Genomic DNA, 140964 nt, shown 5'->3' with positions numbered 1-140964 from the left:
CAAAATAACTAAAGATCAGTTAGCCATTCAAAGATTTGTAATGCTGGAAAAGTGAAAACAGAAGAGTGATGATCTGCTCTGATGCTGAGCTTTTTTGTTTTAATGAACTATTGGGCTTTTGTGAGACTGGTGATATACAGATCTACCCTTCTTAGTGTCACTGCTGAAACACGGGTAGAGCCTTAAAATGTCAAAGGTGGGTGTTTAGATGCAGGAGCTCCAGGCAGTTTCCAGTCCAGCTGCTCCCTGAATTGTTCCCAGGCAGCTCCAGAATGGTGCCCTCCTCCCTCAAGCACCAGGAGAAACACAAGTGCTCAAAGGGCATCCATGTTTGTGCAACAGCGAGGGGTTGGAGGCCCACACAGGGTTTCAAATCTGCTAAACATCACACCAGGCACCAAGCTGAAAAATATGCAGCAAAGCCAACAGCTGGGAGAGCAAACAAACAGTTGCACAAAAGCTAGCAGGTATCCTTCCATGGGTTGAGCACTAAAGAAGCATCTGATTTTTTTTCTCAGCATAATCTTAGGTGATATATTGGGGTGACACAGCAGCTGTTTCAGACAACACCAAAGAGGGAAGACCACAGAAAAAGGCTCAGCAGAAGCCTTCTGTGGAATAACAACACACAGATCTACATCTGGAGATCTGTATGGGACTGTGGCCACAGCTGCAGAGAAGTGAATAAGCAGATGGCCAGTCTGGCCATGAACAATTCTCCTCCCCACTTCTGGCTGGACTCTTCATTCCTTCATTAAGTTCATTCCTTCATTAAACTTTTCAGTTACAGTACCCAGTAGTGTAATTAGGAGCAAAACCCCTGTTTCAACCTGTTTGCTCTTTTTTTCCAGCATGGTATTGAAATCTACAAACTCCATGTGGACTCCAAGGTCACATCACGATTTGCTCACACCCTCATCACCAGCAAAATTGTCAACAGAGCTAAGGAATCCAGAGAGGTCACCTTTGAAGTGGAGTTGCCCAAGACAGCCTTCATCACCAACTTCTCCATGTAGGACCAGTCTTTACCTGTGCTGTGGAGGAGGCAGCTCTGGGGGCTGGGCTGGGTTGTTTGTCTTTCTTCACAGGCGGTGCTGAGCAAAAAGCACAGAAAGCTGAGTTCTCAAGGGTCCTGCACTAAACATTCTGTGGGGCAAAGTAGTAGGCAGCCAAACAGAAAGCAGCAGGTCAGGACCAGAGCTAGGATGCCTGCTGCACAGGCTGGTCATGCTCAAACGTGCTTGGTGGTGGTGTTTCTCCTGCTCCAGCATCCCTGAGACTTTTCAAGGAGGAGTGCTGTGTTGTGGTGGTGGCCCTTGGCACCCTCTTGTTTGTAGAATGCTGTGGGAGCCCAAGAATGTCCTTTCCTCTTGCCCCAAGGGCCACAAAGTGTAGCACTTCTCTTGTTTCTTTCCCCAGCACTTTCCTTCTAATATCAATTATTTTTAATGGAAACCAAACAGGTCCATTGATGGCAAAGTATACCCAGGAATAATAAAGGAGAAAGCTTCTGCTCAAAAGGAATATGACACTGCGGTCTCCCAGGGGCAGGGCGCCGGCCTCGTCAGGTACAGTGCTGTCCTGAGCAAGGCTCTTCCTTGGGTTCTCCTTTGGCTGGGGGCAGGTTGAACCCTGGAGCACCACCTCTCAGCAGGGCTAAGTGTGAAAAGCAGCCTTGGGTTCTTGCTGGGAGAGGTGTGGGAGGTGTGTGTGTGTCTGTATATTCACATCTCTGTAGGAGTTATGCCTGGTTCTGCAAAGGGCTGCAGTGGGAGGTGTCACTGTTCAGTGTTGCCCTGGGTCTCACGGAGCTGGCAGGGTTGGAAGGGACCTCAAGGATCATTTAGTTCCAACCCCCCTGCCATGGACAGGGACACCTCACACTAGATCAGGTTGCCCAGAACCACATCCAGCCTGACCTTAAAAACTTCCAGGGATGGTGCTTCCAACCATCTCTTTGGGCAAACTGTTCCAGTCTCACCACCCTTATGGTGAAGAACTTATTCCTAAGTCACATGAGAGCTCCTTGCTAGTCTGGGATGATACTTGGTCTTTGATTCTACTCCCCCACAAATACAGGGGACCATGACACTCAAGCAGACGTCAGGCTTTTGAGGTGTATTTAATCTGCAGTTCCCAGTCTGGGGCATGCACAGGTTTCTGCTGTATGCAGTGCCCATGGCAGGTCAGTGTAATGTCTGTGCTGTGTACAATACTGCCTGCAATGAAAAGATCTTCTCTGTTATGATTTAGATTTACTCCTGCTGATTTTTATTTATTCCATGTGGCCTCTTGGCCATTCTTCAGTGCACTTTGTAAAATTTGGCCACCACAAGCAAGCCTTCCCCACAGGAGGTAAATCTCTGTTCTCCCACCCCAGAATCACAGGCAGGAAACTGGAGCAGTTTCACATATCCATCAGCATTGCTGCCGCCAGCAAAGTCACCTTTGAGCTGACCTATGAGGAGCTGCTGAAGCGGCAGCTGGGGAAGTTTGAGCTGCTGATCAAGCTCCGACCAAAGCAACTTGTTACACACTTCCAGGTGGGCTGTCCTGATGAGGGCTGGGCAGGGGACAGCAAAGTGTTCCCTCTGAGATGCTGATGCTGACTTCCTCTCTGCTGTCAGATTGATGTGCACATCTTCGAGCCCCAGGGCATACGCTTCTTGGAGACAGACAGCACCTTCATGACAAATGAGCTCACCAAGGCACTCACCAAAGTGCAGAGCGAAACCAAGGTAAAGCAGCAGCTGCCAGATGCTGCTGCCAGTGGCACCTTGAAGTTGTATTGTTTTAAATCTTACCTTCTGATTGTTTTGCAGGCTCATATTTTATTTAAGCCAACTGTAGATCAACAGAAGATGAATCCTGCGCTCAACGAAAACCTCCTGAACGGTGATTTTGTTGTGCGTTATGATGTTAAGAGAGGTGCCACTGCAGGTGATATGCAGGTAAAACTGAAATAGAACTAAAAATGCTTTCAAACCACATAGGTCTGAATGTGGAAGTGCAATCAGCAAACCAGCAACATTTATTTTGAAACACCAAGAATGCGACAGGAAAAGCTGCTTCCATTAATCCAGGGTCAGCAGGAATGGATGGTGATGTTCAGTCAAACACCAGAAACACTGCAAGAATGAATCATCCCTGAAAAAAAAATCAATCATTCAAAGTTTGTTTCAATACCAAATCTATATTACCACTTTTTAGATGTCTCTTTACATTCTTTGTTTTAATTTTTTTTGGCTGGTCTATTTGTATCTTCTTGTTACTGAAGTTTAGAGGAATGTGATTAATAACTGTGAAAGTGGCTGCTTGATTTTCTTTTCTTTTTGGTGACAACTGAGGCATAACTAAAGAGAGTAGGAACTTAAAAATATTGATGGACCCATGTATGTCCTAAGCAATAAAGTGCATTGTTTTCCATATCATTGCAATAATGAAGTGTACAGGAGTGTACAAGAAGATGTCAGTCAGTCAATGAGCAGAGATGCTCTCATGAGTGATAATAAAGAGGTAAAGATATACATATGGCATTGAGGCATATAATGTGTGTGTGTGTATATATATATATAAATTATAGTGGTGGGGGTATTTTTAATTATTTATTTAAGTTATTCTCTTGTAATTTGCTCTCTACACATGGTCTTGCTTCCAGCTAGGAAATAAATTTTAATAGTGCTTCAATTAAGGCTTGTCTAGAAAAAGAGAACTCTGATCATACACCTCCCTTCTTGCTGTGCCGGAATTTTATGAAGCATTATTTACTTATTTAGATGCAATTCACGTTCTGTATTTCAGATTGTCAATGGGTATTTTGTGCATTATTTTGCACCTCATGAAATGCCAGTGTTACCCAAAAACGTTGTCTTCGTGATTGATCGGAGTGGGTCCATGGCAGGCAGGAAAATCGAGCAGGTAACTCACTTCATCTAGCATCAGGCACGCACTTCCTTTTGAGGAAGTGATTTTGAATTCCACTCTGCAAACACAGGCTGGTTTTGTGCACAGCAAAATTATTCAGACATACAGAAATGAGTGAAACTATGTCTGCATGAGTTTAAGCTATTTAAGAGCAATGCTTTTCTGATGCTGCTGCTCTCAGGAGTATCAAACATCAAGGCAGAGAGCACTTTTTCTGTCTCTGCAGAATTTTTTTGTTTGTTTAATGAAGTTCTAGTAACTAATTTGTCTGCTTTACTGATGAATGTGTAGGTAGCTTTGCTAGAGACAGACAAGCCTGTGGCAGCCCTCACAGATGTTTTTTTTATGTCCATGAGTTAAGTGAATTGGTGATTTCTGATGGTCTTGTCCTGAAAAATACCATTAGGATGAAATAAGGGCATTGGGCTGCATTTTGAATTGCTCTGTAGAGAGATCCTCTTGTTACACTGCAGTTCCAGTCCCCATTCCAGCAGAGTAGAAATACTGAGTGTGATTGTTTTCTCCTCGGAACAGACGAGGGGTGCCCTGCTGAAGATTTTGCAAGACCTCCACCTGAAAGATCGTTTCAGCTTTATCACCTTCAACAGCAAAGTAGTGGAGTGGAAGAGCTCTTTGCTGCAAGCCACTTCAGAGAATGTGGCAAGTGCTGCAGGATTTGTGCAAACAATTTCTGCTAGTGGAGGTACAAGACACCATCTAGATGCTTGTAACCACAAATGTGCACCCAATGTAATGTATTGCTTAGAAAAACAAGTCTTATTTTTCTAAGTCATATATTGCCACAGATCTACTGTCAGTGCTCACAAAGCACATCAGTTTTCAACACTTATGAGTGGTGAGTGGGATAGAAAGGCTGGTTATGGGAGTGGACATATCAGGGACTGTATGATGATATGGCTATAGAGAGATGGTTACGTCATTTCTTTGAACCATACAAGCCACAGAGCTTTGTTTCATGTTTTTGCAACAAAGATGTCTGGAAGATTTCCCAATAGTACTTTTTTTTTTTTTTTTGTACAGGAAAATAGTAAGTCACTTGATATTTTACAGCAGGTTGCTCATTTTGTTAATATCAGGGGTCCCGTTGTAAAAGAAAATGCATCCAAAGTTTTAAGTCACAGCCCAGAAACAAAGGAGTCAAATAGGCATGAAGCACTCCAGCTGCTGCATCACTCACTGATGCAGTTTCACCATTTAGTTGTAAGCACACCTAAAAGGCTCTGCTCCTGTTGATGTTATGCTGTGAGTATTAACACAGATTTTCTTATCCCAGGCACTAACACCAATAAATCCCACCTGTGCCCAGCTCTTTTCTCCAACTTCTTAACTAAGGCTAGGAGAGATTTCTTAATGTAGGTTAGCAGATGACAGTGTGTTTGTTTAAGCAGGGTTTAATCTCTCTAGACGTGTTTGTATTTCCCATGACATATGTGTGGAAAATGCTCCCAAAAGAATACTTCAGCATTGCGACTGCAATATAATACAGCGTGATTAAGCCCAGTAGGCTAAACCCCTAAATCCTCACCTCTCTGAAGGATTACTTCCTGCAGAAAACTTTAAACAACTCTGCAGGGCCGCTGCAGATGAAGTGCACTGATTTCTGCCCATGATTATCTTTCCCAGGTGAGTGATGCCTGCTTTCTCGTTACAGGCACAGACATCAATCGTGCCCTGCTGGCTGCCGTCAGCGTGCTGGACAAAGCCGAGAGGCTGCCAGAGAAGAGTGTCTCCATGATTATTTTGCTGACAGATGGCCAGCCCACTTCTGGTGAGTAAATACACACCTCAGTTCTCTCTCTTCTGGATCTTTTTAATCTTTCACATTCACACCCCAGACACTGATAGACACAACCTGTGTTTCAGAAAAGCTTTGGTGTAAGCTGCCTGGTCTGTCGCTGGGTCTGCCTCACAGACAGGGTAATTATGAGAGAGCTCTGACAAGGGCTGCAAGTGTTAGCAGAGCCTGCCTGCCCATCACTGCACACCCTTTAGCTGGGAACTGTTTTGTTAAATACCACTGGCTTCCCAGCTTAGAAACTTAAGGGAATTGTTGGAGATACTCCAAGCACAACTGAAATTCGAAAGTAAAATATTCAGAACCAAAACATGGATATTTTGCATATATTATGTATAGTCCCATTAGAGAGGTGCTGCAAATATTTCTACACCCTCCTTGTCCCAGACCTGAGATATTGTCCAGGTGCCTTTTGTTTTGTATACTTTTCCATGTCTAGCTCCTAACTAATTATCAGCTGTGACAGTACAAACCAGAGGTTTGAGATAGAAATATTGGGTTAAATAAACAGTAACTCCCAATGCAATGACACAAATATCACCTGTTCTAAACAGGACTTTGTCTAAATTTTGTGTGGCACCACCATCTCTCTGAGATATTAATTCAGCTGTAAACCCTCTAATAAGATCAGTCTGCTTTCTGGACAATGTGATCTGTACTGCTTTGGGGTAAGTTTATTGGTTTGGGGGTTTTAATGAAATTCAGATCCTGGTGCTACCTGCTCTGCACCACCACATACATCTCCACAAGCTGACTGGGGTAGAGTGACAGGCAACTACACGTAGCACCAGTGCATGGCTGCCTTTCTGGGCAAAGCAGACTGAAAGGAAAAATCTGAGCTGCTCCCATGATATGGATACAGGCAGCGGCAGTTCCTGCATGGAGATGCTGATAGAGAAGCTATCCATACAGGGTCATCAGCAGCTCTTCAAATGAGATAAGATGATGGTGTGAAAACTGTTTGCCTTTGTCAGGCAGAGGGGCTGGGAGAGAAGCATGGCTGAGTTAATTTGCAGTTTGACTGAATGACACCATTAACCAATCCATTTTTCTCTGAATTCCCACCCATAATTTTTATGGATGGTTCTCGTTTTCCCAGCACTTGATCAAGCGTTTCCATTCCTTGCACTGTTAACTTGTAATCTGTGTCCCTTCTGTCCTAAAAACCTCCTCAGGCCCCTATAATCTTGTAAAATATTTTGCATTTAGGCATGACAATACAAGTGAAAGTTAGTAAAAGTCATTAAAGGGAAGAATCAGGTTCTGGAACTCCATATGCAAAGTGGAGCTTAGATCTCCAGCTGGAAATTCTGTGCCATATATATTTAATATTTTATTCTAAATTATTTTAAAATACTTCAGGCAGAATTTTCCATTAAACCCACTGCTGTCTTTTTACTCTTTAAAAACCCCAGACAAACAGGAGTATCTTTTTTTTTTGTTTCAATTACAGGTGAGAGTAACGTGGAAGTAATTCAAGAAAACATTCAAAAGGCAGTCAATGGGAAATATGCTCTTTTCTGCCTCGGCCTTGGGTTTGATGTCAGTTATAAGTTCCTGGAGAAAATGGCCCTAAGCAATGAGGGCTTAGCACGTCGTATATACGAAAACGCTGATGCAGACTTGCAGCTCCAGGTCAGGACTAAGGAATAAGCCAGAAAAAAACATCTATCAGCTGCAGCTCTTGTCTAGTTTTAACAGCTAACGCACCTATTTTCTGAATTAAGAGTTGGTTTTGAGTTTTATGTGTTAATTCTGGGGAGGGAGGAAGGCAATTTTGGGGTATCTGAGGGTTGTGGTGCCCTAGACATGACTCATAGGTGAAGTCTGCCTCAAATCAGCCGCATTTGAACAAACTTGGAAATACACATTTCTGTGCCTCTGCAAAAAGAACTGTCCAGGGCAGGTGATGGTGGGAAAACTGCTCTTCTTGGATCTGATTTCAAACTGCTTGAAGTACCATCATTGGAAGCTGTTTGTTACAGTTTCCCTGAAAATCAGCAGGTGGTTTGAGGCACCTACAGGCAAAGTGGTTCTGCAGTACCACCAGCCTGGATCTTTTTTGTCCATCTGGAGAGGGATTACTACAGTTTTGGGGACATTCTCTCTTTTGGGAAATCACTTTTACCTGTTTTGACTGGGTGTGGAAAGAGGGGATTTGCTTAATACCAGCCCCAGAAAGAGAAAGATTAACTCTCAGGATTAAGTGAAGTGTAAAAAATAAAACGTGAAAAGTGGCTAAAGCAAAACATGGAACTGTTTGGGATGGTGATAATGGGGATGCTGCATGGGTATATGAATTACCATGGGATATACAGTTTATATGGTATGGCCAGCCTGGCTGGAGAAGGTGTGCTGAACTTTGGGAACAAACAATTATTTTCTAGGTTTGCAGCATTCTTACGCTGCTGAAGAAAAAGCTTTGCTTGGTCCCAGGAGCCCATCTTGGGTTTAATGAGTTTTTAGACATTTAAGATATTGATTTGCATAATTTTGCAGTCATTTGTGCACTCTCTCTTTCTCTCTGCTTCTCTTTAGGGCTTTTATCAAGAGGTGGCTACTCCAATATTAATGAAAATTGAAATGCGCTATCCAGAAAATTCTGTGGAGGGATTAACGAAGAACAATTTCAAGCTGTTTTTTGAAGGATCTGAAATTATAGTATCTGGGAAAATTAGCAATGAGCTTGATCTTTTGCCAGTAGAAATTAAAGCTCAGTCAGTAAGTGTTTAGTTTACTAACTGTGAAAGATATATCTCTCTTCTGTCCTTTAAGGTGCAACAGGAGACTTCAGGAAGTCTGTTGTGGGTGATATATGTTCTCTACATTTGGCCATTCAGATATTTTCCTGTTTTAGGAGAAGTATTTGAGAATTCAAACAATTTTCCCCTCCTCAATTTGCTACAAAAGAAAAACTTTGAAAAATGACCACAAATAAGCAAACAGCAACTTTAGTTCCTTTCAAAACTGTAACATGTTGCCTTTCATACATTTTGAGGATGAAGAAGGAAATCTGCATTATTAATTTAAGAAAATTATAAAGTAGAACAAGTTAATTACCTCATTTTTTCAAACATTGTTTTGAGTCCAGATATATATATATATATCCAAAATACACACTTCCTTGGTTGGTTGGAGTTGCATTTTCCAAGGGGAAAGGACAAAACTGAAAGACCAAAAGGGCACTTTGGTACTGAAACTAATGTCTAATAACGTGACTATGTAAGAAATTTGGAACTGTTCTTTTGATGGTCAGTTTTTCCCTCACTGCAGTACACTGGTGGCTTGACTCTTAGAGAAGAAGCAAATGTCAAAGAGAAGGAGCAAGTGTTTCAGAATCAAAGTTACATCTTTGAAAATTTCATAGAGAGACTGTGGGCTTACTTGACCATTCAACAACTTCTGGAAAAATCGTAAGCTTGTTCAATGTTTTGCATTCTAAATGTCTAGCACAAATTCCTTATTCACAATTGGTATGATCAGAAAACGCCAAGAAGCAGAAAAATTTCTGCAGATAGGATTATAAATGTAGAATACTGGAAGAATGCAGCATTACTGTATGAGGAATATGAGGTTTATGATAGTACTTTATAATTTTATATATATGTATATATATAAAAGTTTTGTATATATAAAAATATATATTAAGTTTTAATATATATATTAAAGTTTTATATATAGATATATAAAGTTAAGTTTGGAGAGGAGGAGACTAAGGGTTGATCCCATTAATGTTTATAAATATGTACAGGGTGAGTGCCAAGAGGATGGAGCCAGGCTCTTCTTGGTGATGCCCAATGACAGGACAAGGGGCAATGAGTGGAAGTTGAGACATAGGAAGTTCCATGTAAACATGAGGAAAATTTTTTTCACTGTAAGGGTGATTGAACACTGGAACAGGCTGCTCATGGGGGTTGTGGAGTCTCCCTCTCTAGAGATATTCAAGACCCAGGTGGATGCATTACTGTGTGATCTGGGATAGGTGATCCTGCTCTAGCAGGGGCGTTGGACTGGATGATCTTTCAAGGTCCCTTCCAGCCTCTAACATTCTGTGATTCTGTGAGACAGATAGATATATAGATATATACACACACACATACATACACATAGATATATATTAAAACATAATATACATATTATAGAATCACAGAATTGTTAGGGTTGGAAGAGACCTCAAGGATCATCTAGTTCCAACTCCCCTGCCATGGACAGGGACACCTCACACTAGATCAGGTTGCTCAGAGCCACATCCAGCCTGGCCTTAAAAAATTCCAGGGATGGGGCTTCTACCACCTCTTTGGGCAACCTATTCCAGTGTCTCACCACCCTCAGAGTGTAAAACTTCTTCCTAACATTCAATCTGATTCTACCCACTTCTAGTTTTGCTCCACATATATAGAACATACATAAAATATATTTATATAGAGAACAAATATAAAACATAATATAAAATATCTTTCAAGACCATACTGGGAAATAGATTTGAGTGGCATGATTATGTTGAGCTGTTCTTACATATCCAGAAATATTGAAATATTGCCTGAGAAATGAATGGCAATAGCCAGTAAAGAGAACATTAAGCATGTCCATAAGACAGTTTGCAGATCAGGTATCTCTTATTTTTATGTATTTGAGCCATTCATAGGCTCCAGTGTTGCAAACAATTAAGCATCTCCATAACTACAAGCATATGAACAGCTGAGTTATCCCAATAAGAATTCAACCATGAAAAATACCTGTTAAGACACAACTAATATGAAAAAGAAGATGACCTGCACGTTATTTTTTTCATCATTAACATAGACTTTAGTATTTCAGCACAAGAAGAGGACCAGAAAATCCTGGAGGCAAAAGCCTTAGAGCTGTCTCTGAGGTACAGCTTCGTTACTCCCCTCACTTCCATGGTGGTCACCAAACCTCATGAGCAGCAGCAGATGGAGCTGGCAAACAAACCCACCGAAGCTGGTAAATGGAGCATTGAATAGTCCTCCTGAAATCTGCTGCTGTTATTGATGATTTCTTGTTGACTTCGTATTAGGTACATTTTACAGTGATGTGACGTGGTAAGAAGCCACAGCAGAGGCAGGAGTTCAGAGATTAGCTTCGTTTCAAAATCGAGCACACAGGATTGTTTTAAGAGGTGAAGAGGTGAAATGAGCACCACTATTGAGATGGAAAATCATTTGTTTAAATATTAACCAGTAGTAATGTAAGAGTTGTTACTCAGCACTCCTGCCACGGATTCTGCGCTTCCTAGCACTGAAGTGGAGAAATGAGTGAATTCAGGGAAAAAAGCATTCCATTGCTAAGAGTCTTGCATGTGTTCTATTTACCTGCCCTTTAACAGAAAAAAAAAAAGTCCATCACCTGAAGCCCAGCACCCACTTGTCCTAGTTTTCTGGGTACAGTAACAATGTTGGCTGTATAACACTAATCTGTCCTTCTTCCTTGTGTTAGATAATGAGAAGTCCAGCAGTTTTCCTGTAGGAGGTAAGCTTTTTCTTTTTTTCCAATAGCATATTTTCATACTAATTTCTAACAAAATATACAAAAAAATCAACAAGCAAACAAAGACAGCAACAACCAAACAACCAAACAAAAAAAAAAAAACAAGCAAAACACACCCAAAACAAACAACAAACCCAACCAACCAAAACCCCAACCCAACCCAAACCACCCCACCCCCAAACAAACAACAAAAACCCCAACCAAACAAAAATAGTCCAAACAACCAAACCAAAACAAAGAATAAAAAGTTCTCATGGTGTTTCTGTTCTATAGAGGGAAGGGGGTTGAAGAAATATGTGAAGCAAAAAGTAAGCAATAGCTGCCATCCCCATGTAAGGCAGGTGAGGCTCCAGGCATCTAGCAGACAATCAAATATTTTTTGTAAAGCTCTGTTTTTTAAAACTTAGTAGTTTTTTGTCCGTTTTCATCCTTTGGCTAGAAATATTTCCCAGGGATCAGTGTTCATGTTCTGCAGACTTCATTACTGCAGATAATTAATTTGGGAAAAGGAAGATAGATGCAGCTGGAGAATTACAGATTTGATGTTTGACACACTCCCATAAGGCATGTAATACAATAATAAATAAAATACAGATACTCTCTTTTCTTTCTCCAGATGCTTATAGACAGGGATTTGGATCAGCTCTTGGTAAGTGTTTCTCCTCTGGTTTTATCCAGAATAATTTTCATATGTAGGTTCATAGAAATGTTGCTTTACTAAATACATTTTGATTATGGATGCCCATTTGCTATACCATATAGTTTTGATTTTATGTATGATTTTATGTATTTCCATCCACAGATATTTCACAACTAACTAAAAACTTTTGAAAAGAATCTTAGTCTCTTTTCAGAAATTAAAATATATATATATATATATATATAAAGTTATACCTCCTGAAAACAAATGTGAAAGATCTGGGAAAACATATATTAGTAAGCTGAAAGAAGTGGGTGTAAAAACCCCATTATTTTCCAGTCCTGGGGTTTGCTGTGTGAACCAGTGTGGGGCACAGCCATTGGCATGATGACAATGCCTGCACTGCAAGGAGGAGATCCCAGGGCACTGCAGAGACAGGGCCTGGCATCGCTGAGAGCTCCATAGCACTGAGCAGAGAAGGTGCCGGGTGCTGCCCACCTGGGATCTGCACGTGTGTGTTCACGTGTGGCTGTATCCAAAAACTCAGTGGGCAACGAGCACAAGGAATTCTCTGCTTTAAAGGGTGGAGAGAGAGAGGTGCAAGGCATGGCCCCAAGTGAAGAAAACATTGTCAACCCCTTTTGTTTCAGGTTGATGTCATTCTGAGTCCCAGTATGGCAGAAAAAAGAAGCTGCTGTCAGAAGGCAGCTATTCACAGCCTGTGTGAGGGGAGCTGGGAGGGTGTGCTGGGCTCAGTGCTGCACTGTCGCCATTGAAAATGCAGCCCTAAACCCTCCTGCAGCTCAGGCTGAGCATCTCCCAGTGTCATGGTTGATCCTAAAAGAAACAGGCACTGGACATTGTGCTTTTTTTCTCCCATTGGCACACTTTGTTTGAAGCAAATTTCTCTATGGAAGTCAGTGAAGAGCTCTGCTAAAAAGGCTTCTGTCACGCTATTCTTCCTGGTTAATTAGTCAATTCAGAGAAAAATCTTTCATTAAACTCTCCATGCTAATTTCAAGCATTTCAGTTGACAGGCTAAGAAGCAAAATGAGAGCACAGCTTCTTGGTAAGTAATACATATGCTATCCTGATCTTAATAATTAACATAACTGTAATGTGCAGGTTTTCATACAATAGTATTTTTGCTGACTCCATCAACTCTGAAAGCCCTTTACCTCTTGTTGCAAACCTTGTCTGCTTCTTTGGACATAAATGAAAAATATCTCCATATCCCTCTCTGGCTCAAGGACATAACCAATAACAGATCTTCAGCCTCAGCTTTTTGAAAGGGCTGGTTGTCCTTAATAAACACAAAATGCTGTGTCTGGGTGTGCTTGTCAATAATTACTACTTTGTTGATTTTAGTGATTGTGTATCCAAAGGGCACAGACTAGATTTTTTCTGCATGCTAACACTGTTCTTCTGGCTTTCCAGCCAACGAATACCCACAGCTTCTCCTGCAGTTACCCAAACAAAATGATATTATCTGTCTAAGTATTGATGGACAAGCACAGCCCTCTGTCCACCTGCTGTCAGATCCAGAGCAAGGTGAGTCAGCCAGATTTATCCCTGACACCAAGGGCAAGTAGAGCCACTTTAGTCTATGAGAGCAGCTGGTGTCTTTGGGAATAACCCTGTTTCATGAAGGGCCATATCATAGCTGCTGCCTGGCAGTGACTGCAGAGGCTGTGGTTGTTTCCCTTTATGTTAGGCAGGATTATCTTTCTCTCATCTCAGGATTAGCTGAGAGCTCTTCTTATAGGTCTAGTTGTGGGTCACCTCCTTCTCCTCCCAGTGTCACAGGATTTTCCCATGCCTGGCCCCTGAAGTCTTCTAAGGATGTAGAAACCTTCAACTCCACGGTCCCTGCATGCTAACAGAATGGTGCCCGCTTCTACTGTGCTGCACTTTTTCTGTGGTCCTGTAGTCAGAAGATGCATGGCCCCAGGTGCCAGTTGTCAGCTGGACTGATGGAGCAGAGCTATCTCTGTGAGAAGAGCTGGCAATGTAGGGGTAAACAGACTCTGGTGACCCCACCACACACGGATCTTGGGGCATTTGAACCTGAAATCCAGGGTACTGTGCCTTCCCAAGCTAGATATGAGACCCTTAAGTTGCTTTAGCAACAAAGCTGAGCAGTTTTATTAAGATCAGTCACATCTTACAAACATGTCACTTGACAAATTTGTGCCAATGTTATTTAAGGACTCACTGTGATGGGGAAACTTGGAGACAGAACAAATCACTTTGTGCAGCTGGAAATTAACTATGTGAATCCCCCCGCACAAATCCACGTCTCCACCAGTGGGGTCATCCTAGGCCACAGCAACAGGAGCATTCAGCTGCCTTGGACAAAGTCAGCCACCTCCACCATCCAGGGGTAAGAAATGGCACTCTGTCCTTTCCCAAACTCGAAAATATGTCAGGTCTTTCTTCATCCAAGCCTCCACTTTCACATTCAACTCAGTGTGAGCAGAAGCAGGACACTTCCACAACTGCCTGTTTTGAATACAGAGAACAAAAGAGGTCTGCTTTTAATTCTCCATGCCTGCAGAAGAGAACAAAAACAACTGCACCACCAGCCTGCTTTTCTACTTCATTGTCAGAGGCAGCACATTTTTCTTACAAATTAAACGACCCACTGTGGTGATAGCAGTCCCTGTGCCACCACTGTGCCGACTGCCACCAAGGCACTTTGTGTTCCTCCAGCCATAGAGCGAGTCTTGCAAGAACTGATGGCTTTGACATTTACTGTCTCTTGGCTCCACACAGGCTGAAGTTTTCTTTCTTCTCAGTTTTAGCAATAACACACATCTGGGCAGCTAGCATTTTTTATGGGAAGGCATAAAGCATTTGAATAGCTGTCTGCAGATAAATGCCTGCTCTTGGAGAAAGGGTACTTTAAATGTAGACTTCATTTGTTGGAATAAATAGAGCAGGATCCTTCCACAAGAAAGAGCTGAACCTAGTTAGTTCCGCCAGCTTTTTTCCACTGCCGGAATAAACCTCTGGGAGGATCTGCTGGTCTGAGGCAGACAGGACACAAAGCACTCTCTCCCTTACAGGCAGGTCTAGACAATAACAGAAGTCCTAAACCAACTGCTTTCAATTTTTTTTTTTTTTGCCATCCAAACAGAGCCAAGGACATGCTGGATTTATGTCCTTCTGTAATTTGTCATTTGCCAAGCTTCCAGCTTCAGGCCAGCACCCGAGCCCTTGCAACCACAGTGCTTCATCCACCAGTGCCTGTGGGTGCACTTTCATCTAACCTGGTCTGCAAAGAAGACAAATGAGAGTGGATGTTTGTGTTCTGCCAGCCCACCATGGCCAAAATAAAATTAATGGATTAGAAGAAAGGCAGGGTCTGAAAAAACTTGTGAAATATCCAAGAAAAAATTATTTGACCTCATAAAATAGAATTACTTTTACTTTTTTCTTGTTGAAATGTTTTTGGGTTTTTGGAGTTTTTTTTCTTTTTTTTTTTTTTTTACCCCATTGAAGCATTTCTTGCCATTATGGACAAAAAGGTGTTTTCAGAGGCAAAAAGCTCTTCTCTATTGGAGTATTTTCATTCCCTGATATGGGAAAGGTCTGTGGTGCAGCCCAGTGAGAAATGATCCTCTACTTAATAGCTTCTAGCTTAGAAATAACCACCAACAGATCATGAGAAATGCAACTGCAAAGAGCCAAGAATGATGTAATTTTAATTAGTTAATTAATGTCAGCTAGTTAAATACATGTTCTTTCTTCATATTCTTCTTGCAAATAACCTTATCACTGGTTTCCTAGGCTGAGAGTCTCGGTTGAGAAGGAAAGGAGCATTACTGCATCCTTGTCTGATACGGTCACGGTCAGAATTTCCCTTGTAAAGATCCCAGATGCTTTCCTTGGGCTGGATTTCCTGCACCCCGACCGCTTCTCTGACAAAGTCAGCGGAGCTCTGGGTATGTATCCTTAGAGATGTACACAGCCAGGAAGGCTGCTTGCATAACTGGAGCTGCTGGAATGAAAATACAGTGTGGGGAGTTTCATAAGCTCTTAATCAGATTTGACTTCCCTGGGTCCTGACAGGGTCTTATGAAAGGCAAAGAGCAGGCAAGGCAGCAGGAATGCTGTCATTCAGAGGGTGCTAGAAAAAATTTAATTTGTTCTTTTCAGGCACCTGACATCATCTTTTTCTGCATGGTAATCCAGGTTGAGGAAGAAGAAACCTTACCCTGGAAATGTAACATAATGCTTTTCTGCTCACCAGTGGTGCAGACAAACAGACTGTTAAGGGTTTAGAAAATGTTAAGTGTTAAGCTAAAATAATAGTTGGGCTTAACTTCAACAGTGCTGTGGAATGACACAATTTATGCAGCGAATTCATCTGATGTCAAATAATGGACTATAAATAATGGAGAAAAAATTGTAAACATTCGGGCTCACGAAATGAAAACCAGCTGCTCTGGAACATCTCAGCTCCAAAACCATGATGGGACTAAAGTTGGAATTGTTTCCAAAACTTTGCAAAGAGAGAGGCTGTGTACTCTAAAACCATTGGAAAACATCAGAGCAAGGGATGTTAGGGATAGCAGCAGATCACAGGGATTTTTAACTTACGAAGGGAGCTTCCAAACATGACCTGTCTGTTTGTTTGCTGCCTGAGGCAGGCAGCTACTTTCTTAGTGTTCTAGCTGCTGTTTGGGTTAAATGAATCACAATTTCAGATGTTCTGTATTGTTAAATCATTTTTTGTGTCTGTTGCTTAGGTCAATTTTACTCAAGAGCACAATTTGAGAATAATTCCAAAGTCAATCAAAGAGCCAATGAAAGGCTCCTACGTGTGTCTGGATCTGAGCACAAAGTTACCAGGTAATGGACAGAGGATAAGGGTGACTGATGTACATGCTTTGAGAATTTTTTTTTCAACTAATACTGATGAGCAGAAGAAATTAAATGAAGGGAGAGTTTGTCTGTAAGAATGCACCTCTTTGGTGTAAATAAGCTGTGCTTGAATTTTTCCCTAACAGCCCATATTTGTTACCTTTTAAGTGACTGTACAGGACTGGTGTAGGGGTGAGGGGTAGAAATGCCCTGGAGCTATCTATGGTTTGCATTAAAAATGTCAAATAAAGATCTGCTGCCTTGTTTACATGGACAAGGGAAGGGGTTTTCCTCAGTTGGATTTACCACATGAAAAAATGTTTACATTTCAACTGCTTTTAGTAGGCATCTGTGATGTGGAAGAAACACTGAGTGTGCAGCTTTACTCACTGTCCCTATGTGTCCCTATCACTGCTGCCTCTGAGAGAGGAAAGGTGCCAGCACCTGGGCTCTGACTCCTGGTACTGTCTGCAGACATATGTTTGATTCTGCTCTTTGGTTATTTTATCACAGATTTTCTTTGGTTTGTTTTTTTTTCAGGCAATACAAGAAAGATTACAGACTTGAGTCAACCAGTGATCCTGTTTCCTGCTGGTCAATAGATCTAACTCCCTAGAAAAAGAGTATTCTGGGAAAGAAAACTATGCAAATAATGATCTTCCTAATACTTTTGATTCTTTCTCTCCTCAAGAAACCCACACAGTTAAAGGCTTACCTGTGACTACATAGAAATGTCAGACATATTTTAACTCAAAATAATTATACTTTCAAGTAGAGAACTTGCTTCTTTGTGTTTGTTATTCTAAGATGGTCTCTAATACCCAGTATGGCTATGTTGTTGAAGACTTATGTGAAAGAACTAAACAAGACTGGTGTTATCCCACTCACAGTTTGACATGGACACACAGACTTAGGTGTCCTGACAAAAATAAGCAGGGGTGTCACACAATCCAACAAACATGTGGTGCAAACAGTAATAGACTGCTAAAGTTTATAGCCTCCATCCAGCTACAAAAGATGATGTTGTTGAAGTACATGTTTTGTAAAATGAGTATGAAGTTTGAGGCAGTATTGATTTATTGTTTCTGTCTAGTTTTCTTTTATGGAGAAACCCCCCCCTCCCCTAGTCTTGCTGTAATAAGATACTTTTGGAGATGCAGAAATTAGCAATGGGACCACGAGTGGGGATGGCAACCCAGGCTGGCTGCAGTCCCCTTCACTGTTGCAAACTTTGTGTGACTGTTTTAACCTCTGTAGTGCAGAAATTGACTTGTGACACAGACCTTGGACTCATTGCAAAAGAGAGCATTTCAGTCCCCACACGTAGCAGCTTTTTTTGGCACCATTGCATACAAACATTGGAAGATGTTTTGCAGATAAGGAACAACTCAAGCCAACAGGTACAACACATAGCGCAGGGAGGTAACGTTTCAGAGGAAACACACACAGCAGCTTCTGCCCCTGGAATGCAAGCTGTGGTTTCAATCTTCTTTTTTTTTTAATAAATTTTAACTCCAGATTTATTTTGTGTTTCATAATACCAGTTCTTATGTATCTTTGAACCCATAAACGTGCATTGTGGAAGGTTTAACAAAAGTTGCTTTCTATCCTGCCATTAATATATAAGTGGAAAAAACCTTCTTATTTTAGTGCAATGTACTAATCCAAGATTTTCTTGCCAGAGTCAGTAAGATCAAGCAAATCATGCAATAAGAAGTGTGGGTTTTTTAAAGCACTGTGTAGATATGATGCCAACATATGTTTGCATGAATTGCTTGTACATCCAAGATGCAGATTTGGAGGTGTAGCTTTGGCTGGACAAATTACATGACAGACTGCTTGCTTTGCCACATCACAGAGGGGCTTATCAATTTGAAAAGCAGATTATTTCCATTATGAATACACTTGGTATTTTAACAGTATCTGCTGCTGAGGATTAGCAGTGGGTTTACCGCCAATTAAAACTTTCCTGTTTTCAGTTATTGGTGTCTATGCACTGCCCCCTTCATCTGCCTGCTAGCTACAGGGACAGTGAATAGCATTGAAATCAGGGAGCATGGGGATGGCTTGGAGGGCATCTTTCATCTGGTCTCCTTTGCTTTAAGCAAGGCTCAAGCATGCACTGACCATTCCTGAAGGCTACTCTTCCAACCCATCTGCTAAAACCTGCAATGCCTGAGGTTCCTCAAATGCCACAGGCAGCCTGCTGCCCTATTAATGTGATTCTCCCTTCCTGCAAAGAAGCAGATCCTGCTAAGGTTGACAGATGGGAAGAAAGCCAGATGTCAGCCTTCCTCACAGCAACTTTTTCTATTGTTGGAGGGGTTTTTCCTCCTCTTTCTACAACCCCTCTGCAAAGCTGTTCCTGTTCTCCAGGCTGCATCTCCACTGTCCACACCACATCGATGTGCTGTGCCCCAAGCTGCACAGGTGACTGCACTGGGGGCTGTCCCTGGCTGATGGAGTTGCTCAGGTCTTAAAAGAGGATCTCACTGGTGTGCCTGGCTACTGGGACTCCCAAATCCTTTCTGCAGTGCCACCTCCCCTCTGCACCTGTGCTTTCTGTTCCATAAATATGTTCCATTTCACTCTTTTCCACTTGAGTTGTGTCTTAGTGGTTTAGTCATTCTCCTCCTGTCCCTTTTGGGCTCTTAAGTGAGTTCTGAGACTTCTGATTTCCGAGGCTCCCTTCCCTTGCTCTAGAAGCTGAAGACACAGTAAAGACTATTTTGCATTCTGTGATTTCTGATTCCAATGCAGAATGCACAGCTTATCTCACACTCTTCAAACCAGTGCTGACTGGTAAGTCAGCAGTCAGAGTAAAATTTTTATCCAGTGTAAGCATTTGTCTGCTATTTCTCTCTCCCCTTATTGTCACCTTCATCTGCATTTGCAGTATCTCCTACATTGCAGGAGTCTTGCAAGAATCACATTTTACAAAAGGTATTTTTCTATCTCTACCAGCCTGAGTGGGAGTTTCTCAGGCTGCCACAGAAGCCATGCAAAAGCAGACAGAGAGTCCCTGAGGTCAATTTCTGGTCATCAATTCAGTCACAGCTGACAAGACTCTGGCTGCCTCCAGAGCTTTTCCTCATCCTCGTAAATCAAGCAGGAAAGCTCTGGCTGAGGCGGTATCCAGTATTGCCTTGTGCCTAAACTCTGCCAGCCAGGTAGGTCAAGTTCTCCTGTTCACAGCTGGTTTTTTTTTTGTTTTAATGGAGCAAGTCATAACAGAACCATACCTGCTGGGCAGTCTGATGGCTCCTGTCTCAGGAACCAAAATGGATCATTGCTTTATTTTACTTTATTCCATCTAATTCTTATTCCAGATCCATGTAAACTTCACCTTAGTAGTTTCAATTTTCTGGTTCTCTCTCACTCCATCCCATTTCCCTGCCTTCCTCATTTTCAGTAATTTATGACCTTCTGGGGAAACCACTGTTTTCTTTCATCACTTTTGCCTGAATTGAGCAGGCAGAGATATCATAGCCACTGTGACACTCTCCCTCTCTGCAAGAATTTTTTGATTTTTTTTTTTCTCCCTCTACAAAACTTCTGCTTTTAGTAAAGGATTTTATTGAGAAGACCTTACTCTTATTTTTCTCTCCTTTTTTTGTCTCTGTTACTTTTGTTGCAATTTTTTTTTTCACTGCTACCTTTGTTCTTTCAATTTAACTTATCACATATTCTGTCATCTCTGGGTGGTTCTACTACACTCGTGTGTGGGCATCCTACTTTCCTACAGACTGACTTTCTCTCCTTACCGTGTAATAGTAGGAAAATTTTCTGCTTTGCCATGTGAGACAAAAATTGCTTTGCTGTAGCTGATTTGATAAAACAAAACTCAAAGTAGAAAGAAATTTGCATATTGTTTGCTTTAAAAACTAATAGCTTAGAAATGGGACATTTCTTGCTCTGAAACACGTACCTAAGTTCTGGTTTGGGAACAGAGGGAGGATTTTACTGGAAGACAGTAAGGCTCTTACACAAAAAAGATGCTGTCCAAAAGACAGCTGCTATTGTTTAAATCTGAGTGCTATTTGAAACTGTGGTATTTCATGAATTTATAATGATTTGGGCATTCAAAAGTTCAGTTCAGATTAAAACACTAAAATACAGAAGTCCTGAGTGCTAACAGTCATCTGATGTGAGGGCATGGCACCAGCCCTCAGTGCTGCACAGCCAAGCAATCAGATGGCTTTAAGTATTACTGAATTATCCTGAAGAAGGTGCTGGCCTGTCAGCTGTTCTCTTGTGCTGCAAGTCAAACCACATCGGGCATCCTGGGCTTTGCAAAGCCAGAAGGAAGGCAGAGAGAGCTGCTGGAATAACAGAACAAGACAACAAGTGCTGGGGATTTTATTTCAAGCACTCCCAACGCTCAGTTGTTGAGTTACAATTGGATTGGATGTATCTGTTAGGTTTGACAAAGACAAATTTTAAGTCATGATTTTAAAGCTAGTGAATTAATTCAGCAAAACGAGGATGTTTCAGGGGATGAGTGATATCTGTGCACACAAGCAGAACAGCCGTTTAGCACCTAAGATCTGATTGAATATGCTGTAAAACTCTCTGGGAGAATCCATTAGATCTTGGCAGTGCAAAACATGGTGAGCTTATGTATGGTTCATACTTGTTAAACATTGAAAACTGCTCTTCTTTCAGATATGCATTCTGCATACTCAGCAAGCTGTAGATGCTTAAAACAGACTGGAAACAATGTAGTCCGTGTGAACACCATCGATCAGCCCGGCTCCATTGTTATGAACAAACCAACAAGGAATATCAACACCGTGCTCAGGATCTCTCTTGAAATCCTTCTGCCAGCCCCTGAAAGGCAAAACACAGTCATGAAACCATCCAAGCAGAAACTGTGCTTTGATAAGGTAATCTTTCTTAAGTCTTGGCTAAGCACTTAATTATTTTTTACCTTGTTACTGTCAGTTCATTGTTTTTAACAATCATTGTGGCATCTGGTTTCTTGGGATCAGATCCAGGATGAATTTCAAGTATGGTGAAGTCAATGGGGTGGAAAAACTGTCCTAAAAATAGAAGCCAAAATTATCACTTCAGGCATGTTGCACACATTAAAACAGAATCAAACCAAACAGAAAGCCCAGAACATTCCCATGCTGTTTTCCATGTCCCCATAGGCCTGTCAATGAATAAGCAAACAGGCAATTTCATATCAGGTTGAACTTATGCCTGTGATATTATTGCTTTTTATAAACCAGAATCCAATGTGTTTCATCTGGATGAAAGTTCCAGCTTTTGACTGCACAGTAAAATCAGCCTTTTGTAGATACCCGTCAAGATATCCCCACTTGTCTGCTCAGCTCTCACTCTCCAAGTCTTCAGCTTTTTTTAATCAAATAATGCATCTGTTTCTCTCTGAAGTTTTTGTATGTGATTATGCTCAGAACAAGGCTGACAGCTACAGAAATGTCACGCTCCTGCCAGGATTAGCTTTCACAAACTCCTGTCCGGGCTGGTGCAGGATGCTGCTGGTGCTTTGAGTGCTATAATGAGCACGGATTTTAGATAGTTAGTGAGGTACAGAGGCATATTCCAAGATGCTGGAAATAGCAATGAGATGTGTAAGTCAGTGAAGCATAACACGGTGTGCCTGTGTCACCTGGGCTTTTGCAATTTTCTTGCTACTTGCAATTCCTACCACAGCAGAATGACTCCTGCGTGGAGAAGTCCTCTAGCCTGAGGAGACTGGAGTAGGAAAGCATAAACAACATTCCATCCTAATTCTGCTCTCTTCCTGTTTTGTTACAGCACTTCCCATGACACATGGACCTAACGTGGACTGCGTTGGCTCACTCTCCTTGGGCCTCAATGTGCATGCCAAGACAGAGTAAGCTTGCAGCAGTTCATTATTTTTCACAGTGAGTAAGCTTATTGACCCCAAAAGAATGTTTGCTCCTCTTATCTGATTTTGTAAGTGAAACCTGCAAGGCAAGAGGAAGCAGCTGTTATCTGTGTATTTTCCAACAGAGAATGCACTGGCAGAAAACAGGATTCCGTGGGGTCAAAATTTGAATCCCTGAATTACTAACTTTGCCTTCTACTAGAATAAAGACTGTTAGCTAACATGAGGAAAATCTTAGATGACAGGAGGCATCCTGTGATTTTACTATATTCTAGTGAATCAAAATATACCTTAACAATTTCTTTTCTTACAAGGATGCATAAATGAGGTTCAGCAAATATTGACTGACCAAACACATGTATTTTCTCAAAGAGCTTGTACTCAGGAGAAAGGTGATAAAATGAAAGGAGAGATCAAACCATCCAAGAGACTGCAAGAATACTGTAGTAAGGAAAAAAAAAAATCTGTAGGTGGCATCATCTTTATCTAGATAAACAAGTTCCAAGATGCCAGTGAGGCAAATGGATGCTAGCGATTTCAGCAGCAGCAGAGGAATTTGAGAGGATAACACGTAAAGTTTGAGCCCAGAATATTTAGTTCAAAATTGCAATGTGCCAATCAATGTCATCTCAGGTTCCTCTGCTATCTCAGTTCAGAAAGTCTAAGTACAAGATTGTGTTTATGAATTATGTAGCTTCACAAGGAAAGACAACTGTGAAGACATTAATTGAATCCATACCTAACAATCCATGGGTCTGTGTAGACAGTTTGTCACTTTCCAGTGTATACAGTCCCAGGAAATCTTGGTGGAGAGGATGTTTCTTCCATACTTGGTGCAAAACAATAACAAATGAGGCACTGCTGCCCATTTTGAGCACCAGATTTTTTTTCCTGTTAATTATCAAAGTTAAACTGAGGGGGAAAAACAAACAAAGAAACAAACATGATTTAGGGCATTTTGCTTCCCAGAGTTAAGAACAAGAAGAAACCTGAGAAGCAGCAGCATGTCCAACAAACAAACATGGTGTTACAAATTGTTCAGTGGTTTCAAAATAGAAGGTTTGCTGGCTAGTTTGGTCCATGTCCACCTGTGTGTGTCCACAGACAGTCCAAGACTCATACTACATTACACTGTAAAAGGCTACCTAGCCTTTAACTTTGCAGCAACAGGTTTCTATCCAAACTCTGCCCTATAACAGCACAATTAATCACAGATGGGTCAGTGATATGCAGACGCAGCTGTCATAGTAAAAACTAAGCCTACTGTATGGATAACAGTTTTGCTCCAGTGCTGCTTCTGTTGCAGTGCCATGCTTCGAGAAGGTAATTTTGTTCCAGGTACACAAAGAAAATGTACATGAGGAGGAGATGCTGCCCATTCTTTCTCTAAACTTCCTTTTGCACAGGTATAAATGATTCTGTAATGGATAAATCATGAAAACGTACCTGCTGACAGGGCAAAATGTACCTGTTCTGTAAATACCACAATTTCCATTTCTTAAAATGGAGACTGCTTACACCAGGTTTTTATGTCCTTGTTTGAAAGACTCTGCCTAAAGTTACTCTTTAAGTATTTTGCAAGACACTGTTGCATTAAACACAGTACCAAATCTAGTTTTACCTTAGCCACACTAATAGAAAATCAGGGAAAATTCTTTGCTTAGTCCAAGCAGAGCAATTTATGAATTATCAGCGAGTATGCAACAAAGTAGGGAGCAGAATCAAGCAGGACTGAAACAGATTCTTTTGTATATTCAAACTACAGATCTGAAAAGTATATTATTAACGCTAAAAAAAAAGTGCAGAAGGTAATACAGGAGCCTGATACTCATTCTGTAAGTCTTACCCTTCCTGTTGCAAGGTGACTGAGTCAAGCCAGCTGAAACCTGTTTTTTCATTGCCATTCTGAATTGTAATCTTCTCAGGAGTTACTGTCAGTTTTAAATCCAGGTGCTTATTTGCAATGCCAAGTTTTCCAAAATACGTGTTTTGGATCTTGGCATCACTATTTCTTCTCTTATCACCAATGAGTTCCCCGTTGACTGTGATGCCTAAGATAAAAAGGAAACATTAAGTATTGTTTTACAGCTAGGACCTGATCAAGTGATGTCAAGGGGCATCATAGAAGTTTAGCAACAACTCAAGGAAACAAATGTGAGCTGAAAAACAGATCAGAACTACATGTGCATGTTTGTGCCAATGGAGATCTGGGGGCTGTTCTGTGGATTTGCACAAAGAAAACTATCCCTTTATTGAGAAAACTTTAATACTTCCTAGAGCACAGTGTCTGTGATGGGCACAAATAGCCTGTGTGACATCAGGAATTCCATGGAATGCCAAACAAAATATTATTTTATTGCTTGTATCACTACTCGCTGAGACAAATTGTCTTTCAACTCTCACAGTGGTTTTCAAACAAAGTTTAAAAGTTTGTTTTGCTCCAAGAAGTGAAAACACAGTTGTGGTATTGGTAACCTATCACAGCTACAGCAACTCCTACTAACTTTGCCTGGGGGAAAAAAAAATGAGTATAGAAGAGAGAAATAGCCTTTAAACATAAGACATTTTGTTGCAAGTGTCCTCATTTACTGTATGTTAAAAAAAGCACTTAAAACTCACCTGTAACTGGGTCATTTATTAAATTTAACACAGCACCCGGGTTTTCATTGATGTTGAAGCAAATGGCATCTTTTTTTTGTGGCACTGATATAATGAAGTGTGGATCTCCATCAACTGGAAAGGCAAAACACTGGTGTTTGTACAGTGATAGGTTCAAAGTTCTGCAGGAACATTTAACATTGAGGCAATGTAACTGCTGATGCTGGGGACCAGCAGGAACTGGGTCCTTGCACAAGCTGTACACCCAGCTAGTCCAGCCCATTCTCTGAAGGAGTGGTGGGGTCCAAAAAATCGCTGCCACTGCCTCCCCAAAGTGAAGTATGTCCTTTTTCCTCTCATCTTTCTCAAGTACATGACTTGTATCCTGTGTCTCCTGACCACTGCAGAATTTGGCACATGGATTGCAGGTTCAGGATGGCTACCTCTGACTGCTCATCTCTGAGGCCCGTGAAAGTACTACAAAGGGTTCATGTGAATAGGGAGTATGCAGCTACCAACAGAAGCCCAGCAATGGGAAGGAGGACTAAGAAAATGCCCATGTATAATCTCAGTGACTTGTTCTTCAAAGAACATTTAGAGATGTTTAAAGTAAATTAAAATACTAGCCCCTTGGAAACAAAAATTGCCTGCTTTTGTGGAAGGGGATTAGCTAAAAGCCTCTTAAGAATTGTGTAATTTAGTCTTAAATACTCTCTTCTGTTCTCCTTCTAGGCACACCACTCAAGCTACTCACCACTAGTATACCATGTGGGGGCTGCTGAATATAGGTAAGATACTTGTGGAGCTGCAGAGAACAAAGAAAAACTGTTAGAAAAACTCACAGCCAGATGGAATATTTACACAACATCTGCACAGTACAGGTGTCAGGAAGTTAATATGCTAGGTAAGCTGCCAACTCCATCCTAGTTTTCAAAGCATATGGTCCACGGGATGATAGTTTGTGCCCTTTTTGAATAAAGTAAAGTTTCAGTATAAAGACAAATTTCACTTGTAGTTTAAATTGCTTGAGAGTTTCTACAAGGCCTAAGTAATGTATCTGTAGGACACAAATGTCTCAGGCTTAAGGATTAAGCTGTCTAGTAGCAAGGAAATGCAACATCATCCACTGAAAACTTCTGAGGTTTTGACATTTTTGTTTTTCCAGTATGAAAATAATACCAGGCTGGGGAGTTGGGCAAAGGAACTCTCGAAGTTCAAAAATTGCAAGTGTAGAGTCCTGCAGCTGGAGAGGAGTTCCCCGAAGAAGGACCTGGGAGCCCTGATGGCCATCGAGTTCCCCATGAGTCAGCAGTGTGCTTTTGTGGCCAAGAAGGTCAATGGCCTCCTGTGGGGCATGAAAAAGACTGTGGCCAGCAGGTCAAGGGACGTTCTCCTCTATCTCTACTCTGCCCTAGCTGAGGCCACATCTGGAGTACGGTGTCCAGTTCTGGGCTCCACAGTTCAAGACTGATAGGGAACTACTGGAGAGAGTCCAAGAGAGGGCCACAAAGATAATGAAGGGACTGGAGCATCTCTCTGAGGAGGAAAGACTGAGAGACCTGGAGCTGGAGAGAGAGCCTGGAGAAAACTGAGAAGGGATCTTCTCAATGTTTATAAATATCTAAAGGCTCTTTTCAGCTGTTCCCAGTGATAGGACAGGGGGCAATGGGCACAAACTGGAACACAGGAAATTCTACCTAAACATAAGAAAAACCTTATTTGAGGGTGCCAGAGCACTGGGACAGGCTGCCCAGAGAGATTGTGCAGTCTGCTTTTCTGGAGACTTTCAAAACCTGTCTGGATGTGTTCCTGTGTAATCTGCTCTGGGTGAATCTGCTTTAGCAGGAGGGCTGGAGTAGATGAATGCGAGAGGTCTCTTCAACCCTCACCATTCTGTGATTCTGTGAATTTAAATCTTTTCAATAAAGACTGAGAAAACTAGATAGAGACAGAGAGAGAGAGAGAAAGGCTAAGACTAATCTCCAGAGCATTTCCATGATCGCCCAACGAGCAATCTGAGGGGTCAGTTGCTGTCTCTCTTGAATAAAGCAGTTTCTTTTTGTATAAGCAACTGAATGTATTAATTTAGCTAGAAATCTTGTTTTATATAATTCCAAAGGAGAAATAAATTCAAGTCCGTCCAGTTTTGACAAAAAAATGGTGGTTTGATGAACTGGCATTTACTCTTTAAGAGCCATTTTTAGCTGTAGCTTTTAAATCTGATATTGTTCAACTTTATGTATGTTTTCAGCACTGAGCAACGTTTTAGCTGTGAGCAGAAATTGGTGGTATTTGTTAAAATACAGCTGTAAACCCAGAAAAGGCAGTTTCTATCTCTCCAGTAATTTCAGTTGTCTGAATCAATTTCCTTTGACAGATGCTGCTTCATTCAGAAGCTTAAACTAATGACTTACCCAGAAAAGCTGTGACAGCCTGGGCTGTGAACAAAACAAAATGTTGGTTTAGAAGCTAGAAAGAATAAAAACCCAATCTTCTCCACTTCCTTCCTTCTACCAAAACCAATTCCAAAATATGTATACATTTCTAAATATTTTTAAAAGAAAAACTTATTTAGTACTGCAACAAAGCAAAAGTCATGAACAGGTAAAAAGCAGACCATGCTTTTCAGCGAAAATGGCACTTCTCCAAAAGCATGGGGTTTGCTCTGTAAGGGGCTGGGACAACCTGCTCTTCTCTGATTCCTCCATGCCAGCTTGTTCTAAACTGTACTACTGGGAAGTCAGTAATATTTACCCACCTGCTTCTGTATTTTACTAGTCTTCTACTCTTTCTACATCTGAAGCTATGGAGGGGTGTCTGAGGACAGGGCTTTGTGCTGAAGAAGCAGTAATCACAGCATCAACAAAGACATCTCTGTATGAGAGCCTGCTACACACAGGTTATCTGTGAGTCAACAGTGCAAGCCTGGAAAGCAGCTTAGTTGTGCCTGAGCCTGAATTTTGTGATGGTGGGATGCTGCAATTATCAGAGACAGGAGGTATTTACAAGCTTTTCAAGCTGAAATGTTTTTAATCTTTTTGTAACATGGTCTTGCTTCATTAACCAAGAATTTTATGAAAATATTGCATCCTAGATCAAGTGAGTGATGCAGGAAATCCACCTCTAACAAGTTAAAGATATTAAGCAAATTTAATAAGGAATGTACTTACCTTCAGCTGTTACCATGAGCAGGTAAGAAGTGAAAGGAAAGAAAAAGAGAAAATCAGTGTTTCAGTTTATGATTAAACAGGAAGAAGTCTGATCCTGTTCAAACGTAATCTAAGAAAAAAAATTCAAACCTGCTTGACAGTTTAACCAGGTACATTCAGTATTTCAGTATCCATTTCTTCCCAGTGACACAACTCAATATTTGTATATCAAACACACACACTGGAAGTAAAAAGCTGTTATGTGGGACGACAAAACTGCAATGAGATATGCACATGACAAGAGCACTACTAGTAATTCTTTAAGTGTTATGCCATTTGCACATTGTAAATTGTTCCTTATTGTTTCTGCTCTCTTGTGGTTTTCAAGGCATTTTTGCATCATTCTATAAATACTGACTGGATGACTCAGTGATCCTCTTTGTGAATTTAGACTTTAGAGTGTGTAAAAAAAATATTTTCTTCTCTTATAAAGCAATAGTGGTTGGAGTATTGTCTCCTTTTACTGCTCCGTATCTTATATACACAAAGAGGATTTACTTGGAAAGAGGTTCAGGAAAGAATCTTTGTGCTCTAAGTGCCTAGAAAGGGAAAGCAAAGAGCTGAAGATGACTCTGAATGGACATCACTTCTGACAGATGCTTGGGTAAGTTTTTGTATCTTATGGAGTTATGCTGTATAGGGACTTGAATATTAAATTAAACATGAAATGTTTTTACATCACTACACCTGATAGTTATGAAAAAAAAAAGGCAAAAATTCTATCAGGAGAATGCTTGAAGAATTATTCAGAATTGAAGGGCACTTCATGCAGAAAAATGTTACTACATTTACCCCTAAGCTGGAGTAGACAAATAAAAGTGATGTGAACTAAACTGAATATAGCTGAATTACTAGATTAGAAATTATTCTTGGGTTTTATTTGGTTTTGTAGAATTTTATGTATTTAGCTTAAAATACACTTATTTTGAATTTATAGTATTTTGCCTGTATGATTTAGTAATGAAGGACGGTTTGATGGAAATGAGCTTTACAGTGAAAAGTAATTTTGCATAAACCATACACACAAAAGGCTGGAAAGTAGATTTTTTCAGTTTAAAACTGTGCCTTTTCTTTAGGGGAACATCAAAGGAACATTTGGCTTCTCAAATACAGTCAAATTGTGAAAACACTGATACCTTCAATGGGTTTATCTGCAACCCCATCTTGATTGCCATGGTCTTCTGGCTTTGTTACCACCATGGATGTCAGTGGTGTCACAAACTTGTATTTTAGTGAGAGATCCAGAGCTTCAGCTGTAAGATTCTCTTTTTCTTCTCCGGTAGCTGCAGTACTGAATACAGGTAGAGATTCCTAGCGTTAATAAATTCTAAATTACTCAGTGAACTCTGGATTAAATATTTTTCTTTAAAGTGAAATCTTTTCCTTTCAGATAATTTATCAATTAGGAATATTTGTTACAATCTAAGGCACTTCTGATTCTACTTACTATCCAAAAGGCAAAACTGTGCTTTATTTCTGCAATAATTCTAAATTGTTTCATTTTCAACCTGACCCAGGAATAATGAGACTGAGGAGGGGAACAGGTTGGGACATTTTCCTCATTTTTATGCTTTCCCATTGGCACCTTAGTGCTTCACACCGTAGAAGTTGCACCAGTGAGGTGGCTTAATGGGTTCACAGGTAAGATGTTATTCTAGATATAATTACCGCTTCTCCAGGAGTTGCTCAATGGTGAGATAAGCCCAGAGCCTTTCAATGTAGTCTCCAAATATGTATTCCTGTTCTTGGAAAGCTTTAGCTGTTTGCTCAGCATCTTGTTGTGTAGTATATGACAGGGCATCATTAGCCTGTTAGGAATAAGGAAACTACACTGTATCATGAGTAGTCAGGGACTTCCAGAACCTCCCAAAGCCAACACCTTCATGCCTGAAAACCTTATTAAACTGGAAACCAGTCTAACCCTACACAGCACTTGCCCAGGAAAATGTCAGTGTAGTATCAGGAGCTGTGTTCCATTGCTTCTGTGAAGGTTAGTAGTGTACACTATAGGATATAATGCAGTTCCCAAATGTGGCAGTTTTGTTCATTAGAATTTGGCTACTCAGGATTTAAAGAACTTTGATTATGATGCCAATTTCATATAGGAACACAGTCAAGCAGATATTTGAAATATACCTAATTTCACTTAATATATTGAATACACTACAGTGTATGGGGCATAATATCCAGTTCACACTATATATGACACATATGTTTCTTGAATATTAGGGGCAAATATTTTTACAGAATCCAGATCTAGAGAAGTATGTAGATCAACTTGGTTTATATTAGAAGTAAACATTCACTTTAACAGGAAGGCTTTTCAAATATTCAGGTGTCTTCTCCACCAGTTTTCCTTCACTGAATGAAGACTAAACTCAAAAAAAAAAAAAAAAAAAGGAGATACCTTTTATTAAAGCTAATCCAATCACATTGCACAAAGTTATTCCAGACTGACCCTAGTATACCTGGCTGAGTTAGGCAAGTAACTTGCAGTTTTAAAAGCAATGACTTTGGCACATTTATTTTTTCACATATGCAGTAACACATCCTGGCACTGAAGTAAAGAAATATCAATAACATTTTAAGTATTACCAGCTCTGAACATTCAGACATTCTGCATATCTTCTTGAAGTGAAAGAAATCCATACTTACACCTTCACCTATCACATCTACAGTCAAACTGTTTTGGTGGCTGTCTATGAAGCGTCCAGCCACCACAATCTCAGACCCATCATAGAAATGCTTAAAACTGTTTTTAGTCAGGTCTTGTATTTCATTTTCTGGGTAGTTTAGCTCCACATCTGTGAGAATGGGATTTGACACCTCATCATAAAACCCCTATGGGATAAAACACAAAACAAAACAAAGGGAAAACATTTAACTATCATTGTTTTTTTAATTCACAGGCAGACCTGTACTCAGAAACATCCTGCTATTTGGTGCACACCAAAGTGTCCTTCAGCACCATGATGTGTGTCACCTTACACCAAGTTTTGAACCCTCTTGCATAGCCCACAGTACCTCCTCTTACTGTCCTTCCACTTCCTTTTTATATAAAGGAACAAGAAAATTAAATGCAACTAATATTCTGATTACAGCAGCCTCTTGAGTATCTCAGTACCAGATTACACTTGGGGACTTTGATTACTGCGAAATAAGAACATCTGTAGAGTTATCTGAATTAATGTCTCTCTTATCTAATTTAAGTGGTGATTATTGTACCTGAAGCTGTAAAGCTGCATCAGAGTCAGGATAAATCCGACGGGCCAATCCTTTATTCTCCAGCGCCATCTTCTCCAAGAAGTTGTAGTCAACACCATAGCCAAACCCAAGATTGTATAAGGGATATCTTCCTTCAATGGCTTTTTTCACATGTGCCTGAATGTCCTCAGTATTAAATACACCTGTATCAAACCAGAAGTTTGAGTTTTCTTCATAAATCGATAAAATACTCACAAAATGAGATGTAGCTAGTGATGCTTAGACTTCTTAGGAGGCATTATCAAAACCTTGTTTCAGTAGTGTGATACTGCTGTAGCAGAATTTAAATCATTTAAACCTCCAGAATGCAAAGATGAAGGCCAATTTTAACCAAGCTTTTTTTTTGTTAGTTAATTCACTGTCTTTATTATTCCATCCAACACAAACTTACCTACGTTTGGCTGGCCATCTGTTAGCATGATAATTATAGAAGCGCTTCTCTTGGGCACGATGTTTCCTTCATGAGCAGCATTCAGCATATCAATTCCCCTCATTATACCACCATGTAAATTTGTCACTGCAAGGTAGATACAAAAATGTGGGTTCAACACAGACAATCAAAATAAAGGCCCATTCTTCACTGCAATCTGATCAGATCTCATTACAATATGAAAAGGAAAGATCTGGGTTTGCAAGCAAGGGGATGCTTAAATAGAAAAGTACCTGGACTTTGGAAGCACATTTCAACTTTAGGAGTGTCTGATCAGTAATTACAAAGGAAAAAAAATGAAAAAGGAAAGAAAAAGCTGTAGCATTGTGTTCAGAGACTGAATTGATAATTCACACAATAACCTACTGGGAAGTCCAGTAAAACACTTACTGCCTTCAGTGTCAATGCCCCGAACAAACTTCCTTGCTTCATCCAGATTCTCCGGAGTGGCCTTGATTAATGCTTCTTTCCAGGTGTGTACTTCACTACCAAACAGTATGAAATTGAAGAAGTCATCTTCTTTAATGTCATCTAAGATTTTTAGGAGTGCTTCTCTTGTCTGTAAGACAAAGATTTAAATCTGTGGTTCAGTATTGAACGAAATAGTGCTTGCAAATTGTACATGATTAATCTTTCAGCATTTGGGGATTTTTAACTTTTACACAGTACATTGTGCAAAAATTCTGAGCTTGTTCTGTCCTTGCCAGACCCTGTGTCTGTTTCAGAGTTTCAGAGTGTCTCTAGTGAAGTCAGCCAGTTGCAATTACATCTGGTAAATCTCCGTAGCCAAGAGGAAAGATGGGTCTCATGTCATGGATCACTGCTCACACTAAAGTAAGCTGGCACGGCAAATTGAAAGTGATGGGAAAGGGGCAGCTACAGCTTGGTGGAGAAGCTCATATGCAAGCAAGGGTGCATATTTTGATGCAGCACCAAAACTTGAAAATTATGAGCATTACATTAGAATGGGGAGTCCTAACTATAAGAAGAGCTGCTACTTTTCAGAGGAGGCAGAATGAACAACACAGATAATGCACATATTACTGTATGCACAATTTAATTTTGGAACCGTCCAGACACCTGACAGAGCTCTGGAAATGTTGATATTGAGAGTTTCGAACTAGTTACATTTCTAAGTAAGTAAATACTGTCTAAATGTATAGAATTTTGTTCTACAGTAATGCTTCAAACTAGTAACTGAGTATTAGAGAGGTTACAACATAAACCCACTGGGTGTATCTTAAGTAGCAAATATGTACTGTAAGTCACCATATCCCTTCCATCACAGCAGAGGCTCTTTCATTGAGACTCTATAGTAATGTAATAACTTACCTGTTCTATTTCTCTTCCAGACATTGAGCCACTAATATCTATCACAAAAATGACATTCTTGGGCAGCTTTGGAAGATTTGTTGGTGCAAAGAAGTGTACAAAGTAGCCATTGACAATCTGAAAAACAAAATGTAATAAAACCTCACAAAACCAGGTTTGTGTATTATAAAGATATAATGGATGAAGAAGAAATTACTTTAATTTAATGTCTAGCCTGAGTGGACAAATGGGCTTTAATGGCCCTGACCAGTCTGCCCTTTGTTCATGGACTCAGGCACTTCATTTAAGACTGGATCTTTAGTCCCTGCCTGAGATACACTGTAAGAATACCTGTCCCCAGCTGTGTCACAGCCATATCTGTTCCTGTCCATAGACTCCAGCGATTTGGATCTCACCCTGCAGACTGATTTCCTACCTTGACCTTGGGCTGCCTCATCACCACAACTTGCCTGCCTGATGGCCTGGACTCTCAGTTGAATTTGACTGCCATCTCTGAGTCTGCCTTGCTCAGGTACTGTGGGGAGTGAGCTCATGGCTGGAAATGCCCCTCTGCTATTAGCTGTGTTGTCACACGTGCTTCCCTGTGCTTTAGCAAACAGCTGGCCCTCACTGCTCCCTGACCTTTACTGTGCAATAGTTCAAAATTTCCAGCTGTCAGATTTCACCTGCAAATTATTTGGAGTTGTTCTCTTCACATCATACTTTACAGTAAAATCTCCATCCAAGACAGATTGTGAGCAATTTGCACAGGTTCGCTGCTGATCAAGAGTTGGCTTGAAAGAGATGTGCCCCTGAAAAGAAAAGCTTTGTTAGATCTGAAACTTAACTGCTGAATATTTTCTACAGAACACAAACAAGTTTGTGCTTTTGTAAAACTGCTATGTTTATATTCACGGACATTAGAATGACCTGTTTTGTCAGGTCAGGTATTACAGAATCACAGAATTGTCAGGGTTGGAAGGGACCTCAAAGATCATCCAGTTCTAAACTCCCTGCTATGGGCATGGACACCTCACACTAGGTCAGGTTACTCAGAACCCTATCCAGCCTGGCCTTAAAAACTTCCAGGGATTGGGCTTCCACCACCTCCCTGGGCAATTTGTTCCAGTGTCTCACCACCCTCATAGTGAAGGACATTTTCCTAACATCCAATCTGAATCTACCCACTTCTAGTTTTCCTCCATTCCCCCTATTTCTATCACTACCTGACATCCTAAAAAGTCCCTCACCAGCTTTCTTCTAGACCCCCTTAAGATATTGGAAGGCCACAATAAGGTCTCCTCAGAGTCTCTTCTGCAGACTGTATTATGCATTTATGTATTTGTAGATGGGTGTGATACCTGGAGGCTGCTATCTAGAGCTTTCTTCATATCCTTACTTCTCCATCTTCCTTGGCTCAGCTCTCCACTGTGAATGACACCTTTGATAAGGCTGTTAAGCAGACTGGCTCTTAAGAATTCTACCACCTCTGCACATGAGAAAACTTGCAGTAGTCCTATTGGTATCCAGGTTTAAAACTACTGCTGTGAGACAAGCCCTACTAGTTTGGGTACAGTACTATGCTCACAGTTAAATGGCTTCTGATCTGCATGGAGATGGCCTTCAACCTGCTGCTTTGGAATTTAGAGCTCATTTGCACAGGCAAGCCTTTACTGCTTTTGTTTCTATTCCTTTGCTGTCACTTCCATTGCTAGCACTGACATTACCATTTCAGAATAATAACCATAATAAATTATGAAATGCAGTTGTCACTGTACCTTTTTCTCTGAAAAAGTTTTTTTAATGATATTTTGGAGATCGTTAGTGATGAATGTTCCTTCTGCTTCCAGCTCAGTGATACCCTGAGGCTCAAAGATATCTACTTCAATCTGAAATATTAATTGAAAATTCATTGTTATTGATTACCCCAAAATGTATCAACTTAGCCATCTACAGGAGGATCAGCAGGCAACTAGAGATGTGGAAGAGGGATTTTTGTAAAAGCAAAAGTTTACTTTTCTAACTTATAAGGGCAAGCTAAGCTTTTTTATACAGGGAAGTTAAAGCTAGAAACACAGGAACCTTAATGGAAATATAACTTGTCTGAAAGCTTGATACTAGGATTTTGTAAAACATCGATAAACTCAAGTCTTTCAAAAATATAACCCAGCCATTAGCTGTGAGGTGTGCCCAACTTTGACCTGTATTTCAGTATGCTTTCTATCATAGTGTGTTTAAATAAATGCTGCATAAGCTCTTAGAGATGCTGAGTTTTGTAATGGCTTTTACATAGCTTTTTCTGGGCATATGAAGGTGAAAAATTGTGCCTTGGAGCCTGGTTTTAGCAAGGCAGATGATGTGGCTTCACAGTGGTGTGAGGAAGGTGTAGTTTATACTATAAAGGCATCTATAAAAGCTATTAGTGTTCCATTTCACCCCAAGGTATAGTAATGGCTTTTTCAGGTTTCTGTGCAGCATTTCTTTTGGAGGCTTATAGCTGAGCCCGTTTGTCAGGCTTACAAACAGAAACCTGCACTAAAGCATCTGGTGTGGGCTCCTCATGTGATTCATTAGGAATATTATCGAGGGCCTTCAGCTCACCTGTGAACCAAAGGGAATGAGCATGGCACTCCACTTTCAACAGACATACAGGATTTCATCATCTCTTAAGTTGCAGTCCCATTTGATACAGTTTGCCACTTACCTCAAAATCTTTGACAAGCTGCTTTGGTTTTACTTTGATGAACATCTCATATTTTCCAAACTGTCGCTTCAGCAGCTCCTCATAGGTGAGTTCAAAAGTGACTTTACTGGCTGCTGCAACGTTGACTGAGACAGTGAATTTTTCTGTCTTTCTTCCTGAAGCTCTATATTTAAGTGGTTAAGAAAAAAATACCCTCTTTCACAACATTTATGGTTTGGGGTTTTGGAGTACCATTTTCAAAAAGGAGTAAAACAAAGACAGGAACTTCGATCTACTGCTAAAGGCATACTCAAACTGTAGGTTTCCCAGTGAGCATAATCCCAGGAACAGACCACACAAAATCAGTGAAATCTGCAGAAATAGTATTTCCATAATTGCAGACGCTGCCTGTGCAGTCAGAAGTTGTATCTCCTTGTTATAATTTACACTACAGTAACTCTAACTCAATGATTGTTCTTTGGCCCTGTAAAAAACAAACTTCAGAAATATGCCAGAACCAAGTACTTCCAACCTCACAATTTGCTATGGGATGATGATGTGGAAGCCACACAAGGCATCATTCTTACTTGACAAGACCAGCAGTCTGTCCCTTTGAAACAGCCTTCTCATACTGTTTTTTTGCAACTTCTTTTTCCTTTATAGTTCCAGGATAAGTGACACCATCAATTGTCCTGCAGATGAAAAAGCCCTAGTTTAGCTGAATGGTTTGCGCTGCTACACAAAAAGTCACTATAGACAATTATCTGCTTATTGATTGGTTTGCTAAAAACCACTTTCAGAAATCTGATATTGTCAAGATTTGAGCACTGTCACTAAAATTAGTCATCTCAGGGAATTTAGCTGGAATGAAGAGCTCTGTGTTCAGTATCTTAAAGAGAATTTATATCTATTTTTACTTTTAAAATTAATTAGATCAGACCTGGGCTGACAAGAATTCTACTTACACCTACCACATTGCTACACTTCAGCAGCTTGACCATCTCATCTAACAACAAGCAAGCTCTCTGGACAAGACTCATCTGTCCAAATATAGCTATGTACAACTGAACACTTCATCCTTGGACTCCTTACACCATTAAACAGTAATTTCTCATGGGGTATTCATCTCATCCTATATTAAAAGTTCTTGCATTCATTAAGAGTAGTTATGCCTAAAAGCCACTGTTTCTTTTCACTGAAAATAACCCAGGCATAATGTGATTAGCAGAGATGGACCTCAAAATGGTGTGAGAATTGCATATTACTGCAACTAAAGGTACAAAACCTAAAGGTACTGCAACTAAGGGTAAAAGAATACTTCTACTTGCTGCCTATTATTCAAATATGATTTTAAAATTAAGAGATAAATGAAGCTATAATGACATCAGGGAAATTAAGTAATGAAACTTTTCAGGTTTGATAACACTAGAGTAAGTGGTATTTCTGAAAAGGACAATGGATTTCCAGAGATCTCCCATTCCCTAAGGTCTGTGATGATGAATAGAAATAATTGAAAATTAGTCATATTTTCTAGAGATGTACCAATGTTTGCCTTTCTCCAAGTATTGTGCATGTTAAGAGTACCAGAAAATTATGTAGGAGGCATTCAGAAATCTATCGAATGGCAAAGTAGAAACTAACATTTGGGTTCAGCTTCTCTCAGCTGCATTTGCACAGATTTTCAATTCTCTCTAACAATGTCATAAAGATTACACACATGCTGAAGTTGGTAATGAAGGCTGTCTTAGGGAGTTCAACATCAAAGAAAACTTCTTTGTGCGTGTTTCCACGATTGACAGCTCTACTGGTGACGACATTGCGAGCGAATCGGGAAGTGATTTTACTATCAATTTTCATGCTATAGATTTCTATCCCATTGACAACCTGTAGATTGAAAAATGGAGAAGAGAAAACAAAGAGCTAGCTGTTACACTGATGCCTGTGTTAATCAGCCATAATCACCTTTTTAAAAAGAAACCACAGCAGGACATTCTTCTACTCCAAAGCAAAACAGAAAAGACATCATAACAACTGGAGCACAGCTGTGTTTCCTTGGCTATCTATCCCCCTGCCAGCATGGTGCTGTCCCATCAGTTATAACTACAGCTTCTTTAAGAAAATACTACTTCAGGTCTTTTCTCTGCTGAGACTGTGACTTTTGTTTATGGTTTAGTCAAAGAGCACAACAACTTAATGCTGCCTCACCGTATTAGTAACTGTAATTATTAGCTGAGCAGATGACTCCTACAGCAGGGATTTAAGTATCTTGTTTATAAATAGACCTAAACAGTTCCAGATGGCTCCAAATTCCAGTTCATGTTATTCTCAATTTCCTCACAACTGGGGCTTGCTTTCTTCTTTAAACAAGAATAGGGCAATACTTATTTTGCTTGAATGCTCAGGTATAAGGTTGCTGGAGATGATATGACTCCGTAGGCAGCTCTGCAATGAGTCTGCTTCTTGCAATAAAATCGACACTGGAAAGACCCCTGGAGTTTTTTATGGTAGGCCTGATCTCTGGGTGATTGATTAAGAAGGTCCCCATACAATCAAAACACTTAACCATTGCTAAATTGGAGTACAAGTGCCAAGTGAAACCAGCCCCAGAGATGACTCTTGTCCTCCTTACCAACAACTACATCATAAACCAAAAATATAAGCAAAACCAAAACAGAATGGGATGTCTGTTAGAGATACAGAGGTGACTTCAAACAACTTTGCTATTTATTCAAACACAGTGAGGTTAAAAATTACTTGTTAGTTCTCTTTCCTTGTCCAGGAGTTTCCATCAGGGCTTGGAAAGGAACTGTGGTTGATCTTACTGCTCAAAACAAGCAACTCTGGGCTACTCCCCACATCACACACACTCCCCACATCACACACACTCCCCACATCACACACACTTAGAAATAGCCATTTGCTCAGACTGAACTCACAGAAACATGTTGTGAACACAGCAAGAATATTCTTGTCACTATAAATCTTGCTCAGCAGCCTGGACAAAACCAAGCCTTACTCACCAAGTCATTATCAGCATTTCTTTTCTGTAAAGAGAAAAACGGGGAAAAAAAATCATGACTAAGTCAGGAAAGCTGCATTTAGAAAGAAATCACTTAGCACCTATGTAGTTGCTTTCTGCTTCCAGATCAAAAGAAATTGTCCAGGAGAAGGAAGGCTTGAGAGAGGTCCCCAGTAGTAAATAAACTTCAGGGAATACCAAGCAAGGCATCTGACACAGGTACAATTGTTTTGCTTACAGCATTCCCCATTTTGGTGGCCTTTTTGGTTTTCATTTGCTGTTAGTGTACCTTAAACACTGTGGGTTTGAAAAGTTAAACTTTGAACGTTACTTTTCTGTTTTGCTCAAGTAACACAAGAAGTTACCTTCTTTCCTCTGAAAAAAAAAAAAAATGGCCAGCCTGAGAGATCAGGAGAGTGACAGAAAAAGAGGCTTGAATGCTCAGTGCCATTTATATTTAAATGTCAAGACTAAAGAATAGACCAGAATCTGCTTAATACAGATTCTTTGAGCACAGGTTGCCTGTACGGTGACATCAAAGTAAAAGTTTTTACTTGTGCAAAATAAAAGCACATCAGAATGTGTTGTCCTGAGGGTGACATATTTTTCTTGGGATTTCCTGGTTCTGGGTCCTATAGTGTACATTTTAACTTTTCAAACCAATTCTCCTTTGGAAGCAAAAAGAGATTTGTACTGAAGCAGAAAACCCCCAATACATCCATTTTATGCCTCTCATTCTAACATGAATAGCTAAGATGATGCAGCAAGCTTACAAAGAGGAGAGGTGGTCACTATGAAAGGCTGCACAGAGGGAAAAAAAAAAGTTAGAACTGGAGGGTTTTTGCATGTTTGCTCCCAGCGTATGTGCAAATATCAGAAGCTCTACAGAAATACCACGTAGTCTCTTCTGAGAGAGAACAGGCTTGGAGCTATTTACTGAATCATGTTAAAAGAACAACTTGTGTAACTCAGTTCCCGTAAGCTCAGCTGCAAAGCCCTTATCTCTTTTGGCTCCAAGAGCCTCCTGGGTCACATTTTGTGCATGTTTACCTGCTCCACTAAAGAGAGGGGTAAAGACACAATAAAATATCAGGTCAGATACACATCTCAGCAACTTTAAAGGCTTTTATTATCTTTTACAGGTTGAAGTTTTAGGGGTTGGAAAGTGGAACATACAAGGGTTGGTTATGTTTTGTTATCTTTTTTCCACTTTTGCTTATTCTGGAGGTTTTTTTTCAAGACACTATATTCAGTCTATAGTAATGTAAGATTTTAGGTGGTAGGCTTCTCAACTTCTGTAAGTCTGGCCAAAAAGTCTGTGTATGTTTCTCTAGGTTCCTCTTTTAAACTTGCCATACAGATGACTTCTGTGTATATACCTCCTGTTCCACAAACCTATGTGGGCTTTTTTTTTAATGCCTCTGTAGAGCGTTCACCAGTTGAAATGTGTCCTTTACAAAACTGAAAATATCTTTTCTACACCTATATTGTCACTAAAGCTAATAATTTCCTCTTCTAAAACACAAACTGAGGTATGGACTCTAGGAAATTAAAAACTGGAAGTCACTGAAATACCAGCTTCTTTGGCATAAACTTTTCCTTAAATTACATGGAGTTCAGGATTTAAAAAAAATAAAACTACAAAAGATGTGTTCTTTAGTCACAAATTCTGCAATTCTGACTACCTCGTAAATTAAAAGATACTTTACCTGCATTTAATTTTTACAGAATTACTCTTGTGCATGTACTCTATCAGAATGACGAGTTCTGCAGTAGTTTTGAAAGAGTTCTGATTATTTGGGGGTATACTCTGCCATTCTCCTTGAAAAAGAAAATGCAGAAAAACCTCTCAATGAGAGGTATTTTTCACTTTCTCCTTGGGCTGATCTTCACAATGAAGATACTCAAAGCCAGCTGGCCATCATCCTGGGTTACGTGCTTTAGCTGCCCCTGATTTGCACACCTCACAGATGAGGTGACTCTGTGATTTATTATTTTTTTTCATTCTTAACGATTCACTTGGATTTAGCTAGAGACTGTGCTAACATCAAGGTCATTTCAAGTTGTGTGAGCAGAAAGTGATAGGAGTCCCATTAAAGAATAAGTAATTCTATGTCAAATTGAGATTTTAACATCATTTATCAATTACAGTTACTTGATAAAATGCTTCCATAGTATTTCCACATATTTGCCAGTTGCACCAATTATTAGAAATTTCTTTTTCAGCTGCAGAGGTGTAACAAATCCAAATCCTTTAATACTGTTTTGCTGTGGCAACAGCAAAGAACAGAAGTGGAAAAAAATCTCTAGAAATTGGGAAAGGAAGAGCAGAGGAAAAAAAATAATTTGAACTTCCAAGAAAACAGGGAGGGTAAAGAAGATTCCAATTGCAGTACTTGCTGAAAGAAGGTCTGATTTTACAGCTTGGGAAACTAAAACACAGCATGACTGAAAGGTACAGCAAAGCCTGAACATTGACCTCTGAGAATTCACAACACCAAACAGAGTATTTGCGTATATCCCAAAGTACTACGTAAGACAAACAAGGCATGAAAATTATTTGCAGATCTACAGCAACATTAAAGATTTTATCATCCCAAGTGATGTGAATTGGTTGTCACAGAAAACAGACTGTAATACAGCTAAGCTGTGAAAACTTCACTGCTTCATGAGCTATGTATAGGAGTGTCACTGCTGCCAAAACAAGGGCCATATTATTATCGCCTGTGCTTCCACTAAGTAGTTCTAAATGTTTCATCTTGAAAAAAAAAATTCCCACCTTTATTAGCTGCATATGTAGGAAGAAGGTGGACAAGTGCATGTCGGGATCCTTGATTTGGACTTTTGTTCAAATTTTCAGCAGAATTGGGTCTGCCAATTGTGTTTATCTGATTATGGCTCTAAAGGCAGCTTTGATAGCTTGAAGGTCACCAGCCAGACTTCAAACCATGCTTCATCACTCCTCGCTGGCACACTACTTGCTCAAAGGAGCTAAGGCAGTGATGGGGACTGAGACCTTCACACTACTTAGCAATCTCCTCCATTTCAATCAAATTACACTTGCATAAAGTATGTAACAAAATTGGGAGAATCAGCTGACCTTTCTGTAGTGTTCTGCATGTACAGATGGAGCACTGCACAGAGCCTTCGCTATTTTCCACTATGAAAGGCTTTAGCATTGCAAGATATAAAGAGAACAACAGGCAGTATGGTAATCAGGAGGAAAAAGCTCCATTATAGCTGGGCCACATAATGGTTAAATAATAAGAATCCATGGCATCTCCAATTTGCAGCAATAAATGTCAAGCTGATTTTTTAAAGTTAGATATGTTATTATCTTGATTTTCAAAGAAAAAGTCTTAGAAAGACTATAACCTCTTCAACAACAATTGACTGTAAATTGTTCTGTCCTGTTCTACACATCAGCCTACAAAGCTCCCCTAAAGAGATCTCCCCTCCATAACTTTCCATAGTGTCTAAGTACTGAGAGGAGAAAATAATTTACTGAGGTGAGGAGTAATGGCTAGCAATTTAACTGAAGAAAATGAGGCAGAACATCAGGAAGCATTGCCTTACTCAGAGATCCAGTCAAAACCAGAACAGCCTCTTTGTGGGACAGGTGTGTATTTTGTGTCATGCTAACATGCAAATCCTTTGAAGAGAGCACTACCATGGCATTTGGATAATGAACATATTTATCTGGATGCCCTGTTGTATCTCTGTTTTCTGCTTCTTGGAGGCATCTTTTCACTAACATTTTGCATTGCTTTACGAGTGCTGAAGTCAGGTCCCTGGCAGCACTGATTGTTTAAGACATAAGATGATACAAGATTGCAAAACATTTTACCATTATATGGTGATGACAGAGAAAACAGAGGAAAGTGATGCTTTAAAGAAAAAAGAGATAGGAAAGCTTCTTCAAAGATGATTCAAAACTGAGGATGATTAGAGGTAAATTGGTCTCAGTCCCAAGTCTGATCTTGTGTAACAGAGAACACAAAGCTCCTCGTGGCAGCACTCTCAGTACTCTCTGATAAATGCTGATAAATGCTAAGAAGTTAATCTATGAAGTATAGGATCTCCACACATGGTTGATTACTTACCTTGATGTTTCTGACATGTGTTATCAAAAAGTCTGACGATGCAAAGGCAGGAATCAATAATAAAATATAAAGCAGCAGATGGCTTTCCATTTTGGAAAAAATGTAAGGCTCCAATCTGAATGATCTACAGAAATATATAATGCTTTGTTTACCAAGTGTTAATAAGTAGCCCACTGTAAAAAGTGGGATTAAACATTAGGCATTCGGGAAAAATCAAATACTGGATTCTGATTTTGCATCATCTGCAGAACACTGTTACAGAATTTACAGAATAGTTCAGCCTTGACTCTTCTATGTAACATCTCCAAAAAGAAACTCAGTGGCCATTTTCTGTACAGGCAGCGGAGACAGATCTCTGCTCTAGACTCCTTTTTTCCAGGTGAAAACCATCATCTTTCTGCTGCCTTCCTAAAGGCTGTCCAGGGCTCAAATTTCCTGCAGCTGTAACAGCTTGCAGTCTCTTAAACCATTTATGTTTCTCATCAAGAACTACCTTCTGTAATCCCACACATCATTCAGGTACTAGTTAAGGTATCATTATTTGACACGTGTCCTGAATCTCAGTGTTACACGCTTTCTACTCATCCTCATGGCTGAAACCCAGGTCCGAGCTCCTAGGACCTTGCACAATCAGTACTCATTTGGCCTGCTGCTTGCAAGCCCCCTTTTGTTAATCTTGACAGCATTAATTCTTTTCAACTGGCTTCATCTCCTCCATTGCATGAAAACACAGACTTTGAGCACTGGGAGTTAAATGCTTAGCGATGATAACATATTCAATTTTACAGAATTTGGGCTATTTTCTGGTTTTCTTGCAGTCAGCCTTTGGAGGTGTGCAGCCACGTGAGGGAAAACGAATAGGTCCGCAGCTCGTTTTAAACCACTCTGGAGCTTTTTAAACCAAAACACCTGTCCAGAGGTGACTTGATGGCTCTGCAGAGCAGCTGTATTTTGCCAGGGCACCCTCACGGCCACTTCATGCTGCAGGGTTCAGGGCAGGGTGGTAAGGCCGGCTGTGCTACTTGTGGGGTATTGTGGCACAGCTGCTCACAGGGTCATCATTGTGTCCTTGTCCCCACCCTTCCCATGTGCTCAGCACACGGGTTTCATGGAGTAGCACACCGACGACGCTTGTCAGGTACTGCTTTTGAGGGAACAGCTTTGCCTCTCAGGCGGTAACAAGTAAACGCAGCCTCCTCACGAGCACGTCCCGTCTGCCCCGCACATCCCGCTAGCTCCCTGCCCACTCTCAATATGGCCGCGTTTCCCGCTTCCAAAATGGCCGCCGCAGCGCCGCAAATCGTTCGCATCACAGAGACGTGCGGTGGTCCGCCCTGCACGGCGCGGCGCGGCGCCGTACTCTCTATGGCAGCGGGGAACCGCGGGCATCTCTATGGTAGCGGCGGCCGCGCTGCTGGGCGGGCGGGCCCCGGGGGTGCCGTCCACCAGGCACTGATCGGGCCCGCGCGGCGGGAGGATGCCCCTGGCTGCTTATTGCTTTCTCCGAGCTGTGGGGAAGGGCAGCTACGGGGAGGTGAGCCTGGTGCGGCACCAGCAGGACAGCAAGCAGGTAGCGAGGGGCTGGGCGCAGCGGGGCATGGCTTGGTCTGGTGTGAGGGAAATGGCCTGGCCTGGGGGTGCCGCAGAAGCTGTGGCGTGGTTCGGGGCGTGCGACCTGTGCCCCGGCCTTAGCCTGCGGCCCTGTCAACAGCCCCGGGCACGACCAGGGCTATGGCCTGGTGCTGGCGTGAGGCTGTGACCTGGTGTTGAGGTGTGTCTGCAGCTCATCGAGGTATTCCTCTTTTCCTCCCTTGTTTCTGAAGACTTCTTTTAAATGTGTGGAGAAGACTCCTTTACTCCTCTCCATTTAAGTCGAACAAAACCCCCCAACCCAAGACCCTCAAATACTCAATTAAAAAAAGGTAAATAAAATGGCTTGTGGTATTTATTTATTTGTTTATTCTTCCCCCCTTTAAAAATGTAATGCCTTGTTCTGGGGAGGAAAATCCTAGCTTTGGTAGCCCTTTGGGTGTCAGCCTGCTCTTTTTAGTGTGAAGCAGAAACGATTGCTCTTGGCTTGTTAATGGTTGTGTAGCCTCTTCAAGACACACAGGTGTGATGAATATAAAAGGGATGGCAAGGATGGATAAAACATATTCTGTTGTTGGCTTTGTGTGACATCCACTCTACTGGAGACAGAACCTGGCAACGTTTTGGTTGTGGCAGAGTTGAACTGACAGCGTTTGTTTTTTTTCTATACCTTTTTGCTGGAAATTTGAAATAATCTGTCTTGCCTGGCCAAAGCAGATGTATTTGATAGAAAATGCAAAAGGAGAAAGAGATGAGGATAGAGACCATCCACAGAGCAGTACTGCACACTTCACTGTGAGCCTGATGGTCAGGATTTGACTGGAGGTGATGGGAAAGCATTTGTGCTCAGCAGTGGTCAGAGAAGGTGAATCCTTTCCAGATGAGGGTAGGGAAGAAATTGGAATCCAAAGGCAAATCTTTATGACCCATGTGTCAGTTAGGTAGCAGCAATAGCAGCACTTGTTCCTCAGGCCACCAATGCTTAGTCCAGTGTTCATAAATAGTTATTAACCTCATCCTAAAAGTGAAGAGTGCATTGAGGTGACTTCAGCCATATACAGGCCTTTGGATTTCACCTCTTTGTCATGCTGCTGATCATAAACATTGGCAAGAGTCTTGCCTCCTTAACATTGTTCATCTGTCTTAAATATTTGGTGCATCTTACTGTGTCTTAGCTTTTGTCAGCTTTAATAAACTTTCTTCTGCAGCAGGGTGACCAGATTTTTTTCCTGTGGCTTTGGCATAGTGCTACAAGTTGTGTACTTGCGTCTTGTACGTTTTGAGACTGGTAGCATGTGAGGTAGCATCAGAACCAGAGAATTATTCACTTGTAAACATTGGTAGAGTTTCTTGTTAGCCTTTTGTTTCACTGGTCTACTGATTAATATTCAGGGTTCTGAGATGATTGACTTTGCTTCTGGTTTAAACATGATGCAAAAATGAAATCTTTCTCCACATGATATCATTTTCTTTGTAGGTGAGAGTAGCTTACTTAGTACCTCTCTTGCTTTGGCATATAATGAAGTTAATACGGATTTCTTTTACAGCCTGTTCACAGAACCTTAACTGCTGATATTAATAAATAATAAAATTTAAAATGTTATGAATTTTTTTCTATAGCATGATGATTGGGATTTTTGTTGTTGTGGCTTTGGCATAGTGCTGCATGTTCTGTGAAAGGAGTTATAATTTATTTAAGCACATTTGCTGTTAAATGAATGCTCTTGTTTTGTGGGAAAGGTGGAGTGGCTCTAAACATTTAAAACCAACCAATCCAATTTGCCCATGATTTGGTATGAAATAAGGTGGAGGAGCATTGTGATAGACTTCATAAAAAATCTTACTGGAGTAATAGATCACATATTCATTAAACCAAATATAACTGGTGACAGGTTTGAAGTTAGGCTATGTGCATGCTTTTTGCATTTTGGTAGTATGTTGTTTAAAGATAGATAGCTAAAAGCTTTTGGATTCCTTGCTCAAACACAGGGTTGTAGTTGACGTGTCACATGAAACACAGTAGTAGCATTTCTGTGTTATTTTAAACTTAGGTGATGCTGTAGACAGTTTTGTTATGTTCCTTTGGGAGCTGGTCATAGTCACAGGCTGAAAGAATTGTTTATAAGAGCTGTCTAATATCCAGCAGATTTCTGAAACACCAAATCATAAGGTACTGGTGATTTCTGCATAATTGGTTCCCTTGGTATTAGGGGACAGCCTTCCTCAACTCTAATTGTGCTGGACTTAATTACTAGGGCCAGCCTGGAAAGTGACACCCCAAGGAATTACTAAGGACACTGCAATTGAGTTAAGTACAAATGAGATGTTTCAGTATGAAAGCTCTCAGGTAGGAACGAGGTCAGGTCAGCATGATTGTTCCATGGAAAGCTGGTGCCCTGAAGGTGACTACTGCACAATTTACCTCAGGAAGGGGGCCAAGTCAGACAAATGTTGATGCTGTGTATGATAAAAGTGTGCTTTGGGCTTTATTGTCTCAGCTTCAATTATGGTTTTACTAAAAGCTGAAAGTCCTTAGAAAGACATTTGATGTAGTACATATTAGGGAAGTAAATAATGGCTTTCGTGTGTAGTTTAAAAAAATTCTAACCCTGTATCGATACAATAAAATAAAGGTAGGAATGAGCATAAGACCTCTTGGCTTTTTCAGTAGGAGCAAGAATCTCTTATTTCCCTGTCACAGTTTATTTCTTCTTGAATAAGGTGAAGTCTTCATATGCAGAAACTCATGAACGCAGCAAATAGTGTTAGGCTTTTAAAAAAGTGAATTATGTCTGCTTTCAAGTTTTTGAAAAAGTATTTTTTTAGTGTGCCCCTAACTGTGGTAGCCCTCCAGCTGCATCTCTACTTGCTGCATTTCTTTTCCTGATAGAAGCTTTTTTCCTCTTCTCCCATGTTTCTTTTTGTAGACTTTTGCACAAAGCCATTAATCCCAAGTCAGTTCTGCCTTGGAGGTCTTCTGCCAGGCACAAGTGTTCTAAGAAAAGAATAAACAGATCTGAAAGGTTCAGTAGTGTTGTTTGTGCATTCAGAAATTCATCTCTGAATATGACAATGGGGAATTTGTATTCTAAGCCTTGACACTAAGGTTTTTAACAACTATTTTTGTTTTGAAGTGTGTGATCTGTATTTGCTGAAGTTGTGAGATGCTGTCTCTTAAGTTTCTCCTTTTTTTTTTTTTTAAAAAAAAAAAAAAAAAGAATGTATGTGACAGAGTGATTGGAAAAGTCCACTAAAATTAATTGATCTGGGTTTGGTTGTCAAGCAGAGAAGAGCAAAATAAGTCTAGCCAGATGACTTCTTTTTCTAGGTATCTATTGCCATTTTTGCAGATGAGTGCATACTTTTCTTAATGTTGTTATATTGTTTTAAGTTGTTCTTGAGATAGCTTGTTTTGGGCTTAACTGTGAAGCACAAACAGGTATTTCAGGCTTAAGAGATGAGTGCTAGACACACTCAATGAGAGTAGGGAAAAAAAGATAAATGTGACCATTAGTCAGATGGAAGTAAATCATCACAAAATTCCTGTGCAGAGTTTTACTTAAGTAGATGAATAGAATGCTGTTCCATGTTTACAGTGTAATGGTAGAAATTATATCTAACTGCTAGACACATTGCAGTCTGCATACAGAATAATGTGTGGAGGTTTCAAGTATCGAGTTTTCTTTATATTTGGGGAATTCTCTAGGGCTTCTGCACAGTTACTTGCATCTCTTATGATACACACTTTGCAATTTCTTTTACAGTATGTTCTCAAAAAGTTAAACCTTAGAAACGCTTCCAGCCGAGAGAGGAAAGCAGCAGAACAAGAGGCACAGTTGTTATCTCAGTTGAAACACCCGAACATAGTCACCTACAGAGAGTCCTGGCAGGGGGAAGATGGCCTGTTATATATTGTTATGGGCTTCTGCGAGGGAGGAGATCTCTATCACAAGCTGAAAGAGCAGAAGGGCAAACTTTTGCCTGAGAACCAGGTGGTGGAGTGGTTTGTCCAGATTGCCATGGCACTGCAGGTAAGAAAACGTGCAACTTTGTCACCTTTAGATGCAAGTTTAGTTTGGTTCTTTGTGCACTTAAAAATCCCACAGTTACAGTGCTAGCTTTGAATTCCAGTTTGGCTGAGTTAGCATCTAAACTCAATGGTGCTAGTATTACATTAAAAATGTTCAAAGGTCACCCTAGTTAAATTAACTATTTCAGGTAAGAAATGGCTATCAGATTTTATATTTAGACCTCTTATCACAGTAAACAGTGGTAACCTCCAGGATATTTGCAATTCCAGTCTGAAACTCTTCTCTGCTTTGAAAGTTTAGATTAAACATAAAATGTACTTAATACCAAAGAAAGCAGATTATTTCAGAAGTGTTTTGTGTTCTGTGGTTTTGATGGTGTTTTTTAATGGTCAGTTTAGACTAACTATTTCATTGCATCTTATCTCACTCTGTTGAAATTTAGTAATTGGAGGTTATCAAAGTTGAAAGAAAACTATTACAGTAATAAAGAACAGGTATGAATGTTAACTCTAAGAAATAGGACAGAAAATCCTGTCCTAAAGATGCCTGTTGTGATCAGACATACACAAGCCTGCTGTACTACCTGTTCTTGTTTATAGTAAGACTAACTTTCTTCCCTGCTTACACAAAGCTCACGTTGTATTTTCTACTGGAATTTTATACTTAAGACCAAGAAATGGTTGCCAAGACATGGATGCAGCAGGAAGTAAGTTAAAGTCTGAGTCTCAAATGTAAATTATTTCCTCTTTTCTGCTGGCTTCTTGGAGCCACACAGGAAGATTTCACTAAGGCAGTGCCAAGTTTTGGATTTGTGTCAGTATCAGGTGTTCTTAACAGTATTTCACTAATGCTGCCTTTAACAGGGGCACCCCTGGTTTTTATGCATGTCTCTCTTCTGTGTTTGTATTTTCCCTCTTTGACTTGTGTGAAGTGATTTTACATTTCAGTAGAAGAGACAGTTAGGAGCTACCTAACTCTGTATGTTTTTTTTTTATTTTTATCTCCCCCAGTATTTACATGAAAAGCACATTCTGCACAGAGATCTTAAAACACAAAACGTTTTTCTGACACGGACAAACATAATCAAAGTAGGTGACCTGGGAATAGCCAGAGTCTTGGAAAACCAGTATGACATGGCCAACACTCTGATAGGCACACCGTACTACATGAGCCCTGAGCTCTTCTCTAACAGGCCTTACAACTACAAGGTAGAGTATTTAAAGCAAGTGTTATTTCTGTTTCATTAGGCAACTTATTTTTGTTTCTTTGAGAAGATGACAATCTAATCCATTAGTTTTAATTGCTTATTGCTTCCAACTCTTTTTAATGGCCCCAAAGACCACACAATCAAATGGGGGAGAAATTTGCAGGAACCTTTATTTCTGGAACTGTGCTGCAGTAAGTAGGAATTTGTAGCATGTGATAAGTTATTACAACCAAGGTGCTCAGTAGGCTCCTATCACAGCATGCAAATATAAACAAAAATACCAGTCTTTGTTGGAGAGATGCGTTTTCTAAATGTAATATATGTAATATAAATCTAATATATAGCAGAAAGGAATCTTTATACTCTAAAGCTTGTATTAGACATAAAAGCAGCATTAAAAAAAAAAAGTAACTTTACGTAGAGAAATAAGCAATGTTGCTGTGGGTTTAAAATACAACAAAATAAAACAATTGTGCCTTGTACACCTGTTCAACTTTTGTATTACCTGTTCAGCTCTTGCTGCAAAGCACAGGCAAAATGAATGTCTACAACAAGCAAGAGCTGAGGGCTAATTTCTTCCAGTGAGAAAAATCAAAATATTTTCTTTTTTCAGTTAGAAGTGATGTTGTACTTCAAAAGAAAACAAACACAAACAGCTACAAACAGAAATTTTCTAAGCTGCTTTCCACAAAAGTCTGGAAGAAAGTGATTCAGTTGATCAAAATTAAAAATAGTCAGACCAAAGCCAGAAGTTTGTTCTTAAAGCAGGTGACTAAATCTGGAGATAAAACTTCTACAATTAATAAAAAGTTCTCATAACTATTTCTTTTCCCCCTCCCTTTGTCCAGTCTGATGTTTGGGCACTGGGCTGCTGCGTTTATGAAATGGCTACACTGAAACATGCCTTTAACGCCAAAGACATGAACTCTTTGGTTTATCGAATTATTGAAGGAAAGGTAAAAACTTCTAAACTGCTCTTGTCTGTGCTTGGAGTTCCTGTGTCTGGGACTTGAGATTATGTTTTCCTATCAGAAAACATTGCATGGAGTTAAAAATATTTTGCATGTTGCATGCATTGTCATATATGTTGTGAGACTGGTGTTTAGTGGTGGTACATGGTGGTAATAATCAGACCCAGGGAGTTAGTAATTTGTAGACATTGCTGGAGTTTTTGGTTACTCCTTTGTGTTGATTAATTTTCAAAGTTCTGAGATGACCTTTTTTTATTTGCTTCCGGTTTAAGCGTGGTGCAAAAAATTAAATCTCTCTCCATGTGATGCCATTTTTGTGCTAGGTGAGAGTAGCTTATCTGGTACCTGTCTTGCTTTGGCATACAATGAAGTTAATATGGGTTTCTTTTATACACATTTTTAAAGCCTATTCACAGAACTTCTAACAGCTGGTGTTAATAAAAAATTATGAATAGCTCTTAGATAAAACACTTAGAATTTCAATATTCTGTTTGCTATTAGAGGAGGCTCAGGGGTGACCTCATTTCTGTCTACAACTACCTGAAGGGAGGTTGTAGCCAGGTTGGGGTTGGTCTCTTCTCCCAGGCAGCCAGCACCAGAACAAGAGGACACAGTCTCAAGCTGTGCCAGGGGAGGTTTAGGCTCCAGATGAGGAGAAAGTTCTTCACGGAGAGAATTGTTAGCCGTTGGAATGTGCTGCCCAGGGAGGTGGTGGAGTCACCATCCCTGGAGGCGTTCAAGGTGGGATTGGACGTGGCACTTGGTGACATGGTTTAGTAGTCATGAGGTCTTGGGTGACAGGTTGGACTTTGATGATCCTTGAGGTCTTTTCCAACCTTATTGATTCTGTGATTCTGTGATTAGGGTAGCTTTCAGAATGTGAACAATGGGACCATGTTTTATGCAGAGTATGTAGCTGACTATAACTGATTGATAAATTACCTAGCAGTAACCATTATATATTAAGTAATATCAGACTTCTCTTTCCTTTTACAGTTGCCACCCATGCCAAAGGATTACAGCCCACAGCTGGTAGAAATAATCCGAACTATGCTCAGTAAAAAACCCGAGGAAAGACCTAGTGTGAAAAGCATACTGCGACAGCCCTATATCAGGCACCAAATTTCTTTGTTTTTAGAAGCCACCAAGGCGTAAGAGATTTTCATTTAAGTGATTCTGTGCAAAATATTCACGTTACTGTGCTCTTTGGTTGACAGTAGGACAAAATTACTTCTGTATGGGCGGTTACAAAGCATAAGAATGTATGAGTTTCTTTAGGTTCTTTGATAACTAGGAGGGAATTGGAATGGAAACTAGATTTTTCTGCAAATGCATCATAAAGCAATGCAGTGGTTGGAGTTACACAGCTTATTCAGAGAGTTAAAAAAAAGAAAGAAAAAAAAAACTAACACTGGTGTTTTCAAGGAAGTGATGGGAAATAAACATCATTCCATATGGTTCTTTGACGTTAGTTATCAGATGAGAGTTGCAATACAAATTTTCTTTTGATATTCACTGATAGAATTCTTTTTCATGTTTTGTTAGTTTTTTTATTGCTTCCAGGCAGGACTGATCTTGGTGCTGTGCAAGCCAAATGTACATTGGTGATAGTCTGAATTTTTTTTTCAAGCTCCCTTTGTACAGATGAAATTGAGTGTGTTGTCCAAAGCCTGTTGAAAGAGCCCAGTATCTCATACTCTCTGTGTTTAAGATGCTTAGTGGAGTAGGGTTTTTTAAAATTAGTATAATCTAAAGAAATATCTCAAGGTCTTGTTGATGGCGGTTGAATAAGCAAATTCTATTTTCTTTACAGGAAAGCAGCCAGAAGTCAGAAGAAAACAGTGAATTCTAAACCTAAAGATCCTTGTTCTGTGGTCTCAGTAAAGACTGAATCTCATAGTGGGAGTGTTGCTCACCAAAACCACTCCTCTGAGCAAGCCAGTAAATATAAAGTGAGATATACAGAGATATTTTCTATGTCAAAAAAAACTGAAACAACAAAACCAAACCAAAACCCTCCTGCATTTTCCACAGGAAAAACCTCAGTTTTATAATACATGCCTTGAGCATTCTGGAGAACATACATCTGAATTGTTAGCAGTGTGTGAAAGTTGTATTAGGGAAGGAATAATGTAATAATGTTTAGGCAAGAGTGGAAGAAAATAAGCAACTCTGGATCAGTAAAAGTAGTTGCAGTGTCTTAACTATGAGATGTTAAACAACATCTGCTTTTTCATTTGTGGGTCAATATGTGAACTGCTTATGGAATATTTGAGGTTAGCTATTTTTTGTCAAATACTTGATGACAAATGCTAATAATTTTAAAGTGTTTTTGACTGGCGATAACTAATTATAGTTACAAAAAAAAAATTACTTATTGTTGGAAGTCTTTCCAGTGGTTAGAACAAATATTTTGTAATAGTTAATCTTGTGTATGTTATTTATTTTCTTTAATGAGTCTCCTATTCTGGGTTTAATCTTTTAGTGCTGAAATACTGAATGTTTATACATCAGGGACACCTCTCACTAACAACCTGGTCTAGTGGGAGGTATCCTTGCCCATGGCAGCAGGGTCGGAACTATTTGATCTTTAAGGTTCCTTTGAACTCAAACCATTCTATGATCTGAGAAAGTGTCGGTACTTGTTGGTTCCTCCCTTATGGAAGAGCCAAGGGAGTACAACTTTTATTTCATGATCCAGGTGAAAAGTATGTTTAGTGTATGTGTTTAAATCGATGCCTGAAATAGGGGATGTGCAAATACAGTGTCTCTCTTCAAAAGTGTGGGTTGTAGCTTTTTTTGAGGCTCTTAATCTGTAACTGATCATAATTTCATTGCAGTTTATGTTAATGGTTTACCATGAGTGCTTAGAGTATTCTTTCATATGTGCATAATACCCAAAAGGTAGTTCAGTTTTTGGTTTCCTTTTAATTCTAGGATGCAGAAGATTGCTTCCTCAAGTATAAAGCCACCCAATTTTGTCCCTCAGAGAAACCAGCTGGGGCATTGGAAAGAAAACAAAGCAATAATGATTTGAACAACCTGGGAGACTTTGTAGCTACAGTTAGTGAAGTGAATATTGATATCTTACCATCTGAAAGGATGAAGTGTGAAAGTGAGAAGTGTGGCAGTGAGCATATTCCAGAGAAAAAGAAGGCAAAGTATTTAAATATTCCAGGAAATTCTAGAATAACATCAAGTATCCCACCGATTCAGGAAGATGGACTACAACAAAGAGCAAAGCAAGCTTTTAAACCTGAAAATGTTGAGTCTAAGAAGTCTTATGTTGCTGCTATAGCAGAAGACGGTGACACTTTGAAACTCCTGCAGCCTGTATCAAAAGACCAAAGGCAAACTGATCCGGTAATGCATTTGGTAATGCATTTATGCTGATTTGAAATAGGCTTTGAAATAGATTTGACAAATGGCCAGCTCTTAAAATTTAGAGAGCTGCTGCAAAATAGGAAGACAAAACAGAATGTTAGTGATGAAGTGTTTGAAATTCTTAAGTAGTTAGGAGCCTTGGCTTCAGATTTGCAAAGACGACATTGTAAAGTGTTTTTACGCTTGCATCTATCTGATGGAAACTGTTTTTACAGGGAACAAAATTTTTCTTTTCCAGCTGAGAAGAGAGATTACAAGTATAGTTTTGTAACTTATTTGTTCTGTATTCTAAATAGGTCTGGCTATGTCAAGATAGTCCTGATTTAGATGGGGGGCTAGTAGGTGGTGATTGTCTTTTTGTTGATCTACAGGGAGATTTTCTTTTCTAATGAGAAATCATTATCTATCGTAGAGCTTGGATTCTACTGAAAAGCTGCTAGAACCATTTGTTCCTGTTGTAATTCAAGTAAGTGTCCTTCTTTGAAGGTTTAGTAGCTTAAAAATGCTGGTACTGCAGGTATTTTTTCTAACTGTCTGTCAAGTAAGAGTTTATTGTGAGTGTAACTGTGATATGTTAAGGGGGGGGTGCAGTCTGAATAGTAAAGTGGCCTGTGTTGAATTTTTTAAAGTGCGTGTGTGTGAATCTGGAAATGGCATATCTGTATTTGTAAAAAATACTTTTACTTGCTAGGATGATGTCTGTCATGGAGCTCAGGAAAAAATGACCTCCCACTTGCAGCCTCCTCATTCTGTCAGTGAACCCTCTCTCTCACGGCAGCGACGGCAGAAAAAAGGAGAAGTGGCAGAAACCTCTTCAGAGAAGGTGCAGATACTAAAAAATAATTCTCCTTTTTGCTTTAAGACTCCTGCATTTTGTATTCTTTAAAAGTGGGGCCTATTTTTGGAAAAAAAAAAGGGGGGGGGGGAGTTTTAATGGTGTTCATGTTTCATGTATATCTCTGTAACTTCATTGCATGTTCTGTAGAACCAATCTGTGTAAATCTTTGAAACGCTCAATGACCCTCACAGGTGTGAGGTGAGTTGTGCCAGGTGGACACAAGGAGACACAGTGAGCCATGGGCTTTGCCTTTGTTGTGCTACAGGAAATTTCATCAGGCCTTCTCACTTGTTGTGACTGCAAAATATATAGCAGTACTTTTCCTGACTGTTGAGGGTAAGGCTGCTTGTAAAAGGTAATAGATTGCTAGTACTCTAGAACAGACACATGAAATGGCTGCCCTGAGCTTGTGAGTGCAAACTCTAAGAAGGCAATCTTGGCACGCACATAACATAGGACTCCTGTCAATGCTTCTACACTGAGCAGAGAGATGTCTTTGGGGAAAAGCAATGGCTGCACAAGGAGTGAAAAGGGGTGGCTGGTGATTGGTACTCTCTTTTTTTTCCTGGATTTTGCTATTTGAGGGTGGAGACAGTTGGTGCAAAGGCATTGACTGAAAAATAGTCTGGAAGGAGTGGGGCAAGACATCGGGATAGAGAGAAGGGAATTGGATGCAAGCAGAGGTGTGGAGAGGGAGGGATGGAGTTGGAAGATGTTAAGAGGTTACAATAGGATCCAAAACATCTGGCATCCAGCTTTACCATGCAAGATCTTCTAGCCTGCAGAGTACTTAACTTTTAATTAAAATTTAAAATTTAATTAAAATTTAAAATAAATTATTGCTCACTTCTCTTTCAAGTTCAGAATGGTTGCACCTCGGCCTTTACCTTTTCCTTGTGATGTGAACACAAAGAGAACCCAGGAGTGTGCAGAGCAGCACGGTGCTGAAGCCTCTGAATCTGCAAGTAGCACCAAAACCAGTCAAGTTGCCATTTCAAAGGTTAGTGCTGAATGCTGCCAGCTTATTTGTGGCTCTCATTCCTTCCAAGTGGTTTATTCTCTTGAGTGTATGCACAGTGAGTAAAGAAATGTATGGTAGCTTTTGACCTGATGGAAGTCCCATCGGGCTCCTGGCGAGTGTGAAATGAGAAGCTGCCTTGCTACACCGTGGAGGTGAGAAGCTCCTTTTCTGGAGTGCATGTGGGTCTCATTGACCAAAATGGTTTAGCAATAAAAAATGAAGTGTTTGTTAGATGATCAGAAGGTCTGTGCTTAATAGCTTTCTCTTCGATGTCAGTTGAAAAGGACATTTTGCTTTATAGGTGATAACAAAATTCATTATGCTGATTGCTAATTAATCTAAAATTAATATCTTTTGAAGGAGAGGCCTTTGTCAGCAAGAGAACGAAGGAGGCTAAAACAGTCTCAGGAGGAGATGTTTCCCCCTGGTAATTTTCATGTTTGCACGTTAACATTTTATGTATAAGTAAGCTAAAAACTTCTTTGTGAAGTTGGAACCTTGTCTGTTCTTCCCTACCATCTTCTGAGAAACGCTCTTAAGAGTCTAGTTCTGTTAAATAAAAAATTCTGTTAACATGTCTATATTTTTCTGCTTCTTAGTCAGTTATGTTCAATTGTGTTTAGTGCTGACAACTTGTCTTTGAAATGTACATGAAGCACAGGACATACACCTTTTGGATACAAGCTTCACTGTTTTCTCTTAGAATGCCTACCTGCCTATCTTCTGCCAGGTGATAGACTTTTTCTTGCATGAGCATGAAACTGATTCAATATACATGCAGCTAAGTGGTAAATGCTGTGAAAATGTCATCCTTCTAGTGATTGCAGCAAGACGAACGTCAGCTAGTGCAGTAGTTGAAGCAAAATCATGTATGGAAAAGCATGTTAAAGTTTCTCAGTCCTCATCAGAACCCAGTATTTCTCAGGTAAATTGGGGTCATCTGCTTTTGAAATATTTAAATGCATAATTTGGGAAGAAAGTGATATTTACAGAAAGAAATCCATGTGTGAAAGAAACTCTCTTAGTAAGAATGCAGTGTTATCTGTAAATACTGCTTTGTAAGTCCTGGGGTAGAGTATGGATCTCTAATCCACTTGTTTGGCTAGATCAGTTTAACATTCCAGGCTTACTCTGTGTTTCCACTCCACTTGTCAGAGGTGAAAACTTAAGGATTGGTACTGATTGTTATAAGCACTTTAAATTGCAGTATTGCTTTTTCCATTCAGAAATGAAATAGTATTCTGAACCTATACTTACATTAAAAATCAATAGTCTGCTTTAAATTTCTATTAACAACCCACTGCCTTTAGCCTGGTACATCTAATCTTGCTTTGATAGTGGTGTATGAACGTTTTAATATTTTTAGCCTGTAGTCATCTTAGTTGTGTACATTTATGTGCTGGCAGTAAGGAGCAGTTGCTAGATGAAAAGAGAGTAGTTTCTATTAGTGTGTTCTCTTGTCTGATTAGGAAGTCTTTTCTGAGGTCTTAAATGTACATTTGACAGTCTTCCACAACATCAAGAGAACATTATTAACACCAATAGGTGCAGAGGAGTAACAGTGAAGACATTTTAGTCTGAAATTCAAAGTGTAGGCTTCCTTTCAGAGATCCATGATGTAATTTGTTTTAATAGCAGTACTTGGTGAAGCATTCGTAGCGCTTAAAATTGCATGACCAAGACGTAACGCTGGTCACAAACATTTCGTAAAGTATGTTGATGATATCCTGTGTATGGCCTTGTTTTGAAAACCAAAGGTCACACTTTTAAACTATTACCCATCTGACACTCTAAAAATATGCATGTTGAAAGTTGTTCTGTGTAGGAGCACTGATTCATGCCATATTGATAAACGAGTTTCAGCTCTTAGAGATTTTGTTGTTTATTCCCTCTTCACTTAGAGAAAGAGAGAAAGCCATGGTGCGTCTGATGATGAGTTAAGCTCTTCCACAAGCTCTACAGATAAGTCTGATGGTGATTCCAAAGAGAGGTGAGTGTTTTGTTTCATACTGTGCAGTAGTTCCCACCGCTCTATTGGACCTTGACTTGGAGTGAAAAACAAAAAATAAAGCAGGAATTGCTTTCATACTTTCTCTCGTGGTTGAAGGAGTATGTGATGTGTAAAGAAACTGAGCTCTGGTTAATTGTCTGTCACTGTAAACTTCCTGTGCTGAGCTTTCTGGGACATGTGGTTGTGTACCTCTGTTTTTTGTCAGTTGTAGCTTCCCAGGAAAACAATCTTCCAGCATTAAGGGCATGCACTGTCAGAATGCATTAAAGACATGAGTTAAAAGGTGCCAATATGCTTTCCTTTCCACTGTGAATGAGTCTGAATTTATTTCTCATTTTGTCAGTGTAAGGAACTTACAAAAATATTATTCATTGTCTTTCCACAGGTGCAGCCTCACAGGTAGCAGTGGCTGGTAGGGTTGGGAATTGTTGCGAGGTGAATAGGCTCTGAGCCTTTGTTAGATGAAATACTGCTAGGGTTGCCATAGATAAAAGTGCACTACAGGAAGTAATTTAATATGGAATGTTCAACAGGATCTCGATAAACTCACTGAAAGTGCTCTTGAATGCGTGGTGAAAGTTACATCATGAATGGTGACTGAATCACATCTCATTTCTCCTCTACTAGAAAAAGCAGTCTGATTGAAATGAATGACTTAGTGCAGCTAATGACACGGACCTTGAAAACGGACTCCAGGGAGAACTCTGAATACTGTGTAACCTCAGCTCCAGCCCCAGAGTTTAAACTTCACCGAAAGTACCGAGACACTCTGCTTTTACATGGAAAATCACCTGATGAGTTGGAGGAATTAAAACTAGAAGAGATTTCTTCAGGTCTGTCCTCTATTACTGCTTTAGATGAATGGTTGTCAACTGCTAATAACCCAACACCAGCTAGTAGGCAACAGAAGAAAATCCATTCTTACTCCTTTCTAAGTTTCAGCAATGCTTAGAAAAGTAAACATCTTTTTAAATGTTTTGTGTGCAAAATTGCTGTCGTTGTGGTTTACTTGCCAATGGAAGGAATGTGTGATCAATCTGTGTAATTATTAACGAAGAGAGAAGGCTGTTTTGCAGTAGGATTCTTTTCCCTGGGGACTTATGCTTGGAAGTTTCCAAAATGAACAGCTGGAGCTGAGTATTTTGAAATAAGGTTTTTAAGACATTCCAGTTATTTGGTAGCTGTAAAGCTTTGTAAATTATGGATAAAGCTGAAATTGTACACAAAGCATGAAACACAGTGAAGGTTTGTTTGAGTTTAGAAGTTCATCCTCATTACAGAATTTGGGCAAACTTGTTTTTCTACACATGTAGGTGCAAGAATTTGAATCACTTTTCATGTTTAAGGTCTGGTTTAGACCTTAAGTATGTATATGTATTCCAAACAGCAAGAACAAAAATGTATTTCTTATGATTGTAGTTACTATGCAGCAGGAACAAGTGAAAAAACCAAGGGTATGTTTTGGAAGTCTCAGACCTTTTTGTGCTTATTATTTTAAATGGGAAAGGTTCTACTTGTAACTAGTCTGGTGAGAGGGAAAGCAATGGGAGAACACAGGATTGTAACTGATAAGTTGATGCTGCTTAGCTGAAGTAAAATGCATAGAATTTGTCTCCATAAGTTGTCTCCATAACAATGTTGAAGGTGAGGGGCTTTTTTGTTTGTGGTTTTTTTTTTTTTTTTTGGTCTGTTTTCCTCACTCAAGTATTTTATAGTGAGATCCTCCAGCTATTTACATACTAACTTTTGTAATGACAGGGCTACTGCATTTCTAAGCTGAAACTTTTAATTAGGTATTTTATTTTCAGAAGATGATCCACCCTATGAAAAGAATGGTGGTGATTTCAGTGATTTAAAGAGCCTAGCTAGTGTTCTTAGTTCAGTTCCTAATGGAAGCCTTCTTTTATGAAATGACTGTCTCTTGTGGGAGCTCCATCTGAGGAGCAAAAGGTTGAAAGACATTTTTGTTGACTGTTCTGGAGTCAGTTCAGATAAGGAGTAATTTCATGCCAGTGGTCAGCTGGAATTCTGTGGCAGTACTTCATCATCCCATATTGTTCTTCTGCATGGAGTATGCAAACTGACTGTACTGAAAGTAATGTTGCATTGATTTTTTTTTTTCATTACTATTATTTTTAATAGATGTGCTATCAGTTCCTGAGAAGATTAGGAGAATGGTTGAAATCCTGAGATCTGATGTGGTGCAAGGGCTGGGAGTAAAACTGCTTGAGGAGGCATACAGCATCATGGAAGAAGATGATGAAGTGAAAAGAGAGGTGAGTATCTTTAATAATAGTTTAATTTCATTATAAACTGAGATAAATGAGCAGGATCTTTACTTTCCCCTTCCCCCCCCTTTTTTTTTTTTTTAAATAACTGATACAGTAGTGCTAACCTTGGTTCCAAAATGTGTTTATGTAGTCATTGGCAGGCAAAGGCCAAAGTATATTGACTTTTTCAATCTTTAAAAGTTTGTGCGTTTCTGAATGTAGATTATCTTCAGAAAGTGTAGGAGCATTACAGTTGTACTGTGGTCCCTGAGTTTGTGGAAGGTGCAAGTGATATAAATAATTTTACTTTGTGGTGTTTCTCCAAAAATAACTTATTTTGACCTGTAGTTTTTTGCCTCCACACAATTTGTCTTGTGCCACGTATGCCCAACAGTTTAAGTTGTTTAAGTAAAAGTTTCAGTTAAACAACAGAAACAGGTCTAAGGTCTATTCCCAGTAGGGGCAAGTGAGCAATACCTTGAACTCACTGGATGCAAAACTTGGCTATAGATGAAATACTGCATGGCCAAGTAAAACCCGTGAAGATCAAATTTGTATTTTAAATTCTCTGGTGGGATTTGGAGCTCTCTTGCCTTCAAGCATGAAGACTTTTCTGTTTTTCTTCCTTCCCATCTATGTGGTCAAACTTCACATGCTGCTTTCAGCTGAGTGGTTTGGTTCGGTTTGTTTTGGGTTTGTGGGGGGTTTTTTTGTGTGTTTTTTTTTTTTTCTGTTAGTTCCTGCTTTTTTTTCAATGTCAATTAATTTTCTGGTTTGTTTTTTATGTTCTAAATAGCTGCAGTTGCGGGAGCACTTGGGAGACAAGTATGCAAGTTACAGCGCGAAGGCACGCCATCTGAAATTTCTTGAAGAAAATGTGAAGTTCTGACCAGAACTTTTTCCTTAAAGGACTTTTTTGTATCTCACTTGATAGATAGGACCAGCTTACAAAGCACATTTATCCATCCATCTCCTTTGCTGTGATAAGGAGGTGAACTTGCAAAAAAAAGTTAATAGTTTGTAGTAATATTTTTCATGTTAAAATGTGAAACAGGTTATCACTTTCTCAGAAGAGAAACTGCTTGGTTTAGTTTTTCTCTTAATGAAACTTTTAAAAGTTGCTTTTTATTGATGCAAAGAGGGGTGGATACCAAGTTTTGCATATATAAAGGAATGTAAAAAACCACGTTTTGAATTTTTCACAGCAGAAAGTTTTTTTTGTAAGGTCACATACTAAATACAGTAGCAAAATGTATGTCAAGGCTATGGTTGATAGGCTATAAGCTACTACATGAGGGTAGCTGTGAAAATTTAGCAGGTTTTGTTACACTAATGACTATTTTTTGTCCCACCAAAGGCCCTCCAGGTTCTGTAAATTGCCAAGTTAAAGTACTAAAGGAGGTGGCTGTACAGCTTTTAAGCAGAGACTTAACTTTTGTGTTTTATTGCTGAGGTAATCACCAGGGTATTTGGTAACTGGATGAAACAAGTCTGAAAGTGTTTGAAGGGAACACAGCCATGGTTACCATAGTCCCAGCTGGAGAAATCCCTTTGCCTTACAAACACAAATTCTTTTTAGGAATGAAAGTTCCCAAGACCAGTGTTGCTTAGAGAAATAGGTGTCTTAGCTTTTCCCTTCTTTGCATCTCAATTGTGTTGCTACACATCCCCCAGGCACTGTGAGGTACTCTCACTACAGGAAAAGCATCTGTACTTTGCAAAGGATAAAGAAGTCAAGTAGAATTGCACTTTTACCTGCACCACTGATCTCTAGCTTAAATATTGCAACCGCCCAGCATCCATGAGGGAGACAAATGTGACACAGCAGTAAAACAGTGCAGTGCCTATGGGTCCCTGCTGCCTCTCAGGTATTAGATGCTCAAGTTACAAGGTTTCAGGAGCTACTGTTTTATGCAGAGTCAAGATGTCATTTTCTCTGCCCACAAAAAATGCTACTCTGCAGTCTCCTCCCCTAGAACAACTAGTTTCCAGTTGTGTTTTTCAGAAGAGTGGGGCATGGCTGCTTTACAGTGCTTGTTACAGCCTGACACTACTGACTGCTTCTTTTAAATGCCATTAGAAATATTTTAGTACAAGGCCAGCTGTGTATCAGCCTTTAGGCAGAGGCAACAGCTTAACTACATGTGATTTGCTTCACTGTGTTCCTTTTTCACTTGAGTAAGAGTCCATCTCTGGAGTCATTCCAAGCCTGCCTGGACTCTGTCCTGTGCAGCTTTCTCTAGGTGAACCAGCTCTGGCCGGGGGCTTGGACTGGATGATCTCCAGAGGTGTGGGAACCCAGAGTTGGTAGACAGCAAGATGTTTTACTGACCTTTGGACTCACATGGGAACAGATGAGAGAGCGTAGAGATACCAGAAAACTGTATCACAAGAATGGGTGATAAGCAGGTAAGAAACCACCTGCTAGAGTGAGAGGAATATGTTTGATAAACAGTGAGTATGAAGGTTGGTAGGCTGTGGGAAGAGAAGTAAAGCATGTAAGCAACTCCCAGTAAAGAGGCACTTGCTCCACAGATTGGGGTCTCCGGCCTGTCTTCAGCAAGTGACCACTTCTCCATGAACTTGCATTAGTGAGTTTTTAATCTGTGCACATCACCCCAGGACGTGGCTGGCTGGGCCTGATAGAGTTCACAGATAGAACCCACACAGAGGTTCCTTCCACCCCTGTGATTCGGTGAGATGTGACCTCCAGTAGCCTTCTAAAGGTAATCCCCCATCCCAGCCTTCCCAGTGACTTCACTGAAACTCCAGACAGAGAGAGTTTGTGCTCCCTGCATGGTAGTGTACAAAGAACCAAGAAAAAAAAACCCCAAACACTAAGCCAAGAAGTATCTCTCAGTGGAAACGCTGCATTTAACAGAATTGAACAAAGTAACAACATGAAGACCCACAACTTTTTAGCTTTTACTATGTCTCTTTGGCTTTCTGTCAGCTGGCTTCTTCTCTTCTGTTCCAGAATCCTGGACAGGGAGCCACTTCAGAGGGTTGCGGCGGTACATGGGCCATGGAGGCAGTGTTAGCTTAGAAAAAAGGAGTAAAGTCAGAACATGGAAATCAAGAGGCAAGATAAGTGTTTTCTACACCTTGTTAGGGGGGAAAAAAAAAATCTCATTTCCTAATTATCATACCAGTTGATCTTAAAATATATACAATTTCACTGTATACTGCATGAGCAAATCTTGTTTTATCTGAACACTTGAAAGGTGTAAGATCAAATGTGCCCCAGCTGCTACAGGACACTTTGCCTACATGAGTAAGGAATTACTCTTGCAATTCCATGCTTTGTGTCCTAGCCTCTCTGCTCAGTCAGCACACGCCAACTGCAAAATTTTCGTGACAAGCTACTTCTCCACAGAAAGCTTCCCTGTCCTTTCTGTTATCAATGCTATCATCTTGATTTAAAAGTAACATATAATTGAAGCAAAAAAATAATGCAAGAGCAGGATTAAATTTCAGTGTTCTCTAAAATCTTACTAGCATTTGAGAAAAGGCATTTAACTGGCTCGTCACTCACTTCTTACAGATCATCTATGTATTAACAGTATGAAATTTGTACTGACAGCCCTCGAATATAATGATTATTTTAGGTTACATCATGCATGTATTTTCTGGTTTTGGGAGGAGGAAACAAAAAAAGGTCTTACCAAGCATGATAAAGCAAATCCAGCCATAACTATGTAGACAGTCCATCCAAACTGTTCAGTGATGTATCCATAGATAAAACCAATAATCTGAAAATAAAAAAAAATTAAAAAACCCAGGAGGCAAGGGTGAGAAGTTAAGTAGAAAAGTACAGGCACAGTTCATACATCTTTCTAACCTTGTTTTCAAAATTGTAGGCCAATACTGAAAAGAAAAGCCTTAATTCGTGACAGCCCCTCTGATTTTACCTGAAGCTTTTAGTGACCAAACAATCAGGGGAAAAACCTTGGAAGATCAGAAACTAAAATGAAGTCTTTTATGTTATCATCTGTAGTTCTAGTATACTTACTGCAGAGACAAGAATGATCCCTTGAAAAATCTGTTCTGCTAATTTTTGGCCCTTGTAGTCCTGTGGAAAGAGATTTTTTTTTGTCAGTTACTCAAACCACAAACCTACCAGTTAAACTTAGGTTAGAGCCTAGAGTCAGCCTGACCACCAGTTCTCAGGTTTCTTTGTTCAACTTTCAAACCAGACTGGAATTAGTTTTGTTAGACTGTCTGAATTTCAAGTGTGAAAGAATTAAGATCTTAATTCACTTAACACCTCCCCTACATACTTGACTACATCATCTAAAAATAAAAAGCAAGCACTGTTCAGGATAGGCAATTCAAGTCCAAAATAACACTGCAATTAGCTTAATATCACTAGGAGAAAGCCACACCACCACAAAAGGAAGTAAGTTTGAGAGGACACGGTATGTGTCGCCTAAGGTTGTATGTATTCAGAAAACGTCTCTCGACGCTTTGGCTGTACACAGCATAGAAAGGGAAAGCACAGAGGTTTCGCGTGCACAGCTGTACACTACCTTCATTTAGCAATATATTAAAGCGCGAACTTTTAGGCAAAAATAACCGAAATTAAAGGGGGTACCCCCTAAAGCAAACATGCCCACAGCGCATGGAGGAAGGGAAGCGCTAAAGCCCGCCCTCAGCCATGTCACCAGCAGTGACAAAGGGACGAGGGCCCGGGCAGGGTCGGGCCTCCCGCGATGGATGCCCTACCATCTGCGTGGGAATGGAGCGGAAGATGTTCAGCATGGCGGCGGTGGAGAGCGGCCCCTCACAGCCCGCCTTCTGCTCTTCTTGAGGGCCTGGCGGCAGCGGCAACAGCAAGCTCGCCGAGACCGGAAGGCGATTGTCGAGCTGTCCCGGAAACACGCCCATGTCGCTCCGCCCCGGCAACCGGCCGTGGCAGACTTTTGCCTTGGCCGTCAGCTCCGCGCTGCTATCGCAGCCGCTGCTTCCCCGCGCCGCGGCTTGGGGCTCCGCCGCTGTCCTGCTCCGCCGCCGCTGTCCCTCGGCTCCGCCGCATGCAGCGGCCGGCGTGGCGCGGGACGCTGTCTCCTCGGCAACGGCGACTTCGAGCTCAGGACCCTTGACCTAGGGGCCTTCGGCCGGTTGGTGTGAGGCGGTGCTGGTGTCGCCCGTCCGTAATCAACGTTGATTTGGCGGCCTGCGGGCGGCCCTTACTGCTTAAGGCTTCAAAGTTCTTCGTCAAATCGCCAGCAGCCCCCGCAGCCTCTCTAGTGCAGCCGGGTGGGCGCGGCGCAGCCTTCGCTCCTCTCAGCCATCAGGCATCGCGGCGGTCAGCTGCGGCCCTTGGTGCTCGGCGGCGGTGCGCTGCCGAGGTGGCAGTTGGCGGTGACGGCGGCGGCAGACGGTGAGCGGAATGGGAGGTTTCGGTGAGGGATTGCTGGCCTGGCCCTGCCGGCCCCGCAGTGGGGTTCCTGGGGTCCCTGCCTGGGCTTTGCTTCCAGCGGGCCGAGGAGGAGGGGCCGCCCGGGAGCCCCGCCGAGGCGGCAGCCCCGGGGAGCGCGGTTTGTGCTACTGCGCGATGCAGGCGTGGAGGATGCCGTGAAACGTGGGGGGTGGTCGGGTGCCCAACTTCGTGTGTGTAAACCGCGTCACCTGCGGCAGGGTGGCGATGAGCATGTGTTTGAGTACTTCGGTGTGTTAGTGTTTGCACTGACAGTCGTTGCTGGAGGAGTCAAGCCCTTAAATGCCTGTAGCTCAGGCTGTCGTAGTGTCACTAAAGGGCAGAAATTGTATGTGTGTGCCAGCACCCTCAGCGTCGCTGCCAGGAGGACTGAAGAGCGTTGTAGCGTGCTTTGTTTTAAAGAGAGGCGCTGCACTGTACTCCAGCAAACTAAGGCGACCTGCCCCGACCCGTGTTAGCAGTGCTGTAAACACGGCACACGGCGTTTATTTGTTGTGCTTCGTGAGGGTATCTTCCCCATGGGAGAAACGCGGTAGCAAAAAGAAGGTGTCTGGCCTACGTAGTAGTCACAACGCAATTCGTGGTATTTTAATTCGGGGATTTTGCAAGTGCTTTCATACAGAACTGTCACTGTTTCATGAATTTTAGATGTTGTTACGGTGTGAGCCCCTTCTCCGTGTGTTACTCAAGAGGTGCTTGATGCTGTAGGATATGTAATTCTTCTGACTTCACGTTCACGTTTACCATTAAGTAGTGAATAAGTATTTTCGAATTGCATAGCAAAGTGGCATCATTGCATTGGCGTGATGGTAATACCTTTCTTCACAATTTTGTGATCTCTTTTCTGGGATGACACTTCAGCCGACAGTCTGTTGTATTTTATGTGGAGAATTTCATGATTTTGAAAGTGTGTAATGCTATTTGCTAAGGTCTTATAAATGCTGTGTCCTGCCAGAATCTTAGTTAAGCACAGAAAAAATGTATAACTACTTGCCCTGTTGCTGGAATGCTTCCAGTTCAGACAATTAAATTCATTCAACAGTAGAGAAACCATAGATAATTTTCCAGATTCTTTTCATATTGCTTTTGACTGGCAGGAGTTAGTGGGGTTTTTATGTCAGTGAAGTAAATGGCAAGATCTGTATGTCCCTTCTTTTATCTCTGAGTTCCTTTTTAGATCCATTGTTGTAGCTACCTACTTACTGACATACATAATCAGTTATTAAAATGTGACATCCAGCTTCATCTTTTCAAGAGAAGGAAGCTTTCACTGTGTTTGGAAACTCTGTTGGCACTCCTGGTGATAGTGTGCTTTGCCTACTGAAAGCAGAAAGTAATTGCTGGAGTTTTTTTTCTGTTGCAGGTTTGCAGGAACCTTATGCTAATAAAATAAAAGAAAAATGACATTAAGAAAAGGTAGGTGTATGTGTGTGTCTCTACTTCTTTTAAATCTCATTTTACTTTTCTGAGTTCCCTAGTCTTTCTCTGGTTATATTGATTAACTTTTTTCTTCTATTTTTTTCAGTGAATATTTCCATCCTTATAGTGGCTGTTGTCATTTTTTTGCTGGTTCTTCATCATAACTTCTTAGGCCTCAGTGACTTCTTGAAACGGGAATTGTCAGGTATGTTGGGGTTTTATTTTTGTTTCAAAAAATATATATTTTTTTTAAATTGATGGGAAAAGGCCATGCTCTGGCCATACAGGAATTGCCACATTGCTGAAATAGTATGTATGATAATGATCAGTTACTTGATGATACAAGATGTAATTTTTGTACTCTTTATATCTTTTCATCTTCTTATACCCAAGAAAGTTCAGCTTTGTGGGTTTGTCTGTTCTTGCTATCCTGTGACTTTTCTTGGCCAGGAATCTAGGGAAGATAGCAAGAATTCCTTCTGGCTTTAAAAGTTACTAAGATATGATTCAATTTACTTAGCAAAGGCTTTTCATTTTTGAGGGTCCACTTTAAGTACTGCATGTGGTCTCACAGAGCCTCTCCATGCTTGCTTTTACTGCCAAGTTCCATTTTGTCACTCCTGGGAGCTGTTGCTTCTGGGTAGCAGTTGTACAGATTCTTCCCAACAGCAGCTGAATTGGAGCCTGACAGGCCTTAACCAGGAGTCAGCTGAAGTCACAGCTGTTGAGCTCTCCCATTAGGAAAGGGCAAACAGAAGCAGAAGCCCAGCTTTGTGAACAGCAGACCACTGCCTACAGGCTGCCCAGTCCCTGTTTGCTGTATGCCTCAAATTACCTGAAGTTATAACATCATGGTCTTGATGATCAGAGAGGTAGCAGTGTTGTTATAGACAGGGTAGTGGGCAATTTGCCAGCTTTTACAGGTGATGTGCTCTAGTAGTAAACTTCAATGCTCATCTCTCATTTTTCTACCTGCACCCTATGAATATAAATTGTTGTGATTTCATCTTGCATAATGTGGTGTGATCTGTGATCCCTGGAATAACCATGGGGTGTAAACGCCTCGATCTTTGATGGCAAAACATTCGAATCAATGACTTAAATTTAGAATTTGTTTTCTTCATTGGTTCCTACCTAAAAGGAAAAGAAAGTATGAGAAAGAGGAAAGGGTTATGTGGAGAAGACTAGAAGGTGATTACGGTAAATAGGAAGGGGAAGTCAGATTATAGACACGGCAGAAGGCACCAAGGGTAAGTGAGGCTTACTGTAGTTTAAACTTTCTTTTAGTACCTCGTTGGGTATGAGTGTGTACAGTTAAATGTATGTATTTTATTTGTAAAGGTGATGTTTTCCTATTCATTAACACCTCAGACTCTCAAGAGCAGGTGCTGTATTTTAAGTGTTTTATGCTGGCATTCTGTAATTCACACCTCAGCTGAGGCATCCAAGTGATGAAGTAGATGAAGGCACTGGAAATTTTAGCATGATAATAATGTCTGTGTTTCGTTTGCATAAACCGAGTATGTGATGCCATTTGTACTCCACAGATTCAAACCCAGTAGGACTTCAGCCTATAGATTTCATACCTGCAGTTCCCCAGAGACTGGCAGATGAAAAGAATGATAAGGAGATTTCTGTGGTCATTGCAGCATCAGATGAGAGGCTTGGGGGTGCAATTGCAGCCATGAACAGTATTTACTTTCACACCAAATCCAACGTGGTTTTCTATATTGTTACTTTGAACGATACTGTGGATCACTTGAGGTAATGATCTTTATAGATTCCCACAATACTGTGAAACTTAAGTATCTCTGAGAAGAGGAAGAGCTGACTTTCCCTGGGACTGCATTCCTCTAAATTGCAATCCTAACTGCTGCTGCTTATTGCAGCTTTTTGACGAGGCTGCTGGTGGGGAGTACACAGTCATTGTTTGTGCTGATGTTTCAGGGATAGAAGAGAGCCATCTTTTCTAGTGGGATTGGAGTTGGTGGATAGAGGGATTGTAAAAGTTTCTTCTTATGTTTCAGCAAAGCAATTCAAATGCTGTGAATGAAGTTTCTCCATTTTTTTTCTAGATTGTTCTTTGATTTTACTTTTACCTGTGTCCACTCACACAGATAATTTTTGTGGAGGTCCTGTGATAACAGGACCATATGTATCTAATGAAATAGAAGTGACATCATACCTTTCATGTGTCACAGCTGTGCAGTATTCTGAGGGTGGGCAAGACCCTGCAGTCATACAGGACCCCACCAACCTCAGCAACCGATTGTGTTCTATATGAATGTTTGTTGGATAGGGTAGCAAGTGGCTATATTAAGATGTGTCACTGACAGTTTGGTCTCTTGCTTGTCAGTTGATTTCTGTTTCATTTAACAAGATCTGTGCCTTGTTGCTGTTTGCAGGCTGTGGCTAAGTAGCACTGCTCTGAAAAATTTGCAGTACCGAATTTTGGATTTTGACCCTCGTGTCTTAGAAGGGAAGGTGCAAGTGGATCCTCAAAAGCCAGACACCTTAAAACCAGTGAGGACGATGTTGATTACTTTTTGCTATTATTAGTTAGTAACAGTGTATTTTGATAGTGCTCTTGAACACAACTAGAGATCAAACCTACATCTGTTAGCATAGAAGCAATCTTTTCTGATAAAATTCTGATGGTTCAGTAAGAATAAATTTCCAGATAGTAAGAGGTGGATTTAAGTAGTTACATATGCATGCCTGAGCTGGTTTTTGCTGCTAACTACAGTGAAACACAACAGCTTGCATGTCAAGTATGCCAGCACCTTGGAGACACTGCAAATACATGTGGCAGAATACAAAACGATTTATCAATGCACAGATGCATAGGAAACCAGGAATTGATGGAGCTTGTTTATTTAAACTAACTGCTATGATATTGCTGCCTATTTTATGTCCTTGGTAGAAGTTGTTGTAGACATTAGTGCCATGGATAAATGCCAGGAGGATCAGTCAATTTCACATTTATTTGGACGATTTTTAATTTAATTCTTCGCTTCTTTTACTTTCTTGTTTTCATAGTTAACTTTTGCAAGATTCTACCTGCCCACTTTGGTACCTCATGCAGAGAAGGCCATCTATGTGGATGATGATGTCATAGTGCAAGGTATGGGACCTTTTCTTAGCCTTTTGCCACTGCCCTTATGCTGAGGTCAGTACGCAGTCTCTTACAGTAACCAATTCGGATTCAAGGAAAGATGTAAAACTTTATAAATAGGAACGAGTTGGATTAAACAGAGTGGGCTAATCTGCTGCAGCAATGGAATTCACTCAGTGCTTAAATTATGACTGCTTGTAATTTTTCTGTGCTTACTTCCATTTTCCAGATGATATTCTTGAACTTTACAACACTCCACTGAAACCTGGACATGCAGCTGCGTTTTCAGATGACTGTGACTCAACCACTAATAAAGTTGCTGTCCGTGGAGCAGGCAATCAGGTCAGTTTTGTAGTGTTTCAGTGATAAGAATACTACAGATAGCAGGCTTTGGAAATGTGCATTTTGGTTTTAATGTTTTTGCATGCTGACTTAAGGATGCAGTGAACCTAAAGGTGTTACTGACCTTACCTAGATCATTTTGTTCTGTTTTTGTTACAAGTAACTCCTGCAGTTTCTGTTAAGGCACAGTGAAAGCACTTTGAATTTTGCTGTGCTTTGCAATGAGAGCAGTTCCCAGTGTGAAACAGGAGTAGGTCTTAAGAACATCAGAGGGAATATTTTTCATTTGTGAGTGTATAAAAAGTACTTTTTCTGGGAGTGGGTACCATATTGCTAAAAAGGTATTATCAAGAACATGGAACATTCCTTAGAATAGGTGGTTTACATAATCATATTTTTAAACTGTTTAACCTCTTAAGTTTCCTTTCTCTCATTTTGAAGGAAGGGGTATTTGCTTTAACAACTTCAAGTTATGCTTGCCTGTTGGGAGCTGTGCAAAATTTATTTTAAGCTAATTTCTACTTTTTTTTCCTGTCTTTTTTTTCACAGTATAATTACATTGGGTTTCTAGATTACAAAAAAGAAACGATCCGAAAGCTTGCCATGAAAGCCAACACCTGCTCTTTCAATCCAGGAGTTTTTGTTGCCAATTTGACAGAATGGAAATTACAGAACATCACTAAGCAGTTGGAGAAGTGGATGGCACTTAATGTAGTGTAAGTACCTCCAAGCTGGGAGTGACAGCGGGACAGGGATTGTGTTATTGTGGTGGCATTTAACTGTTATGAAAGGCTATCTATGGTATTTGTGGATAATCATCTGATTTAGGGCCATACAGCTCTCTTTTCCCAACTTCTTTTCATCTTCACTTCCAGAGAGGAACTTTATAGTAGGACTCTGGCTGGCAGCATCACGACTCCTCCATTGCTGATTGTATTTTACAAACAACATTCCAGCATCGATCCCATGTGGAACGTCCGGCATCTTGGTATGTATGAACCGTTTGTGACACTGCTCCCTCATTGTGGTTTTCCAGGTCGGTAGCTGGACACCTAATTAATGCAGCAAATGGATCTTTTCTTCCCCTACTTTATATTTTATTCTATACTAAAGAAACACAGCTCTGCAATACCATCTTGGGGCTTCTTGGTCTGATCCTTTCTTTTCTGTGTTGACCTGCTAAGGGGGATAGATCTTAAACTGACTTTTAGATTTGTTCTCATTTTCATTTTTCCACATCCCTATTGTATCTGAAGTGATCCTAGCTATTTCTTTTCATCTGTTGAGAGAAACATGCATATCTATTCTGCTGCTGGTGAAACCCCAATGCAGGGAGAACTTCCTTAGGTTTTGTTTCCAACGAACAATACCTAGGCTGCTGAATACATCTGGCTATTACGGGGCTTTTAGAGAACTTAGAATTTAAGGCAGTACATTAAGACAGATACTGAAACCGACTAAAGTGGCATTCACTTGCACCTGATGATGTTTTTAATTTTGCCCTGATCTCTGCCTCCCCTATCTCTTCCTTTCACCTTAAATGACAAGTTTTCCTTTGTTAAAACCTTTGTTTTGAAGTTAAAATATTGCATGCTGGTGTTACTGCTGCCTTTATTTCAGGGACTAATGCTTCTTTTTCAATAAAAGGGTCTAGTGCTGCAAAAAGGTATTCTCCTCAGTTTGTGAAGGCTGCCAAGCTGCTCCATTGGAATGGACATTTCAAACCCTGGGGAAGAACAGCTTCATATGCTGAAGTCTGGGAGAAGTGGTATGTCCCTGACCCTACAGGCAAGTTCAGTCTGATCCGCAGACATTCAGAAGCCTATGAAGCAAAATAAGTCAATTTTCATAACCAATGACATTTTCTCAGGAAACTTCTGGAGCCAAGTAGAACATTTTTGAAGTTTTTTTTTTGCCAACTTGTATTACAGAGCAGTCATTGCCTTCTGGAGCACAAAGTTCTGAAACACACAGGTCCAAAGGAGACTTGCTTTTGTGACAGATGATGCAGTATGATATAAAGCAAGGGAGGATCTCCACAAACTAGCACTTTTGTTTCCACCTGTTACATGTTCTGCTCTTTACTACGAGTCTTCTAGAGGAGAATTGGTTTGTCAGATGAAGAAAGTTTCTAAGAACAAGGTACAACTTCAGTTGGTGCTTGCACCATGCTAATCTTGCAGAGTACTGTAATTAGGACCTTCCTGGGCTTTGTTCTGGGGTGACTTTTTGTTTTCTTACCCTGTGAAACAGCCTCAAGACCCCTTTCTTGCATGAAACCCTCCCAACCACATTCTGTGTAAGTGTTGCAGAATTCTGCAAACTTGAATCTCTTTTTTGACAGCTGAGTATTTCAAGCATTATTTCACTACGCAAAATGAAGTGCCAGTGAGCACCAAAACAGTTTTTTCCACCACTTTACCAAAAAAAAAAAAAGCTGTGAATTTTAATGTGCTGACTCAAACCTCAGGTAAATGGCCATCATCTGCTTTATATTTAGAAGGAGTTCCAGCTGCTTAACTCATTGCAGTCATTGCCTATAGCTCTATTTATGTCATGGATGCTGATCTGTGGTTTGTTACCTATTGTTTTTACTGAATTTTAGTGAACAAGAACCACTCTTGTCCTTGAAGTGACTAGGAGTAATGAAATAACTTCAGTCACCAAAGTTTGAAACATCTTTTTATAAGGCAAAGCAAACTCAGTCTATTAGGATAAGCTAATCAGCTTTAGTACAGGAAATAAAGTTTAGGACTTAAAGCTGAATAGAGTCTGTTTGCTAGACTTGTATGAAATCTGGAAGGATCAAGAGAGACACACCATTATATATGTTATTTGACATAGCAACAATTGGGAATCTTTGTCGCAGCTCTGGTACGGTCCTCTAGCTTGTGCCACAAGACAAGTGTTGGTGACTGTTCTGAAAGCCAGTAAGCAGTGTCTCCAAACAGGGTCTCCATGCAGTTCATTACACATAGTCTGTATTAAAATCATAGGCATCCTCTTCAGCTGCTGTCTGATCCAAGCTGAGTGACAGGGGATTGGAAAGTTGGCTCTCTGAGAAAGGAAAATCATGAGCTGGTGAAACCAATGCAACTTCTAGAGTACCATAGGCTACCCTTCAAGCCAGGGCTTTTCATACACACCTGCTATCTGCTTGTCTGAATTTGAAGAACTGGTTTGTCGTTTTCCAAACTTTGCTTTCCTGGTGACTTGAACCTTGCTTTCCTGCAAGTCAGAGGGGTTAAAACTGATCATCCAGATACCAATAATAAGTCTCCCATGGAAATGAAACTTAATGGACACTGATGGTAGTGTGGATGTCCCCTTGTGTAGAACAGTGCTATTTCCTTAATTAAGCAAAAAGCCCAAACCTTATCTCCAGGAAAAAGGCTTTCTGATTACTCCTGGTAGCTCCACAGTGCCTACATGTTCTCAGTTTACAGCAGGATACTGACTGGGTACTTGGTGTTAGCTTTTAAACAAGCAGAAGCCTAATGAAACCCTGATTTACCTCTTTAACATCATTCTCTTCCACATTGTCTTGATCATCATCACTTTCTGTGAACAACTCCTCTTCTTCCTCCTTGCTCGTTTCCATGTTTTCCCACTCTGATGCTTCCTCTATCACTTCAGTTTCCTCTATTAACCCATTTGACATACCAGCTGACTGGAACATAATGCTGTTTGCTGGACTTGGGAATTTTATAGCTAGGAAAAAACATAAGAAGTGTCTGTTAAGTCACTCTTAGCACCAAATGTAAAGCCTACCTCCTGAGAGGACAGCCATTTAGGTCAGGGCTGGAAAAAGACAGTGCTGCCTCTTCCTTTCCACAGGACTCCCACATAAACAGGCAGAACAAAGGACAATTCTCTGTAAATAGCTTTCTCTGAGGCATCTACAGATGACTGCTTGGTGCTGAAAAACTTTGATCTGAATGTAGACTGTACTGTAAGTAAAATGTATTTTCTTGGCCTAATCAGCCAGCATTTGTTCTCTTCAATATTCTTTTCCACTATGTCCTATTGAGGAGGGTTAGGTCAGATTAGTAGAAACTAAGAACTAGGTGTTTTAGACAGCACAAAGATTGTAGTGCATCAGAATCCATTTCTTTCTTAAAAGGTTCATATTCACTGCAATCTGTCAAAGCTATCTAATAAAACCCAGGAGGACTTCCATTCACAAGTTCCTATTAAAACTACTACTGCTACTCTTAATAGTAGCAGTTCATTACAGTAACAGTCCTACCTTGAACAGTGGTGTTGTTTCCTTCTTCTAGGTTCTTTAAATTAAAGCACCCCTGCATTTCAGCTATTTTGTCTTCTGTAAGATATGGTGGCAGCATCTGAGATTCTGGAGGCTGGGAGTGGTAGCTTATTTTAGCTCTGGGAAAGTAAAATATTAGCATTAAAAACCAACCAAAGATAACATAGTTATTGCATTTAAACATAAAACCAGAGCAAAACCCTCTCAACTTCTCAACCTATCTACTCATTTATTGTCTGTTTAACAGCAGTTAAATAGCTTTCTAAATGACTCCAAAGTTGTCATGAATGGTATTAAAGTGAATAGCCCCATCCTGAGAGAAGAAAGAAATGGCACACTTTGTCACCACAAATCACCTGCTTGTATAGTTCATGAGCTATCTTTAAAAAGGTAAAAAGTGACAATGGAAAACAAACAAAAACCCCAGCCTCTCCTTTCGAAGTACTTCACAAGACTCAAGAGCTTCTGCTGTGCTGGATTAACAACGTAAAAAAGGTGAGCAGCATAAAACAAAATTCGAAGCATACATACCCTGTCCAGTCACAAAGTAGTAATTTAGCCATGTTCTCTATGTCAGGAACACCTCCCTTTTTCAGCATACCCCTTTTCTGAGCAAGTAAGGCTAAAAACTCTTCTGTGTTCCTGAAATCTGGGATAGTATAGCACATCATTACCTAGAGCAAAAGGATACGGTGCATTCAGAAAGACATACCCATTTTTCTCATAGTTTTAGGAGCAGAAGAGCAAATTAATTTGGGTTACAATGAGGATGAAAGAGTACGTGAAGGGCTATTTTTCTCTCACATGTGGGAGTAAACGTTACAAAGCAAAATGCTTGCATCAACAAATTCATCTCCTGTTCATCCATACCAGTGGGTGTATAGAGACAGCAGACTTGTTTGTGAAAACAGTTACTACAGAGCTGAATAGGAATTAGTCTTAGCTTAATCTTGAAACCAGAGCGAAATCAGAGTTGGATCTGAGGTCTTCACTGTAATAATAGGAAGCAGTCAGAGTATCATCATTTTTTCACTCTGGTGAGATCTTTAAAAAAAAAAAAAAAACAGAAACAGTATTTTCTGATCTGGCTAACATGCTCATGGCATGCTGTTTCTGCATTCTGTTTATGAGGGTGAAAGGTCACATTGGTGTTGGGTACATTAGCCAAAATTTGCTACTCTGTATGGTATGGGGAATGCAGTGCAAAATCTACTGGAATTAGTTGGAGTGAAGTAAACTTTCCTTATTGGCCTAAAAAAAAAATCTACAGAGAAGACAAATGCAGTGAGAGATGTGGAACAAGATGGAGCTCACCTGCTGTTTACTGCAGTGATTTAGAATGGCATCTACTCCTTCAAGCACATCTGCTGAGCCTGGTTCATCAGTATCTATGATACGTCTTAAGGCAAGGGCCACGGCACTGTTGGAAGGATCTGCAATTATACTTGGACTGTCCAACATCTTCGTCTGCTTATCAACGTGTACAATTTGCATGGACCTATTCAAAGAGAAAGGTGTGGTGAGGAGATAATCAACTAGCAAAAGAACTGGTAATGGTGAGGTATACAAGGCACAAAGCTCAGGGTTGGATTGAATGGACATCACGCAGAGTCAGTTTCAATGCTCTTTCATCATATGCTTTGTGTAGGAGAAATTCTCTTGCTGCATTCTCTTGTGACAGCTTGCATCACACACATCAGTATCTTCCATCCTGGCAGATTGAAATGTGCATTTAAAACTGCACAAAGGGGCATGCTTTGCCCATAATGGATGAAAATTACACACAAACTCAATCAGAACACAAGAAGCAGCAGGGAAATGAATGGCTTTCAGACTCAGCTTACTTGGTCACACCTCTTGCTACACCAACGTTGCAAGCACGAACTCCTTTAAGACTGTTGATTATGCTGCTCTTTCCCACGTTAGGGAAGCCTGAAAAAAACCACATAAGTCCTTGTAAGTTAAAGAAGAAAACTCAGCCTATGTAGCTCTGATCAGAAGTGCTTCTTCCAAGTGTCTTTGGTAAAGTAAATCTTCAGTGTGAGATCAGAGTTGGATCTGAAGTCTTCACTACAGAAGTAAGACAAAGTCAGTATCCTCATTTCTCACACTAATAAAAACATTGAGGGTGCCACCAGCATTCTTAACAGGTAAGAGGAAGGCAGTGCAAGCTGCATGGTATGTAACCTGCTTCTTGTTTCCTTAAGCTCACCTGACACAGTGTGCCTTCCAAAGATCACATACACTACAGGCATGTAAGTGCAACATCGCTGCCATGTGCACTACTACAACAGTGAGTCGGAGAATGGTAAGAACATTGTCTACAAGGCCCAGGGGCAAATCATGTTGTTAACCCAATTCCAAAGCTTTATGGGAAGAGAAGGAACCTTTCCTCTCCAAACACTTACCTACTACCCCAACCTGAATGGGTCTGTTTTGAGTCCTGACGTACTCTTGAAGAAGTTTCAGAAGGCACTTGCTTCCAAAACACTCAGTGGTTCTTGAAAAATCAACACGTCCACGTCTCTTTGTGACCTGTTCTGGCTACAGGATTCAAAGTTAAAAAAACACCAAACCCAGTCAGGAGCTATTTAAGAATATATATATTTATTTATCTACTCTAATGTTTCCAAATTCTTTATTAGATGATGTCACTCTGTTGTTCTGAACTGACTTACAAGGCTTGTGATTCGAGTTCAGGCTCTAGCATTGATTTGTTGTATGACCATAAAATAACCAGATGGTAGAATCCTTCAATCTGCACATTCACTCAAGAGTCTTCAGTGTTTAGGTGTTCAAAACCTGCTCTCTGTACTGCAGTTTCTGCCCTATTTCACGCTGCTGTTATCAGGCTTAAGATGTGCAGTATTAAGATATGTATGACTCAAAGGAGCACCTTTGGTCTTGAGACTAGGACAGAGGGAGCAAACTCCTTTAAACTCTTCAGGAAATAATCAGGTGTTATCTTCATTGATGGCCACAGTCAGGATGAATGCAGTACTATAGCCTGCACCACTCTACCTACAAAACAGTTCAAATCTAACTGGTGCAACCATCCTATGTAGAAGATGAAAAATTCCTCATCTTCTTCCCCTCACCATCCTTCTCACAGCAATAAAGCCTCATTTTTACTTTAGTCCAGCATCCTGGGCACTAATAATAATACGCATTTCAACAGCAAGGATTGCCCCTTCTACCACAAAGCTTGGTCAAAGTGCAAACACCTATCCATCAGTTACAGCAGTATCATCAAACAACGGAAAAAAGGAACTTTAAAGCAGAGTTCCTGTTTCTCAGCATCTTTCAACATGCACGATTTCTAACACAACACTTAGTCACAAGAGAGCCTGCAGTGCTCTTACCATAGTCTTGTCCTTTGTCAGCGTTGCTGATTTAAAAGCAACCGTTGGAAACTCCTTCTTCAAATAATTCATCCATTTCTCCAAGTTCCCTTTTGGCACTAAATCTGGATAAAAAAAGCACAGTCCTTTCACTCCTGTGAATCTTAAATGTCACTGTGTGGAGAAAATCAAACGTGGAATTGGGAAATACACTAAACAGGCAAAATGCAGCCTGTTTCTTTATGATGAATAATATTTGGCTGAACCCTCCAGTGAAGTATTTGGTGTAGGCAAAGGCACCCAGTGTTCTAAGTTTTTGTCTTTATCATATCACAGTTATGATTTTTGCCCTTTTATTAGGTTGCTGCTTGATAGGAGACTTTGTATGGTGCAGAGTCATGTTCTGTCAAGGATCATCTGTGCAAAAGCTACACTGATAAAAAGTTCCCTTTTCTCTGTGCTGTTGCTCTATTTTATTTGCTGCTGGTAACTCACTAATTTCCAGTATTTTTAGCTGACTTCACCTGCTTTTATGTGAATTCTTTTATATAGCAACCGAAGAGAGAAAATACTTCCCAAAGCCACATTTAAAATCCAACACTGCATTGCTTTTCTGATCTGTAACTCACCATTGCCTCAGTGAGGACCAGCACCGTGACCTACTCACCTATGTTAACAAAAACATTTAAAGATTTAAGATCTTTAACTTCTGTCGAATTTGGCTGATACTGGCCAATGCCTTCCGAAGTTACTACAAACAGGAGTCTAATGTGTGTTTACCTGTCTGTGATATTTTCCTAGCAAACTAGTCTAAAAAGTGGAGGGAACATGACCCCTTCAGTGGGGCAGTGAGCTCAGAGTTGGATCTTGTGTCTTCAGTGGAATCTCAGATTCCTTTAAAATTTTCTTCATAGCCCACCACAGGACCACACGGTGACCAAGCAACACTTCAAGAAAAGTTGAGCTTCTTACCAATTTTGTTCAGAACCAACAGTAGCTTTTTGTTTCCTCCAGAGCAAGTTACAGCTTTCTCCACTTGAGGACAGCGGCAGCCCATTGGATCTCTTGCATCTAAAACTTCTAGAACCACATCTGAGGCCTCGATCACCTAGGTTAGGAAAAAAGAAGGCACTTAAGACCCAACAGACCATTTGCCAGCTGTCAAACTTGGAAGAGCTGTGGCTCACAAAGTTACTGTTGAAGTTCACAGAATGGTTGGTGAGGTTTTTATAGAGTTCTTGTTTGAACTCCTTTCTTCTGAACTGCAAACCATAAGGTGAAGTAATTTTCATCTTTGTCCTCCAGAGGCAAGAAATCCTTAAGACTCCAGTACTACACAAGCTCCTTGATCAGTTGCTAAGTATTCAGTAAGTACTGACTCTTCTAAGTACTGACTGACATTAGACAAGTTTAATGCCTCAGAGTGCTGAATATCTCAGTAGCTCACACCAAACATGACTGGAAACCTTCACAATTTCTATTGCAACATCCCTTGCTTTAGTGCTGAAGTTTATTGAGATAAACCTTTATACCCTTTAGTAGCTGCACAGTAATGCAAAGAATGAAATGAAGTCATCTCATTGCTGACACTCATCTAATTATACAAAAATAGCTGAAGCTTCTCACCTTCTTGAGCTCCCTGCAGAATGATGTCTTTGAATTTTTATCCAGCAGTTTGTTAGTCTTGGTTTTAGATTTACCAGAAGATTTCTGAATGCAAATAAAAACAAAGGGAATGATTTAACTGAGACTTAGTGTATTATACTTGTCTGCATATATAGCATGAAAGTGTAACCTATAACATACTGCTTAAGATGTAGTTTCATGATGACTTTTGCTTCAGAGAATCAAAATTATACCAGACACCTACCTTTCCCTCCTCATTTTCCTTGATTTTGGCTGCATTCTTTTTAGCTTCAAGCTTCCTCCTCTTTTCATGTTCTTTCTGTCTGTTCAGCTTCTGCTTTTGTTTCAATTCTTCAAGCTGATTGCAAACAAAAACCCAAGCCAGATAAAACACATTTGAAGGTGGTAAGGAAGACTGTTCTTTTCCCTCATTTACTTACTTCTGACCAAGGTTCCTGAGCCAGTTTACTTAGAAGTCATGGCTAGACAAGTGGGAACTTTGGTTTGCATCCCACCCTGAAAAGAATAAACTTGTCTTCAATTGCCTCAAAACCAGAAGCGCTACACCTACTGGCTAGAGCCCAAAACGACCACCCTGCAGCAGCCACGTTACAATGAAGGGTACTGCTCTCATGTCACATTACTCTAACTGCAGACAGCAGATTTTCTGTATAAACACAGAATGCCAAAACTTTGCTTTGAGTATTCTGATGGGATAGTTATGTACACTTTAACACCACAGGCAATTTGGATTGTTGGAGATGACAGTTCCAGCATGTTTATACACACAGTACGAAATAAAGGTTAAAAATACAAGGTCAGATTACTACATGCTACAATACTGAAAATAAATATACTATTCTTCCTAAGTGTATGTCTGCTTGGACCGTGACTGAACCTCTGGGTGTGCATATGTGCGCACACACACAAAGCTTCCTTTAAGACAGGAATGGCCACAGTTCTTGCCCCCTTTATCACAAACTGTATTTTACCCTCTGCTTTCTTTGCTCTGCTTCTCGCAGAAGCTCTTCCTTAAACGGTGCAGCACTGGGAACACCGGGATCTTTTTTGGGCTTTTTGCGTCCACGTTTTTTAGCTTCCTTCCTGACTTTTCGGTGGTGTTCTCTGATCTGAAGAAAGAACAAGAATGTTTTCTCAGTCTAAGGCAAAACCAAAGGATAATCACCTCTCTATCGTCCCCCCGCTCTGTGGGGCAGGGGTAGCCCGGGGGCTCCTCACCGCCGCGAGCTGGCAGCCCGCCGGGCCTCACCTTTTTCTGGATCTTGTAGCGCTTGTGGCAGGTCAGCCTCTTGCTGGCTTTCTTCAGCTCTGCAACGCACCGCGCCCATCAGTACCGACTCATCGCGATCCACCCGACCCCGGGCAAAGCAGCCGAGCTGCCATCACCCCCCGCCGTTCCCTCCAGACCCCTGCCGTCCTCATCCTCTTCCCCTGCCTCACGCCCTTCCAGCCCGCCGCCGCCAGGCCGTCGCAGCCATTCCCTCGCCTCAGCGCGCTCGCCGGCGATACGGCCCGAGGCCCGGCCCCACCAATGCCCGCCCTCCCGCCGCCCCGGCCCGCCGCTCACTCGGCCGCTTCATGGCGGCGGCGGGCCGCGCTCGGCCGCGGCTCCACGTGCAGGTCCGCGCTCCTTCCTCCTGCCGCCGGCGGGCGCTGCCGTAAAGCGAAGCGTCCCTTCCTCGCGGAGGTGTCGCGCGGACTCGGCGCGTTTAGCGGCCGAGCGGGTTTTGCGGCAGCGGCGCGCTCGGCGGCACGGAGCGGCGGCGGCGGCGGCGGCACAAACGGTAGCAGCAGCGGTGGCGGGGCGGGCGGAGGAGGACAAGTGTGGCCGCGGCTGCCGGAGGCGAAGCAGAGCTGGCTGGGTGAGCGCCGCGGCGCCGCACCGGGGTCGCGCAGGCGGGGCGGCGGGCCGAAGCCAGGAGGCCGCTGCCTCCCTTTGTGTGGCCGCCGCGGGGAGGCAGCGCCTCCCGGCCGCGCAGTAGCTCCGCCACGACGGGCCCCGTGCTGGGCCCGGGGACGCTGAACCCCTCCGCCTTCTCCTGTCACCTCCCCCGTCCCCGCCTCCCGCCGCGACCCTGGCCGTGGGCGCGGGCCGCCTTGTCCGCGGCTACCTCGGTGTCGCTTTCCTTTACTGATGTCCCGACGCCGCTGGCCCCGGTAACTCCCTCAGTTCTCCCTGCGGTGTCCTCCCCTCTGGGCTTTACCAAGCACCCCGTGCCGTCACCGGGCCGGACTCGCCGTGGGTACAGCGGCCGCGCGGCGGTTGACTGGGGGCCGCCGGCGGCGGCGCGGCCGCTCCCGGGGCCTCCAAAGCGGGGCCCGGGGCTTGGGAGCGTGTTTTGTCCGGTGCGGGTGCCAGCGTGGGTCGGGGACATGAACTTTTCAGGCCGGTGCCCGTGAAGGTGGCTTGCTTTGTTTCCGTCTGCCAGCAAAAACACTTGAACCGGGCAGGGTGCGAGCCCGATGCGGGCAGGGCCCTGTAGGAGGATTTGGGGAAATTACATGGTTTGCCTCTTTGGGTTTTTTTGTCCCGGTGTTAATAAAACGATCGGTGTGCTGTGCCTCTAGCTTCTTCACCAACTTTGTCCTTTTATAGTGTCTGGTTGCTGCTGTCCCCCTTCTGTGTTGTAGCTGGTTTCAATGTGATTGGTAATCGGGGGAGATTCTGTCTGTGTTTCCCCCCCTTCTTCCGTGTGCTAAATTTACTATGAATTAGTGAATGTTTCTGTGGAAATGTCTGAGGTCCTGATAATGATAAAATACTTTCCATGGTACCTATCAGCTTTTAACTTTTTTCTCCTTGGAAGCAGAAGATGAAATGTCTGCTAGAACCTTGTTGGCTGTTTAAAGTGTGTTACCTGAAATGTATGTAAAAACTGTTTATTGAAGGAGCTTAGAGTGGGTAATGCTTGTGGTGGTCAGTCTAGTAGAGCTTTCAAGAGAAACAGTCTTTCACCTGTTTTGTATCTGTTGATGTATATCTATGTTGGTAATGGCCAAAGCATTTCTTCTAGAGATGTCTATCATCACAGGATATTGTTATGGGTGTGAGCAAGTATTAAGATGATGCTCAAGCTTCTGTTGCACAGCAGATGACTTGTTTGTAGCAGTAGAGATTCTTGGTATGATTGCTGAGAGACTTGTGAACTAGTAGTTACATTGCAGAAGGAAGTCCAGGAGACGTGCCCTAAAGTAAAGCAGTACCCTTCTGTGCACGGGGGAATGAGTCGTGTTCATGAGCATGGAGATACACAAAGCAGTTTACATTGAGGAGCCAGACATTTGGTATGGGTTTTACATAAACATGAGTGTACATGATATTGTTTAGAGAGCTATGTGTTTTGCACCTTCCTTGGTTATTAGAGAAGAAAAATGTCTTGGAGGCTGTGTACAGAGTGGCCAGGTGTCTGGATGGTGCAGGTGTGCACCAGCGTAGGAGAGCCGCAGCGCACGTGCCTCAGCGGATGTAGTGTGTAGTTTGCAAGCAGGTGGTGATTGGGTGGGGGGGGTCCTCAAACCTTTATTTCAGGATGAGATTAGATTGAGTGTACTGTTGAGTTCTTAGGGTGAACCTAAATTAGCGATTCCAGTAGTCTCTCCTGCCCTTCACAATCAAGAACTTGTGTTTTCTAGCAGCCTCCACATCAGCACGCGCCTGGTGTTAGCCATTTGATACTGTAGCTCTCAGATAAAAGTTGGAGGCAGTGCCAAAAGCAACAGGCTGATTGTCTGTTCCTGAGATGAATTGGCTGCTAATAGAGTACAGAGTTTCTTTGTATGTGCATGTTATGAAAATGTCCAGGACACTGAACAGGAAAACAGCCTCTCTGGGTTTTGAAGGTAGTGGTTGTATGAACTAAACAGAAGCAGTCATTTGCCATAAAATAGTTATATACATTTCACGTGGAATTTCTGAAAAAACATCAGACCTGGAGACTGTTCAGAAATTGAAACAGCTATATCTTTCGTGAAGCTTTATGGCAAGATACTTCATGTTGCTTGCTTATGAGGATGTCAGTCCACTCAAGACTGATGGAGGTGCATCGTTACTAGAGAGTCTATTAAATCTTTCTTGACCTTATTATTTTCTTCTTCTGTAGTACTTTGCATTCTGCTTTACTGCTTTCTGGGTTTTATTCTCAGGCCACATAGCACTTATGCTTACTCTCTGCTCTGCTTGACGAATCATTCTCTAGTAAGTGGCTGTGAAATCTGTAATATGTATTCAGGAACATTAGAGAAATGTGTTTTTACTGTAAGAATGACAGAAACGTCTAGCGTTCTGTGCACAAAATTACTTTGTTGAGTTTCTGTGAGGCTAAAAAAAGTTACCTTCTGCTTCTTGCCTTTTTTTCCCCTCAGTAATTATTCAATTTTTTCATTGAATTTTTTCCTTAATTATCAATCTACTCTCAATTTTCTTCTCTCCCTCTTTCGCTTTTCTTATCTTCCAGTTTTGACTGTACTAACACGATTGCTGGTTTGCTGCTCTTAGAGTGTTACCTTCTCCCAGTATCTGTACTTGAGCATCAGGCACTATGAGGAGACTGGCTTTTCGAGGTGCTGGTTGTACTCTGGTAAATCTGGTAAATTATTGATTGTATGTGTACCATTCGCTCCATTCCTCTGCCTTAGGCTTTTGCTTTTCTTTATCCTAACTGTTAATTATTCCTGTCTTGTTCATCTAATCTGTGTGCTTGAAATTAATTCTGTCTCTAGTATAAATGCTCTAATGTGGTTATGTTGCGCTGCTCTACCCTGCACTACCCAATGGAGTGCTTACTAGAAGAAATTCCTTCATTTGGTTGGAAAATGAATATAGGCTGGGATAGATGGATCTGTTTTGGCTTCAGCCTTTGAGACAGCTACAAATAAAGATATTTTTCTGATGCTGTCTGGAAGTTGGAAAAGAGCCAAGAACTTGTTCCGTAAATCACCATAGTTATTGGATGGTGGTTATTCATTTGTCACTGTTCGTGTTGATAAATGGAAAACGATAGCCAAAAAAGGATGTGGCTTCTTCTGCTTCTTGATGATTGAGCCATTCATCCTACACATAAAATAGGAGTGGTAGGTCACACCGTGATCCAGACTTTTATTTTGTTTTTATCTTAGACAAGGTATTCAGTGGCAGTTTGAAATTTCATTTGTAATTTTTCTGCATGTTTTGTTTCTTGGTTTATTTTTGTTATTGTTGTTGTCATTGTTTGGCTCTTTTGTCTGCTTACTTGTGGGTTTTGTGTTTTTTTTTTTTCATGGAATGGCATACTTTTACATCAGAACTGAGTGCATGTCTCTGTACAACTTTTTCCTTTGAAACAGCAGTTCTTGCGTAGTTATCACGCAGGGGATGAGGTATCAAAATGTAGATAAAGAACATATCCTAGTAAGAGCTGCTAAATTAATCTTCATAACTCTGAGCCCTAGGCTCTCTGGCACTCTTGTCATCAGTGACTATGAGACTGTAGGACCATTTTCATTTCCATTCACATGTGCTGATTTTTGAAAAATCGGTGTGTAGAGGTATGGCTTCACTTGAACTGTATTATGTAACAAACTCAGTGTTGGAGTCATCCTGAGCATTGCTAGAGGTATAGTTAGCTCTCAGCAGAGAGTTAGGATGCTATGCCATGAATTTAAGAACGTTTCTCTTCACTATAGAAGAAGTTGGATTCCATGGGTTCCAAGAGGCGAAGAGCTACCTCACCTTCCAGCAGCGTCAGTGGAGGAGACTTTGATGACAGCCACCACTCCACGAATATACCAGGCCCAAGCAGAAAGAGGAGGAGACTTTCCAATCTCCCAACTGTAGACCCTGTTAGTACTGTGTTATTGTGCACAATGTATTTTCTTGGGGATACTGTATCCTTGTGTGGGAAATGCTGGAATTTAAAATGGATGATCATATATAGCACATGCACACTGGCCCTGAATCTGTTGCTGCCTTGGCTAAGCTTTCTTTAGAATCTCATTCAGCTTTGGCTTGTTCTTGTCTCTCCCCAGTTTCTTTTCTTTCCCATTTTCCTTTAGCTGCCTGATGATTTTAGCAGATGGAAGGATGTTGGAGAGGGAGTTGAAATCATAATGTGCAGAAGTTGAGAGCTGTGTCTGAATAGCAAATACAGAGATAAGTGGGGAACTGCACAGGCAGTGATTGCTGAAGTGTATAATGTCTCTGTTATGCCTTTGAGGTAGCAGTCTGATTTTAATAATTGCAGGGCAGAAGAACCCCTGTTGCTGTTTTAGATGTCTGTAACTCAGGGAGAATTAATTTACTGATTTAATTTGCATTTTGGGGTATTTTACTTGGAATTAGCATTGAAAGGAAGCTCTCTATGTTCAAAGAAAATAAATGAAAATTGTGCAGTACCTGGCATCCTCGTCAGGTATCCTGCTGATGTATGAGATACACCAATTTCTTCACACCTCTCTTTAGAGCATGCTGTGGACTGACAGCTTGTCTTTCCACAGGCTTTGATTTGTTACCACCTTAAAATTTGCTTCTTTTTCATTACTTTTATTGTTCTTGCATTTTAGATTGCTGTATGCCACGAACTTTACAACACCATCAGAGATTACAAAGATGAACAGGGCAGGCTCCTTTGTGAGCTTTTCATTAGGGCACCAAAGCGAAGGTAAGACCACGATTCTGGTTAAGCCATTAAGAGATAATAAAGTAAGCCTTGCTGATGGACCACTGTCCAGATCTTTTAGCTGTAACAAGCATGCATTGGAACACTCTTTGGTTTTTTCAGTCATAGACACATACAAACTTAAGTGCTGCAGGTTTGATTTTACTGTTTGGAACAGAATGGTTGTTTTTGTCATTGCAACAGAAATCAGCCAGATTATTATGAAGTGGTTTCTCAGCCAATTGATTTGATGAAAATCCAACAGAAGCTGAAGATGGAGGAATATGATGATGTGAACGTGCTGACTGCTGATTTTCAGCTTCTCTTTAACAATGCAAAGGCTTACTATAAGGTGAGGAAAGTATATATAAAGACTCAAATTAATTGTGGAAGTGGTAGAGAGATGTTCAAATTCTTCCTTCATTTGGCAAAAAAACCCTTTTAACCTTTATTAATGGTAGAACAACAGCACACATTGCAGGTATTTGCGCATATTTCCATAAAGTATCTTTGTAAGATCCTCCACTGTAGCAATTTTTCTGTGGAAAACTGTAAAATAATGTGGAAAGGATCTACATGTAGTTTTCCAAAAGAGATAGAAAGCAAAAACAGAGCTGCAAATTGAGAAAAGTAGTCATCAGTCAAAGCCCTTCCTGTATTTGCAGTACAATTTTGTAGCCTTTTGAAATACAAAAAGATGATTTTTTTCTTAAAAGGGTTTATAAACAGCAGCAAGCATGCAGTAGAAGTGTGGAATCTCTCTTCCATTTGCCACTTGATAATATGAAAAAAAGACACATGGATTATTGTGGTCAGTGATAATTGTGGGTGTACATGACCATAGAATCATGCAAGTTGGAAGGGATCTTTAAAGGTCATCTGGTTCAACCCCCCTTGCAGTGAGCAGGGACAATTAGGTCAGGTTGCCCCAGTACCCATCAAGGGTACAAGTCCTGTCTGTGTCCATTCCTCCAAACTGGGTATGTGTATTGTTTTAGATGTTAATGGATGTTACTTAAGTTGCCGTAAGGAAGTGGGAAAGAATTGGATTAATCTTGTGTAATGGAAGGCTATGTTAAATGCATAAGCCAGTGACATTGTGTCTAGTGACTGAGATGATACAGCAAATCTAAAACTGCTAATATTGCCTTTGACTTTGGAGATGACTCAAGTGACTGCTTTCTGAATAACTCAGCCAGTGTAACCAGGTGACATTCAGAAAAGCAGTGTTTATTTTGTTTACATTCATGTGTGTGTAGCTTTTGAAAAATAATCAGATTTATGGATTAATGCATTTGCACATTCTGGCTATGGTAGAAAAACGATAGAGATTTCCAGATTCATTATGTACTCCTGAGGCTTTGCAAGGCACTCACGCGTTAGTGGTGGCATTTTCATGGTTTCTGCATGAGAGAGAAAAAAGTTGGCAGGAAAGAATGATTAGGTTCAACAGAATGTGTGCTGTCTTTGTCTATGGAATAGTGGATCCGAAATTATGCCTGCATCATAAAATTGTTACACGTAGAATAGAAATAGGCAATTGTTATTCTAGGATGAAGGAGTGTTGACATTGCTAGAGAAATACGGAATTGTGAGCTGGAGGTAGGGCACAGAAACATAACCTCTTTTTTCCAGCTTTTATTTGACCCACACAGTCCCAGTGATGCATATAAACCAGGGATGGCTGATTCATTGTTGAGGTCTTCGTTGCAGTAGGTGTTTTATTGGCAGTACTAGATCAGAGTGGAAACTTTTGGGTTTTTAGTGTTTCAGTTCAAGTCTTAAACTTTTGGGCATCTTGTATTAATATGGAAGGAAGCAGACCAGTGGGGCAGAATACCCTTTAGATCTGTTTGTCAGAATTAGCACCTGGTCTGATGTCTAGAGACTATTTAAGTCTAATAAGGTAAGATTAAGAATAGTTCTCATGTTGGTTTCTCATTTGCATTACAAGTTTTCTGAGGTTGAGGGAGTGAAGTAAGAAGAGCATAATCAGTGGTGATAAAGTAACATAACTGCAGGAATACCTGAAATAGAGATTAAGTGGCAGAGGAAAGGGAAAGAAAAATGCCTGAGTGGAAAAGCAGTGTTCTTTCTGGATGACGTTCCTAAGTAGTAATGTAAATAGGCACATGCTTATCTGCCACTATCAACTCTGTATTTACAAAACTTCATTTGTTGACTTAATGCTTCTAACTCTTCAGAAAAAATATACCTAGATAAGTACTCAAGTGGTAGCATATTGTCAAGTTCTTTGGAATTTCACAGTTAATGCTGAGTGTAAATCACTGCAGTGCTCTCCGAGTTACTGGCATGTTCATAAGCATTCTTCTGCTGTAGAAGTTAGTCTTCAAGTGCCACACAATGGTAGAAGCGTTGGCTTAATGTTTCTGTCATACTGCTATTTAGTCTGGTTTAAATATCAGTAGTGTTAATGCTTCAACAAAACCTAATGGTTTCTCCAGTTTCATCTAATAGGCTTTCCCAAACCTCAACCCAGGTAGTTTTACTGCTGAGTTTTGTGAAAGACTTAGATGCTTTGGAGTGGTAAAGGTTATATTTTCTAGTGCTTACTGTGATTCTTAGCATCTCAGTTGAAGAATGACCAAAGCAGGAATTTCCTAGGTTTTCCATTATTTATTTAGTGCATTTAGTATTTTTCAACTTATCATTTATAAATTTCTTTCAGATAAGATCTGAACACTCAGTAAGATGTTTGACTTGTTTTTGCAGCCTGATTCTCCCGAATATAAAGCTGCCTGCAAATTATGGGAGTTGTATTTGCGCACAAAAAATGAATTTGTTCAAAAAGGTGATGCCGAGGAGGAAGATGAGGATGAGGAAGGACATGACAATCAAGGCACAAATTCTGAATTAGTAAGTGTGGGCATGGCGGCTGCATGGAGGAAGCTATGGCTGTGTATGTCAGCTGACTCTGAGAGGGAGATTGGCCTCCACATGTGAAAAATCATGAAGTCTTTTCATGGTTAAATTATACCCCAGAAGGTATTTCTTACACCAGTTCATTAACTAATAATTTCACAGCATTGTATGTGTGCTTCACTTTTGCCTAGCTAAAAGAAAAAACAAAGTTATGAGGCATTCTGGCACGGATAAAACATGGTTCTGGTTTAGTTGAAACTTGTATGATGTGTGCTTGATAGCGTGCCAACACTGAGGTTTGATACAAGCAAGCTTCATGTCTAATGACATCATTTTTGCCATGTGCCCTATTCAGTTAGTGCAGCTGTTCCTGGAGTGTTTTATAAGCCAGATATGATGATAAGAAGTTTGGGCTTGTCTGGTTTTTGTGATCTTGGGATACATGTTTTCATTCATGTTGACAAGCAAGTCTGTTCTAACAATGTGTAATTTATGTTGACAGTCTGTTTTGTAAATGTGAAATTGAAGTTCTCTCATGTGCTTTAGCTGAAAGTGGATTTCAGAAGTCATATCTGTGATTTAGAGCTGACTTACCCTGTCTTTGAGAAGTGCAACTTGAAGCACTCCATTATGGCTGCTATTAAAACTTCTTGTCGTTTCATTTCTTACACTAGTCATCTCCAGGTTATCTGAAGGAAATTCTTGAACAGCTTCTTGAAGCTATAGCTGTTGCCACAAACCCATCAGGACGCCTCATAAGTGAATTATTTCAGAAGCTTCCTTCTAAAGTGGTGGGTATTTTAATAATATTGATTGTGTTCTAAGTTGGAAACCTGGACATCTATAAAACTGATTTTATACACTGTGGTGGGCACACCCAGGATGCAGTTCTTTATTACTGTCTTATCAGTGACAAACTTCACTTCTTTTGAGAGTTTCCTGCTCTTCTTCACTCTTTGCTCAGTTCTAGCCCTTCATCAAAGATCAGGGCTTGCCCTGTTCTGCTAAATTTAGCTAATTGGGTGGGGATTTTTTATTGTTGTTGTAGAGATTTTAATCTTTTAAAATATGTCTAATTTCACTGTTGTTTCAGGGTATGGTATTAACAAGTCATTGATGAATTCTAGTTCCTTGTATCGGTTATATGACCTGACTCACCCAAGTTGAAGCACAGTGCTATATTTCTGAAGTTTACACTGTTTCATGAGCTATTGGAACAATAGCTTTGTGACTACAGTAATATATATATTACTTTTATTTTCCAGCAATATCCAGATTATTATGCAATAATAAAGGAGCCCATAGATCTTAAAACCATTGCCCAAAGGATACAGGTACAGTATAAGCATATTAATGTATTCAGAGTAGACTAACAGTAAGTATTCTAAAACTGTTAGAAGCTAAAGTTTATGGCATTAGGAAAGGCATTGTGGTTTTCCCTGCTATTTAAAAATCTGAATGCTGTGCTGATTTAATGTTCTGTTCTGGGCTAATGCTTGAGAAGTAGCTGTGTTCAAGAACAAACATCATCAGCTGCAGCATGCTGGCATTGACCCTGAATATCTTGGGTTTCTTCATATATAATGGTTTAAGTATTTCCTTGGCACATACTGCTCATGTAAAACATCGAAGAGTTGAAGCTTGGTCATGCGTTATTGTCACCTACTTTTGTCCTAGTGCTATAAATAGATGTTTTGTGCTGATGCGTTTTTCATCGTGCATCTCCAGTAATTTGAAATACTGTTCTGTAATTCTAGTATTTTATATAACAGTGAGCACTCAGACTAATTGAACTAGAGAATGAAAGTAAACCAACGTTTTGTCAGAACCCTTAAAAATTAAGGTGATCTAACGTATGAAGCATTTTTGCAGTCTTTTACTTAGCATTCATAAGTGCTGTAAGGACATAGCATTTAGGGTTGTTGCCTTTTTTTTATTTTTGATGACTTTTTCCAGATATTTACCTGTTGTCTTTATGTTCTTGTTTTTCTCTAAGTGTTCCCTTTATTCTGTATGAATTCCCTTTGCTTTTCACTATTGACTTAGTTCAATGCTATTTGAAGGTTGCCACTTTGAACCAGTTCTGTTCTTTGTTGTATAGAATGGAACTTACAAAAGCATTCATGCAATGGCTAAGGATATTGATCTTCTGGCAAAAAACGCCAAAACCTACAATGAGCCTGGATCACAAGTATTCAAGGTTAGTTTCAATTGTTCATAGTTTGATTTGAGTTCAGATTTTTCTTTACTACAATATGTGCTGATTGATTCTTAAATGAAATCTCTAGCATAAGGGTCTAAGGACTTTGTTTGCATTTTTTTTAAAAAAGCTATTACTGAGTTTTCCTTTTTTCTTATATAGCTTTTAGTACAATTGATGTGTTTGTAACTTATTTTTTTCTAGAGGGGTAAGGTGTTTACCAACACCACTCTGGGTATGTTTCAGGAAGGCTTCATTCTATGCTTATTTCTCTTGCAAAGTTATGTTGTTTGTTTTTTTTTTTTTTTATCTAAATGTAAAAACCTCGTCATTTTTGTTAGAGATTTTTAACTAGCTAGATGTACTTGACTGTAACATTATTCACTTTCAACATTAAACAGAAAGATTCTTTTAATTGACAGGATGCAAATGCGATTAAAAAAATATTTAATATGAAAAAGGCTGAAATTGAACACAGTGAGTTAGCCAAATCAAGCCTCCGAATCAGGTACTGCAAAAAGAGTTCTTTTTACAATCTCATATCAACATCTCTATATACATTTCCTTAATTTTGCTGGGGAGAATATAGTGGGAAATAATTGCTTGAAAACTTAGGTTATCATGGGTTTAGAGGTTCTAAATTGTAGAATAGTTTTTGGAAGAAGACTTTTTGCTGAACTACTCCTGTGGTGAAATGTTTTCTGTGATGCATTTTATCATGAGAAACTGTGGCATTGGATCTTTGGTAACTTCAGCTATGGCAAACTTCCACCATGTGTTTCTAGGTTAATAACAGCAAAGGAACGCTCAGGAACAAGCACCTTTGCTGTGCTTAGCTTTATGAAAAGTTCTGGATATTCTTGAACCTTGTTAGAAGCTGAACCGTAAGAGCTTACAGTTATTTAGGTAGAGGCAGAAATGTAGGAACAAGACCTCAGGCAAAAGATACTTAGAAATTCCTGTTACATAAATTCTTGTATGAAAACCAATTTCTAGCTATGAAATGAAGCACAGGGCACTTCAGATCTAGGCTTATCAGTGAAGCATAGATTTGTTCTTGAATGGGCAGGTATCAAACACTGTAGCCCTATTTATTTCATGGAATGGTTTTATTTAGGAAATGGTATTTTCTTCCTCTACAAATTCCTAGTGTACAGAGAAGCAATGCAGTTGTTTTAGATGTTTGTAATCGGCAATGCAATTAAGATTTCTTCTTGTGTAAACTTCTTAAGTAACACTCACCAGTAGGTTTAGGTGTTATTGGCCAGTGTAAGCCTTGTCATTTATCTAGAAAAATAAAACCATGTCTTGCAAGTCAACCAAGGATGACTATTTACAGGGTGGATTCTTTATGTATTTGAGCCATTTGCTGGTGTTTGATGGTAGAAAATAACTGCTATCATTTCCTGCAAAGGATTGAATGGAACAGCTGGAAACACTAGCACTCCCTTGCTTCACTGAAACGCAGCTTTAAGATTTTTTTTTTTGTTGTTGTTGACTGAAAAATGTGTAGATGGTGTCAGTATTAAAAGCATTGCTTAGGATTATTGCATGTGAAAGACATGGAGGTTACTTAACGGATTTTTATTACTTGATGCTTTGAAACCTTCAGCCTATGTAGTGCTTTTTCTGATTCATTTGTTCAGCATTATCATATTTCTCCTGTTTGGGTGAGTCATTGATGGGGCATATAAAAATATAAAAGCAAAAATACTGTTAGGGAGTAATTCCTAACATGTATTTTAATAACTTTCCTTCTTAAAAATGTGTGTAGTGCCAGAAGACCTTGGTTCTGCAGACGCTGAACGTGTACATATGCAGTAACTAGAATTACATAGGCACAGAGGGTTTTCTATTTTAATTGTAATTTGATTTTTATTTTTCTCACTGTTGAACTATAGCTAAAACTCAGGATGTCACGTGTATCATGTTTCATTTTGAGGCTTAACTTTTACCTTCAAAATAAAGCTGTTGGATAAGAAGGGATGACAGATAAATCACACCGATATTTGTTAGTTGAATTCCTCTCTTTCACTGCCGACCATTTCCACTTCTCAGCCACCTTGTCCCTGATGTTCTCTTACCTACTGTGATCTCAATAGACCTGCAGACCCTGAAATGCCTGAAGCAGGCTGCAGTAATGTTGGGCTAAATGTGAAAAAATGGGAGTGAGAGAAAAGTATGGTGAAAATCATACTTTTACCTGCTGTTCTACATTTCACTGATTGCTTTTTTAATCAAACCATTATTCTTTTTTTTATTATTATTATTTCTGCTGAGTCTGCATCACAAAATCATTATTTTTTATTTGAATGCCTAACCTCTTCATTGTCTCAAAGGGGAGTCTCCTTTACCTACTGCTGATTTTGGTAAAATGCCCCCATAAGTTCAATTAATGTTAATTTCCTCTATTTGTCTCCTGAATTTACATCTGTTTTTATTTATCACTGATGGATCAGGCTTAAATGTATCATAACACTACTAACCTAAATTCTACAGATGTGTTGCCTCTGTGTCAAAACTCATGCTTTTCTTTTTGCAGATTTCATTGTCTCCTTTGTCATACTGAATTGCTCTTTGTTGGTGCATTTAACTGTCCTCCCTTAAATAAAGTGGCAAAATAAAGTGGCTTGACAGTATGCACTGCCAAGCCACTTGACAGTGATTTTGCTGGGTATTGATAAAACTTGATTGGATCTGTGTCATTAGCTTTATCGGGATGCTCAGGAACATTTTGTTGGCTGCTTACACTGCTATTGTAGGCTGAGCTGTGTGCATAGCTATTAATCTTCAATCTAAATGTACTTTCCTCTGACTTTATAAACAAAATGGATATTAATGCTGGAGCACTAAATGTATTCTAGTATTACTTTTAGCTTTAAAATATTTTACATCTGTCTCTGAACCTTTTGACTGATCTATCAAAGTAACTCTGTAAGAAGCTTTATCCTTGCCTCATCTTTTCCTGGGTCTAAGGTGGGCCTCTTTTTTTCCCCTTTCCTTGGCTTGTCTCTTCTGCCTTAAGGACTCCATCAAATTTGACTGCTTCCAAGCTGACAGGTCCCTCCTCACAGGGTAAAGGCAGTGTTGGTGATGAGAGAAATTCTTCTAACAAATATTACCGGTAAGTAAATTGTGCACTTGGAGGAAAAGCTGAGATGTCACCATATGGAAATACTAAAATTTTGGAATTTTTTTTTTTTTTTTGTCATTTGAGAATTATATTCAGCATTGTCTCAAATACTTCTGAGATTCAAATATATTTCAGTCAGATATTTATTAAGTACTATTTAGTAAGCTGCTTTGCCACAATTACTTGTCCATGTTTGGTTTTATAGTTAACTTTTCACAACACCTGTCACTAAATGCTCTGTCTGCAATTATTTCCTTAGAAATGTTTGGAAGAACAGTATGTTAAGCTTCACTGCAAAATGAAGCAGGTGAAAAAAATCCACAGAATGCATTGTAAACCTAGAAAAATTACATTTGAAGGCTAAAAAGAAATAATAAGCGGGTCCAAATAATTGAGAGGTAGATGGTGGAAACCGATGAAGGAAAAAAAGAAAAAAGGGAGTGTTGCATTTGGGATACGTTTATGACAAACTTGCTGAGTAGTCTGGGTTGCAAGAGGCTTTCTGGTTTAGTCTCTTGGTCATCAGTTGAGCATGTTGGTGCTTTGCAGAGGTCTTGTGTTTATAGTCTTTGGGTTACTGTCTTCAAACAGTATCACTCCTGGCTAACTTCCTGCCTGTGTGCTCTGAAACCCATGGTTTAACACAGCAGCTGCAAGGGTCCTGAAGAGATTGAGCATTTACACTTCATCGGTATCGTTTCAAGCAACCCATCTGTTTTTTCCCAGTCTTCACTTTGCTCCCACAGGGCAAGGCTGGGCCCATTGCTGGAGGTGCCAAAAGAGCTGACCTAGTGAAAAAGCAGAGATTGTCAGGCATAGCCTACAGTGTAGGTATGAAATGCTTTGCCTCAGGTTTGGGATGAAAGGGAGGAAGAGAGGGATGCTGAAGAAATCTTTGTGAGTCTATAGTCAGTGTCGACACTGCTCTACTCCACCTAGAAAGCAGAGGAAGCTGCTTCACATACAGGCACTCTGTGTCCTGAAAATGCCTAAGGTTGGAATGGGGGAATGGAGATAGCATATACAGTTTACAGTATGCTGAGTTCCTTCATGTCATCAAATCCCTATAAAACCAGGGTCCTATAACAAGTCCCTCACAATTAATAACTTTGTTACCATCCCTCTTCTCCCCCAATAATTCTAATACTTCAGTATTGAAAATAGGACAGAAGATAGCTATCTTGAGCTCTAGTTTTCTGACTATGTGTCCAGTATTTCAGTTTGATGGACCACTTTTTGAAGTAGAGGCAATCTCCTGGGTTGTCAATTGTTTCCCTTGCTAAGGGCTCCAGTCTTGCACAGTGGTGTCTGTTCCTGGTAAATGTGGGCAACTGTCATGAGCTTCCCTTGTTTACTTACACACTTGAGGTGACTCCTAATGGTTAACCTGATAACCCTTTTCTTTTTCTTTAATTTTGCCTTTTCTCTTTTATAGTAACAAAAGATCAGCGCAAGGGGATCGTTTATCAGCAATAACCATGGCATTGCAATATGGATCAGAAAGTGATGAGGATGCAGCTTTGGCTGGTAGGAACTGAACTGCAGTTTCTCCATTTATTTTCTTTAATTAAAATTTTTGGAATAAGCAAAACTGTAGAGCTGCTAAAATGTTCAGGTATCTTTATTTCAAAAATATTTTGCAGTGTTTTCAAACTCAGCATATAATTTTGTTAAATCCAATCCATGTTTCCTTAAAGCATTGACTGTATAAATGTACAGCTAGTAAGATAAGGCAGGCCAAACTTGATGCATGTTTTGAGTTTAGTGTGTGTTTCTAAGCATACTTTCCCAAACTTTGGGAAACTCTTGCTTGTTTTTATTCCTTCTTTATTCTTCTTCTATGAAACGGAAGAAGAAACACTGGAGAAGACTTGGATGCTCCTTGCAGTAAATGAGATTTATAGTGCTGCAATGGTTTGAGAGAAATCTTGCTCTCAGAGTTGTTTTCTCTTGCTCTCATGTGCTATTCAGTCTTCTAAGTGCCTGCCAGGTTTTATTTTTTAAAGCAAATATAATCTATATAAGGTGTAAGGATAGATAAATGTTGGAAATTGATTTAGAAATATCTGTTCTAGCCTAGCAGTCGTGAAGGCTTGCATGAAGGTTTATGCTAAAACAAAAGGACACAAGAAGCCATGCATTTATGCAGCATCCTTAGCTTCACAAGAAGCATGCTTTAGCATTATACTATAGGCATAGAATCATAGAATTGTTTTGGTTGGAAAAGACTTCAAAGATCATTGAGGCCAACCATCAACTTAACAGCACCATGGCCATTGAAGCACATCCCAAAGTGCCATGTTCCACGTACTTCTTGAGCACCTCCAGGGATGGTAACTCCATCACCTCCCTGGGCAGCCTGTTCTAGTACCTCACCACTCTTTCAGTAAAGAAATTCTTCCTAGTATCCAATGTAAACATCCCCTGGCACAACTTGAGGCCATTTCCTCTCATCCTATCACTTGGTACTTGGGACAAGAGACCAAGCCCCACCTTGCTACAACCTCCTATCTGGTAGTTACAGAGAATGATTAAGGTCTCCCTTCAGCCTTTTATTCTCCAGACTAAACAATCCCAGTTCCCTCAGCTTTTCCTCAGAAGACCTGTTCTCCAGACCCTTCACCAGCTTTGTTGTTTTGTTCTGGACACTCTCCAGCCCCTCAGTGTCCTTCTTGTAGTGAGGGGCCCAAAACTGAACCCAGTATTTGAGGTGTGGCCTCACCAGAGCCCAGTGCAGGGGCACAATCACTTCCCTGCTCCTACTGGCTGCACTATTGCTGATCCAGGCCAGGATGCTGTTGGCCTTCTTGGCCACCTGGGCATACTGTTGGCTCATGTTCTCAACTGGCTGTCAAACAACATCCCTGGGTCCTTTTCTGCCAAGCAGCTTTCCAGCCACTTTTTCCCCAGCCTGTAGTGTTGTGGGGGGTTGTTGTGACCCAAATGCAGGATGCCTGGCACTTGGCCTTGTTAAACCTCATACAACTGACCTTGGCCCATAGATCCAGATGTGGCCAGACCCCTCTGCAGAGCTTTTGGACCTTTGAGCAGATCAGTGCTTCTACCTAGTTGGGTGTCATCTGCAAACTTACTGATGGTGCGCTCAATTCCTTCATCCAGATCACTGATAAAGATGTTAGACAAGACTGGCCCATATGTGGATTATATCAGATATTTCTGTATTGGTCATAAATTGTTCTACCTTGGCCTCAATAGTTGCATTTTCAGTAACTTCCTTGCCTTCATCTCAGAGCAGGTTTCCAAAATGTTTTTGTACACCTTTTGTTTCATTTTTTTGTTTATCCATTTCTGCACTGATGTGCAATCATGCAGCTCTTCAATATGTATATTTGGGGTGTTTACCAAACTTTATATAATTTATTTGTACTCACCACTGTTTTCCAGGGCATGGATATGCTGTACATTTTTTTTATCATTTTTGTTCTTGCTGCAAGCAAAAGTGGTGTTTGTTTTGTTTTGTTTTTCTCCTGGTTAGCCCAGAGTTCAGTTGCTGCTCCAGAGAAGCTGCTTTCTGGGAGGTATGAGGAGTATTTATTAGCTTGGTTCAGTGTGATTTGTTAGCTGCTGTTTTTTATCACAATATGATGAAGCTTGTAGAAGATTGCCAGCTCAAATGTACAAGGACATCCCTGGAAGTATTTAAAAGATGTATAGGTGTGGTGCTTAGGGATGTGGTTTAGCAGTGGACTTGGTAGTGCTGGGTTAATGGTTGGACTTGCAGATCTTGGAGGTCTTTTCCACCCTAGGTGATTCTGTGATTCTCTGAGCAGTTTCTGCAGCTCCCTTGCTCCTCATTGTGAATCTGTAAATGCAGGTGTAGATGGTCATTCTCTGTTACTCACAACTAAGTATTTAATTTCATAAGCAAAGCTATTTTACATATTATTATTTCATTTAGATATGTTTTAAGACTGAATGCTGCTTTTGATTTTACTAGCATCTGTCTTCAGTTAGACTTGAGCATTCATTTCTGTCTGAGTGCTTTGGGAGACTGTTTACAGTAAATCACTTATTGAGTAAAGACTAATTTTCTTTCCTCTGCTTCAAATACTCTGCTCTCTCTCTGCTCTTTTCCTATCTCATCATCAATTAAGAGCACATGTCTATGATTTATGCATTTTTATCTGATAATAAAGCTCTGTTCCAGCTGTGAATCAGCTTCCTGCCTTTGCAGTGAAGTCAGTTAAACATCACTCCATTATGAAGCTGTCCCTTCTTTAGGAAGCAGTTACTGTTGTGTGGGATGAGCAGCAGGAAATACCTTTTGCTTGGGCCTGTTGAATGGCATTATTTTGTGGTTACAGTTTGTTGCAGAGGCTTTTCCTCTATCTGCCAACTGTAGTTGTGGTAACAGCTGCGTGGAAAGAAAATAACTGACTTAATCTCCCCTGCCAGTGTGTGCTTGGTGGGGATGTGAGACATGCTGCTACTGCATCTTAAAGGATCTAGTCTTGCATTAGATTGTTCCATAGTAAATACCAACCCTTCTCTCTAAAAGAATGATACATTCTTACTCAGTTCTTAAAATAATAGACACTAGGAGAATGTTACCATTTTCTGAATATGTAAGAATGTGCCATGTTTGTCCCACTGCTTTTAAAGAACATACCTAATGAAAATGTTCATAGCTGTATTACAAGACTATGTAAATACTTCCTTTTTAGTGCCTATTTAATTTACTTAGATTCTTACTTAAACAATTCTTTGTGCTCTACTTTTAATACAAAGGAAGTGTGTTTCTTATTTAAGATATTGAACTGCTTTGTTGCTGGCTGGCACATGTCTGAGAACAGCAAGATACTGGACTAGTTTGTTATTTTTTTCTCTTTCATAAAAACAAGTTCTTCTACTTGTTCTGTTTAGTTTTGCTGAAGCACTCAGAACTGAAGTGTTTGAATAAACAAATTGAAGTGTTTGAGTAAACAAACCCAAAGTCAGTATTTTGCTGCATAATGTATTTTGGAAACTTGAACTGATAGCATTCTCTTAGCTGTTAGCATTTATCTCCATTCAGCTTGATATGTTGGCTTCAGGAAAAACACAGTGCTGTCTCCAGTCTTTTATTTCTACCTGAGTTACTCTGTCCAGCTCCTGCTTTGCTGACTACTGCATAGTAGATACTAGGCCATTAAGTGATGCTGATTGGCATACAGTCACATAATTAGGGTAATTTTGAGTGTCTTCTGTGAAGCAGTAATTAATATCATCATGTGTTTGCACACCTACTGAGGTCTGCTTGTGTTTCAGCTTGCATCTAACTTCTCTGGTAGGTCTCATACCTCATACGCTCACCTAGATTTGCAATGTCAGACTAGAGGAAAAATGATAGTACTATTTTGTCGTGCATTCAGTGTCTCCTGGCTTTGTCATCGTTTCAATATGTCTTTACTGAACTTGGATAGAAAGCTTGAAACGTTGCCAGCCACCACTGAGCAATAATGAAAATGCCAGCTGGAAACTTGGCATGAGTGTTAGAGAACTGTCTTTTGTGTAACTGCATTTCCCAGTGTGTCGTCTGCCAAGCTTTCCTTCAAACTTTAACCCATAAGAGGGGTGTAATTTGGCTCTAGAGTGGTGCAAAACCACACAGGTTTTATGTTATGCCTGTCTGCAAGGTACAGATGACACCCTTTGTGTATCTGAGTGCCTGCTTAGTGCTTTCCAACCTGTTTCCACTGCTGGTGTTTTTTTCATCCCTATTATGTTTCGGCTGTTCATGTGATGTTTCTCCTAACTTCATCTGCAGTAAGTGTTAGTTCTTCATAGCATATCTTCCATTCATCCTAACCCTGAAGCATAACATATGCTTCACAGAGTTAACTAGAAAAGTTTGCTGTAAAATATCTAAATACTTTATTATGACTTATTTGTGCTCATTGTATAGTACCTCTAAACCACTTATTTCTCCTTCATTTGGATGACTGTATTAGAGGGTCACCTTCAGGCTTCAATGTCTTTTTTTTTTTTTTCCTGATAAACTTCACAATTTTTTAATTCAGCTGTGATTAATGTGGTCTGAAGGATTATAGAAGTTTTGAAATCACCTTTTTAATACCTAAACAAAAATTCTTTTCTTTTTAGATCTGGCCTTTTTGCTTAACTGGCTGGGTGCTTTTGAAAATGCCAGACATGGTTTGTCAATTTGTATTCTTACAGTAAGCTCTTGTCAGCAGAATGGCAGTAATTCAATGTACAGATGTACTTGGCACAAAGATTTTGTGCTAATGCTTTGAAGGGTGAATGAGGACCTAGCTGTTGTATAGGTAGTGCATCGTTGAATAGTCCTGGGTATGGTCTCATATGTGAGCATTTGTCAGCACTTGTAGGTGGCAAGGGTGTGTTAACCAGAGACAGAAGCGAAGTCTCATCTGATAAGAGAGATTGCAATACCTAGATAAAGTGCTATTTTTGTCAACTTGAGGCTTATAAGATACATTTGTGATGTTCTTTTCTGAGATGTGAATCTGACTGCCAGAGAGTGGCTGAACACCATCAGCTGAGGGACTGCCTTTTCTCCTGGTTTAGATCTTTATCCATTTGAAAAGTCAACAAAAACCCCACTCTGAGTTGTCCTGCTGAGCTTCCCATTTTTCCTTTCTCTCTGTGCAGCTGCTGCTCGTTATGAAGAGGGAGAATCTGAAGCTGAGAGCATTACTTCCTTCATGGACACTTCTAATCCTCTTTATCAGCTTTATGACACAGTTAGAAGTTGCCGAAATAATCAGGGCCAGCTCATATCCGAACCTTTTTTCCACTTGCCCTCTAAGAAAAAGTATCCTGATTACTATCAGCAAATTAAAGCACCTATTTCATTGCAGCAGATCAGGTAAGAACACAGAATGTAAACTACATCTGGTGGGACACTATTCAAGGGTTTCTTTTATCTCCAGAATCCTGTCTTCTAGTCAGGTGGTTGATACTTAATGCAGTGTGAACCATCTTTCCTCTAGGTTTGGTTGCTGCTTGTTTCAGCTCAGTCTGCATCAGTCTTTTGATCATCTTTTGTAGAGGGCTGCCTTTGGGTTTGTTTTCCATAGAGGTTCATTTGTAATGTGATTGAAAGTTTGCCATATAATTCTGACAGCTAAGTGGGAAGCAGAGATGAAACCTTCTACAGAACTCTCCCATGTTTTCTCTTTCTTTGATTGTGATGGCTTGGTTACTTCTTGCTGCCGTGGGTTTTCAATAGTCTTCAGCAAAGTGAATTGTAGAAATACAGCTGCAGTTACAACCCTTTTGTCTAGGTCGTGGTATAAACATGGAGAATAATTATTTTCATTTATGATGTAGCTAGTCTGGAATGAAGTAACCAGTACTGTGAGACAGGAAAGGTTCATCAAGTCCCAAGGGCACAGCTGTTAGGTTTGTAAATGAATGAAAAGAAGTGAGCAGCATCTTTGGTGGTCCAAGATAAGCTACTATGATGGGTATGTATCAGGGTCCTGAGTGCACTAATAGACCTTAATGGCACTGACCAGCCTTAGGTGGCCTTAGTCTCCTGCCCAGTGGCCACTGGTCCTCTAGTCTCTGTTTGAGCTACACTGCAGAAGTGCTGATCCTACAGATTTAGCAGGGTAGGACTGGACCTAACAGTATTCATTACATAGGTCTGTAAATTTTAGCTATCCTGTAATATAAACTGCTAGAGATGGTATAGTTGAACAATCAGGTTTTTTCTTAAATCAGAAAATAATAAAGCTGCTTTTTAGTGGTAGTGTATTTTTTTTGAACCTGTCGGAAGGTGTTTTAACCGTGCTGGAGACTAAGTATGAAGCTGCCATGCTGGTTACCTGTCCATCATTGGCTTTAAAGCATTTTTTTCTTACGTTTTAGTGCAGCTCTTAGCTTGGCAAAGAAAATGTCTTCTCTTGAATGAAGCACAAAATGTACTTGATGGCAATTGAGAAGTCATTAACAGTTGTCATGAAGCTTTTTTCTGAATGTATCAAAGAGTACTCAAATTATGTATAAAGAGATGCAACTGAGAGAGACCTTCCATGAAAGGTACACTTGATATCTGTTTCCAGACAGATAATTTGCCATAGGTGGGCAGCTGCCTTTCTACTTTCCTTACAGCGTTAAGTATGATCCCTAAGGGAAGTGGATGAAGGTTTTCAACACCAGAAGAGGGAAGCCCTCCAGGGAATTCCCTGGCAGCATTTCTCCTAAAACATGGGCACTGGAATTTCTATCCTCAATGGCATTCCTGGTGTCTTGCGCTCCAGGAAGCTGAGATTTTACAAAGTGCATGGATCTGGTGCAAAACACAGTTGGGTTTGTGGGATGCCTACTATTGGAGGATTTAAATGCTTTGTTCTTATGAATGTGCATTCTTTTGGACAATGATCCATGACAGGAATGTAAACATCACATTTCACTGCACCAGAATCTGTTGAGGCTCTCCTGAAATGGAGAGATTTGTGGTGGCTTTTTTGATCTTTGGATAATTATTAATTATTTGAGTTGAACTTCCAGTAAATATGGTCCATCTGGTCAAGCATATTTTGCCTTATAATTTAACCACTTCTGGTAATATGGCAAATAAAGGAGTGGAACTTTTCTTGAAGTAATGGAGGCTGCTGGCCTGAATTGTTTGTAGAGAACTTGTAATTTAAAATAGTTTAAGTCCATTACAAATTAAGTTCTTATTTGAACAAAAAAACCCAAAACAAAACAACCAAGCCCGAAACATTTAAGATTTCATTTTATCAGTATTAAGAAAAGTAAGCAAGGAAATTACTGCTTGTTTATATACTCTTTTACTGTATGTGCCTTAACAAATTAGAATGGTCTTAAATAATTCTGTTTTGAAAAAAAACTAGTTTTTGATAAATATGAACTTATTAGTTGGGGGTTTTGATGCAAGGTTTTTAAGCCTTTCTATTCCACGTTTTCTTGAGCATTCTCTTAATGATGTGTTTAGAGACCAAGTGTTTGTGTGCTGAAGTCCTATAATTGCTTGTAAAAATTTTTGTCAGAATGAAAGAATAAATCCCATACAGGTTTTACTTCCTGTACCAGGGAGTGTTCAGATTAGCTGGAGAAGGTATGAGGTGGCCTATAATGTTTGTAACCAGACAGTAGGAAGAGCATGGAGCAGACTCAGTGTTTACATCCCCAGTATTTATAAGCCTATGATCATATTCTGGTGGCTGAGGGCAAAATAATCCTGAATCAAATAGGTTTTTATTTATTTATTTATTTTTTTTTTTAATGCCAGTCATATACTCCTATACTAGAGTTGAAAGAAATGACAAAGCAATACCCTGCATTCAGTAAGACACGTGCAGCTGCTGTCCTGGCAACGTGCATGTCCCTCAGGACAGCTTTATAGACACCTGCACTTCTCAGTGGTTTTTATAGCAGTTTCAGCTCTGTGCTATGTTTAATCCAAGCGTGACTTCCTGAGCCTTGGCTGGCCGGTGAAGAGGTCTGTTGAACACAAGTTGAATATTGTTTGCTGGTTCAGTTGTAGGGTCAGATTGGCAGGGAAGGTTTGGGACTAAAAGGTTATTATATTAAATGTATTTTGTGCTGGGGCTTTTGCTCCATGGGGTAGGTTCATGTTCAGCTAGGTGCTGTAGAAAGCAGGTTAGATTTAGGAGTGGGGTGTAACTGGTGGATGTGACAGCAAGTGCGTGAGAAGAGATGCAAAGGAGGATGACTGTGCAGTTGTCATAGGGTTTGGGTTTTGCATTCTTACAGGTTACTGTTTTCTGTTGTGCTTAATGTTGTTGGAAGACTTACAGAAGTTGGCTAGAACTTCCTGACTTATGAAAGGAAACACGAGCAAACACATGAAGTTACTGTCAGACTTAGTGCATCTGTTCAGCATATGAAAAATTACCTTTTTTTGTTAATCTTTCTTTAACTCTTTTCATGTGAAATGTGCTTTGCAGGTAGCACCAGTCAGCAACCAGGTGGTTTTAAGAGAAGGCAAAAATGGGCAGGGGTTAACATGGGAGGTGTTGGGCACTTTTGATTCTTATTGAAGATGAGTGGAATCCATGTGTAGGGAAGGCAGTGTTCATGGTCATGTGGAGCTGACCTGTCACATTGACTTCAGTAGCCCTACACATCACAGCTGAGGTGTACTGGAGTAGTCTCAGCAGGTGATGCTTCTGCCTCATATCTACCACATCTCATCCAAACATGAAAACAGGACTTCAGTCTGCACAACTTCCAAAAGGGCAGCTTTCAGAATTACTAAAATCATTCTTTAGGAATATAACTGTAGTTTCAGCTGATGGAAGCTGTAGCTTCAGAAAAAGAAAAGACATTTGTGTCATCAGAGCTCTTTGGGTATTGATTTATCATGAAAATGAAGAGTCAAAGAACTGTTTTGCAATGTGTAGCTTGTGAAATACCTGATCAATGTTTCTCTTTTGCAGAACCAAACTGAAGAATCACGAATATGAAACTTTAGATCAGTTGGAGGCTGATCTGAACTTGATGTTTGAAAATGCCAAGCGCTACAATGTTCCAAATTCTGCCATCTATAAAAGAGTGCTGAAAATGCAGCAGGTTATGCAGGTATGTGGAGTACTGCAATCAAAAGGATTTCATTCCAGATGTGAATTTATTTCCCTAATGAATGTTTTTCCAAAGTAATTTTTAACTAGATCTTTATTTATGGTAGGATTTTCTTGCATCAGGGGAAGTGTGGGAATGAACAGCATCACATGGTGATTTTTCTTCAGCACGTTTGCTGCCTTCTGTGGTTTCTTTTGATCACTCTTATTCTTTAATAACACTCCTAACCCAATTAAGTTGTAAGAAAATTGATGAGGTGTAGGGTTTTTTTTTTCAGAGTTTGCAGGTAACTGGAGGATGGTAAAACATTTCAAATATTGTAAAAGGTTCCAGCTAAGTGCTGCAGTCTGAAGTGGCATTGTTTTCAAATTGCTTCCCTAAAAACTTCTCTGACAGCTAAAAAGAATAATGCTGCTGTTTTATGTCACCCAGCTGGTATTTAAAAATACATTGGAGATATTTGAATGGTCGTTTAATCTCAAAATCTCAAGCTCCATTTTTCTTTGTGGATCTGATCTGTTTTGATGTCTAGTACTGTTCTGGAAATGTCCAGCAAGTGAGTTTGGTTTCAGGGATTTCTTCCTTTTACAGGCAAAGAAGAAGGAGCTTGCTAGGAGAGATGATATTGAAGATGGGGATAGCATGATTTCTTCTGCTACATCTGATACTGGAAGCTCAAAAAGGAAAAGGTATGCACCTCTGTGATTCCTGCAGACCGTGGCACTGCTGCATCTTTTATTTATGAAAAAGAATATTAAGCCATGTTTTTAAGCATTTGTGTAAGGATTTGTTATTCTGAAGCTTTTAACCTCTCTAAGTGTTGGCTCCAATTAATTCAAAACTGTTTGCTGATTTTATTTTCCTTTTTTGGCCTGTTAGTTGACAGTTGTCAACGTAATGTCACTAAGTGGCATGGACACTGCAGTTGCACTGAATTAGGTTACTTTTGTTAGGGAATTTCAGTATTTTAATTTGTGTTATTTATTTCAGCCCAGTGTGTGGAATGTCTTCACAGGTTGTTTTGCTTCTTTTCTACTACTTCTCCAATATACTGCTATGTAGTTTGGATAGCAATTCCATTATAATCAAAGTTGAATAACTTTTTGTGAAGCTTATAGCATTACTCTACAAACGTTTTTATTTGGCAAAGTCTCCTGGCATAAACATTTTCATTTTCCACAACCTGAACTCTGCTTGAGGCGTTCTTATCATTAATGTCAGTGGACTACTTTCCCTTCTGAAATTGCACTTTTTGGTTACTTGCCTGTCAGTGGGCCAGAGAGGATATATGACAAATAGATAAATGGAGTGTAGTAGGTTGATTTTTCACTAGATACTGCAATGTAAGTGAAATTCACTATGATTTACAATGTACTGGTTTAGTGAGCAATAAAGGTGATTTATGGAAACTATTTTGTAACAGTGATAGCTGGTGTGTAATGGTGTGTTTTATTCCAGCAAAGGGTAGTTTCTCTACTCTGCCTCATGGTATCACTTGACAAAAGTTCTGACTTCTGATAATACTGTTGCAGTAGTGGCAACTGCCAGCAGTAGCACCTGTAAAACAGTAATTCAGGCCAGTCAGTCTGACCTCTGTGCCTGGCAAGATCATGGAGCTGAGGTGTCTGTGAATTTGTTTCTTTTATCCAGTCTAAATCTGTCCTCCTCAAGCTTTAATCCAATTCCTCTCATCCTGTAACTGCAAGTCCTTGTAAAAAGTCCCTTGCAAGCTTTCTGGTAGGCCCCTTTCATGTACCAGAAGTAAGTATGTCTGTCTTCCAGCACTGCTCATCTGCTGGTGTCAACTGTTAACAGTTTTCAGCAGCAGAGATGATACAGAAATAGTTTTTAACCTATATAATATATATTTTGAATTTTCTCATGTGTCATGACATTGATTTTTTTTATTACTTATTTTGATGGCCTTGCTAAGGAGCAAGAGGTATCTGAGGTGTGAAGCTGTGCTGGATTAGGTATATTTTGAATGTAGGAGGAAAAGAACCAGATGATAGAAAAATCTGTCCTGCGTTTTGGTTTCTAGAAAGTTGTGCAGTGATGTTTTGCACATTCTGAAAACTGTGTCTTTACAGGTAACATAGTCAAAGTTGTAACTACCTGAACAAGTCTTACAGAGATTGCAGTTTGGAAGCTGGTTGGAAAGTGCTTTGTAGGGACTGTGTTTCTAAGAGTGCCACAGTATCTGAGCTGAGATCATACACGGTTAACATCAGCTTTCCTTTCCCTTACCAGATTTGCTTATAAATCATGTAGTGTATGTACAGAGAGCCATGCATGACTGTTTTCCTGATAAGCTGTCGTGGTTGTTCTGTCATATTTCTTAAGACAACCATAATAGCTACACGTGGGATGACCATAGGGTTTGTGATGATAGCAAGTGCATGGTCATCTTCTACCTGTGTGTGCAGTTTTGATGATCTTTATTGACTCACAACTTCTTTTGACTGACTGATGGATGTTTAAGCAGTTCAGCACCTTCTTTACATTCTTCATGGCCTTATTTTCTTTTATCTGGTACTGAAGAAGATGCAGAATTGCTCTGAAACAAATAGCTCAAGTCTTTGATATTCTGCATTCAGCAGAGGTAGTTGTGAAGAACACTGGCTGAGGGACTTTTCCCTGTTTGCCCCAGATCTTGAGGTCTTGGGTTCAAACACCTAGTCCTGACTGATCTATTTCCTCTGTATCCAGAAAGTGCTTAGTGTTCCTTTTGACCTTGACATTTTTGTAAACTAGTTGTTTTATTCTGTAGAACACTTAAACTCAAGGTGAAGGACAGAAAAATCATATCTCAAACTTGGTTTCCTGTTTATTTAACAGGCTGCTGGTTCTTACACCATCATTATTTGCAAGTGAACCTATGTTTCTTGTACAATGTCTTGATGTTGAACTTCTTGTGTGTTCAGGTGGTTTTCAGGGTTTTTTTCATGGTAGAAGGTAATGTCAATTTGATATTAGTGTTGGAAGTGAGGAAAAGAGCCCTTGACACTTATTCTCTTCCTTTTTGTTCTTCTCTTTAACCTCACAGTAAAAAGAATATACGAAAGCAACGAATGAAGATCTTATACAACGCAGTTCTGGAAGCTCGAGAGCCAGGCACAGGCAGACGGCTCTGTGACCTCTTTATGGTTAAGCCATCCAAAAAGGACTATCCAGACTATTACAAAATTATCTTGGAGCCAATGGACTTGAAAATGATAGAACACAACATCCGCAATGATAAGTACGCAGCGGAAGAAGCCATGATTGAAGACATGAAACTCATGTTCCGAAATGCAAGGCATTATAATGAGGAAGGCTCCCAGGTACCATTTTGATTCTGCAGTCACACTTAACCTTTCTGCTTCTTTGTAAGGATAGTATAGCTTTGACTTTTACTCACATTATTTATGATAATTGCTTATTGAGCTAAAATAGACATAGGACTTTCTGCTGATGTTTTAAATTCTGTCTTCGTCTCTGGTTGCATAAATGTGAAATGCAGCAGGCTCCTTTGTGAAAGTTAGGCTTAACTTCCTGTTAGCTAAACCTGTTCCTCCACTATACAGAATGTCACCTGAATGTTTCCTAATATGTTTTAAAAAAAGATGTCTACTAAGTTCACATATTCACCCTCAGTTAATCACATGTAGGTATTTGCACGGTGAACAGCCATCAGCATGTGATTTGAATCTCAGAACCTCTGAGAAGGGAGGTCTTGGAAAGAAACCAGCTTCATTTTCATGGAAGTGGAGAGTGTGGGCGATCAGACTTACAAGACTTGACTTGCTTAGCCTACCAAAAGAGTCTGAAAGGAATATGCTTTCCATTTACAAATATACTGTAGGGTGTTTCTGTATTGTGATGTTTCTCAGCCAGCAAGCATGATGTGGGACAGATTGGTAGTAAGAAACCTCTCATTCTTTATCGTGAGGAACTCTGTCAGCTACCCTGTAGGCTTTATGATGAGGCTGCATTCACTGGGGTTGGATTTGAAAACTCAGGAGGACTATTCTAGTCCTTTGTACCTTGTTGGAATCACAGTAGTTTAAGAAATCTTTAACTACTCAGCAGAATGGTTTGATGAGGAAGTTGGTAAGACAGTTGTGCCTTGCCATTTTGGAGACTTCGAAATAGAAATGCAGCTTAATTGGATAATTTATGCAAGATTTACATCCCCCTGATTTAGATGGTGTTCATCAATTTTGCTTACTTACCTGTGCAAGTCTACTAAAGGTGTACATTTGAGAAATAAGCCCTTCTTTTTAATTAAGTGCTTGGTTTTATATTCAGCTTTTTCAAACTAACATTTAAATGTTTCTTGGAGGCTAGTTCTAAACTAGCCCAAACAGAGTAAACCTTGTTTTGGTTTGGTTTTTGATTACTTTACTGATTAATAGGTATACAATGATGCCCATATGCTGGAAAAGATCCTTAAAGAGAAAAGGAAAGAACTGGGACCCCTAGCTGAAGATGATGATGTTGCATCCCCTAAACTAAAGCTAAGTAAGGCAACCTCCTACATTGCTATGTCTTGTTTCAACACTTCTGAAAACCAACATCATTAGCAGATCTTCCTGTTAGAACAGAAGACATGATCTGCAAGTTCACACTGACAATTGCAAAGTAGAATTGTCTTTTCAAAGGCATGACAGCAGTGGTGTGTGTATGTGTGCTTGTCAGAGTGTAGTTATTGTCTGTAGCATTGTCTAGGAAAAGTAACTTAAAACAAAGTAAAAAAGCCTTAGGACTGGTTGGCATGACTGGCGTTTTGGCATGTGATGCTGTTCAAATGTTAGATGCTGCATTATGTGCTCCATAACACTTGATTAGCACTCTTAATGTGTGCTACAGGGATTGCTTACAAGTAAGGTGCTTCTCAAACTGAGTCAAGATCTTCATTTCCCTGGTCAAATGTCTGGGATTTCCACAAAATGCTAAAAGAAATGTGAGCTTTATTTGGAAAATGACTGAAAGCCATGAAATTTACAAAAATGTCTGTTCCTATGTTGCCTTTACAAACTATATTTGCTGCTACCTAGGTCTTACGTTCCCTTGATAGGTGTTCAGAGCTTAGCAAACTGAGATGGGTAACATTGCACAGAAGGGATTAAAGGAATTAACTGCACTCAGCCTTCTTGAAAATAAAAAGTAGGGAATTTGCAAGCAGAGACTATGCAGTACAGTTACAGAGCTCTTGAGCTGATCAAAAAGCTCATCTGATAATTCCATGGGAGGCTTTATTTTACATTTTACCTGTAACAGTCCTCTCAAACTTGGTATAAACCTGTCCTAAAGATACTTGGCAATATTTAGAAACCTCAGTTTTAGTGATGAGTGGATTTTTAATGGTTCACATAGAGCTAGTATGACTAAATTGAATTTAGTGGAGTTATTAGATAGATAGATAGTTTTCCACACGTAAATATGAAAAGGCCTTCACCAGGAGGACCACACAGTAACATGTGATGCTGCGTTTGACAAAAACAATGTTTTCCCAAAAAAAAATGTTCATACAATTATAAAAATAAAGGAAGCTGCAACTTGAAGTGGGCTTCATGTTGTGAGTCTTCTGCTCAGACCATAAAGTGGTTCTTCACTAAGCAGTTCTCCAATGGAAAGGAGATGGACAAAGAATTGTTCAAGCTCTGGTTTTGCAATTATTTTTTTCTTCTTTTTTTTTTTTTTTCTTTGTTTTTTTGGTTTTGTCTGTTAGGTAGAAAAAGTGGCATCTCTCCTAAGAAATCGAAATACATGACTCCAATGCAGCAGAAACTGAACGAAGTGTATGAAGCAGTTAAGAATTACACGGATAAGCGAGGCAGGCGGCTGAGTGCCATCTTCCTGAGGCTGCCCTCTCGGTCTGAACTTCCTGACTATTATGTCACCATAAAAAAGCCCGTTGACATGGAAAAGATCAGAAGCCATATGATGGCAAATAAATACCAGGACATTGACTCCATGGTAGAGGACTTTGTAATGATGTTCAATAATGCTTGCACATATAATGAGCCAGAATCTTTGATTTATAAAGATGCTCTGGTCCTGCATAAAGTTTTGCTTGAAACTCGGAGAGAAATAGAAGGGGATGAGGATTCTCATGTGCCCAATGTCACTTTGCTAATACAGGAACTTATCCATAACCTTTTTGTATCTGTTATGAGCCACCAGGACGATGAGGGCAGATGCTACAGTGACTCCTTAGCTGAGATTCCTGCTATTGACCCCAGCTTCCCAAATAAACCTCCTCTGACTTTTGATATTATTAGAAAAAATGTTGAAAATAATCGCTATAGGAGATTGGACTTGTTCCAGGAGAATATGTTTGAAGTCCTGGAAAGGGCAAGGAGGATGAACAGGTGAGTGAAACCAGAACAGTTCAGGTATCTTCATCTTATCATACGAGTTTTGCATGTTGACATTAGATAAAGGCTGAAACTTTTTTAGGGAATTTGCTTTCCTTGATATGAGTGTTTAGAAAACTGAGTCTCAAAAGCTCTATCAGGTCTTCAGTGGAATGTATGCTTTTGATTAAAAAGAAGTTGTTAGATCTCTATCATGAGATAAGTTTGCTATTACTCTTCCAAAGGCACACCTCGTGAAAACTTGGTTTGTGGTAATTTTCAATTAAAAGAAAGAAACAGGAGGAGTTGTTCACCAACTGCTTGACTCCTTTGGAGCAGCCACACTTGTATGAGTTATGGTAATAGTGTGCAAAACCTAACAACACTTGCAGCTTCTTGCAGGGTTTTACTTGAGTTGGGAGAGTATTTGGGGATGTGCAGGTGAGATCTTGACTTTGAAGGGGAGGAGGTAAAAAACATTTACTAACAGGAGTATGGGTAATTAAAATAAGTCAGGTTTTTTTAACAGTCTGTTACTACTTAAGTTTTCGGACTTCACAGTGTCTGCTACTTATTATAAGCACTGAAATGTGTTGGTAGAGTGAAGCTTTTGTTTTGTCACTAGTGTGGTGACTGGTGAGTATGTGTTTAGAATCCTCTGTGACTCTGCACAAACTGTTCTTGTCCTGTTGCACATGCATTTGTACAGGACTGATTCAGAGATTTATGAGGATGCAGTTGAACTACAGCAGTTCTTCATTAAAATTCGAGATGAACTTTGTAAGAATGGCGAGATTCTCCTTTCACCTGCTCTCAGCTATACCACCAAGCATCTTCACAACGATGTAGAAAAGGAAAAGAAGGAAAAGCTGCCCAAAGAAATAGAGGAGGATAAGCTCAAAAGAGAGGAGGAGAAGAGAGGTAACTACTTTCTTTTCATTAATTTTTAAATGTATTAATTGAAAAATGCACCTATGTGATGTATACTTTGCTGTTGCTGCATCTTCATCTTCTGAAGGGACCTTAAGAGTCTGTTTGTCGACCCATGGTTTTGTATTTTGAAGTTATGAGCTATTTATTTTATTTTGATACCGTCAGCCAGGCCAGAGAGCTTTTAAGCAAGAGTTGCAGGTAGATGCTAACCTTCTGTAAACTCATCACTCAGAATCCATTGGGTACCAGTAGTCTTATGCCAAGGATGTTAGAAAGCAGTAGTTTTTTACTGTAGCTTTCTGCTGACAGTAAACTTCACAGTGACTGTTCCAGTTGGCCTTTTAGTCATTTCCTTTTTGACAGATACTGATTTCTTGATGTGCTGATGGTGTTGTCTATGATCATGCTTTTAACACTGCTAAAGGAATGGTATTTAAGTAAGCCTTTTGTGTTTCTTATTTGGCTGCTATGAGTGTGAAAAGGAAAGGACTTGCACTATTTTGTAGGCAAGAAAACTACTGTGAAGCTCCTTTGTGTTCCACAGTTCCTGGTTGCTACTGTCTATATAATCATGTGGAGCATGTCTAGGGAATTAAGTAAAGCTCTCTAATTGCTCCTTTCCACAGATGGGACCAGAGCTGTTAGCTCTTTGTCCTTGAATTGTCTTCCTAACATGGATCATCTTCCCATGTATGGGAAGATGACGGCACTGATGTCAGCAGCGGTAAAATCTGGTTGCTCCAGCCAGGCTCAGCATTGTAAGGGGACAACAGCTGTGATACACTTTTTCTCTCTTCCTTCGAGAACTAAAATAAAGCAAAACATGCCTTTCTGAAGGCTTCTGAGCACAGTGCTGTTACTGAGTTCCTCTTCACTCACAGAGAGGGCTCAGATGAAATGCAGCTGAAGAAGGGAAAGCCAACCTTCAGCAGCACCAGTAGTAGAAAGGCTAGCAGCACAAAACACTTAAACCCTCCTTCACACTGGAGGTCAGTGGCAGAGTGTTGCATCAGGTATCATGTAGCACTTCTGCACTCAGCAGAAGGTGAGGGCATTCCTATCAGTAATCTTGGCTAATGTCAAAATACCCATTATTAACACCTTATTTTTACTCCTTGAAATAAGAAGCTGAAAAGAGTGAAGATTCTTCAGGATCTGCTGGACTGTCAAGCTTGCACCGAACCTACAGCCAGGATTGCAGCTTCAAGAACAGCATGTACCATGTAGGAGATTATGTGTATGTGGAGCCTGCTGAAGCCAATTTACAGCCTCACATAGTCTGTATTGAGAGGCTGTGGGAAGATTCAGCTGGTAAGGATGTATTTGCTGTAGGAAAACAACATGGTAAAACTTCTTATTACTATTTAGTGTTTCAGTTTGAGCTCATTCTGTATAGATGTTATCTACTTTATTTGCAGAAGTATGTGTGGACTGCTGAGTATATTTGTTGTTTCTGAGTTGCTTTGTTCCAAAGAATATTACAAATATAAGGTTCTTAGATCAGCATGTGATTTTGTGTTATCCATCTCTACCAACCCACATAACTGCAAGCATCCCAGAGAACTGGCTCTTCTAAGTGGGATTGGCTCTTTATAATTTAGGCACAGAAAAACATATGTGGGTTTTTTTTTTTTCTGGGCTGGGAAATCTGAACCAAAGTCGAGCATGTTTTAAGTGCAAAACAACTCCATTTCAGAACTTACCTTTATTAAATTTCAAAATTGAGACATATCTTCCATTTTTAAAGCCAAATCAAGTTGTTACAAGTACTGTTTTGCTTTTTCCTCATCAGTGATGCCTTGTATTTGCAGCAAGTGTCAGGAAGGCTAGAGATGTGGCAACAGTATCAGATAAGCATGGTGTACCCTCAGCAATTCTGGAGACTGCAATTGCTGAGAACTACAGTGGGGTACAGTGGAGTTAACCATTTTAGCTTAGAGATGGAATGGATGTATTACAAGGACAGATTAAAAAGACCATGACTCTTAAAATTAGAGAGAAGAAATAGAAGGCAGGTTATAATTAAGGTTTGCAAAATCATGAAAGTGGGTAGGTAAGGTGAATGCAGAAATACTGTTCAACAAATCCAGCACTACTGACTGACTGATACTGATAAATCAGATTAAAACACATGGAAGTGTTTGTCTCCAGGAGCTTGTGGAGGCAGATAACATCAGCAGGTTCAAAACCAGGTGAGACAAGTCCATATACAACAGGTATAAATCAGCTAATAAAGGGAATAACCCACAAATAATAAAAGCCCAGGTAAAGAGAATTGTTCTCTAACATCTCTAGTGCAAGGACTGTAGGGGGTGGGTTTAGTTACAGAGAGTGGCCAAGATCAAAGGCATTCTCCTTACTAGCCTGCCCTGCTCACTCAGTTGGATGCAGTGTGTTGATCATTGGCCAGCTGGATGTTTCTTGAATGTTCCTTTGTCTGTGATGGAAAAAGTGAATAGTGCTTTTTATTCTGGTTCAGTTAACAGATTTTCTTTGATTTAGAAAAATAGTTCATTGTTGTAACTTCTTTATAAATCATTGTTAGCAGTTTGAACTTGTCACAGCATAACACAGAAGAAGCGATTCTTAAGGTTCTTCAAATAATCTAGTTATTGTTGTGTTGACTTTGAAGCCATTTCAAGGCCTGAAAGTCAAGATTAATGAATAAGAACTCATTCCTCCTTTATTTTGAGGAGTCAGGTTGTACTGGGGAAAAAACAGTGGGCATTCTTTTAAAGCAACCTAGTTTTCCTTAGCTGAAACAGTTAAGGAATCTTGCCCTGTTTAGAACAGCTTACTTTCTATATAAATGACTACATGGCTGTTTCATTAATCAATCTAGAATTGTTTGTTCTTGCTCATGCACTAGAAAATACGCAACTTAACTTTCCCCCCCCTCCTTCTCTTTATTTTTCCAAGGAGAGAAATGGCTCTATGGCTGTTGGTTTTATCGACCTAATGAAACATTTCATCTTGCAACACGAAAATTCTTGGAGAAAGAAGTTTTTAAAAGTGACTACTACAACAAAGTTCCTGTTAACAAAATTTTAGGCAAATGTGTGGTCATGTTTGTCAAGGTGAGAGACTGTTCAGACTAATTTGTAAGCTCATAGACATTCTACTAATACTTAAATAAAAGTAGTTCGTGTTCTTCATTTGCTTCATGAGTTCACCCAAGTGATGGTGTTTCCTGGTGCAGGCTGGTTTGTGAAATTGTGGTCATTAGAAAATCAGCTAACTTACTTTTCAGAACATGTAGCAAAGAAATTGTAGATAATTTCTTAAAGGTTCCTATATAAGCATGTAGATTTAGGTTTGGTAGAGAGGGAGGCTTGAATGGTTTAGTAAGTGGATGAAGTCTTCCATCTCTGTCTCAAGTTTGGTTCCACATCATCCTTGTGTTGAGGATTTTTGGCTTGTTTGCAAACAAGCCCTGTAAGTGTTTTTTGTTTTTTGTTTTTTTTTTTTAAGGTAGTGTCTTTGCGTGGAACAAAGCACTGCAGCTGCTGATACATGAGTGGGTATGAGGGTCACATATCAATGAGCATGGAGTTAACTCCCCCTCCAACTTGGTGATTGTGTTCTCTTTCCAAGTCAAAGCTCAGAAATGTTGTAACGGTGATATTAAGCTGCAGATCTTGTACTTGTTAATGCACCATTTTGGTAAACAAATAAAACTTAACTTTTCTCACGTGACAGCCTGTACTGAATTTAGCTCCTTCTCTAAGGATGGGATTTCTTCCTGTTTGCTTTTAATTTCTAATATAACTGAATGTTAAACTTGAAGAACTCGGTAGAAAGGCTTCATTAGTCTAAAAGTGTTTCTAACAGGAACATAAGAAAACCCCAGGACCTGAGAGGGAGTTCACTGTATGTCTGTGGGGGATGTGTGTGCGTTGCTGACATTTTTTTAATTTATTTGTTTATTTATTGCAGGAATATTTTAAATTGTGTCCTGAAAACTTCCGAGATGAGGATGTCTATGTCTGTGAGTCACGTTATTCTGCAAAGACAAAATCTTTTAAAAAGATTAAGCTGTGGACTATGCCTGTGAGCTCTGTAAGATTTGTACCACGAGATGTGCCCCTGCCTGTGGTCCGTGTTGCTTCTGTGTTTGCTAATACAGACAAAATAGATGAGGAGAAACATGCTGAAACATTGGAGGACAGTAAGGTGGGGGAGAGCATCCTTCATCTTGAAAAGGTATGTAAGGTAACAGGTGGAACATCAGTTGAGTTTGAAAAGAATGATAAAAGAAGAGCCCTCATGACGCAATGAAGTATAAAGCAGCACAACATTTCAGTTATGAATTGTGTTGTGCACATTTATCAATAAATACAGAATATGAATAGACTAAACTGGCCTTCCAGTATCTGAGGGGGGTCTACAAGAAAGCTGGGGAGGGACTTTTTAGGATGTCAGGTAGTGACAGGACTAGGGGGAATGGAATAAAGCTGGAAGTGGGGAGATTCAGACTGGAGGTGAGGAAGAAGTTCTTCACCATGAGAGTGGTGAGAGCCTGGAATGTGTTGTCCAGGGAGGTGGTTGAGGCCCCATCCCTGGAGGTGTTTAAGGCCAGGCTGGATGAGGCTCTGGCCAGGCTGATCTAGTGTGAGGTGTCCCTGCCCATGGCAGGGGGGTTGGAACTAGATGATCCTTGTAGTCCTTTCCAACCCTGACTGATTCTATGATTCTAAACTGAAACCAAACTGTGCACAAATTTGCTGCATTCTGTAAATGCTTTCTGGTGATCATATGAAGGAGTTGTGCTTTGGTGGGGTTTTTTTACCACTTCAGAAAAGAAGATTACGCTTTTACTCTAATGCTTGCTTTAAGACTAAGGAGTCAGTAGAACTACAACTCTAATTTTAGTTCATGGCAGCATTGAAATTCTTTATTATGTAGTATTTCCATAAAATAGTCAGTAGCCAGGCAGCAGTAAGCAATACTTATTATTTTGTTGTTTGTGACCTATTTGTGGTTGATAGCACTTCATAGTCAAAAAGCTTAAGAATATTTCTATCCAACATAATGGGTAAAGTGGTTTATTTTATTATATTTGGAATAATAAAAGAAATACATTTTAAAGAAATGTATTAAAATCAAATAAAATTGAATTAAATGTATCTAAAATAAATTTAGAAGCAGAAAAAATAAACACCATAAAATAGATCTACTTTACATTAAGTTCTCTGAGAACCTCGGAACTGGCTACCCAGCACACTCATTGTCAGCTTTAATCAGAAACTTAGTATAATTACTTTATTTATTCACATCATAACAAAAGAATTTTTTTCTACCAAGAAACTTAAAGGGTGTTTTCTTTCCACACCTTGGGGAGATAGCCTTTGTTTTTCAAAATCCTGGACTGGAAGGTCCGTGACGCACAAGGTGAGTTTTGACTAAAAAGCAAGAAATTAGGTAGGACAGATGCTACAAATTTGCAAGCAATACATGGAGTGTTCATATTATTATACATCAGAGCCAAACCATTAAATTCCTGTGTGTTTTAACTTGCCCATATACTCAGTTCTTGCCTCTAAAAGCGTGTTGGTATGCTTTAAAACAAACCATCAAAATAAGCTGACAATGCTTGGCTAGGGTAGTTAACTTTGAAGCAGTAGAAGAGCAAAAAAGGAACCTGCAAATTACTGTTCTGGCAAAATTACAGCTTTGTGAAATGAGAAGGCTTGCGACATCCATAGAGAGGATCTTTGGCTTTGCTATTTCATTTCTGAGTTTCAAGACCACTCCCTTTCACATGTACAGCTCTGTGTAATGTTTACCTGTCATGTAAAGATAGAGCCATGTTTTTTGCGTCTTTCTTTATGTGTTTAATTTTCCTTTTTCTACGAGTTTCTGACTGGATGTTCTTCTGCAGGACAAAGAAGATGTTCCGGTGGAAATGTCCAATGGAGAACCTGGTTGCCATTACTTTGAACAGCTCTGCTACAATGATATGTGGCTTAAGGTTGGGGACTGTGTCTTCATAAAATCACATGGGTTAGTGCGACCTAGAGTAGGAAGGTAGGTGCAACTTCTTTACTTCCTCTTTGTGTCTATAAAAATAACTTGCACGAAAGATGGGCTTCTTACAAAAAGTATTAAAGGGAACGGGGGAAAAAAATTTCTTCTGAAAGAAGCTAAATGTTACAAGCTCTTACTAGGTTGAGGTAAAAGCTTAGCCACCTGTTATGGTTCGAGGCTAGTGCCTTTGAAAAACCATAGAGTTGAGTCTTCCAGGAGGAACGGAATGGTCCAGGGATGGACCAGAAAAGTGTAAATTGTTTATTCTATCCCATAATTCTGCTATCTCTTCATAAGCAGGCTCTAAGATTTGTTTTTTCTCTTTTCTCCCTCCTTTCAGCTCTCCGGAGGGGGCACTTTTCTGGTAACATGGTGGAGTAGGCCTGTTTATGGCCTTCAGAGGCCTGACTAATTTAATTTGCAGAATTTTGGCCTGTTTAGGCCTAATGGAAGGGAGACAATGGGAGGGGAAAAAAGGAGCCCTGGGGTTTGTGGTTTAGTCTGGTTGGGGGAAGGTTTATGGGGGTTTTCATGTAATGAAAGTTAATGCTGGGGGGGAATTTTCAACCCACCACACTTGTATATGTATTAAGTGATAAGGATTCATGTATTTTGTATTTTTCTATATATTTTTGAATGCAATTTCTGTATTTCTCTCCAATTCAATGAGAGCATCTTTATTTTACTTCCTTTGAAAGTAAAATTACTTCTGTCCGCTCTTTAAACGAAGACACCACCTAATAAAAATGTGATGCAATTGTACAGCTGGAAAAGGCAGTTCTTTTGTACTCATTTTTCATTGACAGTCTTTCCAAGGCTGTGTCCAGCTGTCTCATGTAGGAGGGATGGCCTTCCATTTATGTCAGTGATGTGATTTTCTTTGCAGAATTGAGAAGATGTGGGTACGAGATGGAGCTGCGTATTTCTTCGGTCCAATCTTTATACATCCTGAAGAAACTGAACATGAACCAACTAAAATGTTCTACAAGAAGGAAGTGTTTTTGAGTAACTTGGAGGAGACCTGTCCAATGACTTGCATTTTGGGTAATTGCTAACAGCTTGAAATCCAGCAAACACTCCTTTTCTTCACCTACACAATCTGGTGATTTGTAGCTATGTGTAGGCTTGATTCCAAGTATGTCTTTTCCATACTGAAGGGGGTAGGTGAGATTATTCAGTCCATTTCTAACGTTCATGCCTGTCTTTGGGACCTGTAGTGAGATTTTTCACTGCAAGGAAGCCTTGTTACGATGAGGGCATTACATGAATGACATCAAAGTGAACATTGCTTGCAGCCAGAGAACAGAAATCACTATTCCAGTATGTGTTACCTGAAGAGTTGGTCCAGGAGGAGGTTGAAATTTGCTTTGTTGCATAAGATGATGACTCTGTACTTTGTTATGTAGTTATGATGCTCTGCATATAGTTAACTGACTAGTGATCACAGAATTTTAGGGGCAGGAAGGGTCCTTGAAAGATCATCCAGTCCAACCCCCCTGCCAGAGGAGGATCACCTAGAGCAGGTCACACAGGAATGCATCCAGGTGGGTTCTGAATATCTCCAGAGAGGGAGACATCTACATCCCTGGGCAATCTGTTCAGTCACCCTCACAGTGAAAAAAAATTTCCTCATGTTTACATGGAACTTCCTGTGTCTCAACTTCCACCCATTGCCCCTTGTCTTGTCATTGGGCATCACCAAGAAGAGCCTGGCTCCATCCTCTTGGCATTCACCCTTTACATATTTATAAACATTAATGTGGTCACCCCTCAGTCTCCTTTTCTCCAAGCTGAAGAGCCCCAGCTCCCTCAGTCTCTCCTCAGAAGGGAGATATTCCACTCCCTTAATCATTTTTGTGGCTCTGTACTGGACTCTTTCAAGCAGTTCCTTGAGTTCCTTCCTGAAGTGAGGGTCCCAGAACTATTAACAATACTCCAGATGTGGCCTCGCCAGGGCAGAGTAGAGAGGGAGGAGAACCTCTCTCAACCTACTGCGCACACCCCTTCTATTACACCCCAGAATGGCATTGACCTTCTTGGCCACAGGAGCACATTGCTGACTCATGGTCAACCTTCCATCCACTAGGACCCCCCAGATCCTTTTCCCCTTCACTGCTCTCCAAAAATCCCCAGTCTATACTGATCCATGGGGTTGTTCTTTCCCAGGTGCAAGACTTGTGGGCTTTTGTTATTTTACAAGTTTTCTCCTTTAAAAACATCTCAAAGCTGCATTAAGTTTCATGTAGGTTTCTTGTGGGTGGTGGTGTTTTGCAGGGCTGTGTTTCGCTGTGTTTGCCTGTAGTTGCACCAATACTGGGAATCTTCCAGACATGGGAAACTGGCAAAAATTTATCTTTCCAAGTTTCTTGTAAAATGCCTGCAAGTGTGGCTGCCTTCTTAACCCAGCTCTTTCATTTCTGTAGGAAAGTGTGTGGTTCTGTCCTTCAAAGACTTCCTCTCCTGCAGACCAACAGAAATCTCTGAAAATGATGTTTTTCTTTGTGAGAGCCGCTACAATGAAAGTGACAAACAAATGAAGAAGTTTAAAGGGCTGAAGAGGTTTTCACTCTCTGCAAAAGTTGTAGATGACGAAATATACTATTTTAGGTAAAAATTCCTGGGTCAAGATAAAGACAGTTCAGTAGCTGAAGCTAAAGCTGCATGTGCAGACAAAGCAAAATAAGGACTTAATTGACTACTTTGCACTGGCAGGCAGATGTTTACCTGTATCCTGGAAAGCAGGGCCTCAGCATGGTTACCTGGAAAGACAAATGCCATAACCTCCAATGCCCTCTCCCTCCTTTCCCCATAGTGCTGAGCACACTGTCTTGGTGTGGAATAACCCTTGGGTCAGTTTGGTCTAGCTGTTCTGGTAGTCTGAAATAAAAACTTCCAGTTTATTGCTCACCCTCAGCCTGCTTGCTGGGGGTGGAAAGCAAGAAAAAGGCATTAGCCACGTGCCAGCACTGTTAAGCAGTAACTGCATCCATGTGTAATCAACACTGTTGTGGTCACAGACCTAAAACACAGCACCACAGGGGCTGCTGTGCAGGAGATTAACTCCTTCCCAGCCAGACACAGCACATATTTAAAAGTCCTAGCTGTAGGTGTATCCTGACTAATCACACTTTTTTGGAAAGAAGTCCAGGTGACATCAGTCTTTTCATGGTTTTAATACCAATGGATGCTTTCTTTTCCTTCTGGCTGCAGGAGGAGTTGTTAGGTTATCAGATTGGTGAATTTTGGAATTTGTTAAAATCCCCATTATGGGTAAGAGTTTTCCAATTGCTGCACATTGATATTAATAAAAATAGTAAGTAAATCTAAGGAAATGTGGTGTTAACTGCCTTCTGTTACAGAAATGAAGTATTTGCACATGGAAATCCCCTTGTAACTCATAAAAGAATAGTTTTAAAAAGTAACCCTTCAAACAAGTGACTGAAAATGAAGCACTGGCCATAGGCACTGAATGATTTCAGTGTTCTGAAAGGAAGCACAGGCACATCCTGTGTCACCGTTGCTTCCATGCTGTTCAGTGATAAAGGAAGAAAGGTTAGTCTTTTCTCTTGTGAAGTATGAGTGTATTCTCATCTGCTTTTTGTCTTCTTCCTCATGGTTGCAGAAAACCCATAGTTCCTCAGAAGGAACCATCTCCACTACTGGAAAAGAAGATTCAGCAGCTAGAAGCAAAGTTTGCTGAGTTGGAAGGAGGTGATGAGGACATGGAAGAGATGGGAGAAGAAGAAGGTGATATGACTGAAACACCTTCTCTGCCTCAGCTTCAGACCCCCTTACCTAGTGATTTGGATATAATGCCTTACACTCCACCACAGGTAAGAATCTTTCTGGAGAAATCTTTAAACTTTCATATTCCACATTCTTTCCCCAACCCAAGTAACCAAGAAGCCAGTAACATTTTATCATATACATGGAAGAGACAAACTTCAGTTTACAAGTCCGTGGAATAAATTACATAACGGTTTTGGCACATCCAGTGTGATATCCAGGTCATAATATTGAAGCCCATTAAAACATTTTTAAAGGAAGTCATTCACCAGAGGAAGATCCAGGGAACATTTTTGTTTGATATGTTAACATTAGTTCTTATTAATAGATTTTCCACAACGCCGGTTTGGGAATATCAAGTCATTATATTATATATCAAGTTGGAATGTAAAAATGTAATTGTAATTCTCACCTTACCTAACACCTATTTTTAAGCTTTTAAGTTAGCATTTTGGGTGTTAGAGTTTTGGTACGTTGATGGAAAATGCTGTGCATCATCCTTAAAGAAAAAAGAAATCACTTCTTTAGCACTGAGTTATGGTAATTCTTACTTGGGAGTAAGAGCTTGTTGGAAATTAGAAGGACTCGATGTCCTAGAAGCTTTAGTATTAACTTGCTGATAAATGGGTAGGAAGTAAAAGAGGAATTGTGTGTGGTTCTGTGCTGTCTGAATGCAGCATGAGTCATTGCTGCTGCTTAAATGGGGGCTTTGGATCCCCTTCCCTCTCTTGCTGTGTTTCTTATGCAAGCTGTGGTCCTTATGTAACTGAGCATTGAAGCAGGGTGAAGAACTGCTTCAACGGAAATTAACCTAACCTAAAAAAGCTGTCTTGCAACTGGATGACACCCTTTATGATTGTATTGCCACATCCAAGCTAATGCCAGCATTAAAGAGGTAAAGGCAATGACCTGCTGGGAACAGGAGGGAGCTTCAGACGCTTTTGTATCCAGCAAGATGGATTTCTGCTGTATTACATTTACTGTGAAGTGGCATCCTTGTTGGTAGTTGAAACAAGGATGTGACCTCTGTGTAGAAATAACTGTATTTGGATGTTATGAAAGAGAGCTCATGAAATGGAAAGGTTTAGCTTGGTGTGGTTGTGATTTCTGCCATGGGCAGACCACCAAGTGTGTTTCCCTGAGCACAGTTGTCTTGCTGCTCTTAAGGTGTCAGTTTTCATAAGTAGCATGAAAAAAATCTTGTGGAGTGTTACAAACAGAAAGCATATTACCAGCATTAACCAACTTATGTAACACTTTGGGAAGGAGAAGGTAACAAATAAATCAGAATATTCCTATTGTTAAGCATGGCAGCTACTGAAAACAATTTAATAGGAATCATTGGACATGAAAGATGTCCTCAAACCACCGTCTGCAGCGTTCAGTGTCTTTTGATCTCCTTTTGCTTTCTGTCTTTTTACATATCTGTGTTCTGTTCAGGTTCCCCAGAGAAGTTTTATTTAAATACCAGTATATACTATCTCTTCAAAAAGCCAGGTGCAATGTTCTTGGGTTTTTGTTTTGTTTGGAGTTGGTTGGTTGGTTGTTTTGGTTTGGGGTTTTGGGGTTTTTTTTGTATTGTTTGTCTTGTGGTTTTTCTTATTTATTTATTTATTTGAAATGTGACAGTCTTGCAAAGCTTTCTGGATAGCTGATGAGAAATCAGGCTCAGTGTATGTGTCCAACACATGTATGTACCTTTAGATAGACATGAACTCTGAAATGTAAAACTTGAAGTGGAAAACCGAACAAATCCACTACCACCCAAAAAAATCCCAAAGCAAGCAAACAACCCCCCTCCCCACTCCCCTCCCAAAAAACCCAACAAGTAAATAAAACTTCAAAGGATCAATAGCAGCACATGCTATTAGCAACACATTCACATGCTAAGATGTGAATGATGATGTCCAAGTACCCTGGCAGATTCCTCACTTTACTCATTGGGAAGGAAAAGGCACATTGAGTCTGAGCTGGCATTCTCAGCACAATTTAACTCTGGTGGAGAGATAACTAACATACAGCACAGAAATAAACTTTATTCTTCAGATACTCTGTTCTATTTATGTCCCAAGTGAAAAGTGTCTTTTTAAACAAAGCTCCTAAGTAAAAGGCATGTGTTTGCTTTCCATTGCCATGTATAGAATTTTCTTTGACAGCTGTTAAACTCCAGAACTTTCAAACTTTTTTTTCTTCTGGTAACTAAGAAGCTCTTACTGCACCTAAGATAAAGGAATCAATCAAGTGAATACGTGGTATTGTGTGGTTTGACAAATAGGTGGATGGTGATCTCCTGCTGCAATTTTCTGTGAATCAAATTGAACCTAAGAGAAAAATACATATACAACATCATTTTTTGCACATGGCAGAGAAATGGCATAACAGGAATCCTGGTTTATGTCTTCTAACACATCTAAAACCTAATATGCATTTATCTGACTCAAATGGGGGGGAAAAATGCATTTTAAAAAGGCTGTGTCAGAGATGTAAAAAACCAGAGAATACAGGAACCAAATTAAGAAGTCTTACTGTTTCTGAGGCCTCTGCCTTTCCAAACTGATGGGTAGGCTTTTACATGAGGTAACTGTTACAGAAAACTTGCAAACACTATAAAAGCAAAAACAGATGATCAGCTTGTAGCTATCTAAAAGCAGATGTGGAAGAGGAAAACACATCCATAGATTTTCCTATTTCTGAATTGACAACTCCGATTGCCAATGTGGGCTTTCTGGAGAAGACAGCATGAGTTGCACAGGCCCTGTTCATCATCCCAGAACCTGCATGGAGTTTTCTTCATTTCTTCCATCTTAGAGACAAACCTAGAAGTGTTACTCTTAAAAAGACAAGTGTTGTCTTTAGGTTTGTAATGAAAACATCAGGAGTGGATTGTAGTTTGAAAAGTACTACTGTGAAGTTTGGAATAACATAGAAGTATGTCTCAGTTCACCCAGTGCCTGGCTTTGACTGACAATCAAGACCTTTTAAGCATCTTTGTGTTGTTGAAGCTTTGTTTTAGCTGAGAGAAAAGCTTTAAATTGTGGATTCAAAGTAGCAAGTAGAAGGTGTTAGTAACGTGGCCAGAATTTCAGGCTATGAAGAAAACAGTTGCATATATTTTTCATTTCCTCTTTTTCCTCCACTAGGTATTTGGAAACAATTACACTTTCCAAGATGTGGGAAATTTGTATTATTTGGGATGTGAGAAGGACCTTTTGAAGTTTTTTGATATGATGATACATTTGTGGGCCTTACTGATCGGAGTACAGGTGAATTGTGCTCTCCTGTGGCAAATACAGGAGGGAGGAGCCTTTAGAAAGGAAGTTCCAACTCAGTGGTTGTCAAAATAGGTTAATATTTTTGAGGGCTGGAAACTTCAAGAAGCTCTCAACAGGAATGCAGCCGTCATGGGAGAAGCAGAGGAGCAGAATTTTTGTTACCCATCAACTCAGAAATGTGATGTGAACCTGTTGTGCAGGTTAACAGGATCAGCAAAACTGAGCTTTGAGTTTTGAGGGGAGAAATGGCTATTTACGTAATGAAGGATGAACACTAGAGAGCAAGAAAAGTCTGGCAGGCAAAACAGAGAGTATTTAGGGACTGGAAGGATGGAACATGTAGCTAGGGAGGGTAGGGGCTGCAAATGCCAAGGAAGAAATGGGAAAGTATTTCCCTGCAGTGTGCAAGGGCAAATAAAATGTTTTACTCAACTTGTGTTGGCAATATTTCTGAACAGCATAACAGGTGAAATATGTGGCACAACACAACTCTTCTGGCCTTCCACATAGTCACTTAATTGCTGCTCAGCCTCTCTTAGTCCTCTTGTTCAGTTTGGAATGATTTTAGGTAATAGTAAGCGTTCTGTATTGCTTTACTGATATTTTTTTGAAGCCTGTAAGACAGCATTATGTGAGGAAGGATTGAAAAGCATGAGAACACAGTGACTTTCTTCCTTTTTCTGGGCTGTGTACTTATGTTTATAAATGTGTACATACGCTTCTGTCATGCATTGGTAGATGCAGTCTCTCTTTAGGGGCTCTGAGGTTGGATGGTCCTTATACACATACGTTCAAGAGAAATGCTGGGGTATTTTAAAACACCCTTTCTTAGAGTTTTGGATTTTGCCTGTCGAGAAGCTTCTCTTTTCTACACTTGTGGTCATAACTGCTTTTTCTCACAGTCCGCTCCCAAGTCTGTTAAGGGCAGCACCAAGAAGGAGGGATCGAAAAGGAAGATCAACATGAGTGGGTACATCTTATTTAGCAGCGAGATGAGGGCTGTGATTAAAGCTCAGCACCCAGACTACTCCTTTGGAGAGCTCAGCAGGCTTGTAGGAACTGAATGGAGAAACTTGGAAGCAACAAAGAAAGCAGAATATGAAGGTAAATAAAAGCTAAGATGCTAAATTCTTTTCTGCCTGTTTTATTTTTCCTTTCTCAATGCATCTGTTGCTGTTACACAGATGACGTTTAATAAATGAAGGTGTTTGTTTCTGTTCTGGATGTACCTTAAAGAGAAGTTCATGTTAAGAGATGGCTGAAGAGGAGCAAAGAACATGTTTAAGTTTTGTAGTGCACAACTGATGATTTAGATGTCTTTGCTACAAATAACTAAAAGAACAATGGGGGCAATTTAGAAGTAAAGGGGCATGCTGCCTCTGGGCTGGAAGTCAGTGGGGAAAATGGTTTGTGAAAGTTTCCTTAAAGGAAGACTGAGGAAAATTTTGGACAAGAAACTCTTCAGAGCTGTAGCAGCAGGTAAGGCTTACAACAAAGTATGAAGTTCTTTGATTAACATTACTTAGAGTCATAAAATGTTTGGTAGATTAAAATCAAGGATACGGAATCTGCTGTGGTACTGTAAATGTGACCTATTATTCAATCTCAGTATTAATCAACTGTTGTAACTGATTTTGTAGAGAGTTTTCATTCATATCCTGAAGTAAGCCTAGACTATTTCATAGGAATGAAATACTTCAGACCTCTCTCTCTCTCTTTCACTCTCTCTTCATTTCTCTTTCTGCTCGCCCCTTTCCCCCAACTTCCTCCTCCCTACCTTTCTCTCTCCTCCATCTCCCTTATGATACTGGTCATTGTGTTTCAAATTTATTTGATTAAAATAAAATGCAAATGATCCTTAACAGCAAGCCCTTATCCAAGCAGAATACATTGATTTAACATCCACAGCTGTCACTCTAGTTGATAATATGTCAACACTTCCAATATAAAAAAAACTTTTTTTTAAGCGACTGTTGCAATTTTATTGGAAGAAAATGCTTCTTTGGGTAGAAATTTTCAACACCCCAAAAAGGTATCACCCAATTGAATTATGAGATACGAGGTTTTCTGCATGCTCATAACTTAAAGGCAGCTTTGATCTTCAAACTACAAGTTTGCACACTATCACTTCCTGCTCTCAGCCATCTCAGTCCTTCCTGGATTCACAGTAGTACCTCTGCAGTCCTGGAGGGTGCAAGTTTTCATTGCAAATGCTGTGAAGGGAAATGGTAATGCTCTTTCTCAGTGAAAGTACTGTGTAGTGTCTTTTTACATGCCTCTAGGTGCACGTGGTTTCATTTTATTGACAGTCTTCCTTACAGCCTCATTCTTAAGCAGTAGGATGGCTAATGAGTCATGGCTTCCCAGCTTAGGGTAGCTCCACATTGCGCACTTCTGCAGGAAGACACAGCTGTAACCTAATGGGAGCAACAGTATCTCTCCACTATGTCAGTGATAGTTTCCATTCTGATCCTCTTTCTCAAAATTTTCCAAAACTGGTGTTTGGGCTGCATTTTTCTCTGGCTTCATGTCTGCCCAGGACTAGAGTTATTTTTATTTAATCTTGAGAGGCTGGGATGGGGTTGCAAAGCATCTGTTAACTTGGCATGTGTGAAAGGAGGGAAACTCTTCTCCTTCCACTGATGAATCAAAACTCACATGTTCTCTAGTGTGGACATGCAACAGGGAGCAGGTATAGTTTAATACCTCACTGAAAAAATGTCTTTCCATGTTCCATTTTAACCCACTGAAATTTTTATTTGGGAATAGTTGGCATTTTTAGCAGTATTTGAGCAAGGAACAGGCTGCATTTGGAAATGCCTGCAAGCCTAATTACACTGTGAAAACTCCTCAGAATAAACCAGAATAATGCATGGGGCTGATGTAAAGGCCAGTGTTAAGGAAAAGCTCTGTTGAAAGCAGAAGGTCTCTTTCCTGTATTGGAAATATTGTTTGAACGATTTCAAGTCCTGACCTAAATGATTCTGATTTAGTATTGAGTATTAAGGTACAGGTGCTGCAGTTCCCTTTGGCAGTGTTTCATCTCTTAGTTCTGTGGCATTCCCAGCATGAATAGAGGCTAAGTCAAACTCAAGTACTGTCCTATGTAAAGTCCTTCTTCAAAGCACACCATTCTAAAGTCTGGTGAAACTGAGTGCTTAACAGTAATTTCTCATTTATCAGAGCGTCTCAAGAACTTTTGCTTTTGTCTGACCACTTTTTAACCAGCTAAAAGTAGGTGAGATGCAGAACAGTTGCTTCATCTTGCTCTGCTCAGAAGAGAATTATCTCATTTTTCTAGTTCTGGATCTACCCTACCTTTACATGTCTTGTGTATTTTGTGCTGAATCATATAAGATGCCTGTACTAAATTTTGGAGTTCTGTGCGTCGTCATCTCTTCCTAAAGTAATAGAAGTGAAATGAAGGAAGGAAGTGCCTTTGGAAATTAAACTGGTCTTTCAGTGTGTGGAAGTAGTGCTAGAAGCTGCACAAACAGGTGATAGATGTTTGAAGTCATCTCCTAGAGAAAATGAGTAACATTGGCATGATGCATAAGTAATCTCCTTGATGAACTTCTTAGCTTTCATTTGACAGAGGAACTTGATTGGTGTTTCAGTGGCAATTTTCATCTTTCACCAACTGCAGGAGAACTTGTAGCCCTGCATTCAGTCTTATTAAGATTTGCTGGAGATGTATGCTACATTCATTTATTCTTTGTTGTTCTTCATTGCATCAGTCAGAGACAATGTTCAGAGTAAAGAAATCAGCACCTTGAGTGGGCGTTCAGTGTATCTCCTTTTTTGGTTGCTTGGATTTTGGTTGTGGTTGGTTTTTGGTTTTTTTGTTTTTTTTTTTTTTCTCTTTCTTTCTTCTTCCCGTGACCCTTTGCCCTTCTCTTAATATAAAATTGTCCTCTGGTCAAATTCTCCTGCAGTAGATCTTCTGTTCTTGCAGTCACAGTGAGAAACTTGATTGAGATAATGACCAGATTCATCGTACAAAGGACACACATGACCTCCAGTGAGCAGCACAATGTGAGTTAGACATCTTCAGCAAAACAAACAAACAAAATTAGCTCAAAGGGGACCAAATGGGACAAATGACAGAAAGAGACAGAGAAAAATATTTTTGGTCCATCAAACTGCTGCTTGTTATGTTCCAAACACTAAGGACCTATCTGCACTAGGGAAACTTTGCAAATGCTTCCCAACTTTGCCATCCCTTTTCAACTGCATCAGCAGTAAAATTCATGGGGACTCCATGAATAAGCAAGCCACTGGCTGGCACTACTGTCTGCAGTTTGCATATTAGTTTAGGGTATGCCTGGTAGACATGATGCCTACAATTTCTGCAACAGCTGGTGGCAGATCTGAGTGAGAGCTGCTGGCCTTTGCTACAGCTGGTTCAGCTGAGACAGTGGTGGCAAAGGAGGGACCGTTTTGCCACGTTTTCCTAGTGCAGACTGAGCCTAGTGCTGGACTGCTGCTTCATGTTGGTAACACTGGTGTTATTATCAAATTTGTTCTTTGACTTTCAAAAATTTTTATTTTATTATTTGCTTTAATTTTTTTTTTTTAGAAAGATAAAACTTTGTGGAATATTTTTCATGAAAAAAAAAAGAGGTTCTCTAAAAGTCTTACCTGCAGCCACATGAAATCAAATCATAACCTGTATGAAAAGATTCATCTGTTCTACTTGATACTTGACTAAACTATGCCAGTGTTTGACTAGTCCTTTTTTAATGAACAGATAATATTTTGAAATTCTGGGTTACAAAACAGAACTGAAAATCTAAAATACTTTTACAGAGCGGGCAGCTAAAGTTGCTGAGCAGCAGGAGAGAGAGCGAGCAGCACAGCAGCAGAATTCCTCCCCCCGGGCAGGCACTCCTGTCGGGGCTCTTATGGGGGTGGTGCCGCCACCAACACCAATGGGAATGCTCAATCAGCAGTTGACACCCGTTGCAGGTAAAACGTAGGAGATATGACCATTTTTTCCTCATCCACTATATCAAACCCCTTCATAACTCTGAACACTCTCTTGGGTCACTTTGTCCTTACAGAAGAAAAAGCTCAACCTCTTCAGTCTTTCTTCATAATGAGCAGATGTAACTGCAGCGGTAGCCTGGTAGCCCCACATTACTTGCTCCAGTAGTCAGTGGTCTGTTGAAAATGCAAGGAAAAGGGTCCTCCTCGTGAAGTAGTTGTGTTCTGTTTGTGTGCAGTCCTGTTTGTTCACTCTACTTTGCTGAGTTCATGTTTAGCCCTGCTCTGTGCAGGAGGGGAGAGAGCTAAATACACTTTTCAGTGCATACAGCATCAGTGGAAGTGGTAAAGTAGGAGTCAAATTTTTATTTTTTTTTTTTTTTTTTTTTACTGTCAGGAAGGTGAGAGGCAAACAGAATCCAGACCAGATTTTAAGTCCAAGCAAAAGCTACAGGATTGCCAATTAGAGAGTGGTAAGCAGAGCAGACTAGGCTCTAGAGCCACTGCAGAAACAAGTACGAAATACCAACTTTGCTGGGTTTATCAGGTGATTTGCCAGAACAGAACTAAGCCAGGAGAGTTCTTCCATGAGGTCCCTGTAGCTGGGTGTGGTGCTCCTTACAAAGTGTAATTTAACATGAGTATCCTTGTATTAAGTATTTTTGGGATCAGATTTGAAGACAGTGTAGTTCACTGGAGATTCTTGTATGGGAACCATCCATACATCAGTGAGAAAATGAATTCCATATGACCTGAGAGGTTGTTTTTCATCACCCATTTATAAGGAAAGTAGATTACTTCAGTCAAGGTCAAAATAGGGCTGAGTAAGTAAAAATGAGTATGTGGAGGGGTTTTGGTTTGAGTTTTGGGATTTTTTTTTTAACTTTCCCTTAAGGCATTCCAATTATTCCATTTATTCTTTTGTAATTTTTCTTTTTTCCCCCCCTGTCTCACAGGCTGTGGCCATAATTTATAGCTGACAGCCTGAAGCAGTTCCCATCATGGTCTCTAAATGCCTTTTCAGTAAATTGGCTGCATGGATGTTTAAACTGAAGGCACATTCCTCATTTGGTGTGTGGTCTCCAGATTTCAAAGCAGATGTTTATGCCAAGTTGCATTTTGCTTTTGGTTTTTGGTTGGGTTTTTTTTTTTCCACTTTGTTCTCCATAATTTTTCTCTGAACTGTTTGCACTTGGTGTGTGTTTGTGAATGTGTAGACTTGTCAGTGCAGATACTTAGAAAAAGGAGGAAAAAAGCACAAAAACAAGGGTTCTCCAGTGCTGATCTCTTTTGTGAGTCACCTACGCCAATCTAGAGTATGTAGAATTGTCATCCTCTTGTGGTTGTGTTTTCTTGGTTCTTGGGGTTTTGGCATTTGGCACTTTTCCAGTTTTTGGAGGTAATTGTTCCTGGGCAGTAAGACTTACATGAACACTTCCTTGAAGCTTCTCCAAAAACATGCTTTCTGCTTCAGCCTCTTTGAGAGCAAACCTGTATTTAAGACCATCATCTTATTCAAGTGGTTAGACATTCAAGTCTCTTCACTTTGGCCTTGTGAAATACTTCCTTAAAGTAGATGATCAGGTGGATCTTTTAAAACTCCCTCTGTTTTGTGGCCTGTTTGAAAAACAGACTCTTCCATCATTTGGTTTTCACAGGTCTTACTTAGAAGTATCTTATTCTGTTGAAACCTCTTTCACATCCTCCATCATTTGATTGCTTTTCTCTAATTCAGAGAACTCCATTGCAGAAGTTCCCAGAACTTCTTTTTGTCCCACAGGTCCAAGAAACCTGATGCCTTCTGAGATGCATTTCTCTTAGCATGCAGTGCTCTAGTTTCTTGTAAACTTAAAAAGTTTGTTTAATCTTATGCTGTTACAGTAAAATATAGGAGAAGGAGTAATTTGAAAGTGCTGGAAAACACTTGCCCATGTTTACTAGTTTAAAATCAAAGTGGTAACTCGTGCATAGGGTATGAAAGCAACTGCTCTTAGGACATTGTCATGAACTACAAGAACTTTATCTTGTGGAGATTTGATGACAACTTTATTAACAGAGCCAGCTTGAATGAGTATTTTATCTGGAAATGTACAAAGGATGGATAGGAATTTTTGTTGGAGCTCTCTTGGTTGTCTGAAAGCTTCAGAGGTGTCTGTATTAGAGGGGTGATGGTAGTGTGGGGTGCATTGGAAGTAGCAGGCAGTAGCCACAGTGAAAGCCCTTTGTTCCAGGGATGCTTTTTTTTTTTTCTTCTTCTACTTTTTCCATTAGAAATATGGATTTCACTTTGTTAATAAAGAGGTACAGATGAGCTTCCAGGTATTTGAGACAGGTATCTAAGACCTCTTTAATAAATGTCAGTCTAGGTGTCCTGTGCAAAATAAAGGTTTAGGGAAGTTCAGTTCTTTATTTTCTCATTGTTTGCTCCATGTAAAACTTCAGGAATTTCAGGTTTCTCACCTTTGTAACTCTTCCTAGAGAAACAAAGTATTCTAGCTTGTATTTTGTAGCTGCTCAATCTGTTTCAATCCTGAGATGGTGACAGCTTTTTTTTTCCAGTTAGACCTGGCTTGAGTTTTTTGCCAGTCTCATTCCAGAAATCCTTGTTCTGAAAGTTTCTTTTATGAGTCACTGGGAGTGTGGCAAAGACTCAGTAGGTAGGAACAGACTACAGAATCCCAATCAATTTTGCATTTCTAAACTTACCTCATCACTCTGGACCTGCTTCTGTCCTCTCTCATCTTCTCATTGCCCTTTCAACCCCTTTCCTTGGTTACCTGACAATGCATCCATTGTAATTTAAAAGCTTAGAAAACAAGCAAGGGACAAGCAATTTATGTTCCAGGACCTAATGACACAGTGCAGTTACATTGTGTAGGTCAACCTCATGGATAGGAGCAAACCTGAGCTGAAACCAGAATAAGCTCTAAGTTGTCTTCCTCACATGCAGAAAACCAGAGTGATGAGCAGCAGCACAATACCATCTTCATGATGTCATTTATTTTCCTGTGAAGACACCTTGAAATCACTGTCAGTGAAACTGTGAGGGACTGCAGGGGCTCCCTGTAAGTCCTTTTACTTCAGTCTAGTGCTGTGAGTGCAAGACACTGCAGCCCAGCACAGCCAGTGCTGTCAGCTTCATACTGGGGATGGTTTAATTAAAATCACCCTTGTCACTGCTGTTAGTTTTGAGTATGCAAATAATTCAGGGCCTTTGTGTGTTAATTTTGCATATGCACTGCAGAAAAACTTGTAGGTTTTCTTTTCTTTGTTCCAGCTGGGTTTGGTGTCTGAGCTAGCCCATGCAGCAGGGCTGTACGTGGAGCTTTGTGTAGTTAGTGTTGTGTTTGTAATCTGTATGCAGATGGCAGAGCTTTAAGCTGTATTAAAATTGCTTGCGTGAGTAACATTGAATTGTGGCTGAATTGATTCCTTGTGTTAACATATCCGAACGTTCAGCATCGATCGCCCCATCCCAAACATACAAATACACTAAACACTAATTCATCAGAAGTATTGTTTCATATTTGTAACTTTTTCTTTTTTGAATGTTTGTTATTTTTTGCAAGATACTAATTGTAGTAGCGTCTTGCTCTACTAAAGGTGCTTTTACGTTCTTTATTTTTTTTGTGTGGATAGTGCATGTCTTACTGTGTAGATCATACTGCATGTTATTGATGCATGTTTGAAATTTGTTGTGTCCTTCAAGGCATGATAAGTGGCTATCCACCGGTGCTGCCACCTTTGCAGGGCCCAGTTGATGGCATTGTTAGCATGGGCAGCATGCAGCCACTTCACCCAGGGGTGCCCCCACCCCACCAACTTCCGCCAGGTATGCCAGGCATCCCAGGCATCCCACCACCCGGTAAGAATGTCATCCTCATTGCTCCTTATTTCATGTTTCATGTACTTGCTGTTTAACCAGTTGTTCCAGAAAAGATCTGCAGCTTGGGTTTTTTTTTTTTTTTTTTGGTCATAGCTTCTGTTTCTAAACATTGCAGGTTTGTTGAGCTGCAGAGCACACAATGCACTGCTGAACATGTGAGGTGTATGCAAAACCTTGACAGAACAGCATGTCCAGTAAACCATCAGGGAAAGGTTACTGGAGAGACATGACACTGCTTCAAGCAGTAGTTTTGCTCCAGCTAAAAATTTAACAACTTTGCATTTGTTTTATCAGAGGTCTGAAAAGCTGAAATCAGCCCATTCATATCCTTTTGTCATTTGAAGAGCATCCTTCCACTTCTCCTTTCCTTATTTAAAGTTGGGCTTATAACTGGAATGTATGGATCTTGTCTTTTTCAGTACGTTACTGTTTATCAGTAGTCAAACTGCACTTAAATGAACCTGGTCATGTTAGAGCTCTTGGCCATTGGGGCACTGACACATGTTACAGTAAAACAGTTGTGATTGAAGCTTCTTGACAGAACAGGAACTGGAAACAGTGAGGAGAAATCTGTGTACTGTTGTGGCCAAATTTAGAATTGATTTTTTGAGAGCATATCTACCACACAGTTGTTACCTTTTAGCCACACTTTTTGATTTTAAAAAAGGCTAAATGAAACAAGCATTTTTCCAGTGTAAATGCCATTAAAATGTCCCCATTATGGGGAAAAAGATTCATCTGCCCTCTGATCCTGTTTTTTGCTGATTCTCTCAGTTTTTACCTCTGATAACTCATGTGCCTATTATTTAAAAGATGTGCATCACATCCCACAGCAGTTAAGCTGTTACCAAAAGTAGTCTCGTTTGCCTTCCTCTACCTCACTTACAACTGTGTTTATCAGAAGCACTGTTAAGACCTTATCTGTATGGAAATTGGTTTGGTGGGTTTTTTTAATTGCTTATTTTTAACAAGAATCTCTCAGGATTAGGTGTGCAGCTTGCAGCTTCAGTGGTCTGTAAGATTCACCATAATGTCACATAGAGGGAGTGGGAAAATAGCTGTCTGTCTCTGGGCCTGGCCCTGATTCACCCAGGCATTTAGCACATGTCAGCAACATACAAATGTTTGGGAGGTGAATCCAGGATACTGAAGAGTTTTCCCACTGGAGAAGTGGGCTGTGTGTTTGGTGTTTAAAACTGCGAGGGTATGGGTTAGAGCAAAAATATTGCGTGGGAATGGAGGACCACAGATGAAGAGGTGCTAAATCGGTCTGGGTGGGCTAAGGGTGAAGCCATGCTCCAGTGCTGGAAAGGCAACGGTGCCTTCCTCCAAACTTCTTTGCTCTGTACCAAAAGAGAACTCCCTGCCACTTTCCATGAATTGTATTAGCTGTTTTTTGCCCCTGTTTCTGACTTGCTGTTAGTACAAATGCATTGAAAACAGGGACTGTGATCAAAAGGAGAATGCATTCAAAACGTGCTTCAGTGTGCAAAATCCAGCGGCACATCTTTTGATCACTGATACAGAAAACCTCACACAAAGGAAACCCTCAGGAAGAGCACAATTAATTTGCAGCTTTTGCACTGAGTGAATATGAGAAGTGGCATAAAGAGCAAGGAAAGCAGCAGCATGCATAACCTTAATTTTTTCAGAGCAAAGCATCTGTATGTAAAATATCAAGAACTGCATGACTCTCATTTAGATTTGTAAACCTTTGTATGCAAGACTGACATGGGCTCTTTCTGCTGCACTCTGCAACAGGAAAAAGCTTTAATATGGCTAAGAAAACTAATAATATTAATATTGTTTTTCTAAAATCTATTTGAAATGGTTATTGGTCTCATATGTAGGCTATTTAAGCTTAACCTGCAAGTTGCATTTTATGTTAGTGAGATCTAACAGAGTTTGTGCACTGGCTTGGATTTCCACCTGCCGGGAATGTATTTTGTAAGGCTGAACACAAAGAAGTGATAAATGCTGCTAAAGCAAATCAGCATTTCCATTCTTAAAGGATTCCAGGAAGATCTCATCAAGCCAAAGGTGTATTTTATGAATAAAAAGATTTAGCCAGAGAATTACTATCTAACATGGGAAAAAAAAAAAAAGCCCCTGAAAATAAAAAATTATTCACTTTTCATTTCTTTAATTAAATTAATTCAACAGGCCACATACCAATGTTTGGTAGTTGTCATATTGGCTTTTTTTTTTTTTTTTGGGTGGGGGGAGAGGAGAGTGGGATATTTGAATGTTGTACATCTGCTTAAAATAATTCTGAGCAATGATTTCAAAGTATGAATTCTTGCTATAGAAGACCAAAGAGATATTTCTCACTGCTCTGAAATAAGACTAATTATTTTGTATTTTGGAATATAGGTGTTATAGGACAAAATGTGGCCCCCATGGTAGGCACTCCAGCACCCGGAGCAAGTCCTTTTGGACAGCAGGTGAGTCATTTTTGCATGATTGATGAGGCTCCAAGACTCTCAATTCCCATTTGAGCAGCATCTGAATTAAGACATGTAGGAATTCATATAGCCTTGCCTAAGGTGAATGTAAACCAAGTGCACACCAGGGTATGTAGAACCAGCTAATACCTTACGTGCAGGGTGTGTGTCTGTATTTGTTGAGTTCTTATTGGACTAAACAGGTTTTGCCCAGTGGGATAACTTCTGCAGCAGAGGCAACGCAGTGTCTTGTTCTGTTTTCCTTGTAGTAAACCAAGAGGAGTCATTTCAACACACTGTTAAGTTGCTGTAATTAGGTTTTGCCCACTTTGGTGCTGCAGAAAGAGCACTGTCCATTTCTCAGCTCTTGATGAGTGAGTAGAACTTCAGTTTGCTCCCATGTTTCACAAACTGATGAAGCAGATGTTCATTGGCAGTTCAGAATTTTCCAGATGGGATAACGGTGATGACCATCAGTGTTTAATACAGATGAAGTGGCTTTATGGACTAAATCTTTGCGTCATAAAGAGAAATGTGATTTGGCTAGAGGATGTAAGTAAAACCAGAAGTCGAGTGAAAAAGTTAGTCGAGTGCATGTGTCACGACGTTGAGTTATTCCAGACCACAGAGTATCTGTATCAAGAGTTCTCAGTACTGCTGCTTAATCACAGTGATGGGAATCTTCTGTATTTTTTTTTTTTGTGCCTGGAATTTTTGGCTGACAGCAATTAGAATTTGTTTTGTGAAAGTATCCCAGCTGTCCAGGTGATGAGGGTCAGTTTGGATTAGGTGTTTTAGAGATAAACATTGCACTTCACAGCCCACGTGGTTTCTGATCAAATCAGAGAAAGCATGAATAAAAAGGAAGAAAAAGGAGTAATTAAGATTAATAGGAGAGAGGAGAAACAGTGATAGTAATCAGAGTATGTTTACATAGATTGGAACTACCCACAGTGTTCTCTGTTCAATATGAGTATGGTGACCCCAACAGATAGCCTTGGCTGAAGTGTATCTTCCAGGGAAGCTTGCTTATGTCTTTGCTCCTAACCTGTTTTTTGAAGCTGCATTGTATGAGGATGACCTGTTGCACAGATGTCAAGTGGCTTCCTTGCAGTTCCCCCAAGTGTAATCTCTCCATCACTTTGTCATTGCAGATAGGAATCCTTGGCCCACCAGGACAGCAGGCACCTCCCCCGTATCCTGGCCAGAGCCCAGCAAGTCAGCCAGTTATGCAGCAGCCCTCAACTCCCATGTTCGTCTCCCCTCCACCAAAGACACAGAGGCTTCTTCATTCTGAAGCCTATCTGAAATACATTGAGGGGCTTAGTGCTGAATCAAATAGCATTAGCAAGTGGGACCAGACTCTTGCAGGTAAGGCTTTTGACAGAGAGCAGGAGGTTGTCAGACAGAACACTTGTTTGGAACCATTAATATTTTGTGCCTTTAGGGGAAAGGCTAAACAAATATGCTACATAAAATGTCCTCATGCAGGTAATTGTTAGAAATAAGCTGCTCAGTCTGACAGGGGGCTGGGCCATCTCATTTTAACTACACTATCACGTAGAATCATAGATTGGGCTGGGTTGGAAGGGACCTCCAAAGGCCATCTAGTTCAACCTCCTCTGCAGTGAGCAGGGGCATCCTCAACTCAATCAGGTTGCCCAGAGCCCTGTCAAGCCCCACTTTGAACATCTCCAGGGATGGGACCCCAGTCACCTCCTTGGGCAACCTGTTCCAATGTTCCACTACCCTCATGGTAAAGGTTGAACCAGGTGATTGTTGGGATGTCTTCTAACCTGGCATTCTGTGATTCTGTGTGAAATCCACAAACTGGGTATTTGCTTGTTATCAACAGGTGAATTCCATTGATGTTGTATAAATCTAAGGCTTATTTGTATAGGCTTAAAGACTAAGAGCTTGTCGTGGTTTTAGAGCACTTTTGCCCTTCCCCAAAGGAGTAAAAGGAAAACACAATCCACACAGAATTGGAAAGTTAAATGGAAATACTATTCACAACTATATACAACAGTACACAAATTCATATTTAGCCTCAGCCCAGTTCTCTCCAACCTGGGCTTTACCAAGACCTCACTAGGCCAGCATCATCCAAAAAAAAAAAAAAAAACCAAAACAACAAACCAACTTCCCCCCAACTAGGCCAAAATCCAAGCCTCAATGCCCCCCCAATATCTCCCTACCTAGGCCCAAATGACACAGTAAAAATCAGCCAGGCCACTCAAGGCCAAAAGCCTCAACTCCTCCGTAAATACCAGAGAGGTACCAGCTTGGTCCACTGGGAGAAGAGAGAGAGGAAAAGGCAGAACAAACAATTATGCCTGTTTATATAGGGAAACAGATGCAGGATTATGGGGATGAAAATAACAAAGATTACTTTGTCCACCCACTGGGCTGTCTGGTCCTTCTGGAGGACCTCTCTGTGCTTAAGACATCCAGTCTTAAACCTACAACAGAGCTAAAGTTCTACTGTAGAATTGTATTCACCTTCCTCTAGAAAAATGGCAGTGGCTTTCAAAGCCATCAGCTAACCGGCCCATCTCTTGCCCTTCCAGCACGAAGACGAGATGTCCACTTGTCAAAAGAGCAGGAGAGCCGACTGCCTTCGCACTGGCTGAAAAGCAAAGGGGCTCACACCACCATGGCCGACGCGCTGTGGCGCCTGCGAGACTTGATGCTGCGCGACACCCTCAACATCCGCCAGGCCTACAACATCGAGCACGTCTAGCCCCGGCAGCGGCATGGAACAGGAGCTGTTTTAGTCACCCGGTGGGAAGAGAGAACCAACAATAATTTGTATTGCGTTTTACTGTACATTGCAAGAGCATTTTTATATAAGGACACTTTTAATAAGCATCTTTCACTTTTTGTTATATTGAGTTGACTTTCTCAAATACACGGATTTTTGCATATGTTTCCTTTTGTTTGAAAGGCGATTTCATAATGGGTTTGAGTGTAGTCAAGGATTCATCTTTTCTTATACTTTATTGCTGAGAATCTGATGCCATTGTTTTTATATAAAAGAAGAAAAAAGAAAACCAAGTATTTACAGGTTGATACAGTGGAATGTGAACTTAGTCATAGTTTACATCGTAGAAGAATGTGTGTACATGTGCTCGTGTGCTGGACGCTTCCGGCAGAAATCTCACTTGGGCGTGAGCAGGGACGATCTCTCAAAAGGAGCTAAAGGTAAGCTGTGCATTGACACTAGGGAAAAATGACATTTCAGGTCAATACTGAGGCAGCTGAGTGGGCCACAGCAGTCATGGAAGTGCTAATGTGGACAGGACAAGGGTGTCTTGACAGCTGATGTTGTCCAGTCCTGTCCAGTTCCTGAATTGTGTAGCCAAGGCTGTTGCGATCCTATGTCACTAACAGACTACACGTGCTAGCGTGCCCTTGGAAGGTGAAGCATTCCGTCTACCATGACCTCCTTTGAGGGTTCTGTGATGTCCTTAACACCGAGCAGTGGGAAGGGAAAGCTTCCTCCATAAGCAATCTGTGTGTGGGGCAGGCATGCAGAGCTTCAAACCTGTTGGGGTTTGGGAAGGTAAGTTAGAGGAGAAGGACAGTTGAGTTGTGACATTAGTGAAGTAAGGTGGTGTTTTTAAATTCACATATATTCTGTTAATGATTGGGCATTGGAAGATATTTTTTGTATGCTTTCTTTAAGTATTAAGTCACCTTAATGAAAGTTTTGCAATGCAAAATTTGAGAGAAATTTGG

The 140964-nt window shown here is 40.3% G+C and overlaps 7 protein-coding genes and 3 non-coding genes across 25 annotated transcripts in view; 4 read left to right on the top strand and 6 right to left on the bottom strand.

Annotated features, from left to right (window-relative positions):
* Positions 1–17398, top strand: part of LOC128971614 (inter-alpha-trypsin inhibitor heavy chain H4-like) — an 18958-nt gene extending 1560 nt beyond the window's left edge. Inside the window, exons 2-19 of the mRNA XM_054387216.1 lie at positions 852–1012; positions 1464–1568; positions 2381–2543; positions 2628–2738; positions 2823–2951; positions 3802–3918; positions 4459–4627; positions 5597–5713; positions 7194–7375; positions 8279–8461; positions 9014–9153; positions 10551–10705; positions 11198–11230; positions 13326–13439; positions 14097–14271; positions 15681–15835; positions 16643–16745; positions 17298–17398. Of these exons, the coding sequence (XP_054243191.1) occupies positions 852–1012; positions 1464–1568; positions 2381–2543; positions 2628–2738; positions 2823–2951; positions 3802–3918; positions 4459–4627; positions 5597–5713; positions 7194–7375; positions 8279–8461; positions 9014–9153; positions 10551–10705; positions 11198–11230; positions 13326–13439; positions 14097–14271; positions 15681–15835; positions 16643–16745; positions 17298–17373 (2388 nt within the window). The 3' untranslated portion in view covers positions 17374–17398. The remainder of the gene's footprint in view (positions 1–851; positions 1013–1463; positions 1569–2380; positions 2544–2627; positions 2739–2822; positions 2952–3801; positions 3919–4458; positions 4628–5596; positions 5714–7193; positions 7376–8278; positions 8462–9013; positions 9154–10550; positions 10706–11197; positions 11231–13325; positions 13440–14096; positions 14272–15680; positions 15836–16642; positions 16746–17297) is intronic.
* Positions 17399–21120: 3722 nt separating this feature from the next.
* LOC128971795 (inter-alpha-trypsin inhibitor heavy chain H3-like) lies at positions 21121–43342 on the bottom strand. Its single transcript, XM_054387473.1, has 22 exons — positions 43253–43342; positions 39151–39174; positions 37848–38014; positions 36718–36822; positions 36152–36314; positions 35226–35336; positions 34134–34259; positions 33469–33585; positions 32527–32695; positions 32098–32223; positions 31668–31849; positions 31098–31283; positions 30111–30250; positions 29579–29733; positions 28404–28409; positions 27648–27671; positions 25988–26038; positions 25255–25368; positions 24482–24686; positions 23375–23547; positions 21688–21799; positions 21121–21587 (listed from the first exon to the last, which is right to left on the bottom strand). Exons 1-22 carry the CDS (start codon positions 43340–43342, stop codon positions 21458–21460), a joined length of 2676 nt encoding a protein of 891 aa, XP_054243448.1. The 3' UTR covers positions 21121–21457.
* Positions 43343–44729: 1387 nt separating this feature from the next.
* NEK4 (NIMA related kinase 4) lies at positions 44730–61478 on the top strand. Its single transcript, XM_054387306.1, has 16 exons — positions 44730–44822; positions 48607–48873; positions 49884–50081; positions 50929–51036; positions 52048–52202; positions 52865–53007; positions 53990–54414; positions 54848–54901; positions 55127–55258; positions 56133–56273; positions 56655–56721; positions 57113–57219; positions 58196–58284; positions 58933–59138; positions 60448–60581; positions 61372–61478. The coding sequence occupies exons 1-16, from the start codon at positions 44730–44732 to the stop codon at positions 61462–61464; spliced, it is 2412 nt and encodes an 803-aa protein (XP_054243281.1). The 3' UTR covers positions 61465–61478.
* A 2014-nt stretch (positions 61479–63492) lies between these two features.
* Positions 63493–65410, bottom strand: SPCS1 (signal peptidase complex subunit 1). The gene is made up of 4 exons (XM_054387521.1): positions 65301–65410; positions 64588–64647; positions 64241–64327; positions 63493–63616 (listed from the first exon to the last, which is right to left on the bottom strand). The coding sequence occupies exons 1-4, from the start codon at positions 65334–65336 to the stop codon at positions 63494–63496; spliced, it is 306 nt and encodes a 101-aa protein (XP_054243496.1). The 5' UTR covers positions 65337–65410; the 3' UTR covers position 63493.
* A 2005-nt stretch (positions 65411–67415) lies between these two features.
* GLT8D1 (glycosyltransferase 8 domain containing 1) lies at positions 67416–72729 on the top strand. Its single transcript, XM_054387458.1, has 9 exons — positions 67416–67431; positions 67541–67639; positions 68982–69198; positions 69840–69957; positions 70474–70558; positions 70779–70891; positions 71441–71607; positions 71767–71879; positions 72539–72729. The coding sequence occupies exons 1-9, from the start codon at positions 67416–67418 to the stop codon at positions 72727–72729; spliced, it is 1119 nt and encodes a 372-aa protein (XP_054243433.1).
* Positions 72730–73491: 762 nt separating this feature from the next.
* GNL3 (G protein nucleolar 3) lies at positions 73492–81726 on the bottom strand. Its single transcript, XM_054387241.1, has 15 exons — positions 81714–81726; positions 81396–81454; positions 81118–81255; positions 80370–80483; positions 80126–80209; positions 79472–79607; positions 78521–78624; positions 77567–77702; positions 77003–77090; positions 76473–76656; positions 75690–75832; positions 75141–75277; positions 74406–74602; positions 74038–74119; positions 73492–73948 (listed from the first exon to the last, which is right to left on the bottom strand). Exons 1-15 carry the CDS (start codon positions 81724–81726, stop codon positions 73860–73862), a joined length of 1704 nt encoding a protein of 567 aa, XP_054243216.1. The 3' UTR covers positions 73492–73859.
* Positions 76728–76805, bottom strand: LOC128971945 (small nucleolar RNA SNORD69). The gene has a single exon (XR_008489252.1). It is a non-coding gene; the product is annotated as a small nucleolar RNA SNORD69 (small nucleolar RNA).
* On the bottom strand, positions 77192–77265 carry LOC128971944 (small nucleolar RNA SNORD19). Its single transcript, XR_008489251.1, has one exon. It is a non-coding gene; the product is annotated as a small nucleolar RNA SNORD19 (small nucleolar RNA).
* On the bottom strand, positions 79341–79416 carry LOC128971942 (small nucleolar RNA SNORD19). Its single transcript, XR_008489250.1, has one exon. It is a non-coding gene; the product is annotated as a small nucleolar RNA SNORD19 (small nucleolar RNA).
* Positions 81727–84684: 2958 nt separating the features above from the next.
* PBRM1 (polybromo 1) lies at positions 84685–139980 on the top strand. 16 transcript variants are annotated; one of them, XM_054387640.1, is made up of 32 exons: positions 84685–84723; positions 85808–85963; positions 86684–86781; positions 86983–87130; positions 89512–89655; positions 90336–90452; positions 90927–90995; positions 91763–91861; positions 92284–92369; positions 94887–94985; positions 96430–96521; positions 101625–101841; positions 105407–105548; positions 106140–106237; positions 108595–108871; positions 109946–110051; positions 111262–111904; positions 112599–112810; positions 113948–114133; positions 115742–115899; positions 116759–117025; positions 118704–118849; positions 119736–119893; positions 121273–121456; positions 122472–122682; positions 126810–127011; positions 130717–130875; positions 134603–134758; positions 137153–137227; positions 138013–138014; positions 138378–138594; positions 139794–139980. In XM_054387640.1, the coding sequence occupies exons 1-32, from the start codon at positions 84685–84687 to the stop codon at positions 139964–139966; spliced, it is 5136 nt and encodes a 1711-aa protein (XP_054243615.1). In that variant the 3' UTR covers positions 139967–139980. The 16 variants fall into 16 exon arrangements, with proteins under 16 accessions (XP_054243615.1, XP_054243614.1, XP_054243619.1 ...); XM_054387639.1 differs by lacking the exon at positions 138013–138014 and having other exon boundaries at positions 84685–84732; positions 137153–137223; XM_054387644.1 differs by lacking the exons at positions 130717–130875; positions 138013–138014 and having other exon boundaries at positions 113951–114133; positions 137153–137223.
* Positions 139981–140964: the final 984 nt, after the last annotated feature.

The sequence above is a fragment of the Indicator indicator genome, chromosome 15 (genome assembly GCF_027791375.1).
Source record: "Indicator indicator isolate 239-I01 chromosome 15, UM_Iind_1.1, whole genome shotgun sequence".
Lineage (NCBI taxonomy): Eukaryota > Metazoa > Chordata > Aves > Piciformes > Indicatoridae > Indicator > Indicator indicator.
This window is presented reverse-complemented; position numbering and strand designations above follow the sequence as displayed.

Coding starts and splice junctions, on each gene's coding strand:
- PBRM1 (XM_054387639.1), top strand. CDS start 84,685: ATGAGGAGACTGGCTTTTCGAGGTGCTGGTTGTACTCTGGTAAATCTG. Junction 84,733..85,807: donor GTTGTACTCTGGTAAATCTG/GTAAATTATTGA, acceptor TCTTCACTATAG/AAGAAGTTGGATTCCATGGG. Junction 89,656..90,335: donor AAGGCACAAATTCTGAATTA/GTAAGTGTGGGC, acceptor TTCTTACACTAG/TCATCTCCAGGTTATCTGAA.
- LOC128971795 (XM_054387473.1), bottom strand. CDS start 43,342: ATGGAAAGCCATCTGCTGCTTTATATTTTATTATTGATTCCTGCCTTT. Junction 39,175..43,252: donor CACATGTCAGAAACATCAAG/GTAAGTAATCAA, acceptor TTCTCTTTACAG/AAAAGAAATGCTGATAATGA. Junction 26,039..27,647: donor GGCTGTCACAGCTTTTCTGG/GTAAGTCATTAG, acceptor TGTTCTCTGCAG/CTCCACAAGTATCTTACCTA.
- NEK4 (XM_054387306.1), top strand. CDS start 44,730: ATGCCCCTGGCTGCTTATTGCTTTCTCCGAGCTGTGGGGAAGGGCAGC. Junction 44,823..48,606: donor ACCAGCAGGACAGCAAGCAG/GTAGCGAGGGGC, acceptor TTTCTTTTACAG/TATGTTCTCAAAAAGTTAAA. Junction 54,902..55,126: donor TTGTTCCTGTTGTAATTCAA/GTAAGTGTCCTT, acceptor TTTACTTGCTAG/GATGATGTCTGTCATGGAGC.
- GNL3 (XM_054387241.1), bottom strand. Junction 80,484..81,117: donor CAGAGCAAAGAAAGCAGAGG/GTAAAATACAGT, acceptor GTTTGCAATCAG/CTTGAAGAATTGAAACAAAA. Junction 74,603..75,140: donor AAACAACACCACTGTTCAAG/GTAGGACTGTTA, acceptor GTTTTTTCCTAG/CTATAAAATTCCCAAGTCCA.
- SPCS1 (XM_054387521.1), bottom strand. CDS start 65,336: ATGCTGAACATCTTCCGCTCCATTCCCACGCAGATG. Junction 64,648..65,300: donor GCTCCATTCCCACGCAGATG/GTAGGGCATCCA, acceptor CTCTTTCCACAG/GACTACAAGGGCCAAAAATT. Junction 64,328..64,587: donor GGATCATTCTTGTCTCTGCA/GTAAGTATACTA, acceptor TTTTATTTTCAG/ATTATTGGTTTTATCTATGG.
- GLT8D1 (XM_054387458.1), top strand. Junction 67,640..68,981: donor CTTGAAACGGGAATTGTCAG/GTATGTTGGGGT, acceptor TGTACTCCACAG/ATTCAAACCCAGTAGGACTT. Junction 69,958..70,473: donor AGCCAGACACCTTAAAACCA/GTGAGGACGATG, acceptor TTGTTTTCATAG/TTAACTTTTGCAAGATTCTA.